A 126182-nucleotide genomic window follows, 5' to 3' on the forward strand; every position below is an offset into this window, starting at 1 on the left:
ACTGGTTGCTACTGTGCTTCTAGGTCCAATTCAAGGTTCTGGTTATTATGTATAAAGCCCTACATGGCATACTATCAGGTTATTTGAGGAACCACCTATCTCCCAAGGTTTCTGCTTGCCTGGTAAGAGCTGGCAAAGTTTGTACACTCTGGGTCCCATTGATTAAACAGTATCAGGACCTGGGAAGTGTGCCTTCTTTTTTGCAGTTTGTGCCCTCTAGAATGAGGTTCCTCCTGAGATTTGTGTGGCTCCCACTCTGATGGTGTTCCAGAAGGCCTTGAAAATCTGGATGTTCTCTCAGACCTTGGAACATAGTAGATGTGGGTCCCCATGCTAGTTGTATTTCTGTCTATATAACATATTGTTCAGATGGATGCTGTTTTTTATATTGTATCCTGATAAACCTTCTCCCTAAGTAATCCTCCCCTGCCTTTTCCCCATCCCATCCGTTCCTCAAATGTACTATTTGTCATTGATTTCTCTTAAGTTTTTTTTCAGGGGGGCAGTTAATGCTTCAGCAGGAGCATTAACATAACGGCTTAAAACCCATTTGTGATCTGGCCTGATATACATTTAACTGTTATAGTTTCAATAAAGTCTTTTGGATTTTTTTTTTATGTGCCTTTGAGTCAGTTTTTAACTCTTGGTGATTGCCTGCAGTTTTCTTGGCAAGGTTTTTCAGAAGTGTTTTGCCCTTGCCTTCTTCCTATGGCTGAGAGAGTGGCTAGCTCAAGGTCACCCAGCTGGCTTCGTTCTCAAGGCCACGTTTTGGGAAGCCACAGTTGCCCCAGCCCAGCCACCATTTTTTTTTCTTTTCCTGCAGCCAAAGCTGACCCCAGCACAGCCCAGCAGCCAGGCCCAGCACGCCTTATCAGTAGTGGGAGCAAGAAGACAGCAAGGTCATCTGGAGTGGCAGAGCACAGGGCGGCAGGGGGTCAAAAAGGCATAGAAGGGGGGAAAGGTAGGTGGGAGGAGTTGCCGCGTCCCTGCGGTTTTAAGCGTGCAAAATGCCCTAATTTTGATCACATGACTGCGGGGGTACTGCAATGGCCATATCTTTGGGTATTGGTCATAAGTCCATTTTTTCAGCACCATTGTAATTTTGAACAGTTGCTGAACAAATGGTCATTAAGCGAGGAGTATCTGTAATATTACATTACATTACATTACATTATAAAATGTATAAGTAGTTTGCAGCTAGGATTTCTGCAAGCTTAGGAAGCATCTCTGATTCCTAGAAGCCAGTCCTGCTGGCTCTTTAAAAATGGCTTCTGAAAGTTTATGATCTGTCTCTAATCTTCACTGTCTTTCCATTATGCAGATCATGGCACAGAAACCAAATTTCTCAAAACAATACCATTTCTTTTGCCAATCTGTTACCAGCTCTGTTTTCAGTTCTGTTACCTAAACCTTCAGTAGTCTTTAAGAAATGTGATCTAAGGAGTCTGTTTCTTACAGGAGAACAAGCAATCTTGGAACAGGTTTAGAGAGATTCTTTCAAAAACCTTCAGTTAGAGTGAGAGACATTATAGCTGGCAGCACAAAGAGTGACTGCATCATCAGTAAAAGGAAGGATTAAAAGAGTTAGAAGTAATTTATGCTGAATTACATTTTCCAGCTGACAGTGATTAAGACTGAGTAGCACTTAGGTGTGTAAAAGGCCTCAGGAGACAAATTTGTTTCATTATATTTTCTCTAAAGAATCAGCTAACGCTTGCAATTTGTTTCTCTCCATAATAAAAGCTACTGTCCCAGAATTCATTTATTCTCTTATGAATGCCTACTGGACTCTCAATATTATGTCATTTAATAAATTAGACACTTATAGGATGAAAGATGCACTTCACAGGTAGATTTATGTTGGTTGCCTGACGTATTGAAATATATTTGGACATCATATTAAGTAGTAACCAAAGAATTCAAGGTCCTGATAGCAATTCATTTCGCTAAAGAAAAGTGATAGTGAAGACTAGGCTGGGAATCACTAGTCTTTTTAAGTGGCAGTCATCATTCACGCTATAGGATGTTGTAGGTGCTGTCCCCCCAATTGTAACATTTCATATGTAAATACAGATCTTGCGGAACTTGGCCATTTTTATTTTGTAAAAATCTTGGTAAGGTGGCTTCTAAAGGATGACATCAAGTGGTATTGCAGGAGCCATGATGCTTGTTGGCGCCATGTAGTTAATCCCTGGCAAGTGGCTTTTTCTTCATCTTCATATGTTGACTGGGGGATGGCAGCTATGGGAGCTATGCTGAATTTTCAAAATCTAAGGAAGGTGATTCCATAATTGCAAATTATACAAAATTGTAGAATTTTGTATTATTAATTGATCAACTGGTAGGCATTTATTTGACTTACACAGCCACCAAATCAGAAAGATTCAATTCAGCCACATTGAATGATTAGCTAATAGACAGACATCTGTACTCTGCACCAAATATATTGAAATTGTAACTTTGGCTTACCCAAAATAGGACCAAAGTTATATGATATCTTCATGTAGGAGTTTTTTAAAAACAAACCTTTGTCAAAGCAAAATGAAAATAAGGCTTTGGATATTTCCATATTGGAATTACAAAAAGTGGAATTCAACTATAAGCACTAGGGCAGTCTGCTGATTCATCCTTTCTCAGTCTAGAACATATAGTAGAAGCTCTCGCTATAGTCATAAGAAGTTGACCATAAAAAGTTAAGTGTTCCTAGGTAAATGCAGAGATTTAAATACTACTCTTTCACCACATTACCAACTCTCTACATCTAGCTGCCAGTGTGACTCACACATTATTCTAGTGACAGTATTGAAGCAGTTGATTTTACTGAAGACTGAAACAGTTCAGTGCCCACCACCCAATAGTAACAGACTCTAGAAAGTATAGTTGCACAGTTCTTTTCTTAGGATCATCCAAAATAGAAAAAAAGAATGAGTAAACATTGTCCTTCTCCAGAATGCTTTGTAAAGAAAAACTTTACAAAAAAAAAAGAAAGCAAGCATAGAATTTGGAAGGAGCAAGAAAATCCAAAAATTATGCTACCATAGGTTGTAATGTTGATCAGAAGTTAGAACCAACCTACTTGATGATTGCTTAGATTGCTTTTCAAATAACTAATTAATCACACATGATATTGCTCATCTCTGCCAGTTATTCTTCAGCCTCTTTGTAGAAGATAAAAGGTTATTTTACCTTTCTTGTTATTCATTGACTTTATAAATGAAGTGTTCAGTCTTCAAGCATATATAAATAAGTATCTACTTAATTTAAAAGATTACTTTATTCCAGGTAACTTCCACATTGTCCAGTAATGATTTTTCCCATATTCTTAAGATGACAGAATCCTGAGGCTTTTATTCCCATTCATAGCACAAAAAATTAACTTTCCAGGAAAATTCAAGACATACAAGAAATCGGAAGGCATAGGAATAAACTGCCACAGGCACAAAATATGCAATTAGAGAATTGTTTCCATGTAAAATGACAAGGAAATGGATGAAATATTTTGAATATGTGATGGAGTGAACATTTCAGCCCAAAATTTTATTTATTTAATTATTTATATGCACACAATGTTTTTTTATATTTCTTAGACATTTAGATTATAGATTACAGATTCATTTCAAGCAAGAAAACTAAAAATCTTGCCCTGTTATGACCTAAGATGGAAGAAATAACATACAAGAAATGGCAGGCCCCTACAATAACTCTCAAACATTTTGTAAAACATATACTAATATATTAATCAGTTTTTGTGAAGTAAATATTTTTCACAAATTCCATCACCATTTTGGGGTTGAATTATTGCAATAAACTATCAAAGTTTCTAACAGAAGGATTGATCCCCAAAAATTTATGTTTACTGACCGAAGTCTCAAATGGAAGAGATGTGGGAAGTTGGTTCATTAAACCGTGGAATTTGCCTCCCCCCCAAATTAAATTTTAAGAATGCAAGCAAGGATTGCAATTCCTGATTCCATTCCTTTCTTATATTTTGACACAGAGCCTCTGGAGTGTGAAGATTTGTGATGCAGTGTTACATTTGTTTACTCAGAAGTAAATATCACTGAATTCAATCAGCTTACTCCCAGGTAAGTATACTTAAGAATACAACTTTAATGTTTCAAAAATCTTGAATCACTGCTATTACTATTTCTAATTCTAAACAATAGTTAGACTTTTATAGGGTAAGAATGGAGATGTTGATTTCTTATTTTGATAACTTTGAGGTGTCCCACTCAAAAAAAAAAAAAGCAGAGCCAGTTGTATTCTTAGGTGAGTGAGAAATATTACTGAATGTACATAAATATGTTATTTTTCAATAAAACAGTTATACATGGACCTAATTTTTACAATGAAATCAATTGAACTCTATATTAAGTCACTATGAAATTTTCATATACAAATTTTGTCCTATTATAACCCTGTAATTACTGTCAAAATATTACTTGAAGATATGATATTCTTGAGTTCTGACTAAAAATGAATGATTAATAGTTTTTTATCTGAACTCTTTTCTTAACTTAAAATGCTAATAACACATCTCTGTATATCACTACACAAAAGTAAGTTCTGTTAATTTCAAGCTTACTTCCAATTATAGATTTGTAAAGGTTCCATTAATCTACAGTAAGTGATTAATAATAAGTACTAGGCAACCCATGATCCATTGGGTCATCGTTTTAGAGATAATTCCTTACCAGATTCCTCAATGCCTTCAACAATGGCAGAGTTCTAATGTACTGGAAAAGCCCTTAAAAATTCAGGGAGATGTTCAGAGATGTATCTGCCTTGAAAGTAGCTGATGTTGAACTGTATAGTCAGACATCAGGAATTGACCACAGGAAGTGTTTTATGACATTTTGTATTATGTCATAAAATGTTTTATGATAATTTTTATGTCATAAAATGTTTACAAAATTTGCCAAATTTCTATTCCACTGAGTCACAGGTCCTGGATTTTGGAGTTTGGATTCCATAAGGTAGCTCATTTGAGGTATCTTGGTTCAAAAATTGTTGGCCTATAATGCACCATTTCGCCCAGTTAAAGGTTACAAGTATCAAACAGACATGAGAGTTTTAGTAGTATATAGATGTTATTGTTTTATCGTATATGTATGTTTGATTTTTTTGATTGATTTTCTGTTGACCAAAGGGTTCCTTTAATCTGTGGAAGGCTTCTAATTACAGTTAAGTGGAAGAATTCCATTAACAGAAAGGGGCTAGTTTTGTCAAAGGAGCTTTGTATCATCTAAAAAGATGTTCTGAAGCATTTTTTGAACCCCTGGGGAAAGAGAGTTGAAGGTTAGGATTCTTTATATGGAAACACCACATATTTGTAATTGGTCCTTAAGTAATTATTACTTAAAACATAAATAGTATTCTTATGCCTTTAGTAGTAGAAGTCAAGCAGATGAATATTTCTTCACAATTTTTCTAATGTGTGGAAGCTCTTCCAAATTCAGATTTTTTTCTCTCTGTTTTAGCTTATTTCTTCCCAAATAATGTTTGAAATTATTGGCATTTTAAAAGTGGTTGGCTATGTAATATATGTAATGGGATTGGGGGGGGGGACTTTCCTCTGTAAGTTCTTGCTTATATCTTCCTAACTGGGCTCCTTGGATCAAATCTTAGGAATTAATTAAAATTACACTATTATTCAGTTTCCCAAATCAAAGTGTAGAACAAATTCAATTTTAGCCCATAATCATTATTATTTAAATTATTATTTTGTCCAGACCATGAAGAAATCATATGTCCCCAGACAGTAATTTTATTTGCAGATCAGCTTCTAGTTACATACAGGACCTTTAAACAAGATGGTTTTCTTTTAATATATTTAAATGTATTTTTAGCTCTTTGTACACTGCCCAGAGTCACTTGTTTGTGAGATGGGCTGCTATATACATTTGAAAAATAGTTTTAGTTGGGTTTTAATATTTTTAATGTATTTATTGATTGTTTTTAGCTCTTTGTACACTACCCAGAGTTGCTTGTTTGTGTGATGGGTGGCTATATAAATTTGAAAAATAAAATAAATGAATAAATAAAAATTTGCTGCAGTATTTTGATGTAAATGCACAGTAGTAGTAATCTAGTAAGGGAAGATTATATCATAGTGATTCTGTAAACTTATTCATATCAGAGATGACTTTGAGGTAGTGCGTGAGTCTCAAAACATTGGTTACCATCAATCCCGCAGTATTCAAATGTAGATATATATGGTTCCATGTAGCATGGATTAAATCCTTCATAATGCTCTTCTATCACTTTATTGTCTCGGTTGTGTAATTCTTAACCCATATTTGATTCAAGTAACAAAACTTTATTATGGTCGTAGAACAGATGTCAGGTAGAACAAATAAACATAAAATAGATATGGTACAATAAGCACTTACATGTATACAGCTTATCATTGCCAATATCAGGACTTAGTCCTTATCCAATAGAATTAACAATTACAATTAGGTGGGCAATTTTAAAATTTCTGACTGCAAAAAAGTAACATTATATAAAATTCATCTGTCTGGCTGGGCATTTTTTTTCTAAATGAAAGCCAAAATAGCTTAGAATGTAAATCTAAATAAAATCCATGTTGTAGGAAGACATAGATCACACAAATAGCTGCTAATTTATGGACAACACATATTTTCAGCTCTTAGTTCTCCAGAATCAAGTTTGTAGTAGAAACATTTGTCTCAATAGATACTACTGGCTGTATAAATCCATGAATAGGGGATGTCAAATATATAGATAGTGTTTTCAAAGCAGCTGGCAATATTTATCAGACAAAGAATTGTACAGAATTTCAAAGTAAAATTAGGCACATATAAAATTCATTTATCTGTTTTCAGCATATTTGCAAAGTCTGAACTATTACTAACCATGTAATAGAATATCCCTATCATAGTAAGAGATATTACCTACCACTGTATATGAAAACTGTACAAGAGAGCTTTAGAGAATCACACTAAAACTAAATAAGATCACATAACCATCTTTTTATCTGTAATGGGGCTTGCATAGTAGGTATCTCTACTCCCTTTGATGTTTATATAAAACAGATAAAATGCATAAATTGCTTATCATCAGAGATGAATTAAAGCCAAATAGCATCCCAGAGGACAAAGCACCCCAGGTACCAATCAGCAGCCTAACCAAATGACAGACCTAGAGGAAACTTCAAAGCTGCAGATATCACCGCCAGTAATATCCACAGAGAATCTAGATTCTAAGAAAAAACTGATTTCCACAGTTCTGAGAAATCCAGATTTTAGCACCCCCAAACAAAAAAATGATAAATGTTAACTATAAGCACCTACTTAGTTAAATGTTTTATTCTGCCCTACTTCTACAAATAACATTGCAAGAACTGAATGGCAATAGAAAAAGGTTCCTACATAAGAATGCTGGAAATGGACAATACTATTTGAAAAGTTTAACCATTTCCTCAGTTAGAATCTTCTGGTTTTTACTAGGAACTTTCCTCATTTCTTTTAAAAGTAGATGGTTGCTAAAAGTGTTTACAGGAAAAGAAAAATGGCAATTTCACAATGAGATGAAGGAACACTTTGGTCTGTGTTAGTAATAGTATAATTTTTTTTCTCAGCACCTGTAAAATCTATTTTGCCATTTGGATCATCCTATTGAAATAAGTTAATATAAATAATACAGTGTACATTTTGTACATTACAGGTTTTATTGCAATTCTGTAAAAATACATATTTATAAAATAGGAGACCATTGAAACATTTACATTTACTAAATATATGTCTTAGGTGGATATTGCCTTAGCTTTACAGTATCTATTGTTATATCTCAAAATAAGCATTATGATATTATATCAAGCTAATTAATAGGACAAGGACACACACACAAATGAGGGGGAAGGAAGTGTGGGGAGGGGGAGGGGGATGAATGAAAAGTGTGTGGAATCGAACAGAAAGCATTTTATACTGCAATATTTTATCAATAATTATGAGAACATTTTGGAAAATTAAACTGAGTGACAGTTATCAGAAAATGAGCATATTAATCATGTGTATGCTAGTATACACTATTGTGTAATATATTAACAATTATTGTATATGCACAAACAATTCTGTGTTAAAACTGTTGGGGAGTAAAAAAAATGAAAATGGTTATGTGTAAGAGCATGCTTCTGCCCTCTTTATTTATTTATTCAGCCTGTACACCACTGAATCTTGTAGGAGTCCCAGTGGTTAACAATGCTGTACAGATAAAACATCAGCAGTAAATACCATTACAATATACAAAGCAGGAAAAACAAGGTTAAAAATAAAATAAAATAAAACCATATTATGGACTTACTGACAATACATACATATGTTCAGTCTAGATAGTGCCAATCAGTCTATAAATTGAGCCCAGTTTTTAGTATCTGCCTGAAGGAAATCAAGGTGTAGGCAAAGTTAAGCTCAGCAAGAAGGCTATTCCAAAGTGCAGGCGTTGCTACCAAAGGTTGTTTAGGTGAGTGCTGATCAGCATGTGAGTTTCCGTGGCAAGATTCTCTTGCTCCAGGTAGGGCTGTAATTGGTTCACCAGCCAAAGCGGGACAAAAACCCTCATGACTTGGGTCTTCACCTGCTCAACTAGCAGCAGCTATGAGCCCAGAGGCACGCCAATCTCTGGACCTGCTGCTTCAGGGGTAGTGCTTCCCCGTCAAGAGACAACAAGGGGGCCAACCGCCTCTCTGTTTTGCTTTGGTGATATGGAAGGGAGAGTTGTATGTAATGGGAAACATATAAGGAAGTTCGATCAGTGGGATTGTTTTTTTAAGAAACACACATAGTAAAACAAGAAGAGATTTTTATGTTCATTAACTCTGATTAAAGACTGTAAGATAACGTATACCATGGCTACATTTGCATTACTAGCCTGCGAAACTTAAAAGCAGTTTTTTTTAAAAAAAAATTATCCCGCCTTTATTTTTTAGTTTTTTATCCCGCCTTTATTATTTTTATATATAACTCAAGGCGGTGAACATACCAAATACTCTTGCCTTCTATTTTCCCCACAACAACAACCCTGTGAAGTGAGTTGGGCTGAGAGAGAGGGACTGGCCCAAGGTCACCCAGCCAGCTTTCATGCCTAAGGCGGTACTAGAACTCAGAGTGTCCTGGTTTCTAGCCTGGTGCCTTAACCACTAGACCAAACTGGCTCTCTTTTGTTTCTTTGTTAAGTTTGCAGTCTATTTTTTACTGCTATTTTTACTGCTATACTATAATTTAAAGGGGATGCGGTGACGCTGCGGGTTAAACCGCTGAGCTGCCGATCGGAAGGTCGGCGGTTTGAAACCGCGTGGCGGGGTGAGCTCCCGTTGCTCGTCCCAGCTCCTGCTCACCTAGCAGTTCGAAAACATGCAAATGTGAGTAGATCAATAGGTACCGCTTCGGCGGGAAGGTAACGGCGTTCTGTGAGTCATGCTGGCCACATGACCCGGAAGTGTCTATGACAACGCCGGCTCCAAGGCTTAGAAACGGAGATGAGCACTGCCCCCTAGAGTCGGACACGACTGGACTTACGTCAAGGGAAACCTTTACCTTTACTTACTATAATTTATCTCACTTTTCTTTCTTATTGTGTTGCTGTTTTATATTTTGTTTTGGTCTGAGCCCATGAACAAGATTTGATTTGATTTAATAATTAGACCAAAAAAAGATCTATCCGTGTATCTGTATTATTGTTCATTACCACCAGTTATTTTAACATTTTAGTTTTCATTTTTTAATTGTGTTTTATTATAAAATTTAGCATAGGGTATTTTAATATAGTTTAATACTCTTAATCTAAAATATAGGCATTTGATATAACAGAAATATTATACTGTGCTATGTTTCATATTATACAAAGTCCTTATTGATATCATTTATAGTCCATTTGGTAGTTCTGAAATAAATATTAAATGTTATAATGAGTTCGTAGATTTCTGGCAGATTTTAACCTAGATGCTTTTTTGTAGTGTATAGGTTAGACTGTATGCCTTATAGTTTTACGATATCTCATGCTGGTCAATAATCATAATAAAAAAATGATATTTGAGAAAAGATAGAGTCAAGAATGAATGTATGCCAAATGGATATTGATTGAATATAAAAATGAGTGACCAGTGTGTTGTGATGGTTTGATCCCATAAAGAGAATGAATGAAGACTGAATGAGAAAATAAATATAAGAAGGAAAAGTGAATGGGTTGGAAGGTGGGAGAAGACCAGGAGGTTAGATGAAGATGATGAGATTCTGAAAAACAGAGGTGAAAGTAAACATCAAAAGCAGCGTACAAAGTGGTGTATGAATATGGTGGAAACAAGAATGGCTTGTAAGAATAGAAAAGTATTGAGATAATAGTGGATGGCTCTGGTATAAACTAGTTTTAGATATGCTTCCTATTCTTATCTCACCCCTTATTTTCTTTGGATAACTTACTAGTTGTTAACTCATTTTCTGCATTTTATCTAACATTACTCACTCTGAAAAGTGAGTAACACACAGTATACATGTATGTCTTCTGATATAGAATTTTGCCAGCAGATGGCACTATTATGTAAAGATAGTTTATAGCTTACTTGTGAAAGCTTTTCTTATTTTGTACCATATTGGAGAGGATTTAAAATTGTCTTCTGCTTACAAGGCTCCATAGCTTTATAACAATATTAAATAATGAATAATACTGTGGTCACTTAAGTTATTTAAATATATCAGAATATTTGTATCAACACTATTTACCTTCTAGATCCTTCAGAGAGGGATCTTTCAAATAACAGTCTTCACAAGACAGGGAGCGGGTAATTTCAGATTCATTGTGAAAATAGTAAAACAGACTTCCCTTGTATTACTTCAAATACATCTTAAAATGCCTTAGGATTAAAGCAATTATGTGTAATACAATATTGTCTAGATTTGATGCTGCCCTTTGATTGGGTGAAAACATGAAATACAGCTTTCTCCTTGTTTGGAATAGACTGTGGTTTTTCACCTGCATGCCTACCAAAATTATGCATTCTTTATGTAATCTCAAGATATTAAAATAATTAAATGTTAATAATGAAACTTAATTGTTTTAATACTTTGATATTAAAATTAAAAAGAGAAGAAGAAAAGCACCTGGCTGAGAATGCACAAGTTTTCTTGTACATATTGGTTATCTTGGCAGAGCCAAAGTTAAAGTTACTAATGAATTGAAATGTAGGTGGCTTTTTTTCCTCAAAGAAATCGTTGAATATACTTTAGAGATTTTAAAATATTTTTAAGGAGCTGCTTTGAGGAAATCAAAATATATCACAACCATGTACTCATTTATAAAAATAAATATTTTAACTTTCCTGGGAGACCATTTGGAACTAATCTTGGCATAAATTATGAACAAATGTTTCATCCAAATAAGCTATTTATGTATTCTTTTTTTTAAAAAGTAAGGCTTGCTGGGCTAGAAACAAGGAGTCTGTGAGTTCTAGTCTGGCCTTAGGCATGAAAGCCGGCTGGGTGACCCTCTCTCAGCCCAACCCACCTCACAGGGTTGTTGTTGTGGGGGAAATAGGAGGAGGAAGGAGTGTTAGGGTATGTTCGCCACCTTGAGTTATTTATAAAAATAATAAAGGCAGGATAATAAATAAATAAATAAATAAAAAATTTTAGATGACCTACAAACCATTGGAGAGTTGGCATTAGTTTCTCAGAAGCTGCATTTTGGCCTGGTTTACTTAAGGCAGTATGCCAGCAGAAACAGTATTCACTTTAAATGAGGTTTATATCAGTGTATCACTTTAAGGATCAATCTTTTATACCTAAGTATTAATCTCCACTACTAGGCTGCTTATTATATACATTGCAAGTATATAAATATTACGTTGAGGGCACCTCTCCCATCTAATTATACAAACACATTTTAAGTAATATGATTTGTATTGCCATCAGTGAACAGAAAAACACATGTTAGGAGAATGTTTTCCAATTTTAAGAGAGCTGACAAATTGGCAGGATGGCATAGTTACTAATTAAAAAAACTTCCACTAGAGGAAAAAGGTACCTTGAAAGTGGCCAGAGTCATAAATCTAGTATGATTTATCATGCAAAATTGCTCCCATGTAATTACCACAATATGAAGTAGAGTACAATTTGAAGTGTCTTCAGTAAAATATATACCAGGAACTAAGAGTCAGGGTAGGTGGGGTGAATTCCATAAAATCTCCTACTTCCATTCTAATCCATTTAGTTTATATGCAAATATGTAAGCTAAAAGCTCATGATTTTGTATCGTTCAGGGTGGTGTTTTTTTTAAGTAACAGACAAAAACTGCAAGTGATTAACACAGCTAACACAACCCTAACACAACTGTGGAGAGAGACATTCTATTATTAGCTGTGATGTAAAGCCAAATTAAGCTTCTGGGTTTTTTTTTTCCCTTCTTACTTTCCCACTCTTTTAATGCATTCCATTGTTCAAAAATGTGTTTTTATTTTTGTTGTTTGTGAAGAATTAAACCAGAAGCTCAATACATTAAAATAGCATGTTCCTTTTCTACATGAGCAATGAGAAAAGCATTTCTGAAAGGCTCTCTTAGAGGAAATAGGTATCCTGAGAAATTACAGAGTCATCAATATAAAAATATTCTTTCTGTCTCTTGTGTACCAGAAAAATAAGAGTTCATTCATTGGGTTGTTTGGTGCTAAATAAGCTGTTCTTTCACTTTGGACCGTTGGAGCCCTTTTGGTCTAATATTATCTCCTCAAAGTACAAACTGCATGCTTCTTAAATATTATTTACTCCTGCCAGCAAGAGTTCTTGTTAATGTACTAGAAACAGAAATTGTGCTTTTGATATCTTGAATCTAAACAGGATAATTTATGTCCTTTGTGCAAGAGCCAGTTTTGGGGCCAGTTTTATGGACGTTCTTTTTATCATGAAGACAATTTTTGGCAGTAGGCCCTAAAATCATATCACAGATTTTGTGCGAAATGTGTTGGTGGATCTGTGAACACAATTCCTTCTAAAAAAAAATGGTGTGTACTTTGTTGGTGGTATGAAATCTTCTACATTTAACGATCTGAGCTGTAAGCAAGGAGTTGCTTCTCCTAGAGGTTGCTTATCTGCCTGGCTTTCCTGCTTAAGGTTCGATAAGGGAAATCTGTTTGGTTTGAGGGTTCAGAACAACACATACAGGGAATTAGCTTGCTCACCTGGAAGAAAATAATAAACATATTTTCCTCCCATTGGAAGGGGAGGTTGACCTTGGATCTATTTTCTATTTCCTCCCATTTCATCAGGTGCTAATATTATAAAAAGAATGTTTTGGGTCAAGAGAATCCTGAAAATAGATTTTTTTCCCCACATTTTACAGATCAGACTGTTCTCTGCACCTCCACTATAAAACTGTTTTCCAGGTACCCGTAATATTTATGGCCAATGAGACTTCATATGTGAAAGAGAATGGGATTGAATGGTAGCAGAAGGGAGAGAAAAGGAAGCAATCTTATGCTGAAATCTATATTTTTATCTCAGTAGAGTGTATGCTCACTGATATTAGCACCCCAGGATTTCATAAGATGAAGTTTTCTACTCCTACCTGCAGAGGTTTGGGATTAAACATGAGAGTTGTTTACACACAAAGCATAGTTCTCCCACTAAGCTGTGGCCCTTTGCCTGATCATGAAAGTTGCTTGGATATCTGGGCTAGATTTTCTCAGTTACTTACACATGTTAGTTAGACACAAGGTTTATATGATTTTAATGGTAGCATTAAAAGCAGAAATTATTATCCTTTTTCCAGCCTGGAAATGAAGTAAACATCTGCAGTGTTGCTGTTTCTTCTGCTGAAAAGATTAATGATTCAAGCAACTATTTTTATTTTATTTTATTTTATTCATATTGAGCACACCAGCAATGTGTTGTACATATATATGGGTGTACATTTATTATTTTTAATTGATTTAAAGAACTTATAAAGCTGACCAACTCATCATGTATGACTCTGGCAGATCAACTCTTCCACATTCTTCATGATCCGAAGGCTTTGTAGGTTGCTTCAGTAAGTACTCTGCTTTGCAGCTATTAGAGGGTGCTTCTGCATTAAGGGTCTATCTGGCTTCTCAGATTCCAATATAATTTTTTTTGTTTCTCTTACTACCTAAATAAATTGTACTTTCTAATAACACCAAAAAAAAGCAGATTTTACACTTTTTTGTAAATGCCAAAAACAGCAGTGAGTAAAATTAAATGAATGTAAAGCATTATTGAAGAGTACGTTATATATCAAACTACAGTATGGTAGTTACAGAAACAAATGTCTTTTGAATATACACAACTAGGCATATACATTGACAAAATAAATAAATAAAATGTATTTTAAAATAAAACATACTTAATGTATCCATAATCCCTCTAACACTGCAAGTAGTTTTGTTACCTATTATTTCCCTGCTCACCCCTCACATATTTTTAATATATTATTTCAGTTTCACTGGTAGGCACTGCTGTATTCTATAGCTTTAGGCAGTAAAACACTGTATGGAGGTTTTTCTCTGAAGTTGCACCCCCTCATCAGAAAAAAAGGTACTAGTCTTGAAAATGCATAAACAAAGCATTGTTTGCTATGTAAGTTTTTCAAGCAGAACCATTAGACTCTCATTCAAACAGATAGGTTTTGCCTAGAGTCTGTGGTCTGATTCTTTGACATTCTTCATATTATTGCATATAATCTCATATGTATCATGTGATATATATGATAAAAACAAAAGAGATTGGGGGTTTAAATTTTAAAGTGCAGTAAAAACATGCAGAATCATTTAAATGCAGAAATATGAATATAAATGTGGAAAACATATGCCTATTCATGTAAGTATAATTCTAGAAAGTAGGGCAACTGATAATGTAAAGATATCCAAAAGTCTTCAATGAGGTTTGATTTGAATTGAATCTTACATAAAACTGAACTTAATACACTTTATGCTAAATTATTTTTTAATACAGAGGCAACTGATAATCATGGGTTAAGACCACCCACTTGAGCTGAAAATTAAACATGTAAGAATATGCCAAAAACAGGAAGAAAAGATTAGCATACAAAACTATTCATAATTCTTGTTTATTTGGAAAAAGTGTTAATTGGATAATAAATATTCTAAATGTTTTCTTTATACATATTATTTTTAAATGGCTGAATTCCTTGGTAAAATAGGTCTTTTTTCAATGTGGAAGAAAGCCATTTTTCTCACAGTAACCACTATAAATCCATCAAGACATCTAACAACAGAAATGAGACTAATTAATTCAGATATAGTAATAAACGGAACAGATATAGTGTAACAAATGAGCTAATAAATACTTGGATAGTAAGATTACAGGTAACCCTAGTTTTCCAGTCTGTCCCAAAACGGTATTTCAACTTGCATGATCATCTCTTGCTGTGTGTGCTAATCTGATCACTTGTAGGATAAGGATGGTAACCTCAGCAGCCTCCACACTCCATTTTTCTGACTGTAGAGTTCCTCAAGATTGTGCAGCTAAATTTCAGCAGTATATGGTCACTTTTGGTAGTGTGATACATTCTCCCACATAAGTCTCAAAATAAGAATTGGGGAGGCTTAACACATTTGTTTCCTGTCTTACAAGCATGCCAAATTCCTAATGACTTTTCACATAAGGCTCTTGAAGCTCCTCTATTGGAAGCCATTTTCAGCAATCTCTGTATGCTGGCTGTAAAGTATTGAGTGGTTCTTACTACTGTGTCCTGTAATAGTTAGCTTGCAATGTAAGAATCATGAAAAGGTGTGTATGTCTATAATGATAGACTAGAAGATAAATAGTTAAAGACTGGAATGAAATGTAGAGTGTTATGGAATGAATGGAAGTAGCATTTGCAAATCAGCATCATTGCTGATCTAGCCAGTGGCAAGGGCTGGCTGAACGTTTTGAAAGAAAAAATTCATTTCAATTCTGTAAAGTATTTCAGTCTGTACGATAAGTGCCTTGGTATTGTCAGCACCATGCATCATAAAAAACATGCAAATCCATTATACCATATTAGTCAGCATGTCTTGGAACTAAGTATTTATGCAGAAAAGGAATGACTAAAAATGTTCTCTTTTAAATGAGTAAGCTTTTTAACCTCCAGAAGAAAGTGTGTACTGAGTCATTAATTAAAAGAATGAATACATTGAAAACAGAAAAATAATTGGTGATCCCACATTTACGTTTACATTTATACTAGTATATTTATTTTTCATAATTATTTGAATGTAGTTATAGAAGTGGTTGATAAACTTCAAATCTTTCATCAAAGTCTTTTTCTCCTTCCTGTCTATAGAAGGACACACTGGATTATTTCAGTGTAAATGCTGATGGGTCTTTTCTTTCAATGGAAAAGGACGTCTCTAAATACAATTATTATTTTCTCTCTCTCATATAATCCTGTTTGAAGATCAAAATGGAATACAAAGAAAGGAAAGGATTCTTTCTTATTTGTACAGTTTTCAAAAAGGAAGACTTACATATAGGCATTGTAGTTATTACCTCATCTAATACCTGCAGTTTAAACAAAAGTATTCTAAGGAGACTTGCTATTTGCTACATCAGCAAAATGTATTAAATTATGAACCATATAAGTCAGGTTACTTGACTTCAACAGCCCTAAACCAATAAATGTGCCTACAGCTTTTCCATGACAATATTATAAATGGAAAATAATATGGTTATAGAAATTACTTTTGGAATATTAATGTATTTTGAATACTATTGAAAATTGATTTGTTGTACTTACAAATACTTTTTGTTAATCATATTGAAGTAGTCATATTTTTGAAATAAATAATTACTGTCTGAAATATGAACTTATAACTTGCGTTGTTGGGAATTAATTGTAATACTTAAAAGTTTTCTTCTGAACTGAGGGCATTTCACATTTCTGTAATTGACTGTATCATTGGATATCTTTACTCTAGTTTAAATCATTCATCTATCAAATATTCTACACATATTTTTAAAGATTCTAGCAAATTAAAAAATAAGCTTTTAACCCTGCATTGTTAAAGCTCTAGTAATTTTGTATTGTATTTTCTTTGGCTTCTTTATTTTTAACTTTACAAACTTATTTTGGAAAAAAAATTAAACTAGCTTCCAAAATCACTTTAAACAAAATGACTTCGTTAATATTGGAAGTGAAATCCATATACAATTGAATCTGATTGTTAACCATTCATATTATCTGAAGTTTATTGAAATATAGCTATGCTTATTGTAACTCTTGATGTACATTAATTAAAAGGTGGCTTTCAGAATAATGTTAGAACAATGCTATTTATTTAAAAAAACAAGTAGAATATAGAATAAATAATTTTCAGTATTCAAGAAAGGAGAAAATCATTGCTTTTTCACACCTATATAATATCTGGAGTAAAGGGATTGTGTTTGGGATATTACCCATTAGACTGAAAAATGGGAAGCACATGCACACATTTACTTTCAATGTCTTTGTATCAAAGTTATTTTTAGACTTTGGACAGGTTTTCATAATTGGCTTTCAAATATTATTTGTTAAATCTTATACAAGATGTATGTCCACACATAGTAACATCAAAGTAATGAGTGATTAGGGTTTATTATACAAATGGTGTACAGTGACTCCCTACAATTTTAAAGCAGAGCTAAGGATGCTAATATTTTAGTTAGACTTAAGAACTGTAATTTGTTCTGTTTATTAAACTGGAAGCCTTAGTTGAATAGCAAATTTTCTAGTTCATGTGTTTGCCCCGAAGAAGAAACTCAGTCCAAGATATAATTTTGGTATTGTTACACATGTAAATGTCTTAAAACTGAAAGCACTATTGCTATAACATAACCACTTGTAATTTCAAAAGATAGGTCTTATATCCAGACTTCTTATAAATTTGAAGAATTAATTCAGCGAAGCATGAAACAACTTCTTAGCAAATGGAAATAAGTTTACAGTGTGTGATTTTCAGGCCACTATTCTTAGGTAATCAGATAATGTACCCCCCCACCCCCCAGTGGTTATTATACAACTCATGGTTGGTGTTCTTATGACAATAAAAGTTTCAGTGTAATTTTCCAATCATACCGTATACTGGCTTATTTATCCCTCAGTCTGTGACAATTAAATGATACATTTGTAAGACATATACTATCAAACATTTAGCATTTTAAAATACCAATGTGCTGTTAATATAGAATATATAAATGATCGGAGTAGAAAGCGACCTTTGCATTCTCTTAATATGGTCAATACAGCTAAACTAAACATACCCTAATGATAAATTATGGGTCATGCTCCCACCCCAAATTTTCAGGGTTACTTTCTATCCAGAATCTCATTTGGAGAATAAAAATTAGAAATTAAAATATACTGGAGGGAGAATCAGGATAGAGGAAAATTTCAGTTTCCTTTTCCTTCTTCCCCTTCAATGGAATTTAGGAAATGTGTAGGAAAAAAACAGTTTAACATCAGTTAGCGTAAGAAATGAATATGTAAGAAAAGAACATAGATTTTCAGTTATTATAGTAGTGTTTAAAATAACAAGCAGAATTAAGTGAAAATAAGATGTTGATGTTTTTCAGCTCTGCCTAAAAACAGCAGTCCTTCCTCAAATAGGAATTTTTATGTCATCCTTTCTTTCACTTTTCCTTCATTAATTAAACTGTTTTTTCTATTACAGACACTTATAACCTCAGTATTTGATTTTTTTCTCTGCATAATTCCATTCAACAATTTTGTCCCAATTTAAATTTTATACCTTGCCAGATATATATTTTTTCTGTTATCTGCATACATTTCTTCCTGCTCTCTCCATAATCCTGTTACATCTGATTTTCTGAAAATGTATTCATTCACTTTTTCCCACATCTCCCCTTCATGCCCTCTCCCCATCTTGGTTTCCAAAACCTTTAATTCCTTGAATTAGGCTCTTGTAGGGAACATTACGTTCCTTATCTTCTAACATGTATGTAGTACCTCCTAGTGATAATTTAAAAATTGTTTGTTCGTATACCATTTAATACCTACCTGTCTCATTTTTTTTCCATCTTCTACTTTTCCTAGCATGCCTTGTCTAACATTCTCTGTGTTACTGAATAACAAAGTTCAGCAGACCCTGCCAATATGACCAATGGTGAGGGATGCTGGCACCTGGAGCAACATCTGGAGGACCATAGATTCCACATCTCTGGCAAATAAAAAAGTAATTCCACCAGAGATGGAGGAGCCTTGCCACTTTCACTAACTCTCCCTCATTTATGCTGCACAAATTACTACTAAATTTTCAGGAAGTATCAAAAGCTCTAAGCAAAGAGGAGGGGTATAGGAACTCTTTCCCTCAGGCAAACTGCTCATTGTTCTTAGGTTCAAAGTCTAACTTTCTAAGTATGAGAGAGAAGCTTATAGGGTAGACAATCTAGCATTTGTTGGTGTTTTAGAAATAAGTAACAGTGATAGATGAAAATAATTTCCTGTTTCAACTCAGTGGTCTAAAGCCAGAAATAGCACACAATAGTACTACCCAAATATATATATATATATATATATATAATTTATATTACCGCCCATCTCCCCCAATGGGGGACTCTGGGTGGTTTACAATAAAAACAATAATAAAAACATCTAAGCTTCAATCACACTTTAAAAGCATAAATAAGATAAAAAATATAAATATAAATATAAAATCCAAGAGGAGATGGAATCCCAATCAATAGGGGGTGCTATGGCACCAACTACCCCCAGGCCAAATATGTAGAATCTGATTAAGTGAGATAAATTACTGAATTGTATAGATTAGTAACAACTTGATTTAACATTATGTATTGAAATAACAGTAAAGCATAAAATTCATTTTGGCCTCTGTGTTTCATACACATGGGTTATGAGCCTGTTTGGAGCCCTGATCTGTAGCTTCTAAAGCTCTTGTTTCACAAGAGCCACACCCGTATATACCATGTAGTGAGATGCAGCTGCTGCTAAACCTCCTTTAGTTTGTTTTTGACTACCATAGTGATAAGGTGTTTATCTTTTAAGTTTAAGTTGAAATTCTCTAATTTTTTCTCCTTTCTTATTTTTAATGTTAATATTGTGAAAACTCATTTTAATGGACTATGAGGAGGGAGGGGTTGTCCATTGCTCCCCAAAGTATAGTAAAGTGAAGAATATATCATTGTGACAACACAAGTGATATAAATTCCATCATTTACATATTATTGCAAATGATTAATAATAGTAGTAATAGTAAGATTTATTTTTAAAGAGGATTAATATCACAGCATTAATAATATGGTAATATTTACTAAAAAAAAGATTAAGGTCACAACACAAGAATTCAAGCAAATACTCTACTTTCAAGCGAGAAATCTATATATAAGCAATTTAAGATGGCAAAATTCTGATGTGCAGCTTTTTTTTTGGTGCTAGAGACTTGTCTTTTCTGTGAAGGCAAAACAATCTTCACTTGCTAATTGTTTTGGAAATGCTCACTAGACTTCTTGCCACTGTGAGAACCAGCCTGGTCATTTATGAGGAGGAAATGAAAGATAGATTGGAGACAGATCATCCTGCAGAAAATCTAAGTGGTCACTAAGAGCTGACACCAACTTGATGGCACATAATCAAATGACACAAGAGATGAACTGACTGTATTTATAAAGAAGAGCTTGGACTCAACTCTGACCTGGAACAAAAAGGAACTTAACATATTTCAAGGAACATATCATGACCCCCTAAAACATGGCTAGATTCAACTTTTGGTAAATACCTTCTCCTTCTTTCTAAGTAAATAACATATTTATACAACATTTAAGACAATTCAGTCAATCTTTTTGGATCCTTGATTATATGTCCACTCCTTGTGTAGTGGCATTTGTGGATGCTTTCCTTTTTTTAGAAGGATCATAAATTGCCAAACAGTTGCTGTGCGTAGAATATTCTTTATGTAGTTTTGGTCACTGTCATGTGCTGAAATTCAGTGTCAGATGGTATCTCTGCAAAGTATTGTCCTCAGATTGGTAGTGGAACTTAACACATAGCAAGGAGCATACCTTTATTTCCCATAACATGTATAGGTTCAACATTTGCTAAATGCCAACTTCCTCACGCCTTCCTCCTGGTCATAACCATTCTAGAACTATACCAGACAGCTATATGGGTTCATCTCTCCACCTTAATCCAGCTGGTTCAGATGAAAAGCTTGCAAGCCATCCATACGTGAATTGCAGAGATCATAATTAAGAATTGGATGCTTATCTGTAACTGTAGTTCTTCAAATGGTCATTTATAAATTCACACATCTGCTGTCTTACACTATATAGTCTCAAATGCCTTTATTTCTTCAGATTGCCTGCAGTGGTTTTAGGAGCTGAAGTGAGCTTGGTGGGAGCCATGCCTAGTACCATGGTATGCATGGGCTGAGTTCACACCAAACACTCTTAAGTTCTAAAAATTTTCAAATGGGGCTCTGCATGAGTATATGGCTATGTATGTAAATTCACAGATGATCGCTTGAAGAACTGGTAACTAACTAGTTATTTTGTACTACAGAGAGTAAATATTTTAATATTTACTTACTGGATTCACCAGCAAACAAGAAGTCAAGATAGTATAACAGAATGCTGAAATTCTTAACTATGATTTCTTGCTACCAAAAATTATCACCTTGATAAACTATACAAACAGTTATTTTTATAAATAACTCTTTCTATGTTTCACAATTAAATATATAAATACTATTACATATTCACTCAGCACAGATATGAAGAAATCATTGGATGTCTTTAATGGATCTTCAAGATGGCTTTATAAACTATCTTGTGCATTTAAAAAAATCATGCGCAAGGGGTCATTTCAAGAAATAGTATACATTCTTATATTGTTTCCAGGCTGTTTGCTGGATTTCAGATCAGGGATGCTGTATTTGCTCACCTTAAATGTCCTTCCCCCGTATTTGCATTCTACAGGCATCAACACCATCATCTACTCAAAAAGCAATTGCTAGTCCTTTATGTAAATTATTATTCTGCAGCTTTACTGCCAAGATTTATGGCAGTATGATTATGTTACATTCAAGCACTCCTTTTCAACAACACCTGATTTCAGAAGGCTAGATCCAATATCTCCTAATACTACTGGCATTCTCTCCCTTTCTGTCCTCCTATTGGCATTCCTTACATAATCTCTGCGGCAAATCTCCAAAGCAAATTGGGGAAGTACATAAGTGGGGAATCTGAATCATCAGTTCTGCTGGTGGAAGGATGCAACTGAATACAACCCTAAAGTAGAAAATTTGGGAAGTATACATACATACATACAGTTTAAATTGAATTATAAATTGAAATAATTTAATTTATTCAATTTAAATTAGATAAATAAATACAGCTAGTAAATGTCAACCCATTAAAAATTAGTAAAATACAGTGTTCTTGGGTCCTACCATTGTACAATAATAAAGGAATTTCTTAATTTTGCATCTTACCATTGCCTCTATCTCTTTTTACTCTAGAATTAAGTGCAGACTGTTATAGATGACTGTCTTTCTCTCTGAAATACATCTCTGGTCTTTGAAGAGCATCTTATATGTTGAAGGTAAAACAGATGTTATAATTTTTCCAGTTTTTTAAAGGAACTTACCAAACCATGTTAATATTAAACTTAATATAATGCATTGCATCTAGTTTCCAGAATCGTACAGTGTACAAAAGCTTGTTGTTCATTCTCCACCAGCATTCATTATCCGACCAACAATATTTAAACAAAAAATAGTAATTTCTAACCTGATTTCCTAACAGCTTGCAAGAAAGAATACTTACCTGTAAAATGTTGGGCTGAAAGTAGGGTAGATCATAGAATTTCTTTGCTGCTTATTTCAGGGAGGATAATATCCGAACTATACAACACCAAGCAAACCTATATCACACTATTTAATATGCTACAGTCAATATTCTTAGCTGTACACAGCGTTGTCATTGCAACGAATAATTTTTCAGGTATTTACATGTATATGTATGTATATCTACATACTGTATGTCTATATGAAATTGTCACTCATGTATCTGTGCCTTCCAACTTGGTAAAAAGTTTTTGCAGATGTTCCATTTGAAAACTTTTAGAAATTCACACATGAATAATATTTGTATCGCTGCATGCCTTATTTTTCTATGATGAACAAAGAAATTTTCTTCTTTTCAAGTACCATAATTAAGGTTATATTTCCTTAATTATCCAGATCAAGATATTGGCATCTACCAGTACCATGATAAGAAGGAACCAGGTAAAAATCTGACAGTTATAATAAGAGTTATAATAAGATTACAGTTAAAACTTCAGCATTTCAGAATTAGTGTATTTTTATGTTTGCAACAATTTATGTAGTATATACTTTCAAAAATGGGGAATTTGGTCATGAAATGCTTGTTTTACTCCAACAGTCATAGTGCATTCTGAAACTTGTATAATATCTAGTAAATCATACAGGATTTAACTCTGCACATCTTGTTAAGATAATTTGTTAAGATTGTCTGTACGGACTTCTATATTATCCTCCTTGTGTTTCCCCTTCTTTTTCCTGTCCTGCTTTTTATAGTATCTTATTTGCTGATGAGATGTGGGAAATTCAAATATTTCTACAATTTTCTACTTCTTTGTTTTTAATGAAGTTCTTGTTCAATCGTGGATTTTGTTTCTCTCATGGACCAAAACTGGTCATTATCATCCTAACTATTTTTCTCTGCTGCTAGTTAGCCATTAGCTCAACCTACTTTTAAACATTTGTTCAGCACAAAAGTGTGTACTTCAGAAATTTTAAATTTTCTTGTGTAAAAATAAAGATGCAATCCAGTACAATATATTAAATTGGTAGAGCCTGTTATGTTTTATTTATTGAATTTCCAGTAGAGGGCATTGTAAATTCATAGGAATGCACTGATGTTTGTCTCCTGGATCCTCCTTACCTGATATTTGAAATGGGCATTTCAGAGTGAATGATCAATTTTCTTTATCTGATTAAACTTTTTAATCCTGGAAGATTCATGATGGGCCAAAAGGTCTTTTCAGCTAGAATGACTTCCTTTTTTGGTCTATATTAAAGTGGTAGTTTGTGTGAGCATTCCATGCTGTCTCCACTGGCAGCACAGACTGATTTAGCTTCTGGCTTGGATTTGATTGCAAAGTTAATTAGAATAAAACTTGTTTAGTATCATTGCACCTGTTGAGATTGCTTCCATTTTATTACAAATTTAATTTATCCAAGAAGGGAACAATGTTAAATTTTTACTTAATCAAATCTTTATTATGGTCATAGACAAGCATTAATTTTTTCCTATGAAATACCTCTACTTTTCCAAAATACAAAATAGCAGTTTGTTGACAATAGAAATGGAGATAGTTCAACTTTGTTTCTTCTTCTTGTAGAGCCAAAAATGAAAGTTGGTTATTTATATGAGAAGCAACAATTAGCAGAATGTAAGAGTATCTTCTGTTTTCTGGTTACTACAAATAAATGGACAAATATGTAAATGTATGTTTTTCTTTAACTTTGCATTTTTAAAATCAGATATAGAACTAGCTATTTAGATTAGAGGACTAGCTTGTCAGAGAAGTAGCAGCTTATCCCAGAGATAGACAGTCTGTTTCTTTGCACATCTTTTGGACTATAACTCTTATTGTTCTCATTCATTATAGCTAAACTGATAGAAACTTGTAGGCCAAAATATCTGGAAGGCACCAGGTTGCAAATAGATTATTTGGCTGTTTTTTTGTTTAACCTCATGAAGGAGGTGTGGGGGGTAGAAGAACTACTACAAAAGCAAATATTAAGCTCTGGTCTCTTTTCCTCTCAAATTGCAACCTCCATGACTGATACCGATTCTTTCACTTCACATAGGATAGGTGTGAGGTTCTTGATCTTTATGCCCTAAATCCAGCAACTCACAGCACAAGCCACTAGAGATATGCATAGTTCTTTATTGGGACAGTATCAAACTCTGTTAAAGCCACAAATGGGGCCTACTTCTTCCCGCTTTCTCTTTTAAGCCTCCCGCCTTCTGCTTCTGTCCCACCCCTTCCTCGCTTCTTCTTCAGCACTGTGTAAGGCTGGAGCACCCAGTTGCAATTAGCCATTGTGACTGGGTATTCCATCCTTACAGTAGGGATCCTCAGCTGTCTTTCTCAAGATGACCTCACTCAATGGACTGATTCCAATTGAGGGAGAGCACCCTGAAGAGACATGTTGGGCTTTATAGGTTAAAACTAACATCTTGAATTGGATCTGGGAGCCTATTGGAAGCCAAGCAACAATCAAACTAAAGCTGTAATGCTACTAAATTGGTTCCCCCCATTACTAACCAGGTCACTGCTTACAAAGCAGATTTAATCAGGATCTCGACAACATTCATGGCCTTTAGCATATTGATGATACCTCACCTCAAACTGACAAATAAGCTCCCCAAATAGTTTCAGATAGGAGTTAAACAACATGGGAAAGAGGACTAGACCCTGTGTCATGCCAAACTAGAGTAACCAAGGGCTCAACTATTCTTGCTGCATGCTAACTATATAGTATTGTTCGTACAGGAAGGAGTGAAGGTGGAAGGTCCCCTGTGCAAGCACTGAGTCATGTCTGACCCTTTGGGGGGATGCCGCTTTCACGTTTTCTTGTACAGGAAGGAGTAGAACCACCATAATATTGCCAGCTCCCAATCTTTTTAGGTGGCCCAAATAAATGCCATGTTTAATGAAATGCCATTGAGACATCCAGGAGGACCAGGAGAGGGATACTCCCTCTACATCACAACATCTCATCCAATACCCTGGTTGCTTCTGATTTTGAGAGAACAACAGTTTGCTCAGTCAGACTGCCTACCTGATCATTGGGAAATAGGCACCTGGATCCATTAGGCACCTGGGACCAGGGCCGCAACTAAGGGGGGGCAAGCGGGGCATGTGCCCTGGGCACCGTGCTGGGGGGGGGGCGCCAAAATGGGCATGGAATCCATGTTTGCCCTGGGTGAGTTGCGGCCCTGCCTGGGACAGGCCATCAGGTGAGGTGACAATATGAATATATGCATGAAGACTGATGACAAATCCTCCATTATGTCACCACTTCTCCCATCAGGTCTAAGATATGACTGCTTAAATGTGTTGGGCCAGAGATTTCCTGGGACAAGCTCATGGCTGCCATAGAGGTCATGAAATCCCAAGCCCAGTCTGAACCCACACCCAAGGCATGGAGATTGAAGTCGCATAGCTCTATAACTCTATAATTTAGCTTTATAACTGAGGTCTCATAAAAAGCCATAATGCCTTTCCTTAATCTTACAATCACAGCTGTTACAGCACCCAGAGTGCAGATTTCAGAAAGACCAATGTCCCTGTCCTTTTCCCATCTGTACTTGTATACAGCTCTGGTGTTAACTAACAGCAGCTGGAGGCTGCAGCAGCTAGCAACCCAAGTCACCCAGATGCAAGAAAGAAGGACAAAAAGCTGGAAACAACACCAGTTTGAAGGCCCTTGTTCTCTAGCAACAATCAACCCAATGCCATCATGCTTCTCACTGACAGTCTCTTTGGAAATTTGCTTCCCTACATTTATGATCCCCTAATGATCCATAGCTCCAGCTAAAGTGTTCCAAATTGAGTAACACATTAATCAATCTGAACAGTCTTAGTTCTCTAAGCCAGGGAATCAAATCAAATTATTTTTTATTTGGTCATAGTCCAGCAAATCTAAGCAAGGGAAGCAGCATCTGGAATTGAACTGTTCACCCACCCATCACATATACACTGACCACCCACAATATTGCAGCAATCCCTGACCCATTCAACTTCATCCCAGGATTGTGGATGAGTGGCTCTTTCCTATGTGCTCTCATTGTGGGTGGGCTCTTTTCCACCACTCCTTATCTCTTCCTCAAAGAATAGTTTTTTTCCATACCCCACCACTTCATCCAAACTTACCATCAAACTGTTTTCCCAGTTATTTGGCTAATTCAACTAGCAGTATCTCTTACTCTACATGTTCATTTGGATTGTCCCTATGATAGGGAGTATTTACTTGAATGGCCTTCCTGAGTAGTTATTTATAAACTGAATAAGATTTACATTCTTCCACTATAGAAATAGTTCATGAGTGCTCGCAGTAACTCAAAAATCATAAAACAAACCCATGAATGGATGAATAGCAAGAGACCCATATAGAAGTAAAGACAATGAAAAAGACAGGTTCTGTAGTTAAAAGCAGCTTAAAAGGAAAGGACCAAACTAATAAAACTCCTCAACTTGGGAGGTCAGACAGCTGGAAGAATAAGGACCTCTCTGACAGAAAAGGGGCTAAATAGATAACATGTTCCATAGACCAGGCTTGACCACAGAGAAGGCCCTCCTTCCCAGTCATGCTTTGGTGACAGTGGCAAAGACTCACAGCACATTTTCAGAGTTTAGCATTGTCAGAGTTTAGCTGATAATTGGTAGACATTCTGTAGATCTCTGAGTCCAAACCATTTAGGGTTTTAAAGGTAAATGTTCATACTTTGAATAAATGTACTTACTTCAAAAGTAGACACTTTGAATTATAAACACATTTATAATGGGATTGATAGTGTTCATAATGCAGTGAAAAAATATATTCTTTTTAATGTGTTCTTTTCAGTGTTATAAATGTTTTGTGTTAAGATTACTTATAACCTATGGATTCAAATCAAGTGCTAGTTACAATTATTTATTATGACATGCAGTATCTTACATATGTATTTTATTTGATTTGCTAGCTCGAAATTATCCTTGGGTACTTAAGAACAAACGTCCAGAAAAGCTTCGAGACACACTTAAGGAGCTAGAGGTATCTTTGAGAAACATTCAAGCATAATAACAATTAATCCAGGTTTTCAAATCTCTTTCAACACCTTTAATTTTCCAAAAGATCATCTGTTCTGGTGATAAATCGGCTTTTGTGTGGTGGGATATCCAAAACAGTTGCATCTTTGTTTTGGATGTCAGGCAATCTTTCCTCTTTGAAAAACAGAAGAACTTTAACCACACGTGAAATGTCTACAGTCATCTATTCACTGTCTACTTTCTGTTTTCCTCCAGGAACTGATGCAAAACAGTCAGTGTGTGCTGAGTAAATGGAAGAGCAAAGATGTCTGTCAGGTAAATGTTTTGACATGTTATGCAGTGTTCAGTCAACAGCACTGAATAATTGTTAAGAGATTCCTCTTAAGTTAACTTATAAAAAAATACAGTGTTTGTTTAAGATAATTTCTTGATGCATATATTCACTTCAACAACAAAACCAGTATAATATTTGGCTAAAGGTCTTAACAAAAATGTGTATATTCAAATGGGAATCAATCACGAAAAATACATAATGTTTGTTTTCAATTAAAATGAACTATTTAGAAAATCCAGACTGCAGTCTCCTATACACTTACATAACATAGAAGTTCATTTGAAATTGGCAGGACTTATTTCTGAATATACAAGTATAATCACCCTATCACCAGCATCAAGCTGGATTATCAAAGAATTAGGAGCGTCATTTAATTTTTATACTTGAATTTTTTTTCCTATGATCCAAAGTGCCTGGAATGTGTATTCTGTATCTATGTAAATATCCACATAATATATAAAGAAAACATCTGCTCACATCTTGTTAGCAGCATGGAAAGTGGGAACAGAAGAGGTTGGCATCATAGAGTGTGTGATCCAGCAATCTAATCAACAGCTTTTTCCTGAAATATGTTAAAAGCTATTTCTACCTTTTTATTCTTGATGTTTTTTACAGGCATATCCTTGTCTGACTTAAAACACTGAATTTTGGAGATTATCAATTCATGCTGACTAATAATCAATCATAGTATTAGTATAAGAATTAAATGTTCTTGTAATTATAGCTGTACTTTATAACAGTAAAGTTATTGAGCTCAGCTTGGATAATATTTTGTCTTATCATGTAATCTGAATATTCTTAACTGTAAACTCTGAAGGCAAGGTTTCGATATCTGATGATGCATTATACTACAATCCTCTGCATATTTACTTGAGAGTAAACATCATTGGGACACTGAAACATACAGTATCTCTACATAAACAAACTCAGGACTGGGCTTTTAAAACCTTACATACTTCTAGTTTTTTTAAGGAGGAATCTAAAACTAAACTTAGACTGCAGTAATGTGCCAAATGCCTAGTAATTAGCACTTTGAATTCATTGAAATGTACTTCTCAATAGATACGTAGAGGATTGTATTGTCAAATAGAGGTAACAAGACATGAGATTCAAAGGCTGACTGGCAAATGCAAATTAATTCATTATATTCATTTTTATAATGAGACGGGCAGTGTATAAATTTAATAAATAAATAAATATGTCCAGGCAATGTTACTTGATTATCTGAAATTATGAAATGAGTTATCACTAAATCTGGCCTCCTTACTAGAGAACTGAAACTCAGCCATGTGGTTATTGTTTTTGTTTGCCTGTCTGTTTTTTGCATGGATCAAAAAATCAAGGTACATTGAGCCTCATTTCTATTGTCAAAATGGTAGGAAGCATTCTGAAACTATAATTAATAAACATAATATAGATCTCACTATGAATTAAATCAGCATAATATATGACAAAGGGAAAGCCTGTTTCACCAATCTTACAGAATCACATAGATAGAAGTGATCTGGTGGACCTTCAAAAGCTAAGTGAAGCCTCTACAAGTAGTCCTCACTTACCAATGGTAATTGGACCTGGGAACTCTTTTGCTAAGTGATGCAGTCATAAGGCACAATGTCACATAACCATGCCGATTTACAACAGCAGTTCCAGCAGTCCCAGTTGCCATTGTTAGGCGAATCCTGCACAGTTGCAGTATCCTGCAGTCACATGATCACCATTTGCGACCTCCTGCTGGCTTTCCCACTGACTTTGCTTGTTGGAAGCCAGCAGTGAAGGTCATAAATGGCGATTGTGTGGCCATGGGAGACTGCAATGTCATAATTGGAGGTGGTTGCTGAGCACCTGAATTGCAACCATGTGACCGAGGGGACTCTGCTACAGCTGCAACAATGAAAACTATCATAAGTATTCCTCATTCAGCACCATCATAACTCTGAACAGTCACTGAACAAGTGGATGTTAAATGAGGACTGCCTGTATGTTTATTTGTAGTTATGGCATAAGAGGTTGAGTCCTCCTGTGGTCAGATAACTGATCTGAAGTAAGAAGAAATAGAAATAACCCACCATGGAAATAAATTAACAGTAGATTTCTCCTTGAAACCACTTAAAGTGTGTGGTATGGTTGGGATTCTAGGGTGCCACTTTGCTGAGGGCCTTAGATAGGAAAGGAACTGAGGTGAGTTAGGAATTGTGCAAATTAGTGGCCTTGCTGTGGAATTACTTAGCAATTTCCTTGTCAGCTGGAGAAGATTATGAGGAATTAGGCTTCATTGTACTGCCTACTCAAATCTTGTTTTGGGTACAATCCTACAAAATCCAGTCTTCTAAGATTTCCCAAAAAAATCTGTTTATAGTAGAAATTGACCTCATGAAATTATGAAAAAATTGGCAGCAAGTCAAGCAATGGCAGACCAGAATAATCATGGAGGCTTGGGTACAGGCTTACATACAGTTTTCTACCAAATCTCTCAAATGTTAGTAACATCCACTTGTTCAAATACTACTGTGTGTAAGGATGGAGAACATAGGGGCAATGGTTAATTGCACCTGGGTGCTCTAACCTTACACATCAGAGGGAAGGTAGGGGAGAGACTACGAGCAATGGAGGGGCAAGGGATAAGAAGAGAGCAAATGGCAGCACCCCCAGTCACAACTGAGAGACTGAGAGGCCACCATCACGCAAGCTGTCAACGCAGAGGAAGGGATGGGACAAAGAAAAGGAGGGAGGCGGGAGGAAGTGGAGCCAGTTGTGGCTTTGACAGTCTGAGGTAAAGACCTAATAAAAAACTTCACATATCCATCATGGCTTGTGCTGTGAGTTTCTGAAATTACGCCTTAAAATAAAAACCTCACAGCCACAACTGACAGCATGGAGACCTTACCGGAGGGAACGGAATGCCCCAATGCTGACCCACATGAGGCAATGACATGGGGAGACACCACGGATACCCTGGAAGGCCGATCACCTCAAACGTGGGGAGAACAGGGGAGGCCAAACTACAGAACCGCAGAGGCCTACCCAGAGCAAACCCCGAGACAATTAGAAGCTCCATACACCCCACCGAGTGAGATGTGGTTCCTGAGAAACCTGCCTACCCCAGAAACTCCATCGCGGGTGAGCATAGAGGAAGAAAGAGCAGAAAACACTGGCCCCAAAAACGAGAGGCTTTCCAGTGGGATCGGAGAGCAGAGTGATGAGACTGGAACAAGATATGGCGGCCCTACATGGGGCAGTAGAATGCCTGCTCCAGTGATTTGATGCCAGAACATGGAATCCAGTAGCAACGGGAGAGGGAGCAACGCAAGGAGTGATTGCAGGCAAGATGGGGGGGCCGTGGCTGGAGAGAGGGTGGGACGAACCCCTGGGATGCATGGACCTCAAGCCCTGGAAGGCAGAGTGCATGAGAGTTGAGGGCCCCAAGGCTCGGGCGAGGGAATGTGCGAGCGAAGGGAACACAGGAGAGGGTGGAGCTAACTGAAGGCAGGAGATTTGAATTAAGGAACGAAGCTGAAGTAAATGGTGCAGCAGCAATAGGGAGAGGAATGCGACCCAGCCAGACGTCTAGGGTAGAGACGCTTAGAAAAGGAGGATTACCCACCTGGGGGGAGATGGCACGAGGCCCTGAAGAGCCAGTGAACCCGACTCTAAGGGAGGCACGTGGAGCATGCGAAGAGAGAGGGCCAGCTGCAGTCAGAACACCAGATATTTAAAATGGAACAGCCCACAAACTGGGGAGGTGTCACCCCAGGGACTTGGCAGTTAGAACCACCAATCACGGGGGCTGAGCAGCCCAAGAATGAGGGAGGAGTTTTTTGGGGACAGAGGACTCAATATCAAATTCACTGGAGACCCCAAGCAACTCGCATGTTTTCTAACACATCAGAGGCTTTATGAGTGAATTTGAAGGAACATTTCTCTCAGAAGATGCCAAAGTGCGCTATGTATCGGGGCACCTCAGGGCAGAGGCAGCTGAATGGCTGGAGGGACTACATGAGGCAGCAGCCCCTGAACTCCAAAACCTTCAGAATTTCATGAAGGCACTAAAAGAACACTTCGAGGACCCACTGGCTACAATGAGAGCCAGAGCCAGCATGCAAACCATAAGACAAGGGAACAAATCAATTTCTGACTATGCTATAGGGTTTAAAACTAGCAGGAAGGCTAACTGACTGGCCAGAGTCCCTAAAGATTGAGTATTTCAAGGGAGGCTTATGCCCCAAGATCCTAGAGTGGTCTCTAGCGCAAGGAAACCCCAAATCGCTGAGAGACTGGATATGCCTAGCAGGAGAGGTAGAGGAAGTGCAAGCCCAAGTGTGATGCCAACAACGATCGTATGTCACAGAATAGCACTGCAACACTACAGAAGACCCCAGTGGACAATGGGTGGCGGACCGGCCATGGGCTGAAGAAAAAGAACAAAGAGCACGTAGAGGCTTTTGCTTTCAATGTGGGAAGGAGGGACACCAAGCAGCCAACTGCCCAGGCCCCATGAAGCAGGGGCAGCCCAAGACCAACGCAAGCAACCTGAAGGCCCCAGCTAAGAAACTGAAGACACCGGCAGTGGCAGCTTCTGAGAAGGGACGGCGTGAGTCATAGGAGGACTCCGAAGCCTCTACTGAAGACAAACTCCCCCTGTCAGGAAACGACATGAGCCTTCTCTAAACAGCGCCGAAGGGCAGGCATGGAAAGATGGGCTCAAGGACCCCATGGTAAGTGGGAACTACCCAGTAGTGCTGGTGTGTGCACAATTGAAAACACTAAGAGGTAGGGACCTCATCCCAATAGCCGGGCTACTAGACTCGGGCTGCACGCACAACTTACTACACCCTACAGTGGTGGCCAGACTAAAGCTATGGGTGGATAAATTAGACAACCCCGTCACCTTCACCCAGCTTGATGGGGGGGGGGGATATGAAAGGGCCCCCTGTCAAATACTGTATCAAGCCAATACTTATTTATTTATTGTTTATTTATTATCCTTAGATTCCTTATAACCCCAATTGCCCACCACCCCATGATCCTAGGGCTCTCCTGGCTCCGAGAACGCAATCTGAGAATTCAGTGGAGGTCAGGACAAATCTATTTCTCTGATGGGGGCCACAACCGATTATCTGTAGGGCCACTGAACACACAATCTGAGCTCACGGGAGCGCTTGAGGAATCGGCTAAGAAGGAAACTGCAAATGAGGGACCCCACATTCCCAGACAATACAGACGCTTGAAGGATGTCTTTGGCGAAACTGAGTCAGACCAGCTACCCCACCAAAAATCAGATTGTGCCATAGAACTTATCCTGGGGGAAGAACTCCCCAAGGCAAAACTATACCCCGTGACCACCAAAGAGCTTAAAGTCCTTTGCAAATTCATCAGTAAAAACTTACGGCGGAGCTTCATTCACCCTGCTACTTCATCTATTCAGGACTAAAAAGGACTGGTCCTTATGGCTCTGCACAGACTATTGAGGCTTAAATGCAGTCTGCACTTCGAACGAATACCCTCTTCTCCTGATGAGGGATATGTTGACCTACCTTTCAAAGAGCAAGATTTTCACTAAACTTGACCTACGGGAGGCATATTACCGGGTGCGTATAAGAGAGGGTGATGAGTGGAAGACTGCCTTCAACTGCCAGTTAGGATCATTCGAATATCTCGTGATGCCGTTTGGACTACAGGGATCACCGGATGTCTTCATGCATCTCATAAATGAGATTCTACATGACTTTTTATACCGGGGCGTCCTCGTTTATTTGGATGACATCCTCATCTATTCTGAAACAATGGAGGACCATGTGGCACTTGTCAACGAAGTCTTAACCCAATTGCTAAACAACCACTTATATGTCAAGTTATTGAAGTGTGAATTTCATAAGCAGTTGGACTACTTGGGATACAGAATCTCCAGCGATGGAGTTGGGATGGACCCAGCTAAAGTCAGAGATGTTATCGCCTGGGAACTTCCTCGAACCAGGAGACAACTACAGAGCTTCTTGGGATTTGCAAACTTTTACGGACAATTCATCCCACAGTTTGCACGGGTTGCTTTACCACTGACCAGCCTACTGAAGACAAAGGAGCAAGGGAACTTGAAGGCAGTGAAGAGGCCTGGAGCTCCGATCCAATGGACTTCTGACTGTCAGAATGCATTCGACCAACTGAAAGTGTTGTTCACATCAGAACTGATTCTACGCCATCCCGACCCCACATGACCCCTAGTAGTCCAGGCAGATGCTTCGGATGTGGCAATTGGGGCCATTCTGCTACAGAAAGACGATGCTGGTGAATTGAGGCCATGTGCTTACCTCTCATGAAAATTTTCAGACACCAAACGATGCTGGCACGTGTGGGACAAGGAAGCGTTTGCAGTCCAGTGGGCACTGGTGACATGGCGGCACCTACTAGAAGGGGCTTCTCACCTGTTCGAGGTTTGGACGGACCACAAGAATCTAGAAGCTCTAAAATCTCCGTGGAAATTGAACCCCAAGCAGATACAATGGGCACAATTTTTTCGACAGTTTAACTTCACACTGAAATACTTACCAGGAGGCAGGAACTCCTTGGCGGAGGCCCTCTCTCACTTACCCCAACACAACAGCTTACAGAAGGAAGTAGTAGACTCCATCATCCCAACTACCCAATTTGGGCTGGCAGCTACTATGCGGAGCCAAACAGCAGCAGCAAAGGTGGACAAAGACTTGAAAGCCAAGCTCCAACTCACCTCTCAACAAGATATCTGGCTGAACTCCAATAAAACTTTCCTCATGGAAAGGATGGGACTGTGGTGGAAGGGTGAGAAATTGTACATCCCAGAGACCTTACGAAGGAACATCCTGGAGCGTTGCCATGACGCCAAAGTGGTGGCACATTTTGGATTTGTGAAAACCCTTCATTTAGTTCGATGACAATTTTGGTGGCCGACCTTGAGGAAAGATGTGGAAGAATACACAGCAGCTTGCCCCATCTGTGCCATAGCTAAACGTATCGGAGGCAAGCCTAGAGGCCTTTTACAAAACATGGCAAGTCCAAGCCGTCCATGGAAACAAATCGCCATGGATTTCATAGTTGAACTCCCTGAGAGCAAACGGAAGACTGTCATATGGGTGGTCACCGACCTTTTTTCAAAACAGTCTCACTTCGCCCCATGTGCTGGACTTCCCACAGCCAGTCAACTGGCCAGGATGTTCATTCACCACATCTATCGCCTTCACGGCGCTCCTGAACATATCATAAGCCTCAGAAGAACTCAGTTTACTTCCAGATTCTGGAAGCAGTTTCTCAATTTAATTGGTGTTGACCAAGGCCTAAGCTCCGCCCACCACCTGGAAACTGACAGGGCGAGTGAACAGAGGAATCAAATCCTCGAACAATACTTGTGCTGCTATGTCAGCCACCAGCAAGACAATTGGGTCAATTTACTCCTGATCGCCGAGGTGGCATATAATAATGCAATACACGCGAGCACAGGATTTACACCATTTCAGGTCACCGCCGGACAAGACTTCATGGCCATCCCGGAACTCCCACAACTCTGCACTGAAATACTCTCCTTGGATGATTGGATCGCTCAATTCAAGGACAGCTGGCCTACAATTGTCAAGGAGCTTGACGACATCAAGGTTGATTACAAAAAATACTCTGATAGAAAGAGGTCTGCCAAGTGGCCCCTAAAAATGGGAGACATGGTTTATCTCTCTACTAAATACTTGAAATCGAATCAGCCGTCGAAGAAATTCGGCTCAGTATGTCGGCCCATTTCCAATCACGCGACTTATCAACAATGTCACAGTGCAACTTCGACTTCCAAAAACATTGCACAATATTCACCCAGTCTTCCATTGCTGTCTTCTTAAACCAGTACGAACGTTGACACGATGGCACCCTAAACCACCCCCACACTGGTTGACGGTGAACAGCAAGATACAAGAAATTCTGGACTCCAGACTATGTCGGGGGGGCTTACAATACTTAGCATGATGGAAACACCTGCCAGACACAGAGAATGAGTGGGCCACCATGTCCGCACACCCCATCTAATCAGGGCGTTCCATAAGCAATATCCCACAAAACCTACATAGCTTAAATGGAATGCCTTGTCATATGTACCTCCTAATTAGCACTTTTTTTTTTTTGCCAGGTGCTTCCATATCCAGGGGACGAAATGGGGGGGAGGCCATCTTTCCACAGGGAGGCAGCATATAAGGATGGAGAACCCAGGGGCAATGGTTAATTGCACCTGGGTGCTCTAACTTTACACATCAAAGGGAAGGAAGGATGGAGGAGAGACTACAAGCAATGGAGGGGCAAGGGATAAGAAAAGAGCAAATGGCAGCACCCCCAGTCACAACTGAGAGACTGAGAGGCGACCATTACGCAAGCTGTCAATGCAGAGGAAGGGGTGGGACAAAGAAAAGGCGGGAGGACAAAGGAGAGAGGTGGGAGGAAGTGGAGCTAGTTGTGGCTTTGACATTCTGAGGTAAAGACCTAATAAAGAACTTTGCATATCCATCGTGGCTTGTGCTGTGAGTTTCTGAAATTAGGCCCTAAAATAAAAACCTCACATTGTGGCTGGTTATCCCAGGAAACTACATGTAGGCTACCAAACCTTCCTTTGTGACCTGTATGTCAGGAATCTGTCTGTGTTCCATTCACCATCTTTTCTTCTCATTTTGAGTTACCTGATGTCCCCTGTTGTGCTTGTGGTTTGGGGATAGCAGCCTCCTTTGCTCTTGCTTCGTTTTCCTTGCAAAGTGCATGGATGTGTTTTTCCCTTATGGTCCATTTGGCTTCTCAGGCAGGGTGGTGGAAGAGGATGATGTTGCTGAGCAGTGATTGGAGATGTTAAATTGGGTGGGATGGGTTTTCATTCTTTATTCGTTTAGTCGATTCCGACTCTTCGTGACTTCATGGAACAGCCCACGCCAGAGCTTCCTGTCGGTCGTCAACACCCCCAGCTCCCCCAGGGACGAGTCCGTCACCTCTAGAATATCATCCATCCACGTTGCCCTTGGTCGGCCCCTCTTCCTTTTGCCCTCCACTCTCCCTAGCATCAGCATCTTCTCCAGGGTGTCCTGTCTTCTCATTATGTGGCCAAAGTATTTCAGTTTTGCCTTTAATATCATTCCCTCAAGTGAGCAGTCTGGCTTTATTTCCTGGAGCATGGATTGGTTTGATCTTCTTGCAGTCCAAGGCACTCTCAGAATTTTCCTCCAACACCACAGTTCAAGAGCATCGATCTTCCTTCTCTCAGCCTTCCTTATGGTCCAGCTCTCGCAGCCATATGTTACTACGGGGAACACCATTGCTTTAACTATGCAGACCTTTGTTGTCAGTGTGATGTCTCTGCTCTTAACTATTTTATCGAGATTTGTCATTGCTCTTCTCCCAAGGATTAAACGTCTTCTGATTTCCTGACTGCAGTCAGCATCTGCAGTAATCTTCGCACCTAGAAATACAAAGTCTTTCACTGCCTCTACATTTTCTCCCTCTATTTGCCAGTTATCAATCAAGCTGGTTGCCATAATCTTGGTTTTTTTGAGGTTTAACTGCAAGCCAGCTTTTGCACTTTCTTCTTTCACCTTCATCATAAGGCTCCTCAGTTCCTCTTCGCTTTCAGCCATCAAAGTGGTATCATCTGCATATCTGAGATTGTTAATGTTTCTTCCAGCGATTTTAACTCCAACCTTGGATTCCTCAAGCCCAGCACGTCGCATGATGTGTTCTGTGTACAAGTCAAATAGGTAGGGTGAGAGTACACAGCCCTGCCCTACTCCTTTCCCAATCTTAAACCAGTCCGTTGTTCCGTGGTCTGTTCTTACTGTTGCTACTTGGTTGTTATACAGATTCTTCAGGAGGCATACAAGATGACTTGGTATCCCCATACCACTAAGAACTTGCCACAATTTGTTATGGTCCACACAGTCAAAGGCTTTGGAATAGTCAATAAAACAGAAATAGATGTTTTTCTGAAACTCCCTGGCTTTTTCCATTATCCAGCAGATATTGGCAATTTGGTCCCTAGTTCCGCTGCCTTTTCTAAACCCAGCTTGTACATCTGGCAATTCTCGCTCCATGAATTGCTGAAGTCTCCTTTGCAGGATCTTGAGCATTACCTTACTGGCATGTGAAATGAGTGCCACTGTTTGATAGTTTGAACATTCTTTAGTGTTTCCCTTTTTTGGTATGGGGATATAAGTTGATTTTTTCCAGTCTGATGGCCATACTTGTGTTTTCCAAATTTGCTGGCATATAGCATGCATTACCTTGACAGCATCATCTTGCAAGATTTTGAACAGTTCAGCTGGGATGCCGTCGTCTCCTGCTGTGTTGTTATTAGCAATGCTTCTTAAGGCCCACTCAACCTCACTCTTCAGGATGTCTGGCTCTAGCTCACTGACCACACCATCAAAGCTATCCCCGATATTGTTATCCTTCCTATACAGGTCTTCTGTATATTCTTGCCACCTTTTCTTGATCTCTTCTTCTTCTGTTAGGTCCTTGCCATCTTTGTTTTTGATCATGCCCATTTTTGCCTGGAATTTACCTCCGATGTTTCTAATTTTCTGGAAGAGGTCTCTTGTCCTTCCTATTCTATTGTCTTCTTGGCGAAAGATTTCAGATTTAAATGGCAACATCTCTATTAATAATTGTCTATGCACATTATGGGAAATACTTCATTCAGTAAAGCATTTTGACACATTGTTATATCACACGTAATAAAAACTCTTGTTTTTGCTTTTCTTGTTCCTTATTTTCTGTCTCTCTTTGATTATTAATAGTCTCATATTGCATCTGATACATTTCATTGGCTGAATTATTATATGACCTCTAAAATATAGATATAAATTTAGTTTGGAAGTTACAATCTCTGTTAATAAGTTATAACTTTTATTTTTCCCTGTCTCTTTGGATTCAGCTCCTCTTTCCTTCAGGTATACTGGTATCCCTAAGCCTTTCTGGACCACAGCTGGAGCAAGTGGTGATTGACAGAACCCTGATGGGAAAGCTCATCTCTAACACTATCAGCGATGGTAATTATACCTATGTGCATGCAATTCAGCTGCCTGCATTTAAAGTGGAAGAGGAGAAACAGTATGTCAACAGGTAGACCAATTATTACCACTGGAGACTTGAAAATACTGGAAGTAATTGCATGAAATGCTACAGTTACTACCCTCAGGACAAAAACCACTTTAGGAAAAAATGTTTTTGTTTTATCAACTATTATATTCATTTTTTAAACCTCAGGTCAGCATGCAGTTTTCCCCAAATGCATTAAAGTTTTAGCACAGGTAATTTTTCCTATTTGAGTGCATTATATTTCGGTCAGGCTTGGTTATAGAATATGTTCAGCCGTATTATCTGACATCTGTTAAATAAATATCATGGATTGAACCTAGGTCCTTCTACATTCAAAGCAAGTTTTCTAGTAAAGAGCAATGGCTTTTTTCTGTTTATTGACAGGATGACTCACAAAACCTGTGGCTTTTTAAAAGTTACATAAGGATGTTTAACAGTAACCTTTAGCTTTTAAAGCAAACTTCTACTGTTATATCAGGCCAGAACATTTAAGGACATTATTCCAAAGACTGAATAAGTTACTTGTATCACTTTCATCAACTTCCTTTAATTTCTTAAAAGAGCCTTAACTGATTTCTCCAAAGCTTCTAACCACTACTGCAATTTCAGTAAGAAGCAATGGCATCAGGACTAAATGGTCTAGATAGCAAGTTCTAGAATCCAAGAATTCAGATGGAAATTATCAAAACTGAGCTGATCCAAAATAATGATATTATGAGAGGTCCAGCATACCTTGAAAAACAGATTAATCTGCAATTTTTTAGTTGAGATTATCCCATAATGTAATATTTTCATGGGTAAAAAGATAGTATACCTTCAATCCAATAATATTTCCTATATTTATCTTACAGCATTAAGTACGGTAGATCTCAATATTTGCCAATATTTCAGTAGGGTCAAGTAGTTCATCTTGTCTTAGAGTTAAATTCATCTTAATTCCATTTTCTTAGCCAATACCAAATAATTCTGAACTGTTTGTTTAGATTTTCTTTCATTTGCCTCATATAAGGGATATGTTCACAGGTAAACTTAAGAGAGTTTCCAAGAATCTTTATACCAAGATAAATGAATTAACCTAAAGCATTCACCTCTACACTTGTTATGACTCAGTGGCATCAAGTCTGATTTACTTCGATTTATGGAATAACCAGACAGGATACCAAGCTTACATATTAATGAAATTAGATTAGAAATTATGTTTGGCATTGATATAAAACATAATATCTACTTATAGAAAAATCTTATCCCTGCAGGGAAGAGGTTCTAAAGTCAGATTAAATGGCATTCCTGATATGTACTATGATATAAATTTAATCAAGGAGAGGGCATACCATAATAATAATGTGATTGAGGGATTAAATACACCTTTTAAATCTAAAGTAAGACAATATAAGTCAAAACCTGCCTGAAAGTTTCTGAGCAACCATATTCAAATATTTTTCTATCCAAACAAATTATAGCTGCTGGATTCTATCTGTTCTGAGTTAAAGTTAGAACATTAATTCAAAATCTAATATTGTCAGAATCTTGGTGGCCCTGTATAAATCCATCGTGAGCTGGGCACAGAGCAGTTAGAGGAACAAAATTGGAATTTAAGAGCCAAATTCGATAGATAATCTGTTAAAATATGTGGATCTTAAATTAAGATGAACATTTTTTAAAAAAGGAAATAAGAGCATAGGGAGGAGGAAAAAAAGACAAAGCACACAGGCAAAAAATTCAGATGCTTAATTAGGATCTAGAGATTTAAAAAAAAAGCCCTAGCAGCCTGTACATAAGTAAACAGTATAACAGAACATGGTAATGTATTATTTTTCCCTAAAGCAACCTAAACAGGAATTTAAAGAGGTATTTTCATGAGTATAAAGTGATCTTTGAAAGCTGTCTTCTAATTTCAAAACAAAAATGGCTGGAAATCTGATAAAATACTGAAGATTATTATTCTCTTGAACTATATTTTTATTATATTAAACATTTGTCTACATTGCTGGACTTTCTTAGTGTAATCTTGGATAAATATTATGCAAGACCTGTATAGATCATGCCTTTGGAAAATGTTATTCCTCACAGCAAATCTTGAGAGCTGCACAATACATGGCCGAAGTCTATTCTTTATAATTTCTTATGAACTCACTTGTGCAAGCCCTATCAGGAGTTTCATCCTCATGTATTGACTAGTAGTACCATTTCAGTTCTGTTGCATACAGATGATGTGGCCATTCTCTGTATATATGTAGTGATGATGCCTCAGAGCACTTTGTGTTTATTTGCAGAGAGAATGACCTCTTCATCAGTTACAATAATGTAGTTGTATTCTCTAGAAGTCCCTTTCTGTGCTGCCACTCTTGGAAAATTAATGGCATTAGTGTTAATGAAACAAAGCCTTCAAATATCGTGGAGTCTCTTTTCATGCCACAACATTCTGAAACTGACAAAGACCATCTATTTGTGGGTTCAAACTTTTGCAAACACAACTTTATATTTTGCTACATGCAATGACAATAAACATGTCTGACAATAATTAAGCTTTGTAGCACAAAAGTCATATTTGATCTATGGCACACAGTCTGCAAGCATCACAGTGTGGGTTTTCTGGAAGCTGTTTAGTCAGTGTTTTTAAGAGCTCAGCTACATGTACCTCATTGTATATGCAGCTCCTTATTATGGGTGAAATCATGACTGAGTTCAGTAGAGGCTCTCATGCAGTTTTACTGCTAAAATGGGCTCAGTTACTTATTTCAAGCATCCTCTGGCTTCCAGGACCCTTCAGGTTAATTTTACATCTAGATGGTAAATTTGGATTTGAAATCCTGTAGGTCTTCCTATTTAGTATCTGACCTTGATTTATTTTGAGAGAGTAATGTCACACTTGAAACCAAAACTGTACAGTGGAAGGTATTTTTCAGCAAGTTCTTATCTTGCCAACATCCAGAAGAACTTTCATTTTAGACAGGTTTGATGTATAGGCTTCACTGGTTTAAAAGGAAGATTTCATGGTACCCCCCTTGCAGAAACATCTCGCATTTATGACTTTTACAATGTCCCGTGGTCACGTGATCGCCATTTTCAACCTTCTTGGCTGGCTTCTGGCAAGCAAAATCAGTGAGGAACCGTGTGATTTGCTTAACAATCACATGGTATGCTTAACGCCTGTGGTGATTCCCTTAACGACTGCCACAAAAACAGTCATAAAATCGGGTCAGATTCACTTAATGACCGCTTTACTTAGCAACCAAAATTCTGGTCCCAATTGTGGTCGTTAAGCGAGGACTGCCTGTGTAAAAGCAAAGTCCCATATTTTCTTTCAAGTTGTTGATCCATCAAGCCCAAAAGAAACAGTTCTGGTTTCAATTGTATATTCACTTTAAGGATCTTTTACATTATAATACATGTTTGCCCCCAAAATTTCTTAACCTTCACACAAGTCCACCAAAGATGACAAAAAGCTCCTTGTCCTTGGGACCATTTCCAACAGACATTTGATACCCCTTTAAACATTTTTGGCAACTTATCAGGTATTAAATACCAATGATACATCATTTTATAAAAGTTTTCTTTCAAATTATAATTCAAGGTAAATTTCAAGCCTTTGTTCCACATATTTTCCCATTGCTCGAGCATGATGTTATATCCAAAATTCTTTGCCCTTTTAATCATACAATCTTTAACATATTCATCTTCCAAATTCATTTGCAATAATATTTTATACATCTTAGTAATAACATGTTCATCATTGGTACAAAGATCTACTTCAAACTGAATTCTTTCAATTACAGAATTATAAGTCTTTTTATCTAAATTAAATCATTCTGTCAATTGTACAGATGTAAACCAATGGCAAATATAACCTTCCATTCCAGTTGTTCCCTTGTTTTAAGTTTAGGTTCACCTTCCTCAAAATTCAACAAATCTTTATATCTCAGCCAAGTCGGTTTCCCACCTATTTCTCTTCTGAAGAAGGCTTCCTGAGGTGACAACCACAAAGATACATTAGGAGATAATCTTTGTTTATATTTATTCCAAATCCTCAGCATGGCTTGCCTAAATGATTTTTAAATCTTTATTAACTTTAACTCTATCATATCACAAGTAGGCGTGCCACACAAATGTCAAATATAACTCCTAGGTACCTGATCTTTTTTTCAATTTTAAAACCAGTCTTACTCATCAGTAATTCTTGGTTTTGCATAGTCATATTTAACCAATATGTTTTTTGTTTATTTTAAAACCAGCTAGTGACCCAATATCTTTCAGTTTCTTCATCGAATATTCAGTGTCATTCAATGGGTCTTGTAAAATCAAAACTAAATCATCAGCAAAGGCCCTCAATTTAAAAAGTTGGTCCTCAAACACCTATAATATAAAGTTGGCAAACCATCTGGACCTGATGCTTTCCCAATTTACATTTTTTATGGCCTCTACTATTTCAAAAGTAGTTATAGGACTATTCATTAATGATTTCTGTGACTGTGTGAGTTTTGGTAATGTTTGTTTTTGCAAGTATTCATCAATCTTTTCCAAAAGATTGATGGATACTTGAGAAATATATATACATGTATGTAAATATATTTACATGTATGTATATATATATATGTAAATATACATACATACATACACATGTATGTATATATACATGCATATACATACATATATATATTCTTGAGAAATATATATACAGTCTCAACTTTCGGTTTCTTTTGCCCAGTCCATAAATCCACCAAAATGGATAGATTTAAATAATACTTAATCCCCCAAAATAATGAAAAGTTTACCAAGGGAAATCATGTTTCTGTGTTGAAGAAAGCCTCTCTTTAGTAGAAAATTAGAAAGCAGATAAGTGTTTAAAAAATGGGGTGGTCAGTTTTAGTTTCTGTAACTTTGGCTTCAGCGTGGCTTGGAAATGGTGACAGCCCTGCCTCCCAGCTGCTTCACTCACTGGTCGACCATTGAACCCTGTTTCGCAATCCACTGGCAAGCAGCAGCTGTCCAGAGGATGCAAGGGACGATTCCTGGAGTTCTCCTTGATCCAAAGATTGCTTTTGGGCTCAAAGGAATCCCTCCTGAGCCTCAGAAAGCAGCGCACTGTCTGTTCAGTTCCTTGAGCTTGAGAGGAACAGGTCAATCCGCCATTTTTCTCCACCGGAAGTCAATATATCCATCTTCCAAATAATAGTCATGGCAACTTTCTCAGTAGGTGGTGAAACTATTGCCATAATAGGGGAAGATGGTGGTGGAACTTGCTTGTGCACCATCCAAGCAAACAATAAATGAGTTCTCTCAGATAATTAGAACAAAAAATAATCAGCTTGTTCCTTATTCCCCCAGTTGCAGTTAAAGTAACAATTAAAAGGATATAACTGTATAAATAGTGCATGGGATGTCAGGGAATATTGATGTCTATCTGACAACAGTGCCGTCTTGACTAAAAGTCAGAGTGCTTTTCTGTTGTGATGTAATTTTCAGAGGATTCCAAGGTGCTCTTGTGTGCTACATGAGGAAAAATGTTCACTTGCACAACTTAATTGATTGGGGAGTTTCAAGTTGCAGGCACAGGAATATATCCTAGAAATATTAATTTGATTACCTAAAATTAATCTTGGATTAATTTGTTCCAAGTGTTTAATATCTATTCTGACAGTGGCTTTCTCTCCAATGTAGCTCTGTAGATGTTTTCCAGAGAAAAAGGTAGTCTATATTCTCAGTTTATTGAGGTGAATATGTTACTGTTACATCCCAGTGAAAGTAAACAGTAAGGGGTTGAACTGAATTGATTCAGATAAATTCAATTTGATAGATGGAAGCTTCTTTTTCACTGTTTCTATAATAAGCAACAATTTATGTCTTGAAACCAATTGTATAAAAGAAATATCAATTATCATTTACTTTTAACTGTTCCTCCTAATTTACAATTTCTACTTTTTTTAGATGTTACCATACATTATTATATAATGCAGAGATATTGGAAAAACTAAGAGACATGAGAAACAACTAATGATTCAATAAACAAGCTATTATTTATAGACAAAAGAAAATGATACAATATTTTGTTAGTCATATGCTTATATTTCAGGTACAACAGAAACAAAATAGCTCTCTTTAAAAGCTATTAGCTCTCAGACTCACATACTATTAATTTACATGTGAGATCTGTGTTCAAACTAATTTCTAAGTCCATTCACCATTTTCTACAATCACATCAAAGGCAACACTACACATTACAGATAGCTCTGTATGCCTTCTCCCTCTGCTGTAAGTGCTTTTAATCACATAACAGGTGGCTTCAGATTAAGGACTCGGTTCCTCCACCCCCCCACACAACTGCTTTTTTTTCCCATGGCAGTTAAATATCTTTTGTTTGTGGGAGAAATGCAGGTGTGGAGGGGATTTTGAATAGACAAATAGCTGGAAAGAAAAGGATTCCATGCCCATCTTTTCTATCCTACCACCTATCCTGTATTCCATTTGAAGCCTCTTGGAGTCCTTTTATATGAAAAAAGAAAACTGAGGAGACAGAATTTACGTAATTACATAAAATGAAAAATTTCCCCTTAGTTAAAGAAAGGATAGCCCTACAGGTCCTGTTAAGTCAGAAGAAAACTGTTATTTCAGTTCCACAGAGATGAGAGGATTTAAATATATTTATTCAGCAAGTGGCAGCACCTAACTTATCTTGGCCGATCTCCCCAAATCTAAGCAGAGTTGGTCCTGGTCACTATTTTTAGGGAAGACCACCAGAAAATGCCAATATTGTAAGATAGATTGGAAAGAAAGAATCCCGAGAAAAGGCAATGGCAATCCACTGCCTTATGCTGTAAAAGAGTTGACATGGATATTATTATTTATTTATTGAATTTCATCACTGCCCATCTCCTCCAAAAGAGGGACTCTGGGCGGTTTACAATAAAGCTAAAAAGATAAAAACAAGATGTATTACATAATGTATAAATACATATATTAAATATAAATATAAAATATAAGGAAGAGGCTCGAGCTGGCTCCTCCCTGACTCAATGAGGTATAAGAGGGAGGAAGGTAAAACACAAGCACACCTGCAGAATTCTGTTACCATAGCCCCTCATATAGTTACAGTCCTGTGGAGTCCATTTCTTGATCTGGTCTACCTTGTAGGGCTGATAATTTTGAAAGATCAAGGACATTGTCTCTGCAGTAAGAAAGCATTAGTTTGCCAGTTCAGTCTGAGGATGTTAAAATGCTAAGACTTTTATGTGAATCATCTCTTCCTAAACGATTAAGTCATTTATTTTCGACAGATACTGAGTTCTTATGTGGTTATTCTGCATGTGAGCTCCTTTTGGGTTGAGTTGCTCAAATTTATTGTTTTATTCCACACTTACTGGGATGCAGTCAGAAGCAGATACTCAATTTTCATTTGTTTTGAGGCATTCCAAAAGCTTATCTGTCTGGAATCTGTTATTAGTCTTTACCCTCCTCCTCCTTCAGGCAGTTTAGACTAGCATAGTACAAAAGATAACACTGCTAGCTAATTGTGTGAAAAGTTAGCTAAAAGTTACTAAAAGACTAACACAAAGAAAGCAGAGCTTTTATTTTTAAACGTTACTGTTGTTTGGGGAGTTGTTATTTTGGGCTCTGATTTTATGAGGTCTGTGAGGTAATTTTTTAATTATTTTCCCCTTCTTTTATCATAGATTTTTTTTCTTACAGTGGATGTCTTTACTGTATTTGTTTATAAGCCATAAAGCAGACATAGCTGATGCTCATTACAGTGTCATTACCATCCCACCCCCCAGCCCAAAACAGTGTATTCATAGTTTTATAAACTTCAGATGCCTACAGAGCCAATTGGTATCATTCATTTTCATCTATGCTTTAATTTAAGAATAAAGAGAAAATTGCTTGCACCAAACAAACACCTACCGCCCAGTTGTGTTTCTGAAGATGCAATAGCTCCAAGAAATCAAGCTATCATTAAGCTATAGTAATAGCTACCCTCTCATTTGATACTGATTTTTTTTAATATTTATGCTTCACTCCAGCATATCCCCAATATTTTCACTCACCCAGTGACAACCACTGTAGAAGGGGTTAATTCTCTAAAAGAACTTTAAAAGAACCAATAGAGGAGATATTGTAAAATATCATATCTGTAAAATATTTATATCATAATTTGTTCAATTTTATTACATCTGAGTGCTTCCCAGGCTTTACTCACCATTTTCAACAAAATATGCAAGGTGAAACACGTATCAGTCAGTCATAGAAGTCATATATTTGAAACATAGTGCTGAAAATGTGTTTTTTTCTTTCAGTATCCCAGTGGAGGATTCAGTAATTTATTTGGTTGTCAGTGATAGGTATTACAGTGTTGTTGTTTTTTCTTCCAGCTGTGCTTACTGACAGTTTCATGATCTTTTCATTTTGGGAACAAAGCAAACTCTGCTTCATTCAAATCACAAAAAAAGCAAATTCTCCAGATGTAAACAAAAGACTTGAAAAACTCTCAAACTTCGATTTTAAGGTACAGCCATTACTGATTTTGCAAGTATCATAATTGTATCATAATTGGGCAAATGGATGCTGAGGAAAGATAGGGACTTAGTATAACGTATAGACAATTTTTTTTCAGTATGTTTAAATTGAATTGCATATGAACTGATATAACTCAAGAAAGATACAGTAGGTAGGTAGACAAGAGAGTGAGAAAGAGAGATTTCAGTCTACTTATACTATAAAGTTTTAGAAATGGTTGCCAAAGGTAAACTTTAGGCAGACTTGGGCTAGATTATACGTAATCTCAAAAACACATGACCTGAACCAACTAAGAGGCCACTGCTATGTCAGTGATAAAGTATCTCCTCTTGTATTCAGATTCTATACCCAGTTCCTGATGGAGGAGGAAGATCATGGAGCAATTATTAACCAGTCTGCAACAGTGTAGGAACTAAAATGATAATATTGTACAACAAAATGCATAAAACAGAATTATTACAGACTTTGCATAGAAGGATCTAGAGAAATGTTAAAAGCCAAATTCAGTTGGCAATACCTGCCTAGGTAAGTCTGGGTGTACCATCATGCTTGTGAAGGAGCGCAAGATACAAGATGGAAGAGTACAGGGTTGTCTTAGGTGTCCTCTGGGTAGCTTGGATTACAGTTCTCACAATCCTTTGCCATTGGCAATACTGGTTTATGGTGAAGGGAACTGAATTCAATTTATAATACTGAGGTTTGAGACAGAGGCTTTAGAATTAACTTGTCCCAACCTGATACATTCTGAAAAATCTGAATATATATAAGATAGAAGAGGTTCTTCAAATGAAATAAGAAAGCTTTTCTTACTTCTTTTCAAAATGAAAAATGAAGATTAGTAAAAAGCTGGTTTCCATTGAATTGTAAGTATGAAGGTATGCTACCTTTCATTCCCTGCCAATGCTACCCCCTAGAATGTTATTAGATAACAAACATGAGAAAATGTTTTGTTAGCCAGTATTATTTTTGTTCTTTTGCTTTTTTGTTATTTCTCTGTTTAATGGATTTTGTATCTACAAGGCTAGTTTTCATGAATTACACTAAACTTCTTGCCAGATTGTATTATAGCGAATACTCTCTGCTAGGATGGACATCTAATATATTTTCCAGGCTGCTTCAGTTCAAGGCCTCTTTTCAATACCAAGTTGTGTTTGCAAGATTGATCCAACCTCCATAACATGGATTTGAGACAGTTCACTGTTCACAAGGAACTGAGCTGATAGGTTGTTTACTTTAGAATGATGCACACTTCTGTATATTTGTTAAGGTGGGGCTTTTGGCAACTATCATCAAAATCTACTGTATATATACTTAGCATCATTGCAAAGCAGCTATGGAATAGCATGCTGTGATAATTTATTTTCCAAATCTTTCTTGCATGTGGTTAATTATCTCCTCTTTTGGACCAAAAACATGGTTTATATGAACTTTTAAGAAAACAGAAAAACATATGGAGATTTGAGAAAAAGGCCAAATCAGAATCAGTACCACAATTTAAAATATTTAAGGTTTAATTATTATAATATTTCTAATACTTTAATCAGTCTAATGCTTATTACTGAAAAACAGTTTGTATTTATATTAGTGTTCTAGCTCTACACAATTGCTGTTATGTATTGGATTGTATTACCTATAGGAGTACAATGATGTTTCTTTAATTGTTGATTGTAATGATTGTGTATGCATGTATATAATTTTACATGCTGTTGTCTCTCTGAAAACATCTATTCTGGAAAGCTAATCATAAATGTAGCACATTAAGACATCATTTTTTAAAATAACTAAAAATGCAGATGTGATCAGCCTTTGTGATAAGAATTCTAAAATATAAAAATTAATTTTCAAGCATTTAGATACCATTTAATTAACAAAGTAGTAAAAAGGTAAAGGTTTCCCTTGACATTAAGTCCAGTCGTGTCCGACTTTAGGGGGCGGTGCTCATCTCCGTTTCAAAGCCAAAGAGCCGATGTTTGTCCGTAGACACTTCCGTGGTCATGTGGCTGGCATGACTAAACAGAACGCCGTTACCTGCCCGCCGAAGCGGTACCTATTAATCTACTCACATTGGCATGTTTTCGAACTGCTAGGTTGGCAGGAGCTGGGACTAGCAACAGGAGCTCACCCCATCATGCGGATTTGAACTGCCAACCTTCCGATCAGCAAGCTCAGCAGCTCAGTGGTTTAACCCGCAGCGCAAAATTATACAGTAACACCACCCAAGGCAACCAGCACCAATTAAATCAGCAATAAAATAAACACCCAAAACACAAACAGCAAGAAGGAAATCACTAAGTTGTAGGCTTTCTTCAAAAAGAGAGACTTGACATCAGGGGAAAAGGAAGGGAATTTAGGCTTAGACCTTCCATACTCCTCACTGAGAGAATGCATATGATATGGGTGTAATGCTAGATTATTGGTCACATGGTGTTGTTCTTGTGAACAGGCATACATATGAAGCTCCCTCCCTCTAACTGGTACTCAGTGTGTATGCTGTATGCAATAATGTTGGGATAGGAACTATTCAGACACCAGCTTGCATACTGAGTTTTTATAATGACTCCCCAATCTGCATTTGCATCCTTGTCAGAACTCTTGTTTTCATCCTTGCCAGAAAGCTTAAACTGTCAGCCTAACTCCCAGTCAATTCAGCATCCTAAGCTCTAGCCAGATAAAAAACATGATTCTAGACTAACACACACAAGGGACCCAGCAATATTAGCACCCCCACCCTCCAAAAAATAATTCACTTGCAAACTATTCGTTTCCTTTTACTTCTGATATAAAAGGAAGGAGTCTATCTAGATCATGAAGAACATTATTCAATATTAGATACTGCCTCTAAGTTTGTGGTCTCATCACTGTGGCATATTCTATGCTGATTATCATTGTGAAAGGAATTGAAAATTAAACTGTAAGAAATGTAATGACTTTATATAAATGTATGGTGTAGTTATATTTGTAAAGAAGTGTGTATTCCTAGCCACTACAGCTAAAGAAAATAACGTAGAGCTGAAAAAAGTGCAAAATAGGACAAAAATGATAAAAGGGACACAGCATCTCTTCTTGGAGCTGTTTGCTTAGAAAAAGTAAGTAAGAAGGTTTATGGTGAAGGTATATAGAATTATACTTGGTATAGAGAGATTGTATATAGAGGGTTTTTTTTTCATATAATATAAGGTAGCACCCAGTAAATCTGAATGATGGGAGATTTAGGATAGAAAAAAGGAAATATTTCCTCTTAGAGTAGATAGCTGAACTACTTAATAGCTTAAAAAATAAACTCAATATCAAACATTATTCCTCTTTCTTATAAAATCCAGGTATTGTAATGATTCAGTGAAGTATGTTAGATTGTAATTAGGAAGGTCTAGATTTATCATGTATTTATTTATTACATCTTATTTTTCATCTTAAATTTCCTCTAAACAGGAAGAGTGAATCCTTCATCTCTATTCATTTTAAGATTTTGTAAGATGGACAAAGATGCATTATCAAAATAACAAACACTATGATGTGAGTTGTGCAGTTAAAGCAGTAATCCTATACTCACCTGGGAATTAGCCAACAGTTGTAATTCAATAAGAGTTATAGTAGGGCTGGTGCAGAATTTCAATTCTGAAAGGAAAAACATACTTTGGAATGTGCAGGGACCAAAATGTTGTACCTGTCTGCAATTTTTCTTAAACTAAAAGTATGCTGCAGCTATGGGTAGAAGCAGAATTTCCGGTACCAATCAATTTATTTTTAACTTTTAAAGATTAAAACAACATGTTAGGAAAAGAAGATGGTAATCACAACAAACAGGCAACTTTCTCTGGGCAATGTTGTCCACCTTTATTGTGGTACAGCAACAACAATAAACTTTATTAATTAGTTGTCTGACCATATTTAAAAAACTATAAACTAATACAAAGAAAACAGTGGGACATATTCATAATTGTTGGAAGTGCTGGCAAATCCAGCATGCCTCATTAGCATATGGATGGTTGCTCTAGGATGCAAACTCTCCGTGCTGTTGAGGAAGCTGTTTGTTGCCACTCCCACTTCCTCTTTCTCTCTCTTCCTCTTCTTTCCACCTACTGAGGAGGCAGCCAGCTTGCTGCTCTCCTCTGTCTCCATCTTGGACCTAAAGCCATGTGCCTAGCCCTTTTTTCCATGCAGCTCTTAGCAGCTATAGGGTTAAGAGATGACTAAGTATAGTTAAAGAACAGAAGAAGCAAGGACCATCATTTTTCCACAAGAGATGGATGTAATAGAACCAAGAATAAAAGTCAGTAAGACTCTTTTTACTTTACTTTTAAACCTGCTATGTCTAAGCATGTAATTCTTTATGCTTGGGAGGACTGAGTGTGTAAGATCAATAACCTGTGTTTCTCTGACTTCATTAAAGCTAAGATAATATTCTTTTTCTGTGCACAGCTTCTCTGCTGTGTTAAAACTCTACTCCATTCTGTGGTCCTAGCAGGCCATTAATGGCTTCAAGAATAAATTATTATCTTTGCAGTCAACCCCAATCTGTTCTAGGTAATCTATCCTCTTCAAAATGACCTTTGGTATATATATTGCAGTCTTGTTAGTGATATGCAGGTTCATTCCCTGCAAGAAGTAAGACAGTCTCTCTTGGGTGTTGGAATATATTTTAGTTTTAAGTAAGGATCTAAATATACAGTCCTTTCCACAGAACATAGTTTGCAATCAAACAGGATATGTCTTCAAGAGCTGGTCCATCACATATACACAGCCTTTCTTTGAATGGAATTCTGTGGAACCTCCCATATCTTACCATGGAATCTAGTTGTTCAAAACATGCTTTAGAGAAAGCTTTTCTAAGATGTTTGGGTGTATAAGTTATTAAATATTTTTCTATCTGGGAGGCTGATTTGTGTTGAACCAGCCACTTCTAGGACTTCGCAGGTTTAAGGGATGTGAATCTATTGTCATCATGGGCAGCAATATCCAAGATCCTTTGTATGAAACTTTTCTTGGCCTTCAGATCTGAGTGGACTGGGAATTGGACAGAGAATCCATATTGTGAGATGGGCAGCCCAAGCGCAAGGAGACAGATTAAGTGTCTGCTCTTTGAAACACAGCTTGGGTAATCTGTCTGGGTTCGCAAATAAGGTCTTCAGCCAATAGTTGAATACTTTAATTGCTAGGTGACTTTATATAGGGGATCTACTAAACTCTGCCCTTACTGCTGGAATTGGCATGGATTTGTCCACCCCCAAGAGGCATTTCAGAAAAGTGGACTGTATCTGTTCCAGCAAAGGAGCATTTATATATCACCATAGTTCTGCACTGTATGTAATCATTGGAACTGTTTTGCTGTTGTATACCTTAATGCTTGGAATTAGGCAACCCGGGTAGCTATGGTTGGTGAGCTGCCTTATGGCATTGGCACTGGCTGTAACCCTTAAAGAACTCCTCTTGGAATGTGGGATGATTTAAAATCAAATAAATAATTGTAAGCACGAAGCTATGATTTACTGCTTTTCCATAATTTATATATTCCCTTCTGTGCTTTTAACTATTATCCAATTCAAGTACATAAATACTAAGAAAAATAGATAATACACTCAGTAACTATAAATAATGAGCTAAATCAAAGTCTCTTCTTTCTTTATCCTTCAGCTAATCTTGCCTGGCAGCAAAATTATCAGCCTCACTCTTGCACATGGAACAAGCTTCCCCTGCTAACACAATCCAGTCTGTTACAGTATATTGCAGGGTAACTGTTGCTCCAGTCTGCCTTTCTGACTGTGTTTTTGAAATGAGCTTTGGTTAATTTCTGACTGCGTGTTTATTTTCTTATTTTAGGATAGGGGTTGATGGCTTTATGTGATTCTTTTATTGAACATGGTTTTCATACCTTTCATTTCATTCATTCCATCTGTACTCTGGGCTCCTTTGGGTGAACAAGTAGTATAAACTACTTGTTTATATTATAAATTAATCTATTGTCAAAGCCATTGTAGAAGGAGAGCCATGTCAGTCTGTGGTGGCCGCTATGGAATGGTTAAACTGATGTAGGATCTCCATGCATCTGGTGGACTGAGCTTCAGCTAATGAAAGCTTATGCCTTTTAATAAATGTCATTAAAAGGTGGTACAAGACTCCTTCTGATTTTTGGCATCAAAGCCAGATGAGTAGTCTTCTAGATAAGCTGTTTTAAGTAAAACACTACAGTTACATTGGCAGACTCTACTCTCAGATATATGAGAATACATTCTATTGAGATTCTGAATACAGTTATTAGCTCTCTCATATTTTATACCTGCTGTACTATGGATTAAGAGTAGCTTGGTTAGTTCTGATATACTTTTGATTGGCTAAAGGTTTAGATTTTATCTTATTTTCCTATCATGATTATCAATACTAAACGGAATATATTTTAACTAACATTCTAAATACCACATTAACACAGAGTAAGTTCTGTAAAAATTGAATGATAGTAGTTCCTTCTCTTTATTTGAAGGTTTATCGGCTTAAATGGTGAAGGGTTGAGAGAACTGGTATTTTTCTTAATGCTGAATGTTTCATAAGCAAGCCATCAGTAATTTTCTATGTGTGGGCAGAGCATGTTGCTTGCTATAAAGCCCCAAATGGCTGGCATAACCAAGGTAGCAAAACCAACTTGGACTTCGAGAAGGTATTTTTAATGCTAGTCTGGGCTAAAACCAGAATCTGGATAACTGTAAGAGTAAATTCATAGCTTCAGTTATAGTGAATTAATTAAGGTAGAGTTTCTTTGAACTGAGTTGCCTTCTATCAAATAAACCCAACTCTTCAGCTCTCGTTTTCCCACAGTCATCACCCCTGCATATGAAGGAATGCGTGTGAAGGAAGCAAAACTGTTGGAATGATACATCAACCTTCTTCCTCTTGCTCTTAACTGATAGAATTGAAGCCATTTTGACTTGTTCACACAATTTGCTTCAAAAGCAGTAATTTTTCAGCCCTTGTCTGAGAGAATAAGGCATTATTAAGTACCATTATCTATACAACAGGAAAAAAGGAAGTGTGTTGTGAAAAAGTAGGAATAAGCTTTGTAACCCTATCTCTAATTTATTTCCTGTTATATAATTTATTTTAATAAATTAATGTTCATTAAAAAGCTTCCAAGGTAGTGTTACAAAAATAGGAGGAAGTTACATTCAACATAAAAGTATTGTGCTGAAATTAAACTGTACACTATACTCAGCTGCGCAATATGTATTGGAGAGGATATCCTGGCTGCTATTAGTGTACAAAAGTATTTTTTTTATGACTAATGTTAATTTTGGAAAGGTAGTAACAAAAATATTAAAAAACAAGCTGAAATTAATATAAAATAGTTGACTGTCTATGAAAAATTAATATATAGTTTAAACCAGTTCTAGTGGGTGACAAACTTCAGTATCTAATAGTATGTTAGCTTGAGAACTCAATTTCTTAAATATGCTATCAGTGCTCAATGAAGCCATTATAGTTATTTTTTCAAACCTCATAACCTGCCATATCTTTTATTCTTCTAAACTCTCAGCACCTTAAAGCATTAAAACTCTTGATTAAATCTTCTGAAATCATTGCTGTTTTGCAATTTTTCATTTCTATAGCTTTTTAGATCACTTTGCTGAACTGTGAGAAGAGAGAGTATAAAGAGTTAATGTTTACTGAGAGAGAACAGTGGTAATTACTTTGATTTCAGTTCCTTTTGATGTGTATTCAGGGGATGAAGAGGTCAATAATATTATGACCATGCAAATAGAAAGGAGTTCTTTTTGGCCATAAAAAACAGCAAAGGATTATTAAAGCATTAACCTTGATTTTTAATGGGCCTTGGTTGAGTGGTGAGATCACAATTTGGATGAGTCTGATTATTTACTAAATACAATACATAAATGCAACGGGTTCTTAACACCCATTGCACTCTGGCATTATCGCATTACTGCCATCCTTTGTTGCCTTGCAGACAGGAATATGAAAGCAATCTGTCATGTAGTGAGACTGGCTCCAGAAGCATTTCTGTGATAAGAAGACCCCCTGCCCTTTGCTAGTGTCTGGTCCAGTAGGCTTAGCCATGCGCTTAATCCCCAGAAAGTGGTTCGATTATTGCTGACCAGCAATAGCAGGATAGTTTTTTTCCACTCCCCCCAGCTATCAACCTTCCATTAATTCCTTAAGCAGAAATGTGGTGCAATCTATATTTCCTTGGCATGTGTCACCCAGATGGTGTACTGTTCATGCTTTCAAATAACCATGCTCCAAAATAACATAGTTTGAATAATAAAGGAATAGAATAGAAGGAATAGAACTACACTATTCTCAAAAGCCACATAAACTTTGTACATGATGCTGTAACTCATTCATATTACTTGGCGAAAACTGTATCCTCCATTACTACAGTTGTGTTCTAAACCCTGGAGGAAAATATATATCCTATTCATATATTGTAAATGGCCTTTTAATGTACAGTGTTATTTTTGAAAAGAGTAGCCTTTTTCCAATACTTTTGGTGAGTATAGCGGAACTTAATACATAAGTAGCTTTAAATCCTTACACATAGGTCGATGCTGTCAAGCAACCATGACTGTACATTTTAGTATTGATTGGAGTCACAGCAGTAAATTCCTCCTTAACTTGTATGCTTCCCTGCCCATATCTAAAATTAGGAGTTTAAGTGTTCTTGCAGACTTATAGGTACAAAAGTGAAGAAAAATAGCATGTATCATGTGTTTGTCAAATTTATAAAAATAATCTCCAGTTTGTTTCAGAATTAAGCTTACATTAGATGCTAGCTTTGGGTACAAAAAGTTAAAGATTTTTAATCACACTAATGCCAGTCAAAAAATTATCTTTAAAAGCTCACATTGCAATCAAAATAACTGAAATGTGAGATTAGCAGTCACAGTATGAGAAACACTTTATGTGTAATAGTCTTGGAAAATGCCCCAACAAAGCAAAATATATATCAGTGTTCATTTGTGTGCAATTTCCAGTTAAGGTGATTTCAATCCATTATTCTAATTCATAAAAGCAGATTTTGAAAACATTCTTTGTTAATTCAGTAGTGGTGGAGATTTTGTTAACTACTTTTATTCTGGTTTAGAGAAAAACATCATCAGCTAAAGGAGCTTTGAAAAGAATACAAGGAGTGCAGTTCCCACCGATCTGCATCCTAATTCTTCTCATTCATTCATTCATTCTAAACAGTCACCCATTAACAAATACTATTTTCAGATTTATAGGAGAAAAGCAAATGACATATGAAAAACAAAAAAACTGCAACCTCTTTCAAACATTTTTTTTTTCAAGCATACTTATTTATAGGTTGTATATTTTTTTAAAAAATAAGAGTCATGCTGCTCAACTCTCCATTGTTACCCTCAAAGATAGGTAGTTCTAACCCCTCTGCTACAGGGATGGGCAGCTTGCAAACTGATGCAGTTTCCTGTCCTCATTTTTTGGGGCTCAGACCACATCAGAATTATGTGGCAAGTTGCTGATTTTCAGTGGTGCAATTGTCCATGTTTTCCCATTAAAATCAGGCTATTCCAGGAATTCTACTAGGCTTAACACAACTATTTTGCTTTTAAACATACAAAACAACAAAAAGAAAAGGGGACAAAAATGTCATTCCCTCCAGTTATGTCACTGCATTACCACCATGTTTCCTGTGATTCTGTAAGATCAAAATTATTTTAAAATGTTATATAGAAGCATAGCCTCTGGCCACAAAAATATTGTCCTCCTCTGTCTTACAGTCCCCTTCTTCCTCATCCACAGTACAACAGAACAGTTTTGGGGGAGAACTTGTGCTGACCAGAGTTCTTTGGTAGGAGGTATTCCTCAAATCACACTGTGTTTCTAATAAAAAGGGAAATTCTTGATTCAGCAAATTACATTATCAGTTAAGGCCCAATATAAGTATTCTTTCTCCCAAGTCTTAACCCTTCCTCTGCCATAATTTGCACATGATTTCACCCTCCAATTCATGATTGGAATTTTTTTTTTTTTTGCACATAGCACGGGAGAGGGAAGTTTGCATTATCTCACGCAATACCATTTTACCATTCTTCCACTATAAATTACTTTGCATCAATGCATGTAGCTTATATGTGCTGTCTTCACACATGTATCTAGCACCTCTTGGTCATGAAAGTGTAACAAGCTCTCTCTTGCACATTCACATACATTAATTCAAAGAGGTGCTACAATTGTGTATGACTTTATATATATTCATATGCGCACACACACACACACACACACACAAACACCAACATGAAAAGGTATTTTGCGGTCTTTTGGATGTTCTGAATGTTTGCTCATCTCTGCCTCTTGATGTTAATCAGGGCTTCATTTGAGTCCTACTGATATGTAAAGGGAATCCGAATAAATAGCCAATACTAAAGTTTGGTATTTATTTCATTTATTTTGTAAACAAAATAATTCAATGCGCAAATGTGAAAACTAATCCCATTTGCAGTACAATCAGTTCAATTAAAAGAATAACTAAGACTTTGGAGAGTATTTCAGTAAACCATAAGGACTTATTTGGGCCAGCCCTGTCCTCTATAAATCACACAGACTGTGGCTACCATCATCACAGGGAAATTCTTGCCACATAGAATCTAGAGGCACAAAAGATACTTCTAAAGGCCTCATAAAAAGCAACTGATACTTATAAATCTGGAAAAATATACAAACCCATTTTAAAAGTTCTGAGTCCCCACCAATCCACATCAGAGACCATCCTAAAAAGCTGTTTTTGGACAAGAGTGAATCTTCCCAAGAATGGCCATCTCGTCAATGCCACTAAAAAAGCACAACATAAAATCATTCAAGAAATCACAAAGAACCTCAGAACAGTATCTGGGGTCAGCAGGCATCATTTGCACCATCCGAAAAGCAGAGAGTAAAATCAGATTCACAGGAAAGTAGCAAGACAGAAACCATTGCTCACTGAGAATGGTTGTCTTTAAGTTTGTTGAAAAGCACCTGGATGACCCCAGGCTTCTAGAGGAATGTTTTAAGAACAGAGGAGTTAAACGTGGAATTTTTCAGGCTATATATGTAGCTATAACTATGAGAAGTCAAACACTGCCTTTTACATACCAGCTGTCGGGCATCAAATTAGCAGGGTCATGGTTTGGGGATGGTGGTTTGGACTTGGATCATTTGCTATGACTGGAAGCATGAGTTCTGCTTTGCATCAAAGAATTCTGCAAGAGTTTAAGCCTGAGCGAATCATGCAGAAAGATAGTTATACCAAACATACAAGCAAATCTACGAGGTAAATGATTGAAGAAGAACAAATTCAATTTCTCAGAATGGCCAAGTCAAAATCCAGAGCTAAATTCCGTAGACATGTTGTGACAGAACCTGAAATTATCTAGTATTTTATGCTAGGAAACCCTCAAATGCTACTCATTTGAAGCAGTTTGCCATGGAGGAATGGGCCAACATTTGAATTTAGTGAGGTAAAAGACTGATAACTTTGCTTGCAGTTCTTGGAGGTAAATGTGGTGTGTCTCTGTGTTACTGAATCTAAGGGGTGATTTCTTTTTCACACTGGCACACTGCATGCTGGTTCATTTTGGTTTCAGTTTCATATAAATGGAACAAGGACCGATCTTTAGTAGTGGTATTTGTTTAGTCAGACTTTCTTCATATATCAGTAGCAACTTCATGAAGCTCTGATAATATTCATTGGCAAACATATGCAAAAGTTCAGAACATCCTAAAGGGGCTGAATACTTCTGCAAAGAACCATACATGTCTAGAGTATTTATATACACTCATTACACACACACATTAGTATAGTGGAAAGCACCACAAACGTAGCACTCAAGACTCACTTTCTTACATCTATGAAACAATACAAACTTAAAGGACACAGAACAACCAAGGCAAAATTCTTTCTAATATTAGTAATTTAGGTGACTAGTAATCTAGTAATCAAGATAGCAATAATTAGGCTTGAGGACAGGGCAATTCTATGGATTGAGTCATCGTGTACAAGATGGGCAGCAGAGAAATTTGATAAATTTCTTTTCTGAAATAATTTCAATTTAGTTAAAGGGGGCATTTTCCCAATAAGGAAAATATTTTGCATCCTTCAGCAAATATCTTACATTGAAATAAATGTAATTTAAACAGTAAGTTAAATAAGTTCTTAAGGTTGCCTAGATGATGGCATTTAATTTGAAACAAATAATTCTGCTTAAGGAATTAGTCTGCATGATGCACAGAGAAGCAGAATTTACCACAAGCTTAATTGTACCACTCAAAACATTTATCAGTTCTATTGTCAGATTTTAAAGTGTTCTTAAATGAATTGGTGATTTTTTTTATTTTTCAGTTTTAGAAAACAATAAAAAGTTGATTTTTTTTAAAGTAAGCTGATTGAACAAAATTTCAGGAGAAATCAGGAGAGTATATTTGCAAGGAAAGGTTGTAAATTTGGTTCAAGTACTAAAAAGTACTGATTCACAATCCTCAAGCCTAATTTTTGCTAATCTTGATTACTGCCATAACATCCCTTGCATAGTATCTTAGGCTATGTACAACTGACTCATAGGGCAAATTTTCTTAATGAGAATATTCTACTCCCAGATTGATTTAGAAGGCCACTGGATGTTTTGGATGAGGGAATAATATAAAAGACAATCTATTCCATTAGATCTTCCTGCAAACATATATTTCCTACGTAGCTATTATAAGTTCTTCAGTCTCGACTTGATGCTATAACTCATTCTTTGAGCTTTTTAGTCATGATTACTGCCTTGTCCCAAAGATCCTAGTTCTGTACTTCCCTCTCACATTCAAGCTTTTAATAGCATTTAGAAGACAGCCTCTGTTCTTTATGTTTTATATATTGGAACTGAGGCTATCCAACAATTATCTGAATGTGTTTGACTGGCATATTCCAAGTCCAAAAATAGACTATGCTATTTCCTTTATTGTGCTGTAGCCCTATGTATCTGCCATGATATTCTGAGTTGTTGCTACAAATGACATCCTGAGTCTAGGAAGTGAGATAACTGTTATAGGACATGATGAAATGTTATAGTGCTGTCAGTGGGCTTGAAGTATGAAATAATGTTTAGGTATTTTATATATTCATTTTGGTATATAAAATAAATCCCATATATTTGCTCGGTAATTTCACATTTGCCCTACATTTTTTCTTCCTTAGATATCTTATGTTGATATACCAGGACTAGGAAATAGAAGAATGAAGCGTCATCTGACAATAAATAACGTACAGAATATGGTTATTTGCTGGTGGTCTATTGCAAAGGATGAAGTTTTGCCTTGGTCTCCAGTGTCTAGCAAAAAAGAGAGAGCCAACTTGCTACTCTTGAAATGTGAACATGGCAACTTAGAGGTAATCCTCTAAATCTGTAAATTGGATATTTGTTTGAAGCATTTTTACCCCATTTAGCTAAAAGGGCTCTGGAGAGATTTCAGTAACAAACAAGAAAATCCCTGCCCTGGGTTTCCAGTCTAAATTATGCAATGTAAAAGGAAAAGGGGAAGGAAGTTCTAATACGGGGGAAGTTCTTATAATGATGAGTTTAAATTAGTGCTATATAGAAGTACTTCAGTCCAACTGTGGCAGAAATTGAAATGTCCCCTAGCCTAGAGTTATTAGGAATTACATCTTTGTTACGATGTCTTAATTCCTAATAACTTTTTTATGCATGTGAGGAATCTTATTTTAAGGATGATTTGGTTGAAGAGTTTGGGGGGTAGGTTACAGAAAACAAATATACACCCTTGACCTCATTGTATTTTTTTTAATTGTCCATCCCTTGACAGTTATACAGAAACAAAAATTGAAGGGATATTTGGCAGAGCTTTAGATTCAGTGGAAGCAATTCAGAGAGGTGAAGAATCAAATGGAGTCCAAGAAACAGACTGAAGTAGAAGTGGGGAAGGGAGCAAAGAATAGACATCCTCCTCCTGAACTGAATCAGCAGCAGATAGAGGCAGTTGTGACAGTTTTACAAGGGTATTGCAGATTAAACTGACAAACACATTGGGGGTACTTGCATATCAAATGCAAGCTCCTAAAATCTATTAGTACCCTTCCAATCAATTAAATATTCCAATTTGCACAATCAGCATCTAGAATCTAAAATATGTTCCGCCTCAAATTCTTCCTCCCCCACCCCCGCAAGCCAAACAAGAGGGGATGGAGGTTTGGTGCAGAGAAGCGGCCATGGAGGGCAATCAAGAGAAAAGCAAGGAATGATGAAAGAACAGGTGAATCTTCCTTGAAGCTGGCAGTTGTAAAAGAAAAGATATAGAAGGAAAATTCAGGCTTAGGGGGAAGGGCCCAATAAATGTTCTTCAAAGATTAATTTCTTCAAAGAAGAAAACCACATGCAATTTCCTCCACAATACTCAGGCCTTCTAGCTGATTCTTCCATTCCCTTTTCCCAGACTCCCCATAATCTCCCACAATATTTTTGGGATTATTTATTTAGTTATTTAAAGAAGTACCTACTCTTACATTGATATACTGATTCAATGTTTTTAGTTTCTTCTTTAGGTACCGCCATCTTAGATGAGGTGGGTAGCAATTAAAAAGGGCACCTTTGGATTCTAGCCTGCTAAAGTATAAAGTGCCAGTTAAAGATCTTCTTTGTTTTTTTAGTTTTAGAACATAATTTACATTTTAAACTCTTATTTTTTAGCATGAATATTGTTCTAAATTACTGTTTTAATATTATTTTGTTTCTATGTTTGTTTAAACTTGCTGAACCTGAAGGGAAAGTTATAAATTTTATTTATTTATTTGTTATTCAAATTTCTATCACCGCCCACCTCCCCCCAAAAAGGGGGACTCTGGGCGGTTTACAATAAAATTGACCATTTAAAACCATCAACGCATAAATTACAAAGCAAACAACCGACATAATAAAAATAAATAAATATAAATATTGCATCATTATAGTGTTAATCTGTTTGATATAACTGAGAAGAGACTAAGAAATGTTCCCTAGTGGCAGTCCTGCTTTTATTGTGACTTTCAGAATAGAAAAGCATAGTATGATTAAATCTTTTGTACATGGATGTGTATGTGTATGCATTATAAAATAAAATAATTACATTTTAGTGAAAAAAATTGCTCTACGATATTTTTCCCCAAAGACAGACCTATTTTTAGTAGTGAGAAATTCTGCTCCTGTTATTACATTCACATGAATATATGCCTGATAATTTATCCATTTGTACACTAATAAACAAAGTGACTTTGTGCATTAAAATTACAATCCAGCATTTCTTTTCTTTCCTTTTTTTTGCTTTGTAATTCATAATGTAAAACTAGGAGTTTTCTAATATCTGTAAAAGTAAATCAAGGAATTTTTCATTTAAGGATAGAAAATTCAGTCAGAGAATTGATTCTTTCTTTCTGCCAATTTTCTGCTTAAAATCTACTGATTAAAACTTTTTTTTTCTCAATATGCAGGCATTATCCCTTCTTCTGTACTTTTCTGCAAAAATGATATCATTGTTTCTGCACCTAAATGGAACTTGACAGTTTTGTCCTTCCACTCTGTGGCTATACTATTTAATATCCTTCGCAAAATTCAAGTTGTTACAACTTTCTGATAGATATTTCAATCTTATTAGTATTTTGCCTTATAGATCACAGATTTTTTTTCAGTCTCATTATGTTTTTGTATAATTGTATACCTCTAAATCTCATGACTCACAGCAATTTACAATAATTCATTAAAACACTAAAATACTGATAAAATCAAAACAGGAATAACCCTCTAACAATCAAATAATCAAGTTTACAAGAAATCATTTGAAAATACGCTAGCACTAGCTCAATAATCCAGCAACATTCATTCTCACACATGCTGCAGAACACCTCTTTCTTGCCAGCTTTATGAAAAGTAGTATAACTTTATTGATTAGTGAATTGACCATATCAAAAATCTTTATGAAAAGATGCCGAGGTTAGTACCAACTGAACCTCTAGAAGAAGGCTATTATTTGCCAGTCAGAGGGCTGCCCCAGAGAAGTATCTCAGGTATTCACAGTTCGCCCTTCTGATATCTGGGGAATCTTCAACATACTCAGCCAAGATGAACATACAGTAGTGGAAAAGTAAGTTCTACCTGAAGAAGATAACTCCTGCAAGTACCTGGCAGCAAAGTAAATTGTTTTAAGCAGGCAGGGCATCCCTATATGTTTTCACTGTTTTGTACTATCTTGGGCGATTTTTTGGTCACTGAAATCTTGATATGGCTCACATCAACCTCTGTATTATCTAGGATCAGTTTTACACTGGATTGCACCAAAATTTTCAAGCTAATGTCCATACATACCTGGCCCTAGAGTGGCAACATTAGGGTGCTAGACTTTAAAAAGCATAAATGGGATCCGGACAAAAACTAAATGTGATTCAACTGATTCTCCCCAATTCAGTTGCCATTTGGCACCTCTCCTTTTTCAACAATTTTCACTCAAGCGAGTCAAACTGTTATAGGGGACATGCATCTTCAAGTAATAGTAAGTGAGCTTGCTTTTCTCTCCCTTCACTATCATCCATCCATCCATCCATCCATCCATCCATCCATCTATCTATCTGAAATTTAAATTTTTTTTTAAAGCTGAGATCATGGATGGTCTTCTTTCTAATCTGTGGATAATGTTAATAAATACTGGGTGTTTCATAAAAGATATATGTAATACCTTTATTATTTAATCTCTTCACACATTCAAGGTATGGATCAGAAACTCAAACCAAATAAAATGTTATTGTTCAGTTTATCCAAGTCTGTAGTCTTCTACAATATATTTTGCTTGATAATTCTCTTCTAAAAAAAATAAGATAGATCCTAAAAAGTCTTAACATTATTGAGTGTTTTATTTCTTCAAATGTAATTATTGCCTTATAAGTTATTAGATGTTTTTAGATAAAAACTTATGAGGTAAGAAACTTCAATTAAGAGGTACAATTAATATATGTCACATGCTTTAGCTGATAATAAAGAACAATGAAATCCATTTCTGTCAATTAATTTGTTATCTTAGTTATGAATTATAGCATTTTTTATTTTACAGAACCTGTAACAGTATGCTATTTCTACACACTTTAATTCTGCATGTGGGTTGTTTTTCAGATTCTGAGTTATATGCATACCGATGGGGATCCACTTGATGTCAAGTTTAGTATGTGTAATCCACACCAGATTCATACTGTAGAACAGTCTTTCAGTGCAGATCAAAAGCCCATGGTTGACAGCTGCATCTATGAATATGTTAGGAATAAAGTTCATTGTGTGGCAATCACCAAAATGCCATTAACATCAAAGGCCATCAGCTGTTGCAGGAATATTACAGAAGACAAACTTGTTCTGGGTTGTGAAGATTCTTCAGTAGTTCTGTATGAAGCCTACCGTCAAGTAACTCTAGTAACAGAAGCAAAGATGCTGCCTGCATTAATGTGTTGCCACCCCAGTGGTGCCATAATTCTTATTGGTAGTTCACAAGGGGAACTACAGTTATTTGACATGGCACTGTCTCCAATTAAAATGCAGCTTTTAGCTGAAGACTTCTCACCCAAATCAACTCTACAATTCGGTGAAAAATTTGAGGTATCCAGCAGTCTCACTCAGATCCAATGGGCTGTCCCACAAGATTCTTCTCAGGACATAGATGTTTTGGATATACATGATCTTCTGTTACTTAGATTTGACAAAGGACCTATTGGAGTGATTCATTTCAAAATTGGTAAGTTTATCTGGTAGTTAATGGCAACAGCAGTTTTTATATTTTTCATCAGTAGAAACAGAATCTCTGCTTTTTAAAAGGATTAAATTAGAAACAAAACTAAGCAGGAAAAGTAAAAGAACTGGAAGAAAAGGATCCAAGATTACATTACATTGCTTATGATTAAATGTTGGACTGAATTTGTCCAAATATATTTATTGGAAGAAATCTGAGCAGAGATAAGCAATTAAATTATTAGTATTTTATATGAGTTATCTGTCTCCATGAAAATTATTAGCAAACGATGTAGATGAAATCCACTGTTGTGCAAGGAACTTCTATTTATGCAGAGAGCCTTTCTCCTCCCTTTATCTTTCTCCTTGCTCTAAATCTGCTAGAGCAGATTGGGAAATTCTCCAGAGTTGATTTTGGGAGCTGGAGAGACAATTATCTTTCTCCCAGTCATCCCACTGATGATCATAGCCACTGGATTTTATCCAGCACCATTAGTATTGCAGCTAGAGTATAGTTTTCAAGCAAGTATGGCTGCAGATTTGACCAGATTTGACATATATACATACCTATCAGTATTCCTTTTCAGGGTAAACAGTGTTTTCCAAAGTACAGAAAAGTTGTACGAAACAGTAGGTAATAGAGATAAAATAAGAGATAAGAAAAGGAAATAGTGCAATTTTCTATATGCTGTAATCGTCACCAGATAGGCCCATAAATATTGGCTTTCTTACCTTTCTTACCAAAGTAGGTCACTTGGAAATGCCTGTCATTGCACCATTGCCTCTCATGGTGTTGGTCAATGGAGGCTTTCACATTATCACTGTTTAGTAAGGTAGGGAGAAAAGTAGTTTATTGTAGCTGTGCTATATGTGCAGTTCCCTAGTAATACTAGGAATACTGCCAATCCATTTTGACACTTCTGGCCAATACCCTGCAAGCAGAAACAAAGTCCAGTCTTACCCCAAGCATGCTTATGCTTTTATAAGCAAACTGGGCTCTCTAATTTACAGACTACTCCACAAGCCATCCTAACTGTTGCCCATATCCCGCCAATTAGGAGGTATATACAGTAAATATAGCAACACACTCAGGATATCTCAACTTTATACTGTTTAGAAATTGTCTTGCTACCTTGTTAAACAGGGGAAAGCTTGTACTGTGAGGCAAATTATGCCATCTTGTTTGGTGTTTTAACAGTCATAGACGTTTATTTGGAAAGCTAATTAAAACAGTTTCCTGATGTATTCTCAAACGTTGCCTATTTTTAAATGTTGTTAAATTTCTTGGGTACCTGTCTAACAGAAGGCAATCAGGCTATACCTACCTTGCTTTTCTTTAGTTCTCCCTCGTGGCCCTGCTCACAGCAGTTTTCCAAAAAGCACAGCTTTCCTTTTCCTATCTCTAGCACATTTATGTTCTTACTGAGACAAACATGCTCTCAGTGCAGGGATTTAGAGGCCTTTCTGCTAATTGCCAGCTTGTAAACTTAATTGGACTGTCTCCCTGGGCACTGTTCCTAAATCAATTAGGCCATGAGTTGGCTGTCACCTTTCTTACCAAAGTAGGTCACTTGGAAATGCGTGACCCAAAAGAAATCGGACACCCAAATAGGAAGCTGTTGACCTCTGTGATTGAAAGCTGCAATATTTTTTTAAATTGTTGTTATATTTTCAACAAGAGATTCTCTGGTTTTATGCATTAGAGAGGGTTGTCCTAGCCTTATCTGGTTTATTTGGAAAACCAGAATGTAACATAAATCTGAGATAACACATGCATTTTCAAAATTTACTTAAAACTTACAATTTTAAGACACTAAACATGTTTGAAAAATACAGAACAACATTCTCTTGGGGACAGATTGAACAAAGTCCATAACCTCAAAATATATGTAACTCTTGGAAGATGTGTGACCATGATTAATGAGTCTGTCAGACCATGGTCTCCTCAAAAGCCAGAGTGGAATCAATTTATCAAGTAAGGCAAATAATGTTCAGGTTTTGTCAGTTCTAAGGCTTCTTAGGCAAGTAAGCCCTAAATTGGAGATATGCAACTTCTGTCAGCTTGAGGGTTGAATAGGCTTTGCATGTCATGTTGAAAGCTGCACTTCAAAAGTGAATAGAACCAAAGACTTTTTGGGGAGAGGCTTTTGGGATTTCCAAGACGTGAAACTGATGCTTTACGCATCTGCAAGTCTTCAGCTAACTATTTTGGTGCTTAAAACCCTTTGACTCACTCTGCTGCCAAAAAAGAGGGCCCCAGGAGCCACAAAAGGGATCTTTTGGACTGCCTGTTTTCACCCCTGTAAATTTTGATAGCTCCAACATGCCTTCACAACTGTGTAAAAATGTCTGAATGTAATAAAGATAAATTTGTTAATGTACACTTAATATGTTTTTGATAACAGTCAGGAGTGTGTCTGTATATGAAATATTATTGTATGATCAGTCTCAAATTACAGATAAAAAATAAAATCCATTGGGTGATAAGATCAGACTTGCAATCCATAGGCAGAATGCTACACATCTGAAGTTCAATACTTTCAGTCCAATCATTTTGCCAATACTGCTACAGGTAACACAGCCTTTAAATCTTTCCTTCAGTCTTTATTCTCCTATGAGGCAGGCAAAAATTCATTGGCTTTGGATTCATTGCTTCCAAAGGGATTTATTTTTTATGTGTCCTTATACAGTACTGCTGTGCTATAGCTTAAGCAAGTACTATGCACCAATGCATCTGCCTAAAGAGCACACCCTACACATTTTAGTGGGTGAAAAATGAGAGAGAGAGAGAGATACAGAGAGATACATTTTTGGTGAAACAGAAACGTAATTAGGTTTGCATCTGGAGTGAATTTGTTTTTTTTATTACTTTTTGTGGCAGGTGTCACCCCAAGAGGACAACTTGGCCTTGAAGAAATCATCCAGGAGTATATTCATCAGGACGAGATATATGAGGCAATTAATATCTTAAATGGCATGAACTGGAACACAATGGGTCATCACTGTTATGTAAGCCTAAGTGCTATAATAAACTACCTTCTCAGACAAAAGCTGACACACACGAGAGAAGGTTTGTTGGGCTATGTCTGATAAATATACCTACCTTTCAGTTAATGGTTGAACTTTAATGATAATCAACTTTGAGCAGATTACTTATATTTAAAACATTGTGAGATCATGAATATACTGATCTCTATGCTAAAAGTAACTAGTGTTATAGAATCATTTTTTCAGTGTAAATAATGTAGTGGTGAAGATGCTGACCTAGAAACCAGGAGACTGTGAGTTCTGGGCCTCCCTTTGGCATGAAAGCTGGCTGGGTGTCTTTGGGCCCATCATTCTCTCTCAGCCCAACCCACCTCCTCACAGGGTTGTTGTTGTGGGGAAAATAGGAGGAGGAAGGAGTATTAGGTATGTTCACCACCCTGAGTTATATATAAAAAAGCAGGATAAAAATCTGATAAAGATGATGACAACGACGACAATAGTCTTATTTAAGGAAGAGGGTTAGTAAGGTATAATTTAAATCAAACAATAAGGAATAGGGGGCTCCCAGCATATGTATATATATATACAGCATTTATTTTCACGTGCATTTTTTAATCCGTTCAATCATGTCTGATTCTTGGAGACTGCCTGGACAAGTCCTTGCAGTTTTCTGGGCAAGATTTTCAGAAGTGGTTTGCCAGTCCTCTCTCTCAGCCCTAGGTAAGAGGAAATGGCAAGCCACTTCCAAAAAACCTTGCCAAGAAAAAGACAGGGACTTGTCCAGTCAGTCTCTGAGAATCGGACACAACTGAATCATGATTGAATGGATTAATATATATTTATATACAGTATATATACTGTATGCACGCACGCACGCACGCACACACACACAAACTTAAAGGAAGAAAAGTAAGAATATAATAAAGTGAAAAGAAATATATAAAATAGTGGCTTCCAACCTTCATCATAACAAATTTAGTGACTCTTCACCCACTCTAAAGTTACGAACATTTACACTTCATCCCATATCCCATCTCTTATCTATAAACAAATCCATAAAACATATTTTCAGTCCTGGTGTCAGCAGAAAGTCCATAAAGTGTTGCAAAAAGTAATAACAATCTTGTTTTAACCTTGATCAAATAAACCAATGTTATATTCCTTTCTTTTACTTCTAACAGTCTTAAATTTTCGTTCATTCAAATATTGTCATAGGATTTGATTTCTCTTCATTTCTTCTTTGTCCAATCTCACCAAGTTCTTCAAGGCTATAACAGCCTCTTTTGTAAATCCAATAGGTTTAGGGTTAGGTTACTCTATTGGTTTATCATTTGTATTTCCCTTTTAAATTTTAAAACCTCAGCCAGTTTATTTTGTAGATCCAGCAAAACATTCTTTTCTAAGTAATTCTCTTGGCCTGTCAGTTGTAAATCTACTTTCAATACCACCTCTTACTTGTCAGATAAAATTTGTTCTACATCTGTCATTTCTTCAATAACTTATTTTGGACATAGTCTATCCATAGAGGCAGACATCACTATTCACATTGTTGATATTGTGCTTACTAATTTCTGACTCCATTCTTCAAAAGTCTCCTTCATATTGTCATTGTTATAACGTTCTGCAACATTTTACAGGCTTGTAAATTTTTACCTAAAAACGTTAATCCCCTGAGGTGTCCAGTTTTTGAAATCATGAAATTGCTTATCTTTGTTGTGTCTTGTAAAAACCAAAACAGACTCTACTTCTCACAAGAAGCTGTTTGTTCTTTATAATTAATTCCAGAATCTTACTGTAAAAGTTCCAATATTCCAATGTTATCTGGACCCTTAGTCCATTTATAACTTTCTCACATCAAAATCTTATTTAGCTTTTTGCTGTTTATTTCAGATTCTTTAAATTCTTAAGCTTATTATTAAAATTTTCTTTTGTTTAGAACTGAACAAAAGAACACAGCCAGAATTTTCAAACTTGTTGTTCTGAAGGTCTCTAATTACATAGAAGTAGTTAATGAGCAATTTCCAAAAGTGTTTAGAACAGGGTTTCTCAACCAGTATTCTATGGAGCCCTAGGGTTCCCTGAGAGCCCACTAGGGGTTCCCTGGGAGATCATGATTTATTTAAAAAATTATTTCAAATTCAGGCAACTTCACATTAAAAAGGTAAGTTTCATTCTTTATTTTTAGTTTAAGAACGCTGTTAATGCATGCAGTATATACAGGCCTACCAATGAAAGGAATATAATAATTTTGTAACTTCTGGCCTATATTTGAGCCTGAATGTGCAGAGGTTCCCCGAGGCCTGAAAAATATTTCAAGGGTTCCTCTAGGGTCAAAAGTTGAAAAAGGCTGTCAGCACTAGACCGTTCGAGCATTCACACAATGACAGTCAGGAGCCCAGGATCCTTTAACTGTTTAATGAAGCGAAATGACTAGGACAGAGGTAAAGCTGCAAATGGAGAATTCCCACTAAAACATACATTTAAAACTACATTCCCTTGATTGCCTTCCTTTCCCACGAAAGTATGTTACCCCCCTTTCCCATCCAGATGGTGTTGCTGATGTATCTCTACTGACTGGCCTTGATGTGAACCATCATAAATCTGTAGCCATAATAATGCAATTAATACTCCAACTCAACACCCCCTCCCATCCGGCGACAGAGAGTCTACCCCATTGATAAGGAAGTGATGGAAGATGCTCCAATAAGGGGTTCTGTGAACCTTTTGATTGGAGTAATCTGACAAAGGCTGGATTAGAAAGTGAGGTTTGCGAACTTAATGTCTTTGCCATGCCAAAAGTCTCTGCCATGGTTGCAAGCAAGATGGCTAATCCACTGGCACTCAGACTCACAGAAAACCACTGTCCTGTGGTCTCCTTGCAAGGAGCAGCTTTTTAGAGTACATGTGGGTGATCTCTTATCTTCTCCTTATCCAGAGAGGTTCCAAGGAACCAGTTCCTTGGTCTTTGCCACAGTCATCGGCTCTGCGTTTGCAGAGCCATCTTCAGTTCACCATACCTCCCCCAGAAGTCCTTTTAATAGATCAGTTCAAGCTCAGACTCAGCCCTGTAGGACATTAGTGTGATGGCTTTCCAGTGAATAGTTGTGTGTGTCCAAACTGAATGATTCCCAGGATTTAAATGAGAAAAATAATAAGTAGGAAAGCTTCATGGCTTGTCTCTGCATGTGAGTATAACTGGGTACCAAGCTCTTCCCCTAGAGAAAAGGAAAATGCTAGAGTTTATGGTGAACAGCAAGTTTTAGAAAGATCGCTTGCTGTTCAAACATGCCTCTAGGCCATGAGACTGAGACCCACAATCCTTATACTACAGAAGAAGAAGCACTTACCATGACATACCACATCATTAGACAAGATTAATATTTACTCACAGAAAATTTCTAAAAATACTGAAAGGTGGAAAGATGTGGGGACTTTTTTGGTTTTAATATCTGTTTTAAAAATAGACTCTTCCTGTGCTTCTCCCAATAGGCAATCTGCTTTATTAGACAAGTAGCTTATGCCATTTGGGATTTATCCTGAACAAACCTAACCAATCTGTCATGGTAATTTGTTTACCAGATTTGTTTTCATTTAATTTAAATTTAAATTTAATTGGTTTTAACCATGATGGTTATCTTCAAGATCTTCAGAGAAGCTAGATTATTTAATAAATCTACAGATGCCATAGTAAGGTAAAGGTAAAGGTTTCCCTTGACGTAAAGTCCAGTCGTGTCCGACTCTAGGGGGCGGTGCTCATCTCCGTTTCAAAGCCTTGGAGCCGGCGTTGTCCATAGGACACTTCCGGGTCATGTGGCCAGCATGACTCACGGAACGCCGTTACCTTCCCGCCGAAGCGGTACCAATTAATCTACTCACATTTGCATGTTTTCGAACTGCTTGGTGTGCAGAAGCTGGGACGAGCAACGGGAGCTCACCCCGCCGCGCGGTTTCGAACCGCCGACCTTCCGATCGATAGCTCAGCGGTTTAACCCGCAGCGCCACCGCGTCCCTCTGATGCCATAGTATTTACTCCAATTTCTTGTACCCTGGATCATTTCAGAAGTGTAAAACTTGCTGTAAAGAAAAGCAGGAACAGCATGACAGTGCTGTTTTATTTAATTATTTAATTGTTTTTCTGCAGATCATGTATGGCCCTTCCTTTGAAGCACCTGAAGAACTCTGATTAACTAAAATTCTATTTGTCCATCTGCCTTGATAGGCATGCCTATATTTGAAAACAAATTATATCTGCAGTTAAAGAAAAGGAAGGAATTTAATACTTGATTCATTTAAAGTCATTTACATGGCATAACACTAACACTGGTTAAAACAGTGCATCCATGGTGTTGCATTCCTGCACTTCAAAATAGTAGTAGAAAAGTTGGGGAAGACAGTGTGGGAAGAATGGCAGAAAGATTATTGGATTCAAGAATCTAATCCAAGAAAAAATTAACTGGAAGGAAAACTTTTTAATTTTAAATTTCATCCAGTGTGTGGCTATGCACCTGCAAAACTGAACAGTAGTCCAACTCATCTTTCATCTTTATTCAAGCTGAATAGATATCCTGGTAGCACAAGCTGTCTGAAAACTCCTATCTGCAGTGGCCTTCACCATACTTTGTATTATTCATATTGAGTGATAACTGTGCTGTGGTGCCTCAAAAAAGTCGGGATTAAGAAGGTAGAGAGATTCATTCCATTCCATAAACACTACAATGAGACCTTAAAGCAAAATGCCTCATCATCTCGCACTCTGCCATGGGAAACTGATGAAAACCCCAAGTCTTAGCTATTAAAGAAAAAGTCGGGGGGGAGGGGAAATAATCCAGAGAAGCCAAGGAATTACTGCCAGATAATACTGCTGAGTACTCATGAATCCAAGATGCCACTGGAGGTGCAAGTGTGAATGACAATAAATTTATAGTTGCTCATAAATCTTAACAAATCTAATAATAAGTTTATCTTTATTTAACCTGTATATTTTGCCAGAAGGGAAAAGAACCCTACATGCTGGCAAGTTTTTTTTTTTCCTGACCTGCAGCAGGTGGCTCACAGCTACTGTTATAAAACTTCCAATATTTCAGAAAGGAAGCAACATCCATATTACACATTATATTAATACTGGAAATTTGCGCTTAGATATTGTATTATCATGACAGTATTAGGATATGACTCATCTTGTATCTATTGAAGCCTGCCGACCAATTCTGAAAGCAGAAAAACATTCCTGTGGTTGTCAATGCTCCTTTCAGAGGTGCTGAAATATGCATGGAGGTCAAGTCCCTTCCCTGAGGGGCTAACGTAGGAAAAGATCTTTACCTACAACAGTGGTAAAGTTCTGACAAGCTAAGTAAGAACTAGAAGGACAAAAAAAGAGACTGCAAGTTGCTGTTTACTAGGAAAGACTTTGATCGAAGTGTAGCATGGTCATTAATCATTCTTGCCACAGTAAAATAATAATTAGATCAATTTATTCTAAGTTTCTGACATATCTTTTGTTGTTGCTCCAAATCTTCATGGGTGCTGCCTGAAATTATTGCTCATACATATTGTTTCTGTTCTGTCACTTTTTAAAAAAATTATTCTTCTGGGCAATAAGTTCTAAACCTGGTTGTAAACCACCCGGAGTCTCCCCTTTGAGGGGAGATGGGCAGTGGCAAAATTTGATAGGTAGGTAGGTAGGTAGGTAGGTGGTAGGTAGGTAGGTAGAGAGATTCATTTGTAAAACTTGGCTGTCTGAAGACATGAGCCCACATTTTTTCCCCAAATAATTTTATTATGTATTACAATTATACAGATAAAAACTAATACAAACTACAAAAACTAAAGGAATAGAAAAAAAGTAAAAAGTGCAGAAAGAAAAAAGAAGAATATTAAAAAAGAAAAAAGAAAGAAAAGAATATAACAGAAAGAAAAAAGAAATATTAAGAAGGAGCTTCCTCATTTGTCTCAACAAGTAGAAACAATTTTAACAACTTATCACTTTCTCTTAAAATACAACCAAAAATATCTTCACCCCATACCACAGCTCTTATCTATAGACAAATCCTTAAAATTACATCATTTAGTCCTGGTCAAGCAAAAGTTACCAGAAATAACATCATCTATTTTAACCTGATCAGATAAACCAATTTTATATTCCTTCCCTTTACTTTTAACCATCTTGCTCTTTAATCCCTTCAAATAATGTCCTAGAACTTGATTTCTTTTCATTTTTTTCTTTGTCCCTTCTCACCAAGTCTTTCAAAACTTTAACAGGTCTCTTCTGTAAATCCAATATAGGAAAATTATCCAAGTCACTCTTCTGGTTGGTTGGTTGTATGTCCCTTTTAATTATTAAAACGACAGCTGGCTTCATTTGTATATCCAGTATTTCATCTTTTTCCATGTCATTCTTGTAGCCTGTCATTTTTAAATCCATGTTCAAATCTAGTCTAGTCTTATCCGGTAGAACTTGTTCCATAACATCAGAGTGTATCTGTAGTGGCAGACATTCTTGAAATTAACTTCTGAGTCCACTGTTCACATATATCCTTCAGAGCGTTTGATGTTAAGGTATTTTGCTCCATTCTGTGTTAACAAGTCAAACTGGTATTCTTTTCCTTTAATTGTAATCTTTACTTCCTTTTAGCTCCTTCTAGTGTCCAACCTTCAAAGTCCCATCCTATCTTTTTTTTTTCTGGAATTAAAAAAAAGAGCCATTTTCCTATGGGAAGAATTCATTCAATTAATTTAAAAATCCTATTTCAAGTCAATCTAGACCCTTAGTCAATTTCTGACTTTCCAAGAACAACACTCCACTCATCCTTTTGCCGTTTATTCCCCAAAATAGCTAAGTCCTTAAAGTTGCACTTAAAATTTCTTTCATCAAGGATTGAAGGAAGCTCACCAAGTGAATGCCATCAAACTTGCCGTTCCGAGGGTTCTTATTATTTAAAAAGTAGCAAAAAAGTAATTCAAAAAGTGATTAAGAAATGAGGCTTGGCCAAGCTTTATATCCATATAGGCTACATTACAGTTGTGGGCATAGATGGAATCCCTCAACTCCCAGCCACTCCACTCACCAGCCAACTGCAAAAACCTCAGTTCTTGCAGTCTACTCATGAGGAACCACAGCCCAAGTACAGGTAGGCAATCCCATGACCTTTCTCTGCAGAGATTTCTCTAGCCAGAATCTGTCCTCTGGTCGGCAATCTCAGCCATAATGCCATCCCTGCTCCTTCAGGGGATATCATGCCTCACTGGAAGTGACATGAGCCCACATTTCTTGAAGGGAGGCTACTCCATTTGTTTAACTGCTGCTGTGTTTGAACTCCACAGCTCAGCTGGAGGAAACTCTTGGGACTTTTTATGCACCAACCCGGCCTTTGTCTGAGACAACTGTGTTGGAATACAGGGACCAGATCAGCAGATATGCACGAAGGTTCTTCCACCATCTGCTCAGGTGAATAACTGTCTTGACTTTTATTAATTTCAAAGAATTTATACTATTTCTATAAGAAATTATTAAAGCATTTAGCACATTTTCCAGAAGACTCACACACAAAAAAACCTCAGTAACATTTTTGTTTGTTTTAACTAGTCCTTCTTTTTCAAAACATGTTCAGATGCTGTTTATAGCTTGTCTGTTTCAACGCATTGAGAATTTGTGTCTTATTTGTTTGTTTTACTTGGTTTATTTGTCACTCCAATTGTCAACCAACTCTAAGTGACTTACAATCCTACTGTACATAAAGAAGATTAAAACAGCCAAAAACTGTAAAACAAAAAATGATATTACTTAATAAAATATTCCTATTCCAGAGAATCATAAAACCCATATGATTGTATACTATTACACAGGAGAAATGCCTATCAAATCATCTTTCATGCTCATTATTTAAACTAATATTGAGAACTGTTCAGATGAATGGAATAACAGTTAGGAATGTATGATTTGATCATGGACAAGAGGGCTGACCTGGTATGTATTAATGAAAACTGGTTCAGCGCAGGGATGGGAGTTCCTCTCTCAGAAATGTGCCCTTCTGGGTTGCAAGTGTGGCATCACCGGGACTCTGGAGTAGGGGTGGGGGCATGACTGTTGTCATCAGGAATCCCTGGTGACCTTTAGGGGCACTGCCCCAGACATAGCCAAACTAAGACCATATTTCTGAAATTGGACCATACGGATCAGTTGGACTTGCTGCTTACCTACCTTCCTCCCTGAAGTATGGCGGCAGCCCTGCCTAAGCTCTGTGGTCAAGTTGGTGGTGGAATTCCCCAGGGTGATGGTTAGGTTACTTCAGCCTGCCTTCTTTAGTTCTGGAGTCAGAGATGACTTGGGAGTTCATGGCATGGATGGATCTGATTCAATTTATTAGGGGCGTGAACTCACAACGGGAGTCACATATTAGATCTTATTTTTATGTTGGGGCAGTGGCGATATGATCTAGGGTTAGGGGATGATAGCAACAGTTCCATGCCATGGACACATCATGGCTCTGGCACTGGCACTGCAGAGAGGAAGGGCCTATTTGATTGGCCTGCCGCAAGCACCTGATGGACCCAGTGGGGTTTTACAGAGAACTTGGAGTTATTTCTGAAGCTCTGGTGCAAGATTCAGCCAAGACCTTGGCTCACAGCTTGGAATAAACATGCAGCTAAGGCCTTGGACTGGAATGCACTCTGTATTCATGGATCCTGTAACCCTCCTTGGTTTACGGATGCGCTGAGGGAGATGAAACAGCACAACACAAGAGATGCCTAGACCACCACTGGAGAAAGATGAAGAGAATCTCAGGCTCAATCCTCTCTAGTTCTCTTGTAGATAAAGTGATGGAGGGGGGAGGGGCATTCAAACTTGCAAGATTCTGTTACTGTAAACTTATAATAAAAGTAGTATTAGCATTCCTACTTTTGGTTTCCTAGTCTGGTCTACCTTGAAGGGCTGACATATTCAACATCTACATGAAGCTGCTGGGCAAGGCCGTTTGGCAGCATAGGGTGCAGTATCATCAGTACGCTGATGTTACTCAGTTGTACATCTCTGCCCCAGGTGAGACAAGTGATGTCATGCTGATGCTTACCCAGTACCTGAACACCATGAAAGACTGGATGGGGAGGAAATAGCTGTGAATTAACCTTAGCAGGAAGGAGTGGCTCTGGGGTTTTGGCTGCCCTGGATCTGGAGGGTTGGCATCTTTAACACTTGTTGGGGTATCACTCCCCTGGACAGAGCTGGTGTACAATTTCAAGGTCCTCCTGGACTCATGGCTTCTGCTCAAGGAGCAGGTGGCAGCTGTGACTAGGGGAGCCGTTGCATGAATTTATCTTCTGCGCCAATTGCTCCCATTCCCAGACCAGGAGGTCCTGCTCATGGTCAATCATGCCTTAGTCACAGCTGGTTTGGACTACTGCAATGTGCTGTACATGGGGCTGCCTTCGCAGACTACCCAGAAATTTCAGTTGGCAATTTGGGGTGCCTTGTGATTGGCCTGTGTCACACCATTGCTGTGCGAGCTATACTGGCTTGCAGTGTTCTTTCTGGGTGCAATTCATGGTGCTGGTTATCACCTTTAAAGCCCTATATGGCACAGGACCATGTAATTTGTGGGACCACCTCACCCTGAGGACACCTACTGTCCTATCTTAGAGGAAAGAACCACGCTGAGGTGGTATCTTAGGTCTCTAGTGTTTAATGCCCTACTCTACTAGACAGAAAATCCTGCCAAACTGAAAAGCCGTGAGAAACCTTTACAGATAAACCCAAAGAATTAAGGCGGGTCTGCTCTGAGTTTCTTAGCAGGAAAGTTCAAAGTCTCTAAACTACACATGCATTTTCCCCCCTGGATATGGGCCCCCTCCTGCTCACCATCAGTACTCATAACATCTACCCACCACACTAGATTGGATAGAGTAGGCTCGTTCCAACTCTCCTCTATTTAATGTTGACCCCTGGTGGGACCTGGGAAGCAAGACTTTTCCATAGCTGCTCCTACCCTATCAACAGACACCCCCCCCCCCAGATATAGAGGGCCCCTATTCTTCTTGCCTTCCAGAAGGCCATTAAGACCTGGCCCAGACAAGCCCTGTATTTTGTTGTGTTTTCCTTGAGCGGGTAATGTTATGACCTTGGTGACGTGTTAGAATATTAATCTTATGTTTTTATTATTTGTGTATTTGCTCGTTAGCCACCTAGGGTTGTTATATAAGTGGTCATATAAACTTTTCAAATAATCAAATAAATACTACTAATCACAAAAACTAGAAAAATCCTTCAGTTAATTCATGCCCTTATCTGCTTAAGTAGAAATGTGTGAAACAGAAAAACAATGAATGAAAGGAAAAACATGCTTACATATATGTAATATATATAACTACACACACAATTCCTTCTTAGAGTTAATTTCATAATAATTTTTACTTTTGAATAATAATTTCAAAAGATTCACAAAACTAAACATGTATTGCTTTGTATAGGTTGATTTTTTATTTTTATTTTTTCTTGTAACTCAGAGGAGTTTATGCCTGTCTTGTGAATCTCAGGTTTTTACATTTTTAAAAAGATACAAAAGGCATAGAAGTGTTGATAACTGTCTAGTTAACTAATAAAAGAAAAGAAAAGAAAGTCCAAAGACCTCATTCAACAGGAAGATGCTCTTGTAAGGATGATTTGCTTTAGCCAATAGCAAAATATACCTCCTTCCCTGCTGAGATAGCAGATATCCTTAAATATTCCGGATGAGAACACTTTTTAAAAAAATATTTTGAACGAGAAGATTAACAGGTAAGTAACTGTACTATTCACTGGCAAAGTTCTTAGGAATTTCCATCTCATAAGAACATTTTCCTTTGCCAGTGTTTCTGACCATGTCAGCTGGTGTCATCACTGTGTGAAAGTATGGTTGGTTTAAGCAGTTAAGAATGCTTCCTGAATATTAAGGTAACATGTATCTGGTATTGTTATGAGGCAGATGGTAAGTCTTGAAGCACCTAAATTATGCTTTAAACCCAAAAGTTAATTAGAGTTTTCTCAGGTGTTAGCATCAAAAATAACTTTCAGGAAAAAGGTTTAACAAGAATTCTGAAATCTGTTAACAAGAATCCTTTTTTGAATATATTTCAGCTTCTAATCACTTTGTACAGGTAATCAAAATATATTGATGTCAGTATGATCCCAAGACAAGATGAAAACACTGTCTAGCTGTGACTGATTTGCTTTATAAAACAAGAGATAGAGGGGCTCTAACTTAACCATCTAAATTTTCTATTAAAAAAAATCATAAAGATTTCATCCAGTAAAATATTCAACAGCTTTTCATTCTACAGTATTGTTTAGGTCAAGCCAGTTCCACTGAAAGTTTTAATTTTGTTTAAATACTTTGATGCCATATGGCTATGTGATCTAAGTATTTTGTGCAGATCACATCATAAACAAAACTGGGCAAAATATAAGGGGAAAAGAAAGAAACAATTATGTAAATTTCAAAACTGGTTGTACCTGCAAAGAAAAAACAAATTGTACAGCACTGGATTCTGAAGGGTTTTTGTTTCTGAAGATGGGGGAGTCACATATCATTTTCTACTTCCCACCTCCAAGGTAACACATCTAATGCTTCCCTATATCTCTGCTTCAGCAGTGCTTTGCACACTGGTGTAGTGAAAGCCCTAAGGGCTTTATATGCAGAATTTCAAAGGCTTGAATCCTAGAAGCTGCTCATAAATGTTCTAATCTACTGCACTTTTTAAAATTGTTGGTCTATCATATCTATGCAACAGAGATTTACAGTAGTAGCAGGAACTCATCTTTGCCCATCTTTGCCTCTACTATAGGGCTGTCTTAGTGTGTAGACATGCTGATACATTTACTCAATGTAGCTTCAAGAATATTTCTAAGTTTCCATAGTTGCCAGAGGGCTAAAGCTAGAACAGAAGAAAGGCCAAAGATCATTAAAATAATAAAAGCTGTTATATAACAGACAGGGTTGAGCAAAATACATGTGAAGCAACAGGTGTCACCAGCTCTTATCAGCATTTTTAATTAACATCTGTTTTCAGAGCAGAGTACTTTGGAAGACTATGATGGATTGTGTCTGTATGGAAAGATAAAAAGTAAACAGTTAAGTTACTGAATAGTAAGAAGTTGGGAAACAAAGAGTCAGTGAGAGTTATAAGTTGCTTGTATCTCTTACAGAATTAAAAGACAAGCAATTTAAGCAATGTACACTCAAACAAAACATTAGAGGAAAATGAGAAGGATAAGGTATGTAGAAAGGCAGAACAAAATAAGATTCTACTGACAAGAACACATGAGGTTGTGGAGGAATCCAAAGCCATTTGGTTAGGATCAGTTGCAATTACTAAAATGAATGTATTACCCATGATAAATTATTTGTGCCAAATGGTGCCAATTGCAGTCTCATAGAGCACTTTACAAGAATAGCAAGAAACTGCCAGCAAATTTATATGGATGGGAAAAGACCCAGAGTTAAATTAAAAATTTTACAAGATTCAAAAGATAGAGATGGCTTTGTCCTTCCAAATTTTAAACTGTATCATAAAGCAAGTTGTTTGTCATGGATAACAGAGTGGATAAAAATCCCTAAGAGCAGAATGCCAATACTGGAAGGAGCTGGCCTAGCTAATGAACCTCATAGATATTTATGCTACAGAGGCTCAAGTGAGGATAAAAGTTTTAAAGGACTATTATCTGATAAAGTTTGATTTTAAAAAATGGAATTCTACAAGGGAAACAGTAAGCCCAACAATTTCATCATTAGCTTCTCCTTCAAATGCCTTCCATGTTGAAGATAACCACAGTAAGAAAAATGTAATTAGAGATGCAGACATGGTCCACTCAGATTCAATGAATAGATTAAAGACACAGCAAGAAATATTCAGTGAAGGCCAGAATATACCACGGCTGATGTATTTACAAATTGCTGGAAGGATAAAACCTGATCTTAAGAATGAGGGAGGGACATTAAGAAAAAAGACAAAATTTGAAATGCTTATATAAAACCAGTACCATTTGTCAGGGCACATATATAAACTCCTACTTAGATACTATACAGAGACAGAACAAATAAAGAATCTGGATGATAAAATGGAAGGAAAATTTTGAAAAAAGTCACAGCACAATGGGAAGAATTATGGATCAAATCCATAAAATGTACTCCAAGCTACAACTTAAAATTGGTACAAAATGTTTTATAGATGGTACACAACTCCATCAATAATCTCCAAGATAGATAAATCATACAGTAATAAACGTTGGAAATGCCATGAAACAGAAGGAAAATTGTATAGATATCCCAGTATTGAAATAATATAATGTATTACTTATGTCTTATAGTATAATAAAACACATTTTAAAAAAGAACAAATGAGGTCTATATTATAGGCAGTGGTAGCTTTACTATTACAATTCAGTTGAAAAAATAATACTAGCATGTCTTTTTCATTAATCACCTCAGAGCCTTGGACTAATTCAAGAAGCCAGCTGCATAATTTTTCTTCCTTTCCAACGGTAACAAACAGCAAGTCAGAATGCTTTTGTATGGCTTATAGCTAGGGCACAGTGAATTGGCTCCATCTAAGTTCTCAGTGCCAGTTATCTCCATGTACCGAACTGTTCAACTCAACAGCCTATCTTATTCATCAGAAGTATAACAAGAGCAATAAGTCTATGCAGAAAATTCCTTGATCCCTATAGCAAAACAATGCTATATTAAATGGCTCTCCAATATGTTTTTATTTTTATTCTATTTTATTATAAGATTTTTATCCCGCCTTTTTAAATATTTGGTCAACTCAAGGCAGTGAACGTACCTAATACTCCTGCCTCCTATTTTCCCCACAACAGCAACCCTGTGAGGTGGGTTGGGCTGAGAGAGGGGGACTGACCCAAGGTCACCCAGCTGGCTTTCATGCCTAAGTCACAGCTTTCTGATTTCTCGACCAGCACCTTAACCACTACACCAAATCTGCTCTAACATTGGTCTAGAAGAGGTCATTTAAAGCAGCTCCCCCCAAAATAGCCATTTTGTGTTTCCTTATCTGATCATGGCTGAATGGCTGAAATAGAATTTGTTGTTACAGTATATACAATCCTGAGATCTGAACAAGAAGCCAATTATCAGGCAATAATCAGGAAGACTATAGGCTCTGCAGAGGATTTTCCCTTGTCCAGGGAGGAATTGCAGGCAGCAGTGTCTGCTGCAAACCACATTAAGCCCCAAATGATGGCACGTGTTGTGATGTAATCATCCAAATGCCACCATTATGTACTTGCATCCTGCCATCTGATGCAAGTGCATAAGCTTCTCTGAACAGAGTGAAAAGAAACATTTTACAAAGTGTCACAGAAGTGTGTGGAATTACACTAATAGAAAATATGAAATAATAGCTTGATGGAATGATGTGAAAGAGGCTGCGGGTGAAGAAGGAACATTTTAAAGGGATTTTTGCTATTCAGTAGATCATTAAGAATTGTATTCTATGAGGAGACCTGTGTTGGTCTATGGTAGCAAAACATCAGGAATAGACCAGCACAGGTCTCCTCATAGAATACATTTCTTAATGATCTACTGAACAGCAAAAATCCCTTTAAAGTGTTCCTTCTTCACCCTCAGCCTCTTTCACATCATTCCATCAAGCTATTATTTCATATTTTCTATTGGTTTATGGTAGCAAAACATCAGGAATATGAGAGCCAGTTTGGTCTAGTGGTTAAGGCAATGGGCTAGAAACCAGGAGTCTGTGAGTTGTAGTCCCACCATAGGCATGAAAGCCGGCTGGGTGACCTTGGGCCAGTCACTCCCTCTCAGCCCAACTCAGTGCATTGTAGACCAGCCTCCTCATGGTGCACCTCAGGCAACATGACTTGTCACAGCTAAATAGTTTGCACATCTGGCTGCTGGACCTCACAAGGATTTCCCAGCAAGAAAAAAAAAAGCAGCATGAACACCGAACTGCTATGCCATACAAAAAAAAATCAGGAATATGGTAGCACCTTCAAAAGAAAATGTAAGATAAAATGAAGAGGCTTGACTTATGAAATGTCTTGTGCAAATATGAACTTGAAGGTTGGTTGTTGAACACAATAGGAGTGCTTTGGGATAGAAGTAAAGCATGTGAGAATAAATGGAAGGTTTAGCAAATAGTTCAACACTGATCAGGGAGTATAAGACAAGGACATCTAAGATCCGTTTGGCTGTTTAATGTATTTATGGACAAATTTATAAAGAATGCTTGTGATGATGTTACATGTGTACTGGTTAATGATGTGATGTGGTTGTGTGTGTACTTTTGTATGTAGATGGTGCTGTGTTACTGGCTGAGAAGCTGAATGATTTTCAGTTAATGTTAGATTGTAAGATGCAATGAAGATTATAGGGTCTGAAAATTAATGTATCAAAGTCTAAGATAGTTGTGTTTGACAGCTTCAGCTGGTGTAGAATGCAGCAGCATGAATAGTCAATGCCGCCAGTTAGTCGGCACACGTAACACCACTACTTCATGAGCTGCATTGGTTGCCATTGTGCTTCGGGATGCAATTCAAGGTGCTGGTTGTCACCTTCAAAGCCCTTCATTGCTTGGGACCAGGTTACTTGAGGGACTGTCTCTCCCCAATTGTTTCTACCCATCTGATCTGGTCCAGCAGGATAGGCAAACTTCTGGTCCTGTTGGCTAAGGAATACCGGTTAGCAGGGCCCAGAAGAAAACTGTTACAGTTATAATATTGCAAAGTATAGTTAATGAAAGTTCATTTTTCATTTTGTACCTCCATGCATTTTGTTTCTGATCCAACAATCACTAATAGGAGAATTTATAAGTAAAGTGTTTCTTATGAATAATTAATAGCTCTTAAGAAATGGGCAAGGTGCCTAGAAACTGAATGAAAGAATAAACTATTAAATTGAAATATTAAACAAAATAACTGAATTAAAAGTGATCATGTAAGCCCTGAAATAAATGTCTGGAGATGTAGTTGTTTTTAACCTATTTTCATCATCCATTCATAGGCTTAAATACAATTGCTCGCTGTTAAATAAATGCTCGAATGATATTCCATTGCATGTGCATTTTAAAATTTGAACAAATTAAAACTTCATTTCAGTTGCATTTGATTACATGTAAATTGTTTCCAATATTCATTATTCTCATTGTCTTCCTTTGGAAGGATTTTAAATTCTCTTTTGCATATCACACATCATCCTTCATTGGACTTCTTGATGAGGCAGGTTCTGAGAATTCTTCATTTCTAAAGAAAGGTTTATAAATTAAAACTGTGGAATAGCTCTTCTGCTACAGATGTTTTTCTAAATATTGTTCATTCTTACTGAAGATGAAGGGAAAAAACGTAGCAGTTTTCCTTTTTATCAGCCCAGCACAAGGAATATACTTACATGGTCAATGAGCATGACTAAGTCAGCTTGTTGGTTGTAGCTAGTCAGTAAAAATATTTTTACTAAAATATATATTTGAGTATTTCTTCAACATTTAAGTAGAATATCAGGACTTCATGAAATTTTCATTATTACTTTATTAGCCTTGTGCTTATTTTATTTTACTAGTTTTTATTATTTTAATTATATTAATTTTATTGTTGTATGTTTCTTTTCTTCAAAGAGCTTGGCCACTAAATTTAGATAGGCTAAATGGTGTTAAGTGGAATTGACAGCACCCATGTAGTATTCCATATGCCTGCAGAGTGTTTTGAGTTTTTTCTTCTTGCATTAACCTTTTCTTCAGTTCCTCTGATAATTTTACAGAGGTTTTTGATCCTTTTTTTTTTAAAGTAATTTTATTTAATGTACTATATTAAGTGTGTGTATATATATAGAGAGAGAGAGGGAGAGAGAGAGAAAGTAGTAATAGTAGTAAAAGTCTCCATGTTAATATAAACAATTAAACAATTTGGTTGCTTTCTCGGTATGCCTACATATATGGACTTGATGAATGCAAATATCTAACCTACAGGACACTACAGAGATTGCCCTCAAATTACTCTATCACTTTAGGTGGCTACTTGCACTCACTTCATAAGGATTAGGTTTACATGTCCTACTTAGTCCATGGCTCAGATGATATCTAACACTGTTTTGGTAATTCTTACAGCTAGTCCTGAATTTTCTCTAAAGCTGCCTATGTGCTTACTGGGCAATCACAGTACTGATACACATTGTTACATACAGTAATACCACTGCTGCAGGAGCTGAACTGGCTACAAGTCTCTTTCAGAATGCAATTCAGGGGGCTGGTTATTTTCTATCAAGTCCTATATGGCTTAGCGCCTGGGTATCATACAGACTGCCAACTCCAAGTAAATTCTGTCTGCCTGACCCAGATGAACAGGCATGCCTGTTGAAGGTCCCCTTCTATCAGAGATACAATGGGAAAGGACACTGAGGTAGGCATTCTTGGTGGCTGCTCCACTCTTTTGACGCAGCTTATCCCATGAGGCAAGAACTGGCCCCGTCTTTTGCTTTCTGAACAATAGTTAAAACTTGGCTTTTCTGGAAGGCTTTCGGTGATTAAGCAGCCAGAAGAAAACCTGTATCATTATTGTTTGTTCTTTTTATTATACTGTTCCCTGTATTGTCTTTTGATATTGCACATTGCCTAGAGTCAGTTTATACATCTTATAAATAAATACAAAGGTAGATTAGAGTCAGTGTACAAAGTTAATACAGTTACCTTAGGCCATTGTTCTTTACTGAATCCTAAGTTTAGGCATTACATAAATCCCAAGCTTAGGCAATATGCTATACTAGCTTCTGATACAGAAAATACTGTTGTCTTTGAAGTATCACTATTACTCTGATCAGTGAGCATTACCAGTAAGGAGTATTTTGATCTTTAGAGATAAATGTAATGATCCACGTAATAAGCTGCATAACAAGACTGTGGATATAACATGTCATCTAGATAATTTAATGGATATTACTAAGATGGTGTCACTGATTGTTACCGACATCAGTAAAATGGGGACATGTAGTTGTATGATTCAAATTTAGATCACTAGAAGGGGGAAAGTCAGGAATTTAAAAGCAGCTTTGTCTAATGATATACATGTCCATACACAGGTGAAAATTACCAGTCTGTGGATGAGGCAGTAGTGTAAGGAAGCCAGATTTCGTTTAGTAAGGCTGTAGAGAATATTTTTGTACAACTGAGCTTGCACAGAATGATGCAACCAGGCCCCCAGCAATTAACATCAAAAGGATGACAGTGAAAAAGCTGGTGGAAAACTGATAAGAACTGGGAAAGTTCTGAATTAGCCTGAATCCTCCTTAGATTATACTGTATGAATTATCAGAATTTTGATTGCTTTAAAGGAGAAGGGTGGAATAGACCATGAGCATACAGAAAAATATGGTAAAGCTAAGAAGATGAACACAAGTTAAAATGCCCATACCAGATTATCTGGAAAACAACAAAAACCACATAAAAGAAACTTGCTGGAATGGAATTGAATGGAATGGAGAAAATCTGAAATATAGTAATATCTGAAAACAAAGAATATGGGGAAAATGGTAAAGGTGTACTAAGAATAGTGTAATTTAAACATGAAGAGGGATAGTAGAGATCAAATATAGAAATCTAAATTGAATGAAATGCAGCGCAGTGTAGTGCAATGCAACGGAATGGAACAGAACAGAATGGAATGGAACAGGACGAAATAGAGAAAAATAATATCAGGCACTGAGAGCAATATAGCAGGCCTGAAGACAAAGCCAGGTTTTGAGGGACCTGTGGAATGTTAAGAGGGATTATTCCTCTGAGCAGTACCAACGTTCTTTCTGTCCTGCTTCCTTCAGAGTCCAGAGTCATAGTGTTACAGGGAAAACCATTGCCTTTTGACTCTGATGTGTGTAGGTGCCAATACATCTCAGTATCTGAATATCTTTTCCAAGGCCTTCATTGCTACCTTACCAAGTGCTAGTCTGTGACGTATTTCTTGACTGTTGTTTCCTGATATTCAATCCTAAAAGGCAGAAACTACCCATTTCATTGTCTTTGTTGGCAGTTCTAAGGGTGTCATTAGTTTAGTCATCTTTATATTTAATTGTAGTCTGATTTTTTTCACTGTGCTCCTTGCTTTTCATTACTAGAACTTCCAGATCATTTGCATTTTCAGCAGTCAGAATAGTATTATCAGCATAGCACAGGTTATTGATGTTCCTTCCACCGTTTTTAAAACCATGTTCTTCTAATAAAGCCACCCTCAGTATAAATTCAGCATATACTGTACATTGAATAAATAAATACATAACCAGTATGTTTTGCCATGTTCTTTTCTGGCCTATGGCTTTCCAATAAGTATACATGTTTCACATGAGGACAATGAGAAGTTCTAGGATTACCATTTCCCTAAGGACATTCCACAGCTTGACATAGTGAACACAAGCAAAAGTGTTTCTATAATCAATAAAGCATATACCAGTAGTCCTCAGTTAATAACCGCTTGTTCAGCACTGTTTGAAGTTACAACAGCACTGAACGAGTGGTACTTATGACTGGCCCTCAAAGATCCAGCTGTCCCAGTACCTCCGCAGTCATGTGATCACGATCTGGGTGCTTGGCAACTAGCTTGCACTTACGATGGTTGCAGTGTCCCATGGTCACATGATTGTCATTTGTGACCTTCCTTGCCAGCTTCCCACAAGCAAAGTCAATGGGGAAGCCAGCATGGAAGGTCTCAAGTCGCTCCTGTAGATTGCTCCCGCTCCTGTGGCTTTTTCTTCCGAGGAGCCCAGCTACAGAGTATAAGATCCCAGGGATCTTGTACTCCATAACACATGCTTGCCTGCCTGGCCGCGTTCATGCAGCCCTGCAGCAGCCATTGGTACACCCTCCCGCACCTGGCAGCAACCATCCCTTGCCCGGCTGTGCTCGTGCTGCACCAAGCACCAGTGCACCCTCCCCCACACAGCAGCAGCCAGCCCTGCCACATTCCATGCCACAGCAGCCATTTACCTGCCTGCCCGGCTGCTTTTCAGCTTCCCAATTGATTTTGCTTGTTGGAAGCCAGCAGGAAGTTGCAAGAGGGTCTTTGCTTAACAACCTGTGATCCTTTCTTAATGACGGCAACAGGGACTGTCAGGATTGCCGTCGCTAAGCAATGAAGTCACATGACATTGTGTTTTACGACTACATTGCTTAGTGATAGAAATTCTGGTCCCAATTACCTTAATTAAGCAAGGACTACCTGTATTGACTTCTTTGTAGTATTCTTTGACTTCCTCAATTATCCAGCAGTCAGCAATAATGTCTTGTTCCTTGGCCTTTTCTAAAAGCCAGCTTGAACATCTGGCATTTTCCTTTCCATATCGGGCTCTAATATGTGTGGGATGATCCTAAGCATTATTTTACTAGCATCTGAAATTAAGGATATTGAACAATAGTTTGCTGATTCTGTTAATTCTCCTTTCTTTGGTATTGGTATATAGACTGACTCTTCCAATATGTTGGCCACTGTGTCATTCTCCAGATTTGTTGGCATAGTTTGGTTAGAACCTTTACTGATTCTTCTTCTGTTGCTTGCTATATTTCAATAACACTTGTCAAATTCCTCTTCTTCTGCATCACTGGAGCATAAGCTTGGATAATCATCGTATTAAAGGATTTCCATGAAGTCTAATATTGTTTGTTCATTGATTGCATTCTACCCAAGTACTGACTTTGCTATATACTTCCTGACTATGAAAGCACCACTTTCCTGTATGAAAATGGACACCTATTTTTTTGTGTGTTCTGAGAAGTAACCAGCATGATCTTCTGACCAAAAGCGTCCAAATCCAGTTAATTTCAATTATCTGATGCTTAAAATGTCAATGGGTAGTCAGTTCACTTCATCTTTCACTATGTTGAGCTTTTCCATGTTCATGCTTCTTATGCCGCCATATTCCCACTATTGTTCTGTCTTTTCAGCTTTGTGTTTTCTTTTCCTGGAGGCAATATCAGAAAGTAGGCATCCAGAAGACTTTTATCTTGTCACATCATAAATACCTTTAGTACTCCATAAAATCCTCAGTTCTTTCTTAACAGCTTGTTGAGTGTCATCCAACCTGAAGGGTTCACCTTCCAGCGTTATATTGTCAATCCCTTCATCTTGTCTGTCCATATTGATTTTTTGGTAAAATACAGGAGTGGTCTGTTGGCAGATGCTGGGAAAGCCTTTAGCCCAGGAGAGGTCAAAAAAGTCACACACCAAGCATTTCTATAAAAATAATTTATTTACAGAAAGCAAAAACAAAAGCAAAACATTTAAAGGACTTAGCTCCCTTTGGAGCAAGCCTTGCTTGCCTACATTGTCGGCAGAGAGAAAAAAAAAGGAAGTAAGAACAAGTCCGGGCAGGTTTCCTCCCCCCAGGCTATTTTGCATGAAGCACGTGAGAGGAGACAATCTAATACAACCTTTTAACCCGGCCAAAATGATTAGGCACAATAGCAGTCTTAATCGTTAGTAGGAAAAACCTCAACACTCCCCTTTTTATACTATAGATTAAGATGCATAACCAATCTTCTCTGACAACTTTATATGTCTTTCCATTCACATTACTTTACCATTATCTCCCCTTTGGTTTAACAGAAAGTTACCATTCTTCTTCCTGTGTTTTTTTTCAAACCTAGGTTGTTATAATTCCAAGGCTTTTTAATGTGAAATGGCTTTTCATGCAGGCTTCAAAATCAAGCCTTTGTTTTTCTGTTGATGTGAACAGCAGCAAATCATCAACATAAATGCACAGATACATACAGCCTTGTTTGTCCTTCTTCATATATACACAGGGATCTGCTTTTCCTTTTTCAAAACCAAAATTCTGCAGTTTTTCATCTACTTTTTGGTTCCAGGATCTAGCAGCTTGTTTTAACCCATAGATTGACTTCTGCAGTTCACAGACTAGATTCTCCCCTTTTTCATAGCCAGGGGGTTGCTGCATGTATAATCTGTGGTCTAATCACCATAGAGAAATGCAGTTTGAATGTCATAGTGGTTAACTGACATTCCCTTGAGTGCAGCAACTTTTAACAGTAATCTAATTGATTCACCTTTAGTAACTGGTGCAAAAGTCTTGTCAAAGTCTAAATCTTTCCTTTGAGTGAACCCTTTTGCAACCATCCTTGCTTTATATTTTTGGATTTTGCCATCAGCATCCCTTTTCAGTTTGAAAACCCACCTACAACCCAGACAGCGTTCATTGGGAGGTAGATTTACCAGTTTCCATGTTTTATTTTCTTTCAAAGATGCTAATTCCTGTTGCATGGCAGAATGCCAATTTTGTGCAATCTCAGGTGGTAAAGCATTCACTTGTTCTAAAGACTCAGGTTCTGTGAATATGTGAAAAGCCTTTACTGTTTCAGCCTGAAAACGTGATGGAGGAACGCCTTTATTACTCCTCTGAGATCTGCGAGGTAATACAGGGCTTAAATTTTGACTCCTATCACTTTCCTGAGAAGCATCTATCTCATCAGATAGATCTTCAGTTTGCTTTTCTGGTTTAATGTCCTCATCAGGCAAAAGATCACCATCAGCAAGTCCTTGCTGTTCTCTTGTGGTGGTCAGTTCAACTGGAGAGCTAGAATTTAATCTCCCCCAGTTTTGTTCAGCAAAAGAAGCGCTTTTGCTAATTATTAATTTCTCTCCCATTATGAACCTGTAGCTCCTCTGGCTTTGTTCATAGCCAACAAAGATGGCTTTCTTTGTTGTGGGGCCTCCTTTCCTTCTCTGCTGTTTTGGAATGTGAACCCATGCAGTGCTACCAAACACTCTAAGATGGCTTACCTTTGGTTTCACACCATAAAACAAATGGAATGGAGTGTCCTGAATCATAGAGTTATACAACCTGTTCTGAACATAAGTGGCAGTCGATATTGCCTCTCCCCAGAACTTAAAACATAATCGTGAATCTTTTAACATGCATTCCATCGCATTTTGCAAGGTTCTGCCCTTTCTTTCAGCAACACCATTTTGCTGAGGGGTGTACGGGTTAGAAAGAATGTGTTCTATCCCCTTTTCCACTAGGAACCTTCTGAATTTGTGAGAAAGGTATTCTCCTCCTCTATCACATTGGAGTGCAGATACAGGCCTAGGGAATTTTCCATTTGCCCATGTCATGAGTAAGGATGGCGAGCAGGGGGCTCTCACCCAGACTGTCAAGCGCATGCGTAGCACTGAGGAACTGTTCAGCCATTCAAAGAGACACAGATCGGGACCGCCTTAACCGTTGGGGTTTATATGGCTGGGTTTTCCCACGCTTTCTCAGTTTGTTAGGATTCTTGTTAAGTACTGCTAATAAATATTAGAGACCAAGTCCTCGCCTCAGTGTGTTTCCTGGTAATCAGGACATCAATCCTAACAAACTCCTACTCCCATCGAAAGAGGGAGGAACAAGCAATTAAACAGATACGTTTAGAAATGTATTCAGAAAACCAAGAAATGCGGCTCGCCATCCAGCAATTGGCAGCAGCCCTACAGCAACACCAGCAACAAGTAGATCTCCAGATCAACACATTACAAGCTGCCATGCTACAACAGTTGCAACAACCAGCTCCGATTAACCCACAACCGGCACCAGCAGCAGCAGCAGCCCCACCGGTAATGTTAAGATCACAGGGCAGTCTACCAGAGAAATTTGGAGGAGAAGCAGGACAGCTGAGAATCTTTCTCACACAGTGTACTATATTCTTCGACAGCAGACCCGCAGAGTTTCCCACAGACAGAACCAGAGTCACCTTCATCCTAGGCCTGCTGAAGGGACCAGCGGCCAAATGGGCTATTCCCATGGTGGAGAACAACGATCCGATTCTCAACGACTACCAGAACTTTTTGGCAGGCTTCCGAGCACACTTTGACGACCCCATCAGAGAGGCCACGGCCAGCCGGGAGATTCGGAGGCTCAAGCAAGGTAACAAGAGGGTGGGACTCTACATTGCTGATTTCAAGTTGTTAGCAGGAGATCTGGACTGGAATGAGAGTGCATTAAAAGACCAATTCAAACAGGGGCTGGATGAGGAGATTAAGAATGAATTGGTGCGCCAGGGAACACCAGCCACGTTAGAAGCCCTATATCAGTTATCGGTGGTCATAGATGCCAGGCTAGAGGAGCTTAGGCAGATGCAGCCGGGGAGAAGCAAGACCCTCCGAGCGTTTTCAGGATTCCCAACTCCCCTTGTAGCAGCCTCTCACTCAGCACGAGAGGAGCCAATGCAGATTGGGGCAAGCAGGAGACTGATTTCCGAGACTGAGAGGCAGAGAAGGAGAGAGAGAGCCCTGTGTTTCTACTGCGGAGCCCAGGGGCACATGGTGAGAACTTGCCCAGCGAGAGGCCAAACAGCTCCAGTAAGACCCCCAGGGCAAGCAGCTGAAACAGGACCCATCCCCGCCTCTGTTTCCAATCAGGGAAACTCCGTTGGTCTCCCTCCCAAGAGCTCAGCAGGAAGACCGTAAATCAATTAAGGAGAGCTCATTCCGAAGATTCCAGGCAAGACTTTTACTACTTACCCGTAAAAGTCCAAGTCAACCCAGAGCACCAGGTCAAGCTAGAGGCCCTCGTGGATTCTGGAGCTTCAACTAATTTTATTGATGCACAGACCGTACAAGACTGCAACATACCGACCAGGGAATTGCCATGCCCCATAGAAGTAGAGACCATTGACGGCCAGCCCCTCAAGGCAGGGCCGATTAGAAGGCTCACAGAACCGGTGCAGCTCACAGTGGGAGACCACACTGAATGGATCCAGCTTTATGTTACTGCAGCGCTAAATGTGCCGGTAATCCTAGGCACGCCTTGGCTGAGGATCCACAACCCGTTGATGAACTGGACTACAGGAGCAATCTCCTTCCCAGCTAAGGAATGCCAGCACCACAAGAGTCAAGCCGCTCCACACTCTCCAGCAACCAACGCAGTCACAGTAGCAGGGGGGGTCCACTTGCCAGCCAAGTATGCAGATTTTGCAGACGTTTTCAGCGAGCAAGAGGCCACAGCACTACCCCCCCATAGGGACTGTGACTGCACCATTGAGTTGTTACCAGGAGCCAAGATCCCAGCAAGGAAACAATATCCCATGTCCCCCAAGGAGTTAGCCACCTTAAAGGATTACTTGGACTCCAATCTCCAGAAGGGCTTCATCCGACCATCTACGTCCCCAGCGTCTGCTCCTACCTTCTTCGTACCAAAGAAGCCCGACCCGTTGGCACCTGCAACCCAGGAGACACCCTTGAGAGTGGTCCACGACTTCAGTTTCTTAAATAAACAAACAAAGAGAGAATCCTATCCTCTGCCCTTAATCTCGGAGCTGCTAGATCGCTTGCAGAAGGCACGCATGTTTACCAGGTTGGATCTCAGGAGTGCGTACAATCTGATCCGGGTGAAAGAGGGGCACGAATACCTGACTGCCTTCGACACCAGGTTTGGCAAATTTGAGTACCTTGTTATGCCCTTTGGCTTGTCTAATGCAGGAGCCATATTTTCCAGATTTATGAATCACGTTTTTGCTGATTTACTAGACAAGTACATGGTCGTTTATCTAGATGACATATTAATTTTCTCTGAGGATGCCACAACTCACGTAACCCATGTACGTAATGTTTTGCAAAGATTGAGAGAGAACAGGCTGTTCGCCAAGCTAGAGAAGTGTGCCTTTGATTTAACTGAAGTACATTTCCTGGGCTATATAGTATCCACAGAAGGCATATCCATGGATCCTGCTAAGGTCCAGGCAATTCTCTCTTGGCCACCCCCCCGAAATGTTAAAGATATACAAAAATGGTTAGGATTTTCCAATTTTTATCGGCGTTTTGTCCCAGCCTATAGTCATCGGACCAGACCATTCACACAGCTCTTGAAGAAAGGCTCAAAATTCATATGGGGGGAGAGGGAGCAAGCAGCGTTCCAGGAGTTGAAGCAACTTTTTGCTTCCCAACCGCTCTTAAGGCACCCTGACCCCACGAAGCCATTCATAATGTATTCAGATGCTTCAGATGTTGCCATTGGGGCAGTGTTATTGCAATATACAAACAGGGCAGAGAATACATTGCTTCCTTGTGCCTTTTTCTCACGCCTACTCTCACCAGCAGAGAGAAACTATGATGTGTTTAACAGAGAGTTGCTGGCAATTAAGGCAGCATTCCAAGAGTGGAGGCACTGGCTAGAAGGGGCAACCTTTCCGGTGAAAGTTTGCACCGATCACAAGAATTTACAACTTCTACAGAACACCAGATCCCTCACCCCACGCCAGATCAGATGGAGCCAGTTTTTCTCCCGTTTCAATTTTGTCATTTCTTATGTGCCCGGGGCGCAAAACTGCTTGGCAGACACCCTGTCTCGATCCTTTCAGGCAGACCCCCCCACTCACCAGGAAGTACAGGCTGCTATATTACAACCTCACAACTTTGATCAGCCGATGAGGGGGAGCCAAACGGAGAGTTTAGCAGCAGGCAGCCAAGCAGAGGACCTATTTGCAAGAGCCAGAGCTCAGCAGCAACAGGACCCGTATGCCAGGGCCAGGATGGATGACCTCCAGAGGGCCCCGCAAGACACTGCCTCCCCATTCAATGTGGAGGCAGGAATCCTCTGGCATAGTGGGCGATTGTACATTCCCCCTTCATTGAGGGAAGAAGTACTGAGACTGTGTCATGACCACCAAACAGCAGGCCACGGAGGCGTTTTCAAAACTCTCCATAGAGCTCTGAGAGACTACTGGTGGCCTAAGATGGTTGCAGACATTAAGGGCTACGTTGCTTCTTGTCACACCTGCAGACGAGCCAAGCCTCTCCCAGGGAAGCCCACAGGACTCTTGCAGCCCCTACCCACCCCCAGTAGGCCTTGGGATACGATCTCCATGGATTTCATCACTGATTTACCCCCGGTCCAGGGCCTGACTTCCATACTGGTGGTGGTGGACCTTTTCACAAAGATGGCACATTTTATTCCTTGCAAGGGCCTCCCATCTGCACCAGCCACTGCGCAGTTGTTCATAGACCACGTTTTTAGGTATAGAGGCATGGTGAATCACTTGGTGAGTGACAGAGGCCCACAGTTCACTTCCAGGTTCTGGAGGGCCCTTTTCCAGTCATTAGGGGTCCAGATCCACCTGTCATCAGCGCATCACCCTGCCAGTAATGGGCAGGCCGAAAAAATTAACCAGTGGTTACAGCAGTATCTCAGGTGTTACACCACATATCGGCAAGACAATTGGCCAGCCCTGTTGCCCATGGCAGAATTCACTTATAACAACTCTGTGCAGTCATCTACCCAGATGTCTCCGTTCCAAGCGCTCTACGGGGTTAACCCTCAGGTGTTGCCCACCTCCTCCCAGCAGGGAACTGTTCCAGCCGCAGCTGATTTTCTTAAAGAGCAACAAGCCACACAGGAGTTGTTAAAGGAGCAGCTGAACAGGGCAAAGAGTGCTTACAAAAGGGCGGCAGACGCTCACAGGCAGGAGGGGCCAGCGATTGCAGTAGGAGACAAAGTGTGGCTCTCTACCAAGTTCTTGATCTCTACCAGACCCTCCAAGAAATTGGACTCTAAGTTCGTCGGCCCTTTCACTGTGGTGCAGCAGATAAATCCAGTAGCTTATCGTTTACAGCTCCCACCATCCATGAAGATCCATCCAGTGTTTCACAGAGCCTTGCTAGCTAAAGACCCTCCCCCAAGTAACTTGCGATCGCACCTACCCCCACCACCTCCAGTAATTGTGGAGGGAGAGGAGGAGTACGAAGTGGAAGAGATTCTGGACTCTAGGAGGAGGGGAAGGGGCATCCAATATTTCATACACTGGAAGGGGTACCCTGAGGAGGAGCGCACGTGGGAGAATGCCAGAGATGTACATGCTCCAGCACTGGTTCATCGATTCCATCAGCTTTTCCGTCACAAACCCAAGCCTCGCATTTTACCCGAGATTCCTCCTTCGCCTGAGCGGGCCGAAGAAGGCCAAGCTGAGGAGTTTGTGAGTGTGTATTTCCCCCCGCCCCTGCCTGAAGCCTCGACTCCAGTTACAGAGGAGGTGGGGGAACCACAGCCCTCAACCTCGGGCTTGCATTTCCCAGGGGGGAGGGGGGCTGACCCTGCTAACTCTCTAGATGTTTTTCAGCAGCAGCCACCTGGCTCGGAGGCGTTATCGGATTGGGAGGGCAGCACCGCTTCGTCCGTGGAGGAGTTGTCCTTTGAAGAATTACCTTCTTTGCCAAGTTCTCATGGGACTTTACAAGCAGACAACATATCTTATCAAGACTCTGGAGGGGAGGGGGCTGAAATGGAATATCAATCTGGAGGGGAGGGTGATGTCATGAGTAAGGATGGCGAGCAGGGGGCTCTCACCCAGACTGTCAAGCGCATGCGTAGCACTGAGGAATTAGGTAGCCATTCAAAGAGACACAGATTGGGCCCGCCTTAACCGTTGGGGTTTATATGGCTGGGTTTTCCCACGCTTTCTCAGTTTGTTAGGATTCTTGTTAAGTACTGCTAATAAATATTAGAGACCAAGTCCTCGCCTCAGTGTGTTTCCTGGTAATCAGGACAGCCCATGTCACAAAACTTTTAAATTTCTCAAATGCCTCATCTTTATGTTTTAAGATGTAGATAAATGTGTATCTTGAGAAATCATCAATGATGGTCATTGCATACCTTGCTTGTCCAAGACTTGGAGCAAAAGGACCAATAATGTCAGAGTGTACAATTTCCAAAGGTCTAGTTGTAACTCTGTCACTGTGCTTACTCACAGGAGCTTTTAGTGTTTTGCATTCTTTGCAAACTACACAGTCTAAGTATTTATCACAGGGTTTTATCTTTAGGTCAGCACACAGCTGCGGCATTTGTGCTATATACTTGAAATTAGCATGACCAAATCTCCTGTGCATCAGGTGTACACATTGGTCATGATATGGAGTGTTGCCAACTGCAGCCTTGCAGCTTGGCTTCCTTGCATTTTGCACAATGTACAAGGAGTCTTTTAACATACCAGTAGCACACAATTTCCCATTTTTTCGTATCTCACAACCATTTTTCTTAAATGTTATGATATACCCTGTTGCAGCCAATTGTGCCACAGATAAAAGGTTTGATTGTAAATTTGGCACATACAACACACCTTTTACAGTTTCTCCTAAGCAGGATAAATACAAGTCACCTTGTCCCATAATTTTGGTGACAGACCCATCAGCCAAAGATACACTTTGTCTTTCAGTTGTAGACAGTGACACAAAAGAGCTTTTACAATTACATAAATGACAACTGGCCCCAGAATCTAACACCCATACATCAGAATTACCCTTCTCAGCAACCTGTGCAATTTGGGTTGTCTGAAGAGCCTTCTTCTGTGTTGCCCTTGTGTTCTTCTGCTCTGTCTTTCTACTCTTGGGTCTCATGGCACAGTCTCTTTGCAAATGTCCAGCTGAACCACAAGTGAAGCATCGCTGGCTGGCTAGCGCTGTGGCCTCAGGTTCCTTTCCCTTCTTTTCCCTCATTTTCTGGTCTTGCAGCTTTCCAGAAGAGATGGGGGGGGATCTTTCCTCTCTCTTCTCCCATTCAGCGAGTAAGCGCTGTGTAACATACGATGGGGTGAGGTCTGCTTCAGGCATAGCCTCCAGGGTACAAATCAGCGTGTCCCACGTTTCATTTAGTGAGGACAGGAGGATATAGGATTTTGTGAGAGGTGTAAATTCCATTCCTCTCTCCTGCAACTCAACAAACAGCTGCTGAATATAATGCAGGTGCTCAGGAAGGCTATCTCCTTCTGCAAGGTAGGCTCTGTACAGCTTTTTCGTCAGAGTAACTTTACTCCCTGCTGTTGCCTTTACATATAAGTCTCTCAAAGCGTCCCAAAGTTGCTTTGCAGACTGCATGCCTCGCACGTGGACTAGCTGATTGTCCTCAACTCCCAAGATAATGGTGGCTCTAGCCCGCTCATCCTGTCTCAGCCATTCAGCACTGGGATTTTGGGGGGTTTGCTCACCAATTGGCAGCCAAAGATTCTCTCTGCGAAGATACATCTCCATCTTCAGGGCCCAATTCAAATAGTTGGTCTCTGATAGGCGCTCCAGAGGCATCGCTGAGGGCTGGGAGGTAGCCATGGCTTCTTCCTTCTTTTGCAAGTCACCTCAGCTAGCTTCTAAGTCCTGCAGACCGGCAGTTGCTGGAAAATCTCCAGGTGGCTCCAAAGAAAATCTTCACAGGTCTTTGCTACCTGCCTTTAAATTGTGCATGAGGTGTGGAGTTGATCTCTCTTTTCTCTCTGTGTTTTACTGCGTTGTTTACTGGGCACATAACCTGTTGGCAGATGCTGGGAAAGCCTTTAGCCCAGGAGAGGTCAAAAAAGTCACACACCAAGCATTTCTATAAAAATAATTTATTTACAGAAGCAAAAACAAAAGCCAAACATTTAAAGGACTTAGCTCCCTTTGGAGCAAGCCTTGCTTGCCTACATTGCTGGCAGAGAGAAAAAAAAAGGAAGTAAGAACAAGTCCGGGCAGGTTTCCTCCCCCCAGGCTATTTTGCATGAAGCACGTGAGAGGAGACAATCTAATACAACCTTTTAACCCGGCCAAAATGATTAGGCACAATAGCAGTCTTAATCGTTAGTAGGAAAAACCTCAACATGGTCTACCATAGTATTCTCCTGCACAATTTGAAAATACGGTTTTGCTGTTGTCACTGAAGTGATCACCCACCTCCAGAATTTTCCTATATCACTTCTTCCACATATAGGTGCCTGCTTGATTTAGCTGAGTATCTGGGAAGACTTTCGCACCTTGGGTGATTCTAGGCATACATGCCTGAATGTTCTTAGCGCCTTTCTCCCAGGACTCCCCACCACCACTACTATGTTGGAGAATGTACCATAAGTAGAACGATACATCTTTTGCAAAAATATTTCAGCACAGAGAGGTGTTGTGGTTATGTGTTGCGTACAAATCTACTCTGCTCCTTTTATGAAGAGAAGTAACTTTTGGTGGAAAGGTGATCAGAAATAGAGGTGGCAGGGGTCTTAACTCTTTGTTTGCCCTGTAACTTCTCAATGTTTAAATGCAGGAAAATAGGCACTTACAACGTAAAAGGAGGTGTAATGATTGCCTATTCAAAATCATTATCAGACTCACACAAGGCTTTCATGGATATCTGATTTAATAATGAATAGTATGCAGGATCACGAGCAAAGCTGAGAATAAAAGTGCGGGATGTCTCCCAATAAAACCCCAAATGGCTTCCAGTCCCTCCCCCCAAAGTCAGTACAATTCCATGCCCTGCAGGTGCCCCTAACAGTTCCTGCCGGTCTGCGGCAAATGTCCTTGACAAGGCGAGATAACCCAAACATGCATTCTTCACTCCTCGCATCGCAGCCTGGTACAAGGAACAGGAGCAGCCCCCTCCCATACAACAACTTGTTTCAGCACCATGGCATGGGAACCCGTTAACAATGTTTTCCAGGAACATTGGAATAGGGACCATGACAGGAGGTGAATTTGGAATTAGGCATCTGTGTATAGGGTACCTCCTTTCCCTTGCCTCTTCCTCCCTTCTGTTTTTTGTTGTTGTTGTTGCTGTTGGGGGGGTGCCTTCGAGTCAGTGTTGACTCCTGGTGACTGCCTGGACAAGTCCATGCAGTTTTCTTGGCAAAATTTCAGAAGTGGTTTGCCATTGCTCCTTCCTAAGAGAGAGTGACTGGCCCAAGGTCATCCAGCTGGCTTCATGCCTAAAGGGGGACTATAATCATGGGATTATAAGACTACATATTTTATATTATATATAAATATAATATAACTACATATTTTATATTATATATAAATATTATATATAAATATTTTATATTATATATAATATTTATATATAATATAAAATATTTATATATAATATTTATATATAATATAAAATATGTAGTTATATTATATTTATTTATAATATAAAATATGTAGTCTTATAATCCCATGATTATAGTCCCCCTTTAGGCATGAAGCCAGCTGGATGACCTTGGGCCAGTCACTCTCTCTTAGGAAGGAGCAATGGCAAACCACTTCTGAAATTTTGCCAAGAAAACTGCATGGACTTGTCCAGGCAGTCACCAGGAGTCAACACTGACTCGAAGGCACCCCCCCAACAGCAACAACAACAACAAAAAACAGAAGGGAGGAAGAGGCCCGTACAATTCAGGAACAGGAGGTACCATATACACAGATGCCTAATTCCTGGGAGTAAACTCTTTATAGAATAATACTACAGTGCTGTTTTAGTTGTATTAAATCTGACCTATTGTCATTTTTGTCTTGCGTTCTGGTAATACTTATTTAGTCAGCAGCTGTCAAAATCCTTTTCATTCTAGTTTCTGACCTCATTTTGGGGACTGACTTAGTTGTGGCTTAGTTATCCTTGGCTAAGAATTGGACAATAGAAATACAATCCACTTCTTTTGTTCTTGGCCTCTTGAAAGCATTTGATACCATTAGTTATGTTGCACTCTAGAAAATCCTGTTGGGTAAGTCTGGAAAGGATGCCCCATTCCTAGATCATAGTAATCAGATCACTCGTGACCTTGGATTCATGTTGCTGGGGTAAATACTAGGTCCATTTGTAAATGCCATGTTTGTTCATGACTTGGAGTAACAGAGCTGGAGTGTATTACTGAAACCTAGCTGGGTGAAGGCAGTGCTATCACCCTTTTGGGTATCTGCCCTTCTGGGTTTTAGATCCTACAGCAGCCATGAACCCAAGGATGGGGGAAAGAAATGGCATTGTGCTTACATTATAACTTATTTATAACCAGGAGCCCTGCTTATGTGGCCACAGAGATAAATGCCTAAATGTTACATTGGGCAATAAGGACATGTATGGTATCCTCCTGGTGTACCAGCTGCCTTGCTGCCAGTTGAATCCTTTCTAGGATCTTTATGTTGTTGCTGGATTGATAGTGGAGTCCCTTTGACTTTTGATGCTTGTTGACTAGTTTCCATGCCATAGGGGCATGGTCAGGAACAGCCATAGAGTTGACTTCCAGGGAAAAAATGGCAGACTGAAGACCATGGTGGAATAAAGAGCTGACTGGTAGACCAGCTCTTCAATAATTCCTCTCTGGACAAGGATAGGACTTGAGATCACCCACAAGTGCTCCAGACAGTTGCTCCTCTCTGGCAGGTTTAGAGCTCTGGGAGATGAGGGAATAGCCATCTTGCTCAAACCGCACTTGGCGCCTTTGAAAGGACACTGAGTTCGCATATTTCCTTTTCTAATAACTTTTTGGAAATTGCTTATTAACTGCTTTTCAGCTATTAGGAACCTTTGGATCAACAAATTTTACAGCACAAGGTGAGTTTCCTTCAATCCTTAGTGAAGTTTTAACTACAAGTTCAAGGATTTAAAAAAAATTTTTTTTTGAATAAACAGCAAAAGGGTGATTAAAACTTTGTTTTTAGAAAGTTACAAACAAACTAAGGGTCCAGATAAATTTGAAATAAGATTTTGGAATAAAGAATCCACCCTATGGAAAAATGCTTTTGTTTTGGATTCTTTAAAAAAAAAAGTAAGATAACATTTTAAAAATTGGACACAAGGGAACTAGAAGGAACTAAAGATTACAATTAAAGGAGAACGCTCAAATTCGGCTTACAAATACAGAAAGAAGCAAAATATTTTAACATTGGACATATTGAAGGATCTTTTTTTAACAATAGACCCAGAAGTTAATTTTAATAGTGTCTGCCTCTATAGATAGACAGTGTTTCAAAGATATTATGGAAGAAGAACAAGTTTTACCTGACAAGATTGAGACTGATATGAAAGTGGATTTAAAAATGACAGGCTACAAGAATGACATGAAAAAAGATGTTACACTGGACACACAAAAGAAACCAGCTGATGTCTTAATAATTAAAAGGGATATACAAATAACAAACCAGGAGAGTGACCTAGATAATTTTCATATTTACAAAAGAGGCTTGTTAAAGCTTTGAAGAATTTTGTGAGAAGGGACAAAGAAAAAATGAAAAGAAAACAAGTTCGAGAACATTATTTGAAGGGACTAAAGATCAAGCTTGTTAGAAATAAAAGGAATATAAAGTTGATTTATTTGATCAAGGTTAAAATAGATATATTGTTATCTTTCATAACCCTTAATGGACTTTTGCTGACATCAGGACTGAAATAACGAGGCTTTAGGGATTTGTTTATGGATAAGAGATAGGATATGGGAAGAAGAGATCATTTGTTGTATTTAAGAGAAGGTGATAAGTTACTAACATTGTTTATACTTGTGATAAAGGAGAAAGTCATTTCTTTATATATTTCTTTTCAGTTTCATTTTTTCTTTCTTTTTTCTTTTTCTAATTTTTTCTTTTTCCTTTTCTGTACCTTCTATTTTTTTCTTCTTTTTCTTCTTTTCTTCTTTTTAGTTTGTATTAGTTTTTATCTTTATAATCATAATGTTTAATAAAATTACTATTAAAAAAAAAAGGAACAGCCATGGAGTTCATGGCTTCTATGGCAACTATAGGCTTGTCCCAGGTAATCACTGGCCCACCATATGTAGGAAGACACACTTTGGATCTTGTCTTTGCCTTGGAGCACTTTTTGTGGCCTAGATCATCACCATTAATGGCAATGGTTAATGGAGGGCATTACAACTAGCCTCTTGCCATGGTCAGATCATTTACTGGTTCAACTGAGATTGACTGCCACCTGAGAGTCCTACAAGGCTGAAGAGTCTATTTGGAGGGTCCGTTTCTGGCATGATAGCTCCAGAGAGTTTCTAGAGGGCTGTTAGGAATTTTCCCAATGATCTGGCAAGCAGTTCCGTTGATTTGTTGGCATCTAGTGACCTGGGCTCTTAACAAAATTCCGTAAAGTGGCATTTCTCAATGTGTCAATCCTGGTGTGTTCATTGGTTTTTTAAGGAATTTCAGGAAATCAAATAACAGAATTGAGGCCTGCAGAATTAGTAGAAGACTAAAAATGAAGCTGACTAAACACAGATACAAGCTCAGGCTTGAGCTCACACTGAGATGATGAGAGGTGACAAGTCATTACTCCTCCCTTATTGCGCAAGTGGGCTATTGATCAGTGACCTTATATAAGAGGGTGAACTCCCTTTTAGGAAGGAGAGAACAAATAAGTCCTTCCTGGCCGCTGTCACTGTTTCATTCAGCATTCTGCCAATAAAGGTACTTGGAGTTGCTGAGGTCCTGGTTCCTCATGGACAGAGTTCATAGTGGTGACAGTGGCAGCAACTTGCCATGTTATCTGGGGCTCCTTTTGGACCCTGAAGAAATCAATAGGGTGCTTTCTAGCATAGGTACTCCCTTTTGTATGTTTGATCCATGCCCTTTCGGGCAGCAGGTAGGAGTATAACAAATTAGATCCAGGAGTTAGTCAGTGCTTCAGTTTGGGAGGAGGTTATGCCTGCAGTTGAAGGGAGGTTTGATTATTCTCTGTCCTTGAAAGACTCTCTCTGGATCCAGCTCTATTTGGTAACTATTGCTCGACCAATTCCCTTTTTGGAGAGTGTTGTTAAGTGAATGGTGGGATACAGTTACAAAGCACACTGTCCTAACAGTCAGGAACCACGCTGACAAGGAATAGGTCTCTAGTGTTTTATTACTGCTACGTTAGACAGAAAATCCTAACAAACTGAAGAAGCATGGGAAAAACCCAGACAGATAAACCCCAAAGTCAAGGCGGGTCTGATCTGTGTCTCTTTGAATGGCTGCTTAACTCCTCAGTACTACGCATGCGTTTTCCCCCCTGGATAGGGGCCCTGTCCTGCTCACCATCAGTACTCATGACACACACTAAAGGAAACTAATTACCTAGAACCATTTCAGTCCAGTTCCAGACTTTGGCATGGGACCAGGATAGCATTGGTTATTCTAGTTGACAACTTTTGCTGGGACCTCTCAGCAGGCTTCAGTACCATCAAACATGGTATCCTTTTGGACTGACTGTAGTAGTTGGGAGTCAAAGGCACTGTTTTATAGCAATTTTGTTCCTTCCTCAGTGGTGGTTTTAGTCAGAGGTCAACTTGATGGCCACTCCTGTGTGAGGTGCCACTGAGATTGGTATTCTCTGCCTTACTGTTTAATATTTAAATGAAGTCACTAGGAGAGATGAGATATCACTAGCATAGTGATAATATTCAATTATATATTGACTGACTGGAGATGCCAAGTCATCTCAGTGTTTGAACATCATTAGAATCTGGGTTGGAGGAACAGGCTAAAGCTGAACCCTAGCAAGACAAAATTGTTGTTCATCCATTACAACTCTTTGTGAGTTCCAGTGGTGTCTCCCAAGTGGGTAGCACTGAGGGAGCAGTTCCCTGCTTCCTTATCTTGGAACGCTCATTTTCTGTACCAGGCAAGTGTTGCACAGCGTACCTCATCAGCTATTGCAAGATTCTACCATTCAAAAGGAGCCCATTATATCCCTGCAGCTTGCAAGGTCTTTCAAGCTAAGGTAGTCCCTCGGCTTCTCAAAGTTGCTCCCTTGCAAAGCTTAATATTATTGAAACCTCTTAGGATAAGTTCATTAGAGCCATGTTGATGGTACCAAAAAGTATCAAAAATGCGATCCTACCGGTAGAAATAGGTATAGTTTCATTGGATGCCAGAGCATGGTTCCTTCTTCTTACCTTCTGGCTAAAGTTAATTATGTTGCCTATAGGTTTAGCCCTATTAGTATTTAGAGATCGTTTTAGATCATTGCGGCTGAAAAAAGCCTTAGACAAAATTAAATTGCTGGGCTTCTCTATGGAAAGTCTGTGCTCATCAGGATTTGATAATGCTAGAACCACCCTTAAACAATGAATCTGGGATATAGATCTCCAAAACCAAGTAAGGTGTTACACCCCAATATTTGTCATTTTCTTCCAAAAGGATGCCTCCCAGCCTCCTATTTATCATCCATTACAATTTTGAAATTTTGTAAGGCTTTCACCTTAGCCAGGCTGGACGCTCTGCCCTCAGCAGTCCTTTTTGGATGTTTTAAGGGTATCCCTACGTACCTTCGGTTATGTCTGTGTGGTGATGGCTCAATAGAAAACCTAAGCCATATTACTATACTGTTCCCTATATAAGGACTCTAGACAGACCCTTATATATATATACAATTTTGAAGAAATTTCCAGGTAGGGAGTGTGATTTCTATTTAAAGCTACTTCTTTCAGACAAGGACTTAAAAATATCCTCCCAAGTTGCCCAGTTTTGTGCTACCATCTGCACGATACACTGCACCATTACTTTATTCTTAATTAATTTTAGATCCTATCATACTTACTGTTTTTCTGTTTTTATATATATATATATATGTATTTGTATATGTATGTATATATGTAATACTGTTATTATTAGATAGCCTGATTTTACCTAGCCTTAGGGCTGTAATAAACTTGATTTGATTATCAATTATTACCATTATTTAAATCTGAAATTTGGAATCTTTGAATACTAATTGATTCAATTTATTTTGATCAAACATCAGAGACACCTGCCCAAAGATAAAATGACATTTAAATGTCCACATTTTAGAAATTGTCTCTAAGACATGATATGAGCATATTACTTAGCAGAACCTGAGGTCCTTTGTTTGAGGGTATTGATTGCTCCTTTGCAAAACCTTGCAGAATTATCTGTAACAAAATAGTTTTGTCTAATAAAATAAAGTTAATTTAAAATTCTTCAGATTTTTTTATAACCTTTATTGAGATTTCAAAATAGAATTAAAATGCAAAGTACAGAAAAGCTTGAATAAAGAACTAAAAGAAAAAACTAAAAAGTGCAGGGATAGCAAGAAAAGAGAAACAGAAAGCAATTTGCTATCTTCTCCAACACAGATATAAATATGTATATAATAACTTATTCTCTTACTCTTAATTAAATCTTATCTAACATTATTTCTATAAAAATACTACTATACATATTGATGGTGCCAAAAAGTATCAAAAATGCCATCCTACAGGTAGAAATAGGTATTGTTTCATTGGATGCCAAAGCATGGTTTCTTTTTCTTATCTTCTGGCTAAAGTTAATTCTATTTCCTATAGGTTTAGCCTTACTAGTATTTAGAGATGCTACTTTAAATACTAATACTAATTTAATATTTAGAGATTACTACTTTAATCATCAAAACCTAAAATCAAAACCTCATTTTTTTCAGTTACAAGCGAATAGTGCAAAAGCAGTTACCAGGAAGAAGCAAATCCAGTCACAGTATTTTCTCTTATCAGTGTTGTCAGTTTTGCCATCTGTGTCAATTCCATTAATTTCACCATCCATTCCTCTGTTGTGGGAATTTGTACATCTTTCCATCTTTGAGCATACAAAAGTCTTGCCGCTGCTATCATGTACGGAAACAAAGTCCCAAATTTTCTTTCAAGATGTTGGTCCATCAAGCCCAAAAAAACCAGTTCTGGTTTCAACTGTATATTCACTTTAAGGATCTTTTACATTATAATACATATTTGCTCCCAAAATTTCTTAAGCTTCGCACAAGTCCACCAAACATGGCCAAAAATTCCTTCTCCTTGGGACCATTTCCAACAGACATTTGATACCCCTTTAAACATTTTTGGCAACTTATCAGGTATTAAATACCAATGATACATCATTTTATAAAAGTCTTCTTTCAAATTATAATTCAAAGTAAATTTCAAGCCTTTGTTCCACATATTTTCCCATTGCTTGAGCATGATGTTATATTCAAAATTCTTTGCCCATTTAATCATACAATCTTTAACATATTCATCTTCCAAATTCATTTGCAATAATATTTTATACATCTTAGTAATAACATGTTCATCATTGGTACAAAGATCCACTTCAAACTGAGTTTTTTCATTAACAAAATTGTAAGTCTTTTTATCTAAATTAAATCATTCTGTCAATTGTACAAATGTAAACGAATGGCAAATATGACCTTCGAGTTCCAGTTCCCTTGTTTTAAGTTTAGGTTCACCTTCCTCAAAATTCAACAAATCTTTATATCTCAACCAAGTCGGTTTCCCAACCATCTCTCTTCTGAAGAAGGCTTCCTGAGGTGACAGCCACAAAGGTACATTAGGAGACAGTCCTGTTTTATATTTATTCCAAACTTACCTAACAAAATAATTTTTAAAAATCTTTATTAATTTTTACTCTATCATACCACAAGTAGGTGTGCTATCCAAATCTCAAATCATGTCCTTCCAACTGCAATAATTTCTTGTACTTCAGTGTCACCCAGTCTTTCATCCAAAGGAAACAACAAGCATCAAGATATAGTTTCAAATCAGATAAAACCAGATGAACTTAGAAATATCCTTCTGCCACAGTTTAAATGGTACTTTCATTGTCAAAAGTGGTATTATCTGACACAAAAACACATCCTGGGCAACACATTCATCTTAATCACAGAAATCCTACCAATAAGTAATAATTTAATTTCTCCCACCTTAACAGATCTTTCATTCCAAACTTTAACATAATTATTCTGGAACAACATACAGTTCATATTTGATAATATAACTCCCAAATAGCTAACCTTTTTTTCAATTTTAAAACCAGACTTACTCATCAATAATTCTTGGTTTTGCATAGTCATATTTTTAATCAACATCTGTGTTTTTTGTTTTGTTATTTTAAAACCAGCTAGTAGCCCAAAATCCTTCAGTTTCTTCATCAAATATTCATTGTCATTCACTGGATCTTGTAAAATCAAAACTAAATCATCAGCAAAGGACCTCAATTTAAAAACTTCTTTTTTTATCTTTAAACCCTTTATCTTCTCATCTTATCTAATGTCTCTATTTAGCACTTCCAACACTAAAATAAATGATTTTGAGTTTTGATGATTATATTGTCCAGTAGAAATAATGTTAGCCAAGGTTTAACTAAGGGTAAGAGATTAAGTTTGTATAATAAACATTATCTGTGTTGGAGAAAGTTGGAAGTCACCTCCTTCTTATATTTTCCTGCTATTTCTGCACTTCCTTTTCTTTTTTCTTTAAGTTTGTGTTCAAGCTTTTCTGTATTTGGTATTTTGTATTTTAACTTTACTTTGAAATTCTAATAAAGTTCTTCAGTAAAAAAAAAAAGAAATAGTTTATATTAAGTTCTTACTGAATCAGTGAACTGGCCAAACACATGTAGAACTTATAAAATAAATGGAAGTGTTGAAAAATTCCACTGGGAAGAAGATTGGCATCTCATACCACTATCTCTTGGTAAAACCCTTATGTTTTGGTAACACAATAACCTTAAATAACATTTTAATTATATTCAGACATACGTAGAAATTTTTCATTGTGATTGTTTAAACCCTTCATCACATTTCACATTTTAGATTTCTGTAAGTTTGAGAAGTTAATTGCTGCAGTGAGTGATGCACATTTTATCACTTTGTTACCTCTGTCCAACACAATTTGCAACAGGAATAAAAGTAAATCAATTCTTGAGTGGCCCTACAGCATATGGAAGCCCTCCAGGAAGCTCTTTTCTCAAAAGATTTTGTAGCACAATCTGACAATTCAGTTTAATGGACAACAGTTTTACAGACTCCCAGCACATTGCTGCTGATCTGCAGGAGATTTTTGAAGAAAAAACAATGGGGAAGCCTTAGAGAGTTACATTAACTCAGCTCTTTTGCATAATTAAGACATTCTGTTTAAATTAAGCCTTGACACTAGCTGCTAATATAATTTATCCTATTATGCTACTTGCCCTGTTAGTCTGATCTTAATATTTAATTTCTGTGTTAAATTGCACCATTACATTTTCTTTTTATAGTTTTTGAAAAATCCTTTCTAATTATACAAAAAGAAATTGCACGAATCTTTTAATACTTTTCCGCATACAATTCTAATCATCCAGCTTATTCCATATAATTAGAAAGATGTGTGTACTGTGATAAACTTTCCCAATTAAGCATGCTTCAAAAGAACCTTCTGAAAGCGTATTTCTGAGAAAGTGTGTATATACATACAGATACCAGAAATATGTGTGTGTGGTCCTTTTTAGAAATTAACTTTTTCCTTTCTTGTGGCTATACAAATCTGTTATATATTTATAGATATTCTTGTAGCTATTTGCGAGTAACAGTATAGTAAGCACCTTCTCAGAAATGAATCTGTTAACATTAAATGGATGTAAATTCCCAGCCAAGTGGGAGTCTAATTTTCTAAAAGACAAAGGACCCAAATATGGAGTGCAAGCGGTACAGTTCACAAACTGTTCTTCCACGATATGGCTTGTATATGATAGCCCCTTTCTCAGATAATGTTCAACAATCCCATTTCCATATATAGTTCCATATACTAATTATTAGCCACTTTCTAGATACAGTAGTTCAGATGTTTGTGCCTATGTTTCACATGATCCTGATAGCTTCTGATGATTCAGTGCCTATGTGCTATACCAACAAATAAGGACCTCAGTCCCCAGCTCTTCAACAACTGACTCTTCTTAGGGAACAGTGCCCCTGGCCAGGTGGTACTGTTCACCTATACATATAAAAACATAATGATCCTGTCTGTCACTACTGTCCGTTAATGGAAAACTGTTGTGCTGAGTATTCAACAGAGAATGTCCTACGTCATAATTTCTGAAACCACAGAATGAAATCTTGAATCAGTAGGAGATAGCTTTTTCTATGCTTGGAATAAAGACCTTCTACACAGGTTTCCAGTAGTTCCCATACTGAGCAAAAGTCTGAAGCACTTGCCTCATCTCGCTGTGCCTTGCATTTGAATCACACCATTCTGGCTGTGATCATTGTTCCTGGTTAATTGGAAGGGATAAAGAATTTTACTTCCCCAAAGCTGAAATATATATCAAATGGATACTGCTCAGTTGCAACCTGCATATCTAGCCTCACTCCCCCCACCTTTCCCTTATTTCTTCCTACTTGTTAAGTATCTAAAATGTGAGAAACATTGGTTCCAGCCATGATAGGCTAAGATGTTTCTGGAGATTTGGGGAATTCACACTCCATTTTTTACATTCTACAGTTCAAGTACTAAGAAAGCACATCTAACTGAAACCAGGTTTTATGAACATCTGGATAAATATATTTAAAATCTGAGCAGTGCCTCACTTAACTCTGGTCAGTTACATCATGGCAGTCAACTGAGCAACACAATTTGATACAGCTATAAAAAGGGACTTCAGCAAAGGATCGTTACCTTGTCGTGGTGCTGGAGCTTGAGCACCTCAATGATGCCATGAGCTAAACTGTGAAGGGCCACCCAAGACGGGAAGGTCATGACAGAGAGGTCAGACTAAATGCGATCCCTGGGGAAGGTAATGGCAACCCACCCCAGTATTCTTGCCATGAAAACCAAATGGATCAGTACAACCAGAGATATGTCGGTATACCATCAGAAGATGAGACCCCCAGGTCGGAAGATGGTCAAAATGCTACTGGGGAGGAACAGAGGATGAGTTCAACTAGCCCCAGACATGATGACGCAGCTAGCTCAAAGCCGAAAGGACGGTTGGCGGCTGACGGTGCTGGTGGTGAACGGCGAATCCGATGTTCTAAGGATCAACACACCGTTGGAACCTGGAATGTAAGATCTATGAGCCAGGGCAAATTGGATGTGGTTATTGGTGAGATGTCAAGATTAAAGATAGACATTTTGGGCATCAGCGAACTGAAATGGACTGGAATGGGCCACTTCACATCAAATGACCACCAGATCTACTACTGTGGACAAGAGGACCACAGAAGAAATAGAGTAGCCTTCATAATTAATAGTAAAGTGGCTAAAGCAGTGCTTGGATACAATCCAAAAAACGATAGAATGATCTCAATTTGAATTCAGGGCAAGCCATCTAACATCACAATGATCCAAATATACGCCCCAACCACAGATGCTGAAGAAGCTGAAGTAGATCAGTTCTATGAGGATCTGCAGCACCTACTGGACAACACGCCTAAAAGAGATGTTATTTTCATCACGGGAGACTGGAATGCCAAGGTGGGCAGTCAAATGACACCTGGAATTACAGGTAAGCATGGCCTGGGAGAACAAAATGAAGCAGGACATAGGCTGATAGAATTTTGCCAAGACAACTCACTCTGCATAACGAACACTCTCTTCCAACAACCTAAGAGACGGCTTTATACATGGACTTCACCAGATGGACAACACCAAAATCAGATTGACTACATCCTTTGCAGCCAAAGGTGGCAGTCATCTATACAGTCGGTAAAAACAAGACCTGGAGCTGACTGTAGTTCTGATCACGAACTTCTTGCACAATTTAGGATCAGACTAAAGAGATTAGGGAAGAACCACAGATCAGCTAGATATCAGCTCACTAATATCCCTCAGGAATATGCAGTGGAGGTAAAGAATCGATTTAAGGGACTGGACTTAGTAGATAGGGTCCCGGAAGAACTCTGGACAGAAGTTCGCAACATTGTTCAGGAGGCGGCAACAAAATACATCCCAAAGAAAGAGAAAACCAAGAAGGCAAAATGGCTGTCTGCTGAGACACTAGAAGTAGCCCAAGAAAGAAGGAAAGCAAAAGGCAACAGTGATAGGGGGAGATATGCCCAATTAAATGCAAAATTCCAGAGGTTAGCCAGAAGAGATAAGGAATTATTTTTAAACAAGCAATGTGTGGAAGTGGAAGAAGACAATAGAATAGGAAGGACAAGAGACCTCTTCCAGAAAATTAGAAACTTTGGAGGTAAATTCCAGGCCAAAATGGGTATGATCAAAAACAAAGATGGCAAGGACCTAACAGGAGAAGAGATCAAGAAAAGGTGGCAAGAATATACGGAAGATCTGTATAGGAAGGATAACAATATCGGGGATAGCTGTGACGGTGTGGTCAGTGAGCTAGAGCCAGACATCCTGAAGAGTGAGGTTGAATGGGCCTTAAGAAGCATTGCTAATAACAAGGCAGCAGGAGACGACGGCATCCCAGCTGAACTGTTCAAAATCTTGCGACATGATGCTGTCAAGGTAATGCATGCTATATGCCAGCAAATTTGGAAAACACAGGAATGGCCATCAGATTGGAAAAAATCAACTTATACCCCATACCAAAAAAGGTAAACACTAAAGAATGTTCAAACTATTGAACAGTGGCACTCATTTCACATGCCAGTAAGGTAATGCTCAAGGTCCTGCAAGGTAGACTTCAGCAATTCATGGAGCGAGAATTGCCAGATGTACAAGCTGGGTTTAGAAAAGGCAGAGGAACTAGGGACCAAATTGCCAATATCCGCTGGATAATGGAAAAAGCCAGGGAGTTTCAGAAAAACATCTATTTCTGTTTTATTGACTATTCTAAAGCCTTTGACTGTGTGGACCATAACAAATGGTCATCTTGTATGCCTCCTGAAGAATCTGTATAACGACCAAGTAGCAACAGTAAGAACAGACCACGGAACAACGGACTGGTTTAAGATTGGGAAAGGAGTACGGCAGGGCTGTATACTCTCACCCTACCTATTCAACTTGGATGCAGAACACATCATGCGACATGCTGGGCTTGAGGAATCCAAGGCTGGAGTTAAAATCGCTGGAAGAAACATGAACAATCTCAGATATGCAGATGATACCACTTTGATGGCTGAAAGCGAAGAGGAACTGAGGAGCCTTATGATGAAGGTGAAAGAAGAAAGTGCAAAAGCTGGCTTGCAGCTAAACCTCAAAAAAACCAAGATTATGGCAACCAGCTTGATTGATAACTGGCAAATAGAGGGAGAAAATGTAGAAGCAGTGAAAGACTTTGTATTTCTAGGTGCGAAGATTACTGCAGATGCTGACTGCAGTCAGGAAATCAGAAGACACTTAATCCTTGGGAGAAGAGCAATGACAAACCTCGATAAAATAGTTAAGAGCAGAGACATCACACTGACAAGAAAGGTCCGCATAGTTAAAGCAACGGTGCTCCCCATAGTAACATATGGCTGTGAGCTGGACCATAAGGAAGGCTGAGCGAAGGAAGATCAATGCTTTTGAACTGTGGTGTTGGAGGAAAATTCTGGGAGTGCCTTGGACCGCAAGAAGATCCAACCAGTCCATCCTCCAGGAAATAAAGCCAGACTGCTCACTTGAGGGAATGATATTAAAGGCAAAACTGAAATACTTTGGCCACATAATGAGAAGACAGGACACCCTGGAGATGATGCTGATGCTAGGGAGAGTGGAGGGCAAAAGGAAGAGGGGCCGACCAAGGGCAAGGTGGATGGATGATATTCTAGAGGTGACAGACTCGTCCCTGGGGGAGCTGGGGGTGTTGACGACCAACAGGAAGCTCTGGCATGGGCTGGTCCATGAAGTCACGAAGAGTCGGAAGCGACTGATCGAATAAACAGCAACAAAATAAAAAGGGAACATAGCTTCAATTTCTGTTGTTCTTATCTCTTACAATAAGATAATTATAGGGTAGGTGGCTAGAAAGACTTTTTATTTTTAATCCAAGTCTTTTTAAAAATATTTAAAGGAAATCCCCTTTTTAAAAAAAGGCTAGCACTCTACTTGGATGCTTATTTCATTTGCTTAAGTTGTATACTTGTAAAAATGGTTCATAAGCAGACTTTGTGTCTCCACGTATGGTGCTCTAAATCTGCCTTTATGTTTAGAAAACTGGCAAATATAAAATGTCGCATGCTATGATGCTTGTATGTTTGAAACTGTCTTTGAAATGACTTTTTTACTGGCTGTTTCAAACCCTTGTATAGCAAACTAGAATGAAATAGATGCCATGGTACTATCCTTTTTTTATAGTAAATTTTATTAAGCTTCAAGAGAAGAATAAAAACTACAGAAAAACAAAAAACTACAAAGAAAAAAAAACTAAAAAGGTGTAGAAACAGAAGAGAAAAATTTTTCAAATTTACAAAAAGATGTGGCTTCTGACTTTAAACAGCAAGGATATAAAAAAATTTCCATAATTAATCTCTTACTCTATATTAAACCAAAACACCACATTATTTCTATAAATCATTCCATTTTAACACATAATAAAAATCACTGAATACAGTTATTCCTCCCCCTTATATTAAAATAAAAAAAAGTTCATATAAACCTCCTAAACATCTTTCTCCCCTCCAAAAGTTAACACCTATTTAATTATTCCCTTCCTACCGCTATTCTATACATTTCTGTCTACTATAATAAGAATCAAATTAAAAAGCACATACGTTAAGTGCTATTATACTTAATAATACAACAATTTTAATAATCCCAATCTTAATAAACCCAAAAAGCAAAGACAATTCAAAACAGTAATTCCATATCTTTAAAAGTGAATAACATCAATCAAATCCTTACAGCAAGCCAGATAAATATTCTTTAACCATAATACAACAGTTTTAATAATTTTAATCTTAATAAACCCAAAAAACAAAGCCAATTCAAAACAGTAAATCCAAATCTTTAAGAGTAGATAGCATCAATCAAATCCTGAAAGCAAACCAGATAAACATTCTTCAACCCTTATCCCACTTCAAAATAAACCAGAGCAGTTACATATCCCTACAATGTGCACACAGCTTTTCTCTTGAAAGAATCAAACAGCCCAACTGCCCCCTTTAATGATTCCAGGTTCTTTTGTTGGCATTCCACCAGAAGATCAATTTTACTTATGGCTTGCAGATCACTCTCTCCCTTAGATTTCTCCAACTCCACTATCCAATCTTCATCCAGCATCTTGATAAAAATCCCAATCTCACTCTTTAAAAAGACCTTTCTATCGCTCTTAAATTTCTCAGTTTCATCCACCACATCCCCAACCTGATGGCACATTTTAGATCTCATATTTTCCACAATGTCCTGGATATCTTTCATGAAAGCTTGATAGAAATCAGAAGAAATCTGTTTAAAATCTTGGTGGAAGTCAGAAAGAATCTGTTTGAAATCCTCCATGTCTTATGCAGTAGATTATAATGCCCCCTAGAAGCTTAACCAGAGAAAGTCGAAGATATGGAAAAGTTCTGAAGTGTGTTTACATAAAGTGAGAGTGAGATAGCAGACAGTTCTCAAGGGAAAGTGAAAACAGAAAGCTGAAGGTTCAAATCAGCTGATTCAACGTGTAAGGAAATGCTAATATCTTCAAATTTAACTCAAAAATAATAACAGGAAGACAATTGTTAAATCTCAATCCGCCTTTATATTTGGAAGGAAAACGAAGTCCAAAACTTAAAAAAGATTTTTTTTAAAAAGGAATCCCAAAAATAACAATAAGCACCAAGAGAACCAGCTTCTCCTCACTGTAGACAGCCTCTTTTAGGTTACGCATACTTAAAAAACCCCCATAAATTTAATGATTAAGAAATGGGGTGGCTGGTCTTAGTGTCCCTTTAAGGCTACAGCGCAGCTTGAAAAATGACAAAAATGATGAAATCCCCGCATCCCAGCTGGCTCCCAGTCGAACGTGAAACGCTGTTTGCAATTTTTTGGCTGCAAGCAGCCATCCAGAGGACAGATGGGATGATTCCAGGTGTTCTCCTTTACCCGGAGAACATTTCTGGGCTTCAGGAAAACCTGCCTGAGCCCAAAAAAAGTTACCGCATTGTCAGCTCTGCCGCTGATCCTGCAGGCACAGCCATTCAGTCCGCCATTCCCACCAGAAGCTGCCATGGTACTATCCTAAAGATTCATCCAACTGTATATTTACTCTTCAATATAAACCTCTAAATGTCAGTTTATGAAACTAAGTTTCTCATTGATTTAGATGTATGGAACTCAAAACATTAAATATCAGGCTCCAGATGACAGTCCAAAAATAAAACAAAATCTGTCAAAGGCAAGTTGCATGTCTGTATATTCATTTCTATGCTTTTTGAAGCAAATCCATTTTAACATTTGAACTCTTCTCTGTTAGAGATTCATAGTGCCAAGATTCCTTGGGGATAAATACTAACAGTTACAGTCATTTATATGTCTAGCAATTTATTTTTACTTGACACTAGAAAGCTTAGGCTCTTCAGTGAAATCAATCAGTTTTTTACTGTTCAGGTGGTAAGGCTGGAAAGAATATATGGCAGATAGTATAGGAGTGAAATAGGGTAGATTATGCATTCTGTTATTGTGAAATGTAATTGAATGAAGTATTTATAAGGCTGAATAAAATATTCTTGTCATATCCTCTCCAAAGAAAGATTGCCAGATCAACCCTGAAGGAAGTTTCTGTCTTTCACAGCCACACTAGCTCTAAGGAAGGCATGCCTGTAGTTTATTACCTCCTTCTCCTCCTCTCTTAGTGCTCCCTGTGTGTTGACTGAATACCTCACTTGAGCGTAAGTGAACCATTTGTTAAGACATGTCTGCTACATAATAGCTGTGTAGCAAGCAGAAAGTTCACAGGTGAAGCAGCCCATTCTTGGACTTCTGAAGTACGAAAAACTGTCCCTATAGAATTTCTGCAACCTAGCTTTTGAGAGTAAAATTTTCAGCAAATTACAACACTCGTTTCTTTAAGACATGAGCAAGAAAAATCTTGTTTCAGTTGTATCCTGCTTCAAAAAAAAATTAAGTTAGCATTTTAATTACAAATGTGATCTTTTACATATATGCATACCCAAAATGCAAATCTAACTGAATTAGGGTTTAAATACTTCAGGCTGAATATATGTAAAATCTGAGCATTTAGTGTAAAATAACTAACTCCATTGTTTTGTAATGGTAGGTTAGCCTACCAAGACAATTGGACACAAGTATAAAAAGAGAATATAGCCTCAATTTCTAAGTTTCTTAATTCTTACCCTATAAGGTAATTATAGAATTTTGACAACAGTTTCTGGTACACATTTGAATCAACATCCAGTACAAGTCTGCAAAGACTATTAATTAATTTCATTGTTGCATCCAGTAGTGTCCTTCTGCTAACAGAATGGCATCCAACAACAGAATGGATTCCTTCACTGTTACTCTTCTCAAAATATGCTACTCCAGCAGGATAGTAGATTCTCTAAGGTAGATTGTGTGGGAGGTTCAGGGAAGAGAATGCATAGAAGCTGCAGAATACCCGTGCAAAAGGGAATTTTTCTTAGTAGCTCAAAGATTTCAGCATATTCAACGTAATCTTTAAAATGCAAATGGAAGACTAGGAATAAAGGCGCTCGTGAGTTTCTAAACTGCTGTTGGAACTTCCTGAAGAGTGGAGTAAAAATATTACAAACACAAATAGTTGCCTAACTAATTAGCAAGATGGTACCTGAGGCGAGATATCAATCAAGGTACTCTCATGTGACAGTCCTATTAAGTGCTATATATGGCTGATTCTCACAGAAGTGCCTGAATGTGTAACAGTTGTAATACTACTGTAGATACCTCCTCTTAAATGGGTTTATAGATAATGTCCTTCAACATAAATAAAAGGTATTTATTTTATAAAGTACCATATCACATAAAAATCAAACAATTCTACGCATTCTCCTTCTCCCTGCACTACCCACGCATTCTACCTTAGAACTCCTACAAAATTCAGAAACAATAGGAATGAACATAATCGATACCACCTATTTTTACTGCAGCAAATTAGCTAATCTTATATATGACAGCAAAGATCAAGCAATAGTAAAGTTGTTCATTTTAAACCCTGTTGTAGTGGGCTCCTGCTTTCAGCTGCTGACAGTTTGAAAGGACAGCCAGTGTTCTGTTATAAATAGGACAGACCCAAGGAGCAGGCATTTAATAAAAGTGTCAGATCATATGAGATGGTCTGATCAGTATAGAACAAGAACATTCTGAAAAATTCTTGGAATTTTGCCCAGATAGGTGCAGATTAGATCCTTTGAAATCAGTGTTGGTTTAGCTTCAATGGTAAACAAAATGTGATTATTTAAAAGAAAAAAAATTAGAAACATTATTATTTCCTTTTTCCTTTTTATTCTTAACATAAAAATATTTTATGCTACATTAGAAACATTATTCATATGCAGCACTATTTTTGTATAGAAAATGATGGGATTTTAAAAATTTATTTGAACATTATTTTCTTTTTATGAATTGTAATTAGAATTGTTTAAAATAAATAATAAAGCAAGTTATAGCACACCACATGGATCATAGCTTATACAGTATGTACATATGAATCAAGACCACCAATTTTTGCTGTGCAATGATTATTTTATAACCACAGCTTAGTGCAGGGGAGTTACTCTGTGCTCCCTTGAACACTCCTTCTGTAGCCTCCAAAATTCCCAGAAATTGTGCTGCTAAATTTTGGAAGCAAATTGTCATTGTTCAGCATTATATTTGGTAGAGTAGTTGTTGAAAGATTAGTGTACTGTACATCTAATGAGCTCCTAACAAAGAAGTATGTAATCAAAGAGGAAAATGTATATAACCATAAATAACATTTTTTAGATTTTTTTACTGCCTTTATTATTTTTATAAATAACTCAAGGCGGCGAACATACTGTACCTCATACTCCTCCTCTTTTCCCCATGACAACCACCCTGTGAGGTGGTATGGGCTGAGAGAGAGGGACTGGCCCAAAATCTCCCAGCCAGCTTTCATGCCTAAGGCAGAACTAGAACTCTCAGTCTCCTGTTTCTAGCCTGGAGCCTTAACCACTAGGCCAAACCTTTATTTGGTAGTGCTTTATATAACCAAATCTGAGCAGGAAAATTCACTTTTTTAATGTTTTAAAGTATTACAGCCAGTTATGAAAATTTGGCATCATGAGTTTAATCTGTAAATCCTTTTAATTCACTTGTATCAAGTGAACATACTGCTAAGTACATTATAAAAACAGAGATTCACAATTACAGTATTTACCGTAGCTGAATTGATAGTATAAACTTTTACCAATTTAAGAAGTTCCTCAAGGCTCTCTTTTCTGACAATGTATTTAGGCTTATCGACTGAGGAAGTACAATATTGAGGGTAAATCCTTACTACTTTGCCTCCAGACAGACATTCTTCTGAAGCCACACCTGTTTCAGGAGTACTAGGCATCTTCAAACTCCCAGGAGTTTGAGGAGTTGTATGCCTTCGTCTTTAACCTCTGCTAAGGCTGGGGTGCCTTCAGCCTTACGTTTGCATTTCTAACCATTTAAAGTTAATATTTATATTCCTCAGGGATGACTCACATTTCTTACACCATTCTGTTTTTACCTTAAGTTGCTGATTTGTAATGTCATCAAAGAATAAAAACAAGTTTTACAAGTTTACTCCAATTACAATTGCATATACTTAAGAAGGAATTACTTGGGATGCTTTGCTTTGAAAACACTACAAAGAGACATATAAATCTTTCTTGAATGGTGTACATAAATGCTGGCATTTGAAACTGTTAAAATTATAACTTCTGTTACAATAGTAGTAACATGAAAACAGAAGAATTTGAATAAATGAATGAATGAATGAATGCTTTATTACTGCCAAAGGCCAGTCATTTACAACAGCCAACTTGCACTAGCACCAGACAGTAAACAGTAAAAGAAATAGTAATATAAAAGCAATGGGAGATTATGCTGAACATGCCGCTGTGCAGTTTTTTTCTGCCTTATAGATAGTGGCAGGCCGCCTGTCTCAATGTAAAAAGGTGAGCAGGAATTCATCCAGGTGGCCTAAAATTTGCTAACAGAAGCATAATAAACATATTGTATAACTCCCTATAAAATCTATAGTATAACAGGACATGCCGAACTGTTTTGACCACACCTGAGCCACAAGGGCAGGTGCACTCCTCATAGGAAGGCTTTGAAGTGAAAGCTTTGTAGTGATAAACAGATAAATAGATGCATTTTTCTGATAGAAGAAAAATTCTTCACAGGAAGATTTATATTTTTTGCTTCATGGACAAAAATAGACTATTGCTAGAATTACAAAAATAGATTGATTTGCAATTAATTGACACCATTTAATAACTGTGCCAGGTGCCCTAAAACAGGGTCCCTAGGGGTCGGGTCATGAGGAAATTTGAAGGTTACCTTCTGCTTCAGTGCAACTCTTGCCTAGTCCCATCTTCCCTCTCTTCCAAGGGTGGCTTTTCCTCGGCTTCTTCCTGGAAGACGTCATACCAGGTACCGGCTCTGGGGCTGTGCACCTGCTCTGGGCAGCCAAAGCACTGTGCCTCTACTTTTTGCAGGACGACGGTGCCTTACAATAGAAGGCCAGTACATTTAGCTGGAGATATTTCTGGAGAATATTCCCTGTATACTGGACATGCTCAACTTCGCCATTCTCCCTTCCCCTGGTGCCCATCAGATGCCTTTTTTCTATGTGATCTGTGTGCTTATTCAATATTCAATGAGGAGGGAGTGTCACATGAATTCACTGTGTACTTCACTAACACTAGTCTACTTGGCACTCTCACAGAATTGGTACAATATCTTCCCTGATTCCAGTGTCAAGAGAAATGCCATCACAACAACTTAAAGTCCCCTTTGGGTTGCGAAAGTGGGGAAGATCACTGCTTGCAAACTGTATTTTGTATCTGTGGTTACAAGTACCATCATCATGTTGGAAAAATATATCAAACTCAACCACTTGATTTCTGCCTTTTGCTGCTCTTGCTGATTTCTTAGGTACTTGTCCCTTGCCATAGCACTTCATTCCAAATGTTGTCATCATTCTTGCCATTCAAAGAAAAAGAAAACAAAATAATAATTTTTCCTATGGAGAAATCATTCCCATCAGTAGAAGCTATGATGCAGTACCAGATAGCAGAAAGTTTTCTTCTTTTCAAAGATGGGATTATTTAAATCAGGTGTCAAGAACTCATGTCCTTCTAGATATTAGATAAGTTCTGCCCAGTATAGCCAGTTGTCAGGGATAATGGGAGTTGTAGTCCAACAATATTTGGAGATTCTCAAGTCCACCTTTCTACTTAAAATTATAATTTCAGTTGACTAATATGTAAGCTAGGGATATTACTCGTAAGACAATTATGCCCCCATGTATGCTGCCTTGTATGCAGTAATAAGTAAAGACAGAAAGATAATTGAATTGTCTCTGGGCAAATTATATGATAAACATGGTTGAGATTTTTTTGGATGGTTCCATTCCAAGTTTTTATTTTGCCAATTTGACTGTAACTGAGCAAAGTTACACCAAGAACGCTTCTCCCTTCTCTGAATCCCCCCTCCACACCTCTACTCTATGATTGCCAGATAGTCATTTTTTCTTCCAGATCACAGACATGACATTAAATATCCATTTGACTCAATGGGTGGCCCAGATGTTCAACCGGAATAGGACGAGAAAAAATGTAACTCAGTTCAGTAGTACTTAGCTTCTGTCTTCCATTCTTTGAACCAGAGAGGACAGTTAAGAGTTATTAGTAGCATGAAAACATAAGGGGAAATCCGACTTCTGTTGGGGAAATGGTGGACTGAACAGCTGTGCACACAGGCTTAGCAGGCAGACCTGACAATGCAGCAATTTTTTTCAGGCTCAGGAAAGTTTTCCTGAAGCTCAGAAATGTTCTCCGGGTAAAGGAGAACACCTGGAATCATCCCATCTGTCCTCTGGATGGCTGCTTGCAGCCAAAAAATTGCAAACAGCGTTTCACATTCGACTGGGAGCCAGCTGGGACGCGGGGATTTCATCATTTTTGTCATTTTTCAAGCTGCGCTGTAGCCTTAAAGGGACACTAAGACCAGCCACCCCATTTCTTAATCATTAAATTTATGGGGTTTTTTTAAGTATGCGTAACCTAAAAGAGGCTGTCTACAGTGAGGAGAAGCTGGTTCTCTTGGTGCTTATTATTATTTTTGGGATTCCTTTTTTAAAAAAATCTTTTTTAAGTTTTGGACTTCGTTTTCCTTCCAAATATAAAGGCGGATTGAGATTTAACAATTGTCTTCCTGTTATTATTTTTGAGTTAAATTTGAAGATATTAGCATTTCCTTACACGTTGAATCAGCTGATTTGAACCTTCAGCTTTCTGTTTTCACTTTCCCTTGAGAACTGTCTGCTATCTCACTCTCACTTTATGTAAACACACTTCAGAACTTTTCCATATCTTCGACTTTCTCTGGTTAAGCTTCTAGGGGGCATTATAATCTACTGCATAAGACATGGAGGATTTCAAACAGATTCTTTCTGACTTCCACCAAGATTTTAAACAGATTTCTTCTGACTTCTACCAAGCTTTTATGCAAGATATTCAGGACATCGCTGTCAGGCCCAGCCCAAGAACAACAGAGAATCAGTCCATTCAAACTTCAGTTATTTGCTCAACTCTTTAGACAGAATCTTGCCAGACTCTACCTAACCTAAAGGGAAATAACCCAGGAGAGCTCTAGGGAGGGGCTATTCTGAACCTCTTCATTTTCCCACCATTGCCTCCTGGACTGTGCCTCCTCTTATCTCCTCCACCTCCTTGGAATGTGTTCCTTCCTTCCTGAGAACCAGCGGCACCACTGAAATCCACCACAATCGTGGAAAATATGAGGTCTAATATGTGCCTTCAGGTTGGGGATGTGGTGGATGAAATTGATGAATTCAACAGTGAGAGAAATGTTTCTTCTAAGATTGAGATTGGGATTTCTATTGAGATGCTGGATGAGGATCGGATAGTGGAGTTGGAGAAATTTAAGGGAGAGAGAGAGCTGCAAGCAATAAGAGAAATTGACTTTCTGGTGGAATGCCATGAAAAAGAAGAGGTCATTATGCATTGGAGGTTTTTTGAAGAGAAGCTGGAATTTTTGAGGGGGGCAGTTGGGCTGTTTGATTTTTTCAAGAGAAAAGTTCTGTGCACATCATGGGGATATGTAAATGCTTTGGTTTATTTTGAAGTGGGATAAGGGTTGAAGAATGTTTATCTAATTGCTTTTAGGGTTTGACTGATGTTATTTGTTTTTAAGGATTTGGATTAAGGTCACTGTTTCGAATTGTTTTTCTTTTTTAGGTTTATTAAGATTAAGATTATTAAAACTGTTGTATTATTTAGTATAATGGCAGACAACTTATGTGCATTTTAGTTTGATTTTTATTATAGTAGACAGAAATGTATAGAATAGCAGTAGGAAGGGAATAATTAAATAAGTGTTAACTTTGGGAGGGGGAAGTCATTTAGGAGATCTATATGATTTTTTTTTCTTTATTTTAATATGGGGGGAGTAACTGTACTTAGTGATTTTTATAATGTGCTAAAGTGGAATTATTTATAGAAATAATGTGGTTTTGGTTTAATATAGAGTAAGAGATTGATTATGGAAATTTTTGTATATCCTTGCTGTTAAAAGTCGGAAGTCACATCTTTCTGTAATTTTGGGGGAAAAAATTTCTCTTGTGTTTTTTAATTTTATATTTTTTCCTCTTGTGTTTTCACATGTTTTTAGTTCTTTTTTTTTTTGTAGTTTTTTTTTTGTAGCTTTTATCCTTGTCTTGAAACTTCATAAAATTTTATTTTATCTATAAATATATATATATTTATACATAAATAAAATTTACAGTATATGTATATATATATATATATATATATTAAATACATATATATAAAAATTTAAAAATCCCACTTCTTTGGTGACCGTCTGCAATGGATTAATCTGTTCAGCAAAAAATTACAGCAGTTGTGAATGTCCCTTTTCTAACAAACATACTGTACCTTTTGTCCTAATTGTTATTATATTGCTTGATATATTGTTTACTTAAATATTAAACTAAACTAAAATGTTAGGTTAAACTAAATTAACTTTACTGTTAAATATTAGGTTCTTGGGAATATTTTCTGATACCTACTTAAATTTTCTTGGGAAAAGTCTGTTACAACAACAATTCTCCTCTACATTCCTATTCTTCATCAAAGCTCCCACTCTTTCTCCAGATTCATTGCAATGGACATCCTCAAAAGAATATCAATGGTATCTTATAGTCTAAAAATAGCAAGGTAAAAGTTGTTTGATTTTTTCCTACAGGATTCCTTGAATTTTAAGCATAAAGATGCCAAAAAGTAAGAACTACTGTAGAAGAAAGTTTACAGAGAGAATAATATACTAGAAAAAGAGAAGGATAGATTTTGAAACCAAGTTTAGGCTAAATATATGAATTATTTTATTTGAGTAAGTTCTCTTTATAGTATAAAACTGTATTTGACCGGGAGGTGGGGGGGGGAGTTGTAGCAGATACCAGAAAACTCTTGAGAGGACTTTCTCCCAATACTGTTTCTGTACTTAAAATTGCCCCCTTCCAGCTACTGTTTGCAGCTGAGTAGCAGGCCATTTTCTGTATGCTTTTGTACATATAACGGACAGCTGAGTCTTGTGCCATTTGAAATGTGTAAAAATATCAAGAACCAAGGCGTCACACATCTTGATTTTTTAAAATTTTCATATTGTATTTTTTGTGTTGTTAGGAAAGTCTAGTGAGATAGTTTAGTATATCCATTGCATTACATATGTTTTCTTCTCCAGAGCTCTTACTGTATTTACAATATCTGTTTAGCAGTTTGAACTTAACACATGTAACTCAGGCCTATGAAACTTACTCAGAAATAAATGCACTGTATTTAGTACTCCCAAATAACATTCAAATCAGTGAATCACTTAGCTGATAGTACAATCTGATGTCTTATTCCAGGTAATCTTGGTGAGAGACAGTTTAGTGGAGTGATTAAAGTTCAAAAATAGATGCTAAGAGGTCAGTTATAGTCCTCCTGCAGGCATAGAAGCTGGCTGGGTGATGTTTAGAGCAGTCATTCCCTTGGAGTCTAACCCACCTCACAGGTTTATTGTTATGGGGAAAATAGGAGAAGGGAGCATTATCGTATATATGCTGCTTTGCATTGTAAAAAATAAAAGCAGGATATAAATCTAATAAAATGAGTAATCTGCTTTGTTTCAATTATATTTAGTTTTTTAATAAATAATTTAAATTTTTTGATTAGAAACTCTATAATCTGATGTGTACAGTTGCAACAATTGTATGTGATTTCAGAAGCATTATAACACTGTTTTCTGTAATTTTCAGTTGTGTTATATTGGAATAAATAATATCAAAGACCATATATATTTAGATACATTTATATCTAATCTGATAAAACTGTTACAGCTCCTTCCTGTGCCCTGTTTTAATACTGCAAGCTTCTCAAAATACAGTGAGATCAGTAATATTTGCCAGTGCACATACCAATGCTAATATTCAACTGTTTTTAACTTAGAGTAGATGAATCAACTCACTGAAGTGTGATTATATTTCTCTTGCAATACAAATTTGATTGCTGCATGTTATGATCCAACTTCAGTCAAATATGATTAATATAAGCAAGTAACAATAAGGATGCGAACAAGCAAGTTAAGAAAATTAAACTAGCATTAAAAATAAAGTTAAACAATAAAGTTGAATTGTACATTTGAATTTAGAAAAAAAAACAAATGAGACAAAAAAACTGGAATAGCTAGATTAATTGGTTTTTCTGATGTAGCTTCATTTTGATCAGCAGCTTTTTGATGTGTTCTGTGTTAAACAGCTTGATGTGATAAACAGAGTAATTCATTGAGTTACTGGAATTATAAATTTATTTTACTTTACTAGATTTAGAAGGCCTCCTGACTCGAAAGTGACTCTGGGTGGTTTACATGGTTAAAAAAGAGAAGAGAAAAACAATAAAAGAGAGAGGAACATATATGCCCAGATGAAATCACCCAACACCTGACAGTACCTTACCAGAAAATGCCAGGGGCTGAACAAATAGGCTAACTCCAGCCCTGGGAGCAACAAATAGCAAAAATAAGTCTAAACTCATGTTTGCTAAAGTCATTTTATGTATTACATTCTTATACTGGTGTGCTTCAACTTCCATATACATATACATATACCACTTTTTTTTTCACCTGGGTTCTTCCAGCCTTACAATGCT

General features: G+C 37.7%; 1 protein-coding gene across 1 annotated transcript; it reads left to right on the forward strand.

Moving 5' to 3' along the window:
• The first annotated feature begins 3993 nt into the window (after positions 1-3993).
• Positions 3994-76230, forward strand: WDPCP (WD repeat containing planar cell polarity effector). The gene is made up of 12 exons (XM_063316886.1): positions 3994-4085; positions 22502-22584; positions 23225-23269; positions 24409-24459; positions 27762-27832; positions 28084-28143; positions 39075-39189; positions 47602-47735; positions 60924-61115; positions 64876-65485; positions 68360-68548; positions 75787-76230. The coding sequence occupies exons 2-12, from the start codon at positions 22524-22526 to the stop codon at positions 75912-75914; spliced, it is 1656 nt and encodes a 551-aa protein (XP_063172956.1). The 5' UTR covers positions 3994-4085; positions 22502-22523; the 3' UTR covers positions 75915-76230.
• Positions 76231-126182: the final 49952 nt, after the last annotated feature.

This window comes from Candoia aspera, chromosome 1, assembly GCF_035149785.1.
Source record: "Candoia aspera isolate rCanAsp1 chromosome 1, rCanAsp1.hap2, whole genome shotgun sequence".
Lineage (NCBI taxonomy): Eukaryota > Metazoa > Chordata > Lepidosauria > Squamata > Boidae > Candoia > Candoia aspera.

Bases quoted from the DNA above. Each gene is read 5' to 3' on its own strand.
- WDPCP (XM_063316886.1), top strand. From the start codon at position 22,524: ATGACTGTCTTTCTCTCTGAAATACATCTCTGGTCTTTGAAGAGCATC. The intron at 28,144-39,074 runs GTAAATGTTTTG...CTTTGGATTCAG, and splicing joins AGAGCAAAGATGTCTGTCAG to CTCCTCTTTCCTTCAGGTAT. The intron at 47,736-60,923 runs GTACAGCCATTA...TTTCTTCCTTAG, and splicing joins TCTCAAACTTCGATTTTAAG to ATATCTTATGTTGATATACC.